Source organism: Giraffa tippelskirchi, chromosome 6 (genome assembly GCF_054371585.1).
Source record: "Giraffa tippelskirchi isolate mGirTip1 chromosome 6, T2T-mGirTip1v1.2.pri, whole genome shotgun sequence".
Taxonomy (NCBI): Eukaryota; Metazoa; Chordata; class Mammalia; order Artiodactyla; family Giraffidae; genus Giraffa; species Giraffa tippelskirchi.
This window is the reverse complement of record NC_137280.1, coordinates 120,741,933-120,886,111: the sequence shown is the minus strand read 5'-3', so window position 1 is coordinate 120,886,111 and position 144,179 is coordinate 120,741,933. Positions and strand designations below refer to the sequence as shown.

At 43.4% G+C, this 144,179-nt stretch overlaps 4 protein-coding genes across 6 annotated transcripts in view; 2 read left to right on the top strand and 2 right to left on the bottom strand.

Annotated features, from left to right (window-relative positions):
- Positions 1 to 31,553, bottom strand: part of LOC145510158 (uncharacterized) — a 735,177-nt gene extending 703,624 nt beyond the window's left edge. The window contains exons 1-2 of the mRNA XM_081500643.1: positions 31,384 to 31,553; positions 13,478 to 13,577 (exon numbers count right to left, since the gene is read on the bottom strand). Coding sequence (XP_081356769.1) covers positions 13,478 to 13,495 — 18 coding nt within the window. The 5' untranslated portion in view covers positions 13,496 to 13,577; positions 31,384 to 31,553. The remainder of the gene's footprint in view (positions 1 to 13,477; positions 13,578 to 31,383) is intronic.
- Positions 1 to 32,132, top strand: part of TRPC7 (transient receptor potential cation channel subfamily C member 7) — a 141,877-nt gene extending 109,745 nt beyond the window's left edge. Inside the window, exons 7-12 of the mRNA XM_081500633.1 lie at positions 1,382 to 1,646; positions 16,090 to 16,285; positions 22,175 to 22,396; positions 23,016 to 23,096; positions 29,983 to 30,058; positions 31,963 to 32,132. Of these exons, the coding sequence (XP_081356759.1) occupies positions 1,382 to 1,646; positions 16,090 to 16,285; positions 22,175 to 22,396; positions 23,016 to 23,096; positions 29,983 to 30,058; positions 31,963 to 32,132 (1,010 nt within the window). The remainder of the gene's footprint in view (positions 1 to 1,381; positions 1,647 to 16,089; positions 16,286 to 22,174; positions 22,397 to 23,015; positions 23,097 to 29,982; positions 30,059 to 31,962) is intronic.
- A 20,507-nt stretch (positions 32,133 to 52,639) lies between these two features.
- Positions 52,640 to 54,231, top strand: SMIM32 (small integral membrane protein 32). Its single transcript, XM_081500644.1, has 2 exons — positions 52,640 to 53,556; positions 53,637 to 54,231. Exon 1 carries the CDS (start codon positions 53,211 to 53,213, stop codon positions 53,520 to 53,522), a length of 312 nt encoding a protein of 103 aa, XP_081356770.1. The 5' UTR covers positions 52,640 to 53,210; the 3' UTR covers positions 53,523 to 53,556; positions 53,637 to 54,231.
- Positions 54,232 to 63,623: 9,392 nt separating this feature from the next.
- On the bottom strand, positions 63,624 to 122,933 carry SMAD5 (SMAD family member 5). Of its 3 annotated transcripts, none has more exons than XM_081500630.1 (7): positions 122,824 to 122,933; positions 95,581 to 96,152; positions 84,171 to 84,422; positions 80,315 to 80,434; positions 72,423 to 72,644; positions 70,135 to 70,391; positions 63,624 to 68,685 (listed from the first exon to the last, which is right to left on the bottom strand). In XM_081500630.1, exons 2-7 carry the CDS (start codon positions 95,981 to 95,983, stop codon positions 68,542 to 68,544), a joined length of 1,398 nt encoding a protein of 465 aa, XP_081356756.1. In that variant the 5' UTR covers positions 95,984 to 96,152; positions 122,824 to 122,933; the 3' UTR covers positions 63,624 to 68,541. The 3 variants fall into 3 exon arrangements, with proteins under 3 accessions (XP_081356756.1, XP_081356757.1, XP_081356758.1); XM_081500631.1 differs by lacking the exon at positions 122,824 to 122,933 and adding an exon at positions 98,505 to 98,667; XM_081500632.1 differs by lacking the exons at positions 80,315 to 80,434; positions 84,171 to 84,422; positions 122,824 to 122,933 and having other exon boundaries at positions 95,581 to 96,019.
- Between the last annotated feature and the right edge of the window lie 21,246 nt (positions 122,934 to 144,179).

Below are 144,179 nucleotides of genomic sequence, written 5' to 3'. Positions count from 1 at the left end.
GAAACTTGCTGTATAACACAGGGAGCTCAAGTCAGGTGCTCTGTGACAACTTAGGGGGGGGGATGGGGTGGGAGGTAGAGGGAGGTTTTCAAGAGTGAGGGGACATATGTATACTTATGACTGATTCATGCTGATATATGGCAGAAACCAACACAATATTGTAATGCAATTATCCTCCAATTAAAAGTAAATGTAAATTTAAAAAAAAAAAACTTAGAACTACTATATGATCCAGCAACCCTACTCCTGGTCACATACACAGAGAAAACCATAATTTGAAAAGACACATACACCCCAATGTTCATTGCAGCACGAGTCACAATAGCCATGACATGGAAGCCACCTAAATGTCCACTGACAGAGGAATGGATAAAGAAATTGTGGTACATACACACAATGGACTGTTACTGGGCCATAAAAAGTGAAATAATGCTATTTACTGCAGTACAGATGGATATAGAGATTATCATACTAAGTCAGAGAAAGACAAATGTCATATAACACTCATATATGGAATCTAATTTTTTTAAAGATACAAATCAACTTATTTACAAAATAGAAGCAGACTTACAGATATCAAATACAAACTTATGGTTACCAAAGAGGAGAGGGACAAATCAGGAGCTTGGAATGAAAACACGCATACCACTATATATAAGATAGATGATCTATAGGGACCTACTGTTCAACACAGGGAATTCTACCCAATATTCTGTGATAATCTATATGAGAAAACAATATAAAAAAAAAAAGGATGACTGAATCACTTTGCTGTATACTCGAGACTAACACAACATATAAATCAAATATGCTCCAATAAAATTAAAATATTAAAAAAATTTTTAAGTGACAATAAAAGATTTCAAAGGAAAAAAAAAAGTTAGCCACTATCTAGAAAGGCCACTTTCAACCTCAGGCCTTCCTGACACCCAGATCTATGCTCCTCACCACCACCTTCTTGTGATGGGACAACCCCTGCTTATAGAGCTCAAACCCTGGGAAGGAAGACAGGATAGCAAGCAGCATGGTCAGGGCCACAGCAGGAGAGTACACAGGCTACCATGGGAGCAGAGAGGGGGACAGGGAGGCTGCTCAGATGGCAGGGGGGTTGAGGGGGCCACAGAGGACTTCCCAAAAGAGATGACACTAGAGCAGAGTCTTGAAGGAAGACTGGGATTCCTCACTGAAGTGAGGGGAGGGTGCTCTAGACAGATGAGCCAGCATATTCCAAGAGGGAGGGTGGTACCTTCAGTGTGCTGGGATTAAAGACAAGGGCAGGCAGACAAGTGATGAGGTCAGAGGCCTCTACAGATGCCTAACTGGTTTCTCTTCCAGAGCAGATCCTGTGGCCCAGTGAGTAACCCAGCTTGTTTTCTTTTAGCCAGGGACAAATGGTGGCCTTCAGACCCTCAGATCATATCAGAAGGGCTGTATGCAATAGCTGTCGTGCTGAGCTTCTCTCGAATCGCATACATCCTACCAGCCAACGAGAGTTTTGGGCCTCTGCAGATCTCCCTGGGGAGAACCGTGAAAGATATCTTCAAGTTCATGGTCATTTTCATCATGGTATTTGTGGCCTTCATGATTGGGATGTTCAATCTGTACTCCTACTACCGAGGTGCAAAGTACAACCCAGCGTTTACAACGTGAGTATCCCCGAGCCCTCTCCTGAGGGCCACTCTGGCTCCCCAGGCATCCTTGGCAGCCTCTTGTGGGTGGTTCCTTGCAAGAGACTCGGGTTTCCTTGGCATTTCTAAAGGTTAAAGGCGACTTTAGTTAAGGGTGGTTTCAAGTTCAGGTTCTGGTGTTGGAAGAACAGAAGAGCTACGTTAAACCTTCACTTAAATCTTACATGCTATGTGGCCATGAGCATGTTCCTTAACTTCTTTGAGTCTTAGTTTCCTCATCTTTAAAATTAGGCAACTAATAATACCTGCTTAATAGGAATGGTGTGAGGATTCAATAAGGTGATTTAGCTGCCACATAGTAAAATAAATAGAACTACTACTATTACAATTAGCTTAATCTGTGTTACCTAGAAAGCAAAGCCCTGGGCAAGTCTTGCATGCCAACATTTCATTGGAGAGGAGGAGTTGCAATCCAAATGAAATAAGATAGAAGGAAAAAAGAAAATGGCATTTGCGAGGAGGGAAAGCATATACATGTTGCTGATCGGGCCACCGTCTACCAAGACCCACAACTTGGTCATGATGGACTTCTACAGTGAGACATCCAGTACTGCACTGCAGAATAGCCCATCAGGATAGAATCAGAGAATTTATCAGCCACATCTTTCCCATCTGCTTTCTCTCATTAGTCAAATTCACCCAACAGGACATTCACATACCTAACACTTCCAGGTTAGCCCCTGGGGAAGCCATATCCGCACAAGTCTGCCTGTGGGCACAGCTCAGCAGCTCTCTGTGCCCGGCTGGGCAGACCAGAGCTGTGTACAGGCAGTGAGCGAATTCTGCAGCATCACATGCCTCAGCAGCACAGAAGGCCCAGGCAGGGGAGGCAAGAGGAGGTGGAGTGACCTGAGACAAGGTGCTCGTCAGGCCAACTAACCTCGGGGTCCAGAAGGAGCTGCTGCAGGCAGAGTGAGCAATGCTTTGGCTTCCCCTGACCCCACCCCTGCCCTGGGGTGGGGACAGAGCTCACCAAGCCCACATCCACAAAGACCTGGAGCTCCTCCCCTTTGGGGGATGCTGGGTGGTCTCCTGGAGGGCCCTCGGTAGCACTGAGCAGTAGTCTAGTAGAAGAATCTGGCAAATCTGAGTTTGCATCCTGGCAAGGGCATTTAGTAGCTAATGACCTTAAGCCAGGTCACTTGGTTGGTCTGAGCCTCTGTGTCCTCACTGGCAAAATGGAAATAAGGCTCATAAAAACCTCATAATAAGGTTCATAAATATCTTCACGAATCAACAAAGCGGTTCTGTAAAGTGCCTGAAGCCCAGAAGCGTTTCCAGTCCAGGCCCTGCTCCAGGCTCACCTCATCCCAGAATTGCTCCCAGCCTTCATGGCTTCCATCCAGAGTCTGGACCAAAGGAGAGTCAGGTCTCCAGCCACAAGCACTGCAGCTGGGACCAACAGGGCTAAACTCTTGCTGACACGGGTCCCCAAGAAGCCCCAAGGGGGCTGGAATTTTTTTTCCAACCAGTGACAAGGGTGGAGCCACACCATGCAGACTCCCTGAGCAGTTCCCACCTTGCGGTAGGACCTCCACTTGACCCTTCTCCCAGAGAAATCACCCTTCAAGGGAAGGTCTGTGACTTGAAGAACCCGGACCGAGTGTGATGGACCCCATGCCCCTCAGCTCTGAATCACGGACTGCACTGCTCAGCCCAAGTGGAACTGCCTAGAAGGGTGGGCCCCTGGAACTGCTGAAGCACAGAAGCTGTTACTCTCTGAGGCAAAGAATCAATGTGTATTCACAGAGAGCCGGTGCCTGGCCCAGTGCTGAGAAAGATACCTGAGGGTGGCTGGCTGTGTGTCTCAGCCCCCCCACCCCCACCCCACCCCTGGCTCAGACAGACTAGGTTTCAGTCTGACAGTCTGAGCTCTTCTCTATTGGTGGTATGGCCCTGGGCAAGTGCTTCATTCCCCACCCCACCCCAGCCCTAGGGCATTCATGTCCCCAGCTCTGAAATGACAACATCAAGATGGCCATCTTCACAGGATTGTTGTAAGGATTCAAAACAAAGGAATTGAATATAGTGCTTGGCGTATAATGAGCCTTCAGTCAGTGATAATAGTTGAGATGGTGGATAAGGAAGAGGAGCACGCAGATAGAGCTACAAGAAAGGACAGCTGGGTACTGCCTGTTCCTAGGACCCTTTCTGGACAGGGACCTAGCCTACCAGCTATTCACCAGATCAGGCCAAATGCATTAGTGAGTCAGGTGGACTACTTTATAGCACTCCAACACTGGGTGGTGAGCTGTTGAAAGGGTGAAATAAGCTTGAATCACCCAAAAGCAAATTTTGCTCTGGATCTGCTAGAGGCAAACCTAACTGTATGCACCCAGGGTGGGATGTGCTGTTTACTGACATCAAGTCAAGATGTCAGTCAGTAACACAAGGGCTCTGACCCTCTGTGGTCAGGCCCTGATGTTCTTCCGTTGTTTTCAGTCTAGGATGACGCCTTGTACACAGCATTGCTCACTAAATCCTTCATAAACAAGCATGAGGGAACCCACAGGAGAAAGCAAGACAAATTCAAAGCAGTAGAGTAAGCAATCAACTGGGAATGTGGGCATGAGTACCTCTGTCTCCTTTCTCCTGCCCCGGGTGTTCTGTGCAATCCCCCTTTGCTTCCCCTACAAGGAAGCTGTACTGTTGGCCCACGGTTCCTCCAAAAGTCAGTACCGTGACACCTGGGACATGAACAAGGTCATAACTTAAGAGCAGGGTTGTGAGTGAAAGTCGCTCAGTCATGTCCGACTCTTTGAGACCCCATGGACTCTACAGTCCATGGAATTCTCCAGGCCAGAATACTGGAGTGGGTAGCCTTTCCCTTCTCCAGAGGATCTTCCCAATCCAGGAATTGAACCGGGGTCTCCTGCATTGAAGGCGGATTCTTTACCAACTTAGCTGCCAGGGAAGGTCCAAGAGTAGGGCTGATGGGGCCACAATTCTCAGCTGGACACACACAGCCAATCGAGGGAGGGAGTCTTTGGCATCAGGAAAAGTCATGGGGAAAGGTGAAAGCAGGAGGAGGGTCCAAAGCACTTGGTTTGTCCCAGGTGCTGGGAACTGAATAGAGACTCTGTAGACATGAGAGATCGAAGCAAAAAGGATCCAGGCCCTCCAGGATGGGCAAAGGAGAGAAAAAGGCATGGCAGCGTTAAGCATAGTAAAGAAAGGACAGAATATTTATCGCCTTGGCAGCCCCTAAAAGGGGATGTGAAGCTGTGAATAGGATTTGATTGAACAGGGAAACAGTCAATAGAGCAGTGAAGTGGAGAGGAAAGAATGGATTTTTGTAAATGTCATCTCTTACCTTTTGACTGCTCTCTGGAGCCTATCACCGCCCCCCGCCCCCCCCCCCCACTCCCCTACCTGAGATCTTGATACGCAAAGAGCCACATGAGGATAAAGGATTTTTATAATTTAGGGGACTCAGAGCTACTCTGAGTGCCAGCAAGACTGACAATAAAGCTGAATGACTCCCTTGGTTAATGCTTCATAGCAGCCCGTACCCAGGCCACTCTGCCCAGCTCAGAATCCTCCCTTTGGCCCACCCCCAGGGGCCCTCTGTCTGTGGACTTTAGAGCTTTAGGGTAGGATGGATCCTCTCATCTGTTTTTATAGCCAGAAGACTCAACCCTACAGAAGGGAAACTTGGGCTGGAGCACACTACAGGTACCCTACCCCTATCTTTGCCCCTGTAACCCCAACCCAGCCATGTTCAAGGACAGCTTGGGTCCCTAAGGGCTGCTCAGGAGTCCACTTTGGAAGTCAGCCATTAGGGACCAACAGAGCACTGTTCCATAAGCTCCCTGTTCACCTCGGGATGTGGGCCCAGGCCAGCTCATAAGAGCCAGTCCCACTCGAATCCCACTGAGTTACACGTACACACTTCTGTGCTCAGTCATGTCCAACTCTTGGCAACCCCATAGTCCACCAGGCTCCTCTGTCCACGGGATTCTCCAGGCAAGAATACTGGAGTGGGTAGCCATTCCCTTCTCCATGGGATCTTCCCAACCCTGGAATCAAACCCAGATCTCCTGCATTTCAGGCAGATTCTTTATTGTCTGAGCCACCAGCAAAGCCCTTGTTGAACTAAGTGAGAGTCTTACTGAGAGAATTTCAAGACCTATGCAGTCAGAACACATAGCCAGATCCCAGCAGAGAGCATGGTCAGCAGTCAAATCCTAGGAGCAGTTCCCAACTTTCCTGCTTTCTTTCCCTTCAGAACCAAAGGTCTGCTTACGCTTCACAGTGGCTTCCGGGTCAGGAGCTGGCATTCAGGAAGGTGCAAGAACAGGGGCATGTGTGCACAGGCCATTGAGTAGTGAGCTGGGCTTGTCTGCCCATGACAGACAGGCACTTGCTGGTAGCTCACTGTCTCTAAGTCATTTCTGTTAGATACTGCAGACGGCCAGAGGGGAGGAGGAGAAGGTGTGCAGACCAGCTTTATGTTCTCGGAGTATGAAACCTAAGTGTCCTGAGACAAGGGTAAGGAAGTGGAAGTGAAATCACCTGAAAATGCATTTTCTTTCAAAAAGTCTCAAAGTTCTCAATTCCAACTGTTAGAAATCATGTTCTTATTGGGAATGTATCTTTGATGTTATCATGGAAATCAGTAGAGACATAGGATTTGCTTTCTGGAGTTTTGTTTTGCAGCCCCCTTTATTGGAATGCACATATTCCATAAGGCAAAGCTTTTCTGCTTAGAGATCATATGGAAACCTTGGGATTCAGTGCTCTAGTTACAGTGTTGGAAAAAGAGAGACAAAAATCCTTGGCTCACTAGTGACATACAGCTGGATGAGAATGCCAAGGGAAAGGGTGGGCTTCCCTATACTCCAGCTGGTGACTTTGGTAGGACAGGAACCCAAAGAAGAATAGGAGGAGCTGGAGGCAACGAGGGGACCCAGAGCAGGGAAGTGAAGGGCTCTCTAACATGACCCAGGATGGGCTCCTTTGGGTGAACTCCTTTGGATGGTCTTCCCTTTGGGTGAACTTGGCCTCCCCCACTCAGTTTTGATTGGAGATTAAATGTAGGCCCTGGCCTTCAAAAGAGATCCCAGCCAATCTTTTCTACAGGCTATTGTGGAGTCAACTTCATAGCATAGCTGGGTTGAGACATTTCTAATCAAAAAGTACCTCTCAAGGTTATTCCGTTTCTGAGGAATCATCTTAACAAAAGGAACTTCAGCAGTGCTGGGCAAAATTAGAAGCTTCTGTTTTCTATGATAGTCATGGCAAGTTTCCATACTCTACGTACAGAAACTCATATGCACATCAGGGGCAGAAGGCACTGAGTCAGCTCCAGCCACCTCAGCAGGGCTGCAGGAAAGCCAGTAAGCCAGTCTCCCTCCAGTAAGCCAGGAGGTGAGCCTCAGGGCTGAGGAAGAGGCTCCCTGAGACTCTGCCCACACATAGCGCACCCCAGGGCCACTGCACCACCCTGCTGCTGAACAGGTGTGACAAACACATGATCTGCCCTCTTTTTTAATCCACACAACAATGGAATAACACGGACACTACTGCCGAGAAACTGAGGCTCAGTGAGATACTAGACTTGCCCAGGACCACAGAACCAAGAAGAGGGTTTGGACCCAGATCTGAATGGCTTCAGGCCTGTCCTCCACCTTTTGACCTAAAATTCCCCCACTCCCACACCAGGGCCTGTGCTCCAAGGTAGAAGCTAAGTGTCTTTAAAAGTTGGGTCACTTTCCTATGACACTAAATACTAAAGGATGGCATATTAAATTCAGATTTTGATTGTCCTTAGGAGCTTGATGATTCTACGTATCTCTACTCTCAACAAGCAGCCTGTGATTGTCCCTGAGTAAAGCATGTTTCTATTCCAAACTGTGCTCATTCATTTGGCGAATGTTATGGAGCAGCTACTCCATGCCAAGTTCTGTGTTTGGCCCTGAGGTTATAAAGATTAATAATACAATCTTTCCATCCTTGAGGAACTCATAGACAAGCAGGGAATTTCAACAAAGGGTAGGGGCATCAGTTATTTACACCATGTGACCAAAGGGTACTCGGGCAGCCCAGTGAGGAGGCAGCACTGAAATCTGGCTGGCACGGTCAGGGAAGGCTTCATGGAGGGGGTGACCCTAAACAGAGGATCATGGAGGCCTGTTTAAGGTAAAGGAGCTGGGCACTTTTTTAAGTGGAGAAAGCAGCTGCCTCATTCCCCTGATTTGGGTTTGTTCAGATGTTTCAATACCTCATAATATATGAGAATTTTCTTAACAATAGCAAAAGCTGCTTCCAGTGGCAAGGTCTGGGGAAGGGACAACAAATAGCATGTCTAGCTACAAAAGGTGGCAAGAAGAAGCCCCTGAAGCAGCCCAAGAAACAGGCCAAGGGGATAGATGAGATAAGGCATTTATGCAGAGACAGAAAGAGAAGCAGAAGAAACTCTAGAAGCTAAAAACAAAGAGGGGAGAGCCCCATGGTCAAGGAGCAATTAAGAAATCTGCCCAAAGGTAAGCTCTTCTCTGTGCCTGAGGCAATGGTGATCTCTACTCCTTTCCTGTTTTTAAACATCTGGATTCCCTGCCATAACATCTGTTGCAGCCTATAGTTAGAATGCTAAGTGTTGACTTAAAGTACACTGAAGAGTAAACTTTTGTGAAAAGAAATAGGCAAGTAGGTGAGAGTTTGGGGAAATGGTGGAAAATTCAATCAGATAATCCATCAGGAGCTAGACTGTGATGGTCTTTAGAAGTAAGGTCTCTAAGGCCTTTTTAAAAAGAGGAAGCTGGTTTTATCTGCCTCCAGTAAGAGCACTGTGACAATAGTGTAAAGGGTGGGTTGGAAGGCAGAGGAGGGGACTCTCGGCCTGAGCTTGGTGCTGGGGGTTTTATAATGAGCAGAAATACTCATGGAACTTGCAGACTGGTTGGGAGTGTGTTAGTCGCTCATTCACGTCCAACACTTTGCGACCCCGTGGACTGTAGCCCACCAGGCTCCCCCATCCATGGGATTTTCCAGCCAAGATACTGGAGTGGGTTGCCACTTCCTTCTCCAAAGGGGGTTTTATAATGAGCAGAAATACTTGTGGAACTTGCAGACTAGTTGGGAAGACAGATATTAATCAAACAGTCACAGGAATGACGGCATATCTGCAACCGAGAAAATGTTCTGGAAGAAATGCTGCTCCGAAGGAAGCTGATGGACCCATGAAGAGGCTGTGGCAGGAACCACAATATGAGAAGATGCAAGCCTGCGCTAAGGGGTGGCAGCCAGGATGGAGAACAGGCAATGGAGAAGGAGGTTAGAGTGGATGAGTCATGGTGGCTGTCTGCATGTCAGGGTGTGTGCGCGGGGTGAAAAGAGGATGTCCTCGGGTTCTGATGTTGATCAGGCCCTAGAAGGATGTAGAAAGAGAATCAAGGAGGGTATCATGGGGAAGAGGGTAAGTTCCCAGTGACTGGGGAAAGGAATAGGGACTTTGTTTGGCCTTTCCCAGAACCCACACCCAGCAGAGCTGAAGTCAGACACTCCAAACTACCTTCCAGAAGCATGGGTGAAGTGGTCCATGTCCTAAAGGACTGGAGGAGCAATGGGGGCCTTGAGGAGGGCCCATCCTCAGTACCAAGGGACAAGCAGAGACCTGTGGAAGGGGTGAAAAGGGCTCTTAAGCCAAAAGTGTCATATTGTGCTTTGTAAACAGAAGAGCCTGAGACTTCCCTGACCCAAGGAAGGGAAGAAAGGGAGATGGTTGGGTGAGCCATATAGGCCCAGAAACATCCAGAAGGCAGTGATGAGCCAGAGGGACCTCCTGAGAGCAAAGGGCCACATCTGCAAGAAGGGCCTGCCTGCAGAGGGGGACCTGCTGGGACAGCGGAGGTTGAATGGCGTTGTCTGCCCTCATGCAACTCACTATAACCAGCAACCAGTCAGGAGAAATCAGAACAGCATCATGGAACCGTGGCCTCTGCCATGTTCCTTATACCGAGCATGCTAAGTGAGTTTGCAGGTGGGAACGTGGAGTGAGGTCAGCCCCCTGGGCTCTGTGGAGGAGAGATTTTCCCAGGGTGCTGGGTCCATGTTGCAATATGGGCATCTTCAATATGGAAGTGTTATCATCGCACTGTATCATATTTGAAAGTTATCATCTCACCTTTCATCTTATACATTCAAGTCAGGCTTAAGGGTTTGGGGGGAATGAGAGAGCTCATTGTACCCATTTTCATGTGGGGAAACTAGCCCAGAGAGATTGAAGCCTTGATGGAGGAGGAGATGGCAGTGGTCAATGCTGGGATGCAGGTCAGGCTCAGAAAGGCTGGGCATCTGGGAATAACCTTTATGTGTCAAAAATAATAATAATTTGGGCCTAATATAACTTATCTTCACATAATCCTCCAAGGAGTGATAAAAATATGTATCTTTCCCTACGCTACTTTAGAAGAATGATTATACCTATTACAGCAAACATTCTGCTATCGTATAATGTTTATTTATACCCTCTCCTCATGTTTATTCATGACATGAATTCTTAAAGGCTGGTACCTTTGAGCTTCTGGAACAGGCCAAGAGCCTGCAAAGTTGTGAGGAAAAAGACTTGACGGAACACAGGAAATGTGCTTTTTTGGATGACACCTTCAGAGCGTATTTGCGGGCACTCATCTTATTCTCAGACTGACTTGCAACATCTCAAACAAGGAAATTTCAACCTTTTATTCACCAAAATGCAACTCTACGATGGAAATAAGGTGTATCTGTCATTCTTCAAAGTGACAGAGTGACAGAAAACTGGACGGTCCAGGACTCGCTCTAGAATATTAACAGAAAAACAGCTAGCTATGAGGTGGGTCTGAGGCAAGCTGGCTAAGACAAATCACAGCATGCCTCGGTTTCCCAGCTTCAATCATTCATTGATGAAAGATGTCTCCTGAGACCCCACTGTGAGCCGTGCACTGTTCTGGGCATTGGTGGAAGAGCCATGAGCAAGTCATGACCCCCTGGAGGTCACAATGCTCTGTGAATGGGAAAAGAGGGAAAATGATGTTTATGGTGATAAAAAATAAACAAAAAGACAAATGAGAACATTTTTGGCCATGCCATGTGGTATGTGGGATCTTTGTCCCCCAAATTGGGATCAAATCCACACCTCTTGCATCGGAAGGGCAGAGACTTAACCACTGGAGCGCCAGAGAAGTCCCAGAACATTTTAAATTAAGTGCTAAGAGCTAGGAAGGCAATAGAAACATCACGAAAGTGAAAGTGTTAGTCCCTCATTCGTGTCTTGTGACCCCATGGACTATAGCCCGCCAGGCTCCTCTGTCCATGGGATTTTCCAGGCAAGAGTACTGGAGTGGGTTGCCATTGCCTTGTCTTCCAATTTGAGAAACAGCCTTTCAGGAGCTGAAACTCCTGCTTAATTTGAAGTTTCTTTTAATCCCATGGACAGAGGAGGCTAGTGGGCTACAGTCCATAGGGTCACACAGAGTTGAACACAGATGAAGCGACTTAGCACGCACGTATGTATGCACATGCAGATTTGGGTAGGTAGCCGAACTGAACTGTTTGGGGTGGGGGAAGAGTTCCATGACACTAGGGGGAAAGGCCTTGTGGTATTCTGAAGCAGCAGTGATTTCCATAAAAATCACTCCAAACCCTTGCCTTGTTTGTTCTCTGAGGCCCTGACACAACTGCCTCTTCAGGCAACCTATTATTAAATTCCTATTATCTAGGCGAGACAGCCTGGTAGAGAGCGGATTACCTCCTCCCTGCCTTCTGCCTGACAAGTCAGCCTCAACCTTCTCCCCCCCAACACACCCCGCCCAGTAAGAGGGTGAATCAGGGTCTATTCAATATCACCCCCAGGCACTCTTCCCCTTTGACTTCATTAGAAGCACTTCTTATGCTAGGGTGGCCTATTGATGAAACCTCAGCCCCTTCTACTGCAAGGCAGCAGTCAAACAATCAAAGACAGCACAGGCTGGAGAAATCAGAAAGAGCATTTGCATGAAATCAAGGGTTGGTGATGATCTTTGCAGACAGGAAGTAAAATGAACCTTGTTCAGAAAAGTCAATATGCTGCTGGATTAACTCCATTCAGCCCTGTGTGGAAGCCCCTGAGGGCTGACGGGCTGGTATGCGTTGTTCCTGGGTAGGGCAAGGAGGCCAGAGTATCCTTGCCCACAGCCTTGTAGCAATTGCTCACAGCAGGGGGCTTGCTTTAGCCTGGAACCTCCACAAAAACAAACCAGTTCAGTGCATCATGCATCCGCTCTGTAGGGTGACTGGCAAGTAAGCAGAGTTCAGTGAATGTTCAGCAAATAAACACATGAATAAAAATAATAGGTACCATTTACTGGATCCTTACTATACACTTTACGTGGGTTGTTCCATTTAATCTTACAGCAACTTAATAATAAAGCATCACTGTCCCTGTCATCGCAGAGCAAACTGAGGCTCAAGCAGGTTTTGTAACATGCTCACGTTCATACAGCCAGTGCCCCACAGGGCTGAGATTTGAAGCCAGGCATGCATCTTTGCTTTCTCACTCCTCCAGCCACCTCTGTAAAGAGTCCTGTGACTGACCCAACTGCAGGAAACTGTGGCAAGCTTGGTAAATAGCCAGAGTGGGTGGGAACAAATAAAGAACCAGCAGCTCTCATCCCTATCAGTAAATAACCTCAAATTTAGCCTAGAGACCAGCCATCTGAGAGTGGGGGCTTTTTGTGAAACGAGTGGCCTCATGGTGAATATCAACTAAATCAATCGCAAAATACTTTCTTCTTGAAAGACAGCCCCACACCTCTGCAGTGACTGGTCTTCTGCCCCAGGCCCTGCACCCCATAGCTCCTGAAAATTACGAGTGATGATTGGTACATGACTCAGAGTATCATAACTGCACATGACATTGGGGCTAGCTCCAGTGCCCAAGATCTTGGGGCCTTCTCTCTAAGAACATATTATTATGGGTTTCCAAGGTCAAGGTAACACAGCGCAGGGAGGACAAGTTTCATCTGTCGCCTACTGCATATTAAACCAGAAGATGCCATTAACCTGATCTTTCAAGTTACTTGTGGAGCTGTTGTCACCACAAAAAGCATCAAGTTTTCATGGAAGATTGTGTCCCCCATTTATTTTTCAGCAAGGATGTCTGTCATTTTATATCAATTTATGAGAGCTCTTTATGTCAGAAAGACATCAGACATTGTCATATGTGCTGCAAATCCTTTCCTCAGTCTTTTGCCTTATAATTTTACCTAATGTGTTTTTAGTATATACAAATCAAGCTTTATGTTTGCATGCCTTTCCATCTTTCCCTTTTTAGTTTCTGAAACTTCTCCCAGACCAAGATTATATAAATATTAATATCTTATTCTGGCTTTTTGACTATGCAATTTTTAAACACTAAATGGTTCAGTTCCGCTTAATATTTAGTTATATGTATGGACAACAACATAATGTATTGCTTGCCATTTACCACCTAGCCCAGCTAACTGGGCATAAACTCCGCCCATAAGGTCCTGTCTGAGAAACAACAACAGCAAAAACAGTCTATCCAGTTAGTCCACCAAATGTGCACATCACAGGGAGGGCCTGAGTACAAATGAAAGACTCAAGATACCCCAGTAATGAATCTAGCCATTATAGATGATTGAGACAATGGACCCAGCTTTTCCTTAATGGAAATCTTTGTTACTGCAATGCCTTCTGCCCCATGATGAGAGGAAGAAAGGGCTACAGACATTCCCTAAAGAACTTAGAAGAATTTATTAAAAATGCATAGTTTGGCTAAGATCCCTTCCTGCCCCAACGTCAAGGCTTACTGCTTTGGAGGGGCTCATTTCCACTCTGGCAGTCCCATTGAGTCTAGGCCACTTAGATTCTCCTGGAGGTCACGGCCAAGTTCAAGTCCAACTTCTAAACCTGTAGAATAGAAATCAAACTGGTGTGAAGACTGTCTGACAGCCAGACAACAAATTGAACAGATCAGCATTCTAAGCCTTGGGGGGAGGAGGGGGGAGGGTGTTAGAGAAGGGACCAAGGCATAGGTTTAGGGATCTGTAAATATTCTTCTCTTACTGGAACACATACTGCTTAGTGGGCAATCTCTTCCTCCTCCGGATTATTAACATAGAATGCCTAAGTGAAGGTACCAGGGATAATCACAGCTTAGTAACAAAATTCACAGCAAGAAGCAAATGAGCACAAAATGCATGCCGAATCTAGGCCATTTTCCCAATCAAAATGCAGAAGGTTTTCCATAGATGTGTTCCAGAATGACCTGCTTCATTTTGAAAGCCAAAGGTTAGTGGTGTTTTCAAGGTAAGAAAGGGAAAATTAATTTCTGTGAAGTGTCTCTCAGTTAAACGTATCATCCATTTCTTCAGTTGTTCCTGGTAAGTGCATTACCCTGGACCAGTACCTATCTGCCCAGCTCCCCTCCCTCAGAGAACGTGTCCTCTGGTTTCCACCAGACTCTGTTAGGCAGGGACCAAATGTCAGAGAAATCACATCCTACCATCTCCTTCCAGTTTTGATTTGTGGCTCATTCAGTGGTTTTAGATTCTCTCTGCCACTGTTCCCTTCCACAAGGGTGACCACTGAAAGATTGCTTCTTAATGGAAGGCAACGCCTGCGGTGAATCGTGCCCACACACTGAACGGCATCTTTTTCACAGAAAACAGATGCTGCATCTCATGTGAGGAAAATTAGCATCAGGCACTGGAGCTCTCACATGATCCCTCGATATCCGGTCATTATTGATGAACCCCTAAACTCCTTACTCGGAGAAGGCAATGGCACCCCACTCCAGTATTCTTGCCTGGAAAATCCCATGGACAGAGGAGCCTGGTGGGCTGTAGTCCATGGGGTCGCACGGAGTCGGACATGACTGAAGCGACTTAGCAGCAGTAGCAGCAAACTCCTTACTAAGTTAAATTAAATATTCCAAACTCACGGAATTCAAAGAATCAAGAAACAGATAATGGCAACAAAAACTCTGTTTAGTGTTCAGGCTTCAGAGTCTGGGAGTCACAGGGAATGAGCAAACAGCTGGCTAGACACACAAACACGTACACCCACACACCCAGCCACACACACACACTCTCTCTCTTTCTCTCTGTCTCTCTTTCACACACAAACATGCACTCACACAGGAAAGCTGAAAATTCATGCAAGTCATTGTTGGATTTTTAGCCCAAGTGACGAATACTAGTATTTTTGTACATCTTGTCAAATAAATACCAATCCTCTAAAAAATGCTGTTTTTTTCCCCCAAGACCTAGCTAATCCTGGCCATTTGTGGGTGAGTGCTAAAAGTCTGAAATGTTAAAGAGAAAAAAGAAAGTGCTTTCTCATAATAGTACCCAAAATCTGGATGCAAACTAAAATACCTGCACTTAACCCTTCAGATATCACACACATGTATTCTCTGAAACACCCAACCAAAACCTAGCTTTTAAATTGAATTATGTGTCACAAACCTGATATAGGGTCAGAGCCACAAAGTATAGACTATGAAATAGGTTTGAACCCTACTCTTAAAACCAAGGTATTTTGGTAACTTGATCATCTCAGAAGCATCAGAGAACAGTGTCCTAAGAGCCAGCTCTTCCCTGGGCTGCCCTCACAGCACAAGCAGCCTCTTGAGCTGCAGGGGTAGGTTTAGGCTGTTACCTGGTGAATTTGATCAATATGGACCCACCAGACTCATAACTCTCATTCCTGAAAACTTATCCCCAGATTAGAGCACCCAATATATGAGGCTGGCCTCACTACCCAGAGCCAGGGTGGAGGTAAAGCTTAGTGGTTTGAAGGACCTACTTTTGAAAATCTCAGGTGTGCTTGGATTCGTACCCACACTTGCCAGCTGAGTGCTCCTGGGAAAGGCAGGGAAAGCTCTTAGCATCACTCCTTCCATCTTCAAATGGAGGTAATAAGCCAGCCCATTGCAGAGGTGGTCATGGGGCTTAAGTGACCTGCCCTGTGACAGTAACCAGCAAGCCCCAGTCACCAGTGATGCTGGCTCCATTCACAAACACCATCCTCTTCCCTTTCCTGTGGGGCTGGATAATTTGAGAAGAGACACCCAGGCTATTGAAGGAAGAGTGCTTTCTGAGGCTAATAATCTACAAGGACAAACATTTGCCCTGGTAGTTAATTTTAAATGTTAAAGTAATTGCAACAAGGTAAGAACTGCTGCTGAAGCCAAGAGTCCCAATAAAAGGACTGAATGGGAAAGAAAGAGCCTGCCCTTTACTGTGTTCTTTCAAGTTTTCTTAGGGACCTGAATATCTCATGGTTTCAGAATCCAGGCACCAGTGAGCAGCCCCAGCCCCACTCCAGAGTAATCACTGATGTCTGGGTGGTGGCAGCTCTCCGGTGAGAGTTGCCAGTTGATGCAAACTGCCTAAGAGGACTGTCTGTTTCCTTCTAGGGTTGAAGAAAGCTTCAAAACCTTATTTTGGTCCATCTTTGGTTTGTCTGAAGTGATCTCGGTGGTGCTGAAATATGACCACAAATTCATCGAGAACATCGGCTACGTTCTCTACGGCGTTTATAACGTCACCATGGTGGTCGTGCTGCTCAATATGCTAATAGCCATGATCAACAACTCGTATCAGGAAATTGAGGTAAGACCAGTTAATTGAAAATGCTCTCTCTCCCTGGGTTTAATCCGCATCCCTGTTTGAGGGATGATGAGGGTAATGATGTTAGAAGCCCATGTGTTATTAAATGTGAAGCCAGAGCAAACAACAGGCATTCTTCCTGGATTAATCCAAGAAGCACTTCCAGCCAACCAGCCACAAGGCATGGGTGCACTACATCTGTAATGGCTCAACGGGGGCAGAAGGAGTCAGTGTCACAAATCTTTCCTCTTTGACACGTACCACCTCAGGAGAGCATGCAGGTGACCCATGGCAAATTGGAATGACTATTTATTTCTACCCACATTCATTTCTGCCTCTCCTATGTTATTTATTAAGTACCTACTGTATGGTGAGCCTGTGCTTGGCACTGGTGATACACAGATGACCAAGACACAATCTCTGCCCTTGAAGAGGTTTTCACTCAGGACAGTGAGGAAAAACAGATATATCAACCAATCCATGACAGTGCAGGGGGCCAGTGCACCCAGAGAAGTCCTAGCAGGTGTAGGAGGTGCAGGGCAGAGACAGTGAGTGACTGTGTGGGGCAGGAAGCTTGCAGAGGCCATTCAAAGACTGATTTTGGTAGACAGACAAAGGCATCAAGAGTATATTGGGAGGTAATTTATCAAAATCTAAAATGCATGAACCGTGAGCTATTGATTACAGCCTTGTTTGGAACAGGAAGAAACAAAAAACAAACTAACTGAGCGTTAATAGGAATCTAGTTAAATAGATTATGATGCATCTGAACCATGGGATACCGTGCAGCTTTTAAAAAGGATGAGGACGTTCTCTATATTCTGATGTAGAAAGACCTCCAATTATAATGGTAAGTAGAAAAAATCAAGCTTCAGAACAATGTATATATTGAACTCTCTTTACGTAGAGAGGAAGAAGAAGGAAAACATATTCCTTTTTGATTGTAAAATCATTTGAAAAAGAAAAATAAGCTGAAAGTGTATATAAGAAGGAGTGTACTGTTGAGAGATGGGGGTTGGAGGACAGGATAGCTGTAAACGCTTTTTCTTTAAATCCTTTCATGCTTAAAATCATATCACTGTTTACCTATTAAAAGTTAAATGAATAAACTCAACATTAAAACAAAATAAAATGCACTGATGCTTTTGATAGAACACTTTCATGCAGAAACATGATTTTACATAGATGTTCATTAAAAGAAAACCTTGGAAATAGCCCATCAACATATTTAAGTAAACTGAGATAGCACAGCCGTTAAAACACTGTTTATAAACAATAAGACTTTTTTTGTGCTGACAGAGCAAATCTCTATGATATTGTGAAATGAAAAAAACACAAGCTGTATGCAAATCTCATTTACATAATAATACAAATGTGCCTCTGCAGAAAGCAAAGGTAGGAAATGGTACCCTCTGAGGAAGGGAGGGAAACAAGAAAGGAGTTTTGAAAGGGGACTTTCCGGGACTTCCCTGGTGGCCCGGTGGCTAAGCCTCCAAGCTCCCAATGCAGAGGGCCGGGGTTCGATCCCTGGTCAGGAAACTAGAGCCCACATGCTGCAACTAAGACTCCATGCAGCCAAATAAATAAATAATCTTAAAAAAAAAAAAAAAGGGGGACTTTCACATTTGCTTGGTGTACCTCAGTACTTAAATCTCTTATAGAAAACAATTATTCGTGTATAGAAAATAATTGATTGTCACATATTAGTTTGCTAGGGCTTCCACAACAAAATATCACAGACTGGGTGGCTTAAATAACACAAAGTTATTCCCTCATAGCCCTGGAGGCTAGAAGGTCAAGGTCAAGGTCAAGCTACTGGCTTGGTTTTTTTCTGAGGCCTCTCTCTTCAGCTTTCAGATGACTGCCTCCCCGCTACGTCCTCTCAGGGCCTTTCCTCCACATGTCTCTTCTTCTACTTACGATGATGCCACTCATGATGGATTAGGGCACCACCCTTAAAGCCTCATTTAACCTTGTGGAAAGTGGAGTCACTCAGTCGTGTCCGACTCTTTGTGACCCCATGGACTGTAGCCTACCAGGCTCCTCCGTCCATGGGATTTTCCAGGCAATAGTACTAGAGTGGGCTGCCATTTCCTTCTCCAGGGGATCTTCCCGACCCAGGGATCGAGCCCAGGTCTCCCGCATTGTAGACAGACGCTTTACCGTCTGAGCCACCATTTAACATTAATTACTTCTTTAAAGATTCCCTTTCCAAATACAATCACATTCTAAGATATTGGTGCTTAAGGCTTCAACATATGGATTTTAGGGGGAAGCTTTGGTCCAAAAACTCCTCCAAAAAAAATATTCTATACAGTAGGAACAGCATGTACCAAGGCAGAGAGGGGTCAAACAATGTGGTATATACTTGGCACTAGGCTTCCCAGGTGACACAGTGGTAAAGAATCTGCCTGTCAATGTAGGGGACTCAAGAGATGCAGGTTTGATCCTGGGGTCTGGAAGATCCCCTGAAGTAGGAAACGGCAACCCACTCCACTATTCCTGCCTGGGAAATCCCATGGACAGAAGAGCCTGGCAGGCTACGGTCCTTGGGGTTGCACAGAGTCAGACAGGAGTGAGCATGCCTGCAATCCTTGACACTGCACTCAAAAGTGTAGATTGAACAAGGAAAAAAGACAAGAGGAGAGAGGAAGAGGTGAACCTACGTGAAGCCTTAGTCTTAGTTCCCAGCTCTAACACCCCGGCCACCTACAGGAAAAGCAGACAGACAACATATATATATACAAGTGTTTTACATACTTGGTCACCTATGTGGATAATGAGCTGTTGCTAACTAACCTTCTTGGGCCTCAGCTTCCCCACGTGTCAGAGACCCCAGGTGGTGCCTGGCACACGTGGGTCTCTAGAGCACTCTCCCCAGGCTTCTGCCCCATCCCACGGAGCACATTGTGTGTTGGTCCAAATGAATATGGCATGGGAAGTCACGTGATTGGCATGAGCGCTACCCGCTAGTTTGGGACAGGAGTGAGCAAGCCCATGGCTTGTGATGTCAAGTTATCCACCACAGGGTGGTGCCAGGAGACAGAGAGAGCGGACTGCAACCCACACCTTCCCCTGGGCACTGGGCTTCTCCTTGTGGGGTGGGAGCACACAGTCCACAGCGGCTCACTGCTGACTCCAGTGCAAGGACCCTGAGCACTGCTGCCAGGATGTGCCTGGTGTGTTCGTGGTCACACTGAACTTTGGTGAAGTAAATCCCTGTAAATCTGTAAATCCCTGCAGGAGAACACTTATTTATTCCATAGCTGTTGAGCATCTACATCTGAATCCACAGACGCACCTGCCTCTGAGCCTGCTTCCACCCCCGCCATGGCCCTCCCTTGGGCAGACGCGCCTTCTCCCCCTGAGCAGCCCCCCCCATGTCCCTGGGCCCCCTGCCCTCCCCTCCTCAGGAGCTGCCACCATTAGCCCTCCCCGCCTGCATCCTCACCCTCTCTTTCTCTATCTAATCCTTCCTGTCAGCATCTAAATGCATCTCTTGATCTTGAAAATAAAAAAAAGTAACTGCAAACAATCCTCCCTCCACCTCACTTTCCAGCTCTCAACCTCTTTCTCTCCTGCTCTTTACTGCCCACAAAGAGCTGTTTACACTTCTCACTGTCTCTCCGCTGATTAACTGCTGCTCCTCTCCACCCCAGCGCACCCACACTTGACCTGGTTGAGAACTCCTCACCCTTTGGATCTCAGCATAAACACTAGCCTTTGGGGCAGCCCTCCCTGACCCCCAGGGGCAGAATCCCACCCCCAGCACCTCCCTCAGCTATGAGCCCAGATCTAGATACAAAGAGCTGATGAGTTAACATATTCATGTCACTGGCCAGGCTCTGTGTCCCAGGAGGTCATGTTTGCCAAACCCAGTGCCTCCCTAGCACAGGCCAGGCATACAGTAGGTGAACTGTAGGTCGGCACATAGAAGGAGGTTGGCCGAGTGACTGAAGGTTGAACACCAGGCACTGGGTTTAGCTGCTGCTGCTAAGTCGTTTCAGTCGTGTTCGACTCTGTGCGACCCCATAGACAGCAGCCCACCAGGCTCCGCCGTCCCTGGGATTCTCCAGGCAAGAACACTGGAGTGGGTTGCCATTTCCTTCTCCAATGCATGAAAGTGAAACATGAAAGTGAAGTCACTCAGTCGTGTCCGACTCTTAGCGACCCCATGGACTGCAGCCTACCAGGCTCCTCCTATGGAGATACAAATAATATTTACTGAGAGTTTACTAAGTATTAATATCCAACATTGTTTTTCATGCATTAACTTCTTTGATTCCCACAACAGCCTATGAAGTAGATGTTACTGTCCTCATTTTATAGATGAGGAAAGTGAGGCCCAGAGCAGTTAAGTCACCTGCTATGGTTACACAGCTAGTGAGGAACAGAGGCAGGCTTTGAACCCAGGCAGGCTTGGAAGCCTGTGCTCCTACCACCACATCACCCTTCCTCTCAGATCGGGAGTCCCTCCCACACCTCTGTTGTATGGCAGAGATCAGAAACGACCTCTGCCCTCACAGAGCTTCCAGTCTAAAAGGCCTGTATAGCACGTCCCCATAGACCAGGCCAGGTGCTGATGGGGTCTCAGCAAAAGCAAACAAATTGGTCAAGCTCGCTGGTGGTGACCTTATGCTCTCCTGGCATCCCAGCAGCCTCAGGTGGGACCCAGCTGGGCTCATAGCCCCTTGAAGTGTAGCCAGTGCCTTGGGGAGAGAAACTCACTGCTCACGGAACACATAATCAATGCCAACCCCAGGGCCATGGAGGGCTGGCAGTGTGATCACCATGAGCAGAGGAGGAAGCCCAAGGCCACCACCTACATCACACAGCTGTAACAGTCCAATTGGTTCCAAACCCCTAGGCTCAGACTGCCCTCTTAGGACAGGGCCCCATGGAGCCTGGCCACCTGTAGAGAACACAACCCCATTACCTCTCACAGGGCCCACTCAGCATTCTGGCATTGGCACCAAGTCAGAAGTAACAGATCTTGGCTTTAAGTCTACCGCCACCACCAGGGAAGAGCAGGCTACCTCTTGCCAGCTACATTCAGGTTTGCTCCCTTGAATTACATATGCTAGCTGTTGTTGTTCAGTCGCTGAGTCACATCTGACTCTTCGAAACCCCATGGACTGCAGCACGCCAGGCCTCCCTGTCCCTCATTATCTCCTGGAGTCTGCCCAAGTTCAAATCCATTGAACCAGTGATGCCATCCAACCATCTCACCCTCTGTTGCCCTCTTCTCCTTTCACCTTCAATCTTTCCCAGCATCAAGGTCTTTTCCAATGAGTTGGCTGTTTGCATTCAAGTGGCCAAAGTATAGGAGGTTCAGCTTCAGCATCAGTTCTTCCAATGAGTATTCAGGGTTGATGTCCATTAGGATTGACTGGTTTGATCTCCTTGCTGTCCAAAGGACTCTCAAGAGTCTTCTCCAGCACCATAGCTCAAAAGCATCAATTCTTCGGCTCTCTAGACCTATGCTAGACCTCTTAATGTTGTTAGCAGCACTCTAATCCACTTTCTAATTGTCTAATATGGTAGCCACGAAACCACACGTACTGAACACTGAAAACGTGGCCAGTCCAAACTGAGATGTGCTGTGAGTATAGACCACGTGCCAATTTTGAAGACTTGGTATGCAAAGAAAATGTAAACTATCACATGAATCATTTCTATAATGATTACATGCTGAAATGAAAACATTTTGGGTCTACTGCATTAAGTAAAATACATCACTGAAATTAATTTCACTTGTTTCATTTTACTTTTTATAATATGACTCCTAGAACATTTAAATGCCCCCGCGGGGTCCACCTCTGTGGCTGATGAGATGGGTCTGCTGGAGGGTGCTGCCTCTGATGGTGTGCTGTTGTTTTCCTTGCCCTGCAGGAGGATGCAGACGTGGAGTGGAAGTTTGCCCGAGCGAAGCTCTGGCTGTCTTATTTTGATGAAGGAAGAACTCTACCTGCTCCTTTTAATCTAGTGCCAAGTCCTAAATCATTTTATTATCTCATAATGAGAATCAAGATGTGCCTCATAAAACTCTGCAAATCTAAGGCCAAAAGCTGTGAAAATGACCTTGAAATGGGCATGCTGAATTCTAAATTCAGGGTAGGTAGCGCAGGGCTTAAGGGGCTGGAGGGGCAGCAGATGAGGGAGAGGGGAGCTGTATGTCTTTGATTCACAGGATGCTCCTGAAACCAAGCAAGTCAGGAGCTCCGAGGAGGGACCCCGTGCTTTTCAGGATCAGCTGGCACTTCAGCACAGCTGCAACACCAGCCGGGACTGCTAACCGGACTTAGTGCCCCCCTTCCTGTTGGACTGAGCTGGGACCCCCACAGAGGGACTCCTCAGTGGACTCGAAAGCAGATAGCTCTCCCCAGAAAGTAGCTGGATTGTTCGTTGGGACGCCTGGGACGGGAGGCTCCCCATCCATTATCTCCCCCTCCTGGAGATCCTCAATTGTTAGCATATTAAAAATGTCTGGGCAGTCACTCTAACTGAATGCTCTCCAAACAAAGCTGACCAAACAGTAATTCTGTAACCCACTGACAATCTGCAGAGCCAGAGTCCCCAGGAAATATGTTCCAGGAAGCCAAGCCACAGTGGGTACAGGGACCTCCTGAGGGTCCTCATTTTAGAGGTAGCCCCCTACGCACCATGTAGGTATGTATTAAGTATTATGTAATATGTATCACATACTATGTATTTTGTATTTTTTTTTTCCCAGAAGACTCGATACCAGGCTGGCATGAGGAATTCTGAAAACCTGACAGCAAATAACACTTACAACAAGCCCACCAGATACCAGGTAACCACCCCTTTCCCAGGTATAGGCATAAGTGGACTCCGTTAAGACACCAGTATAGTCAAAGGGCTGTGTCATTCCCCCTAGAACACAGCTTCATTCCTTCCTGCAGTCAACATTTATTTATATGCCAGGCACCGCGCTGCTTCCTGGGGATACAGACAAGGTTCCTATCTTAGTGGCACTAAGACACTATGAGACACTACGGATCGGTAAACATGCAAATAAATATGTAACTTCAAATTGATAAAAGTGCCAAGATGAAAAAACTCAGGTGCAAAAATGGAGAAAACCAGGGAGCCCCTGCTTCTATATGGTTATCAGAAGTTGCATCTTTAAGGAGAGGACAGCTAGCTAAGACCTTGTAGATGAGAAGGAGGCAACCACCTTTCAGGCAGAGGAAAAGCATGAGCCAAGGCTAGAGGGCAGATGCCTGGCCCGTACAGAGCAGCTGGAGCTCAATGAGCAGTGGGGGAGGGGAAGGCGATGAGGTCAGAGTTCAAATCGGGACCAAAGCAAGGTCAGGGTGTGGATTTTACTCTGAGGTATCTAGGAAGGCAGTGGGAGGGAGAAGATGATACAATTTTATTTATGCTTTAAGAAGACTACCTATCTGCTATAATGAGAAGAGACCAGTGGGGGCAAGAGTGGAAGCAGGGAGACCAGGGAGGAAGATATGGTCCAGGCACAAGGGATCGGTGACTTGAAATGTAAGAAGGGTGTTGGAGGAAGGCTGACTGACTCAGTATACATTCTGGATGTATTGCCAAAGGGGAATGATGCAAACCAACAGGCATGGGGTAGGGAGAGGCAGGCACCCAGGGTGGCTCCCAGGTGGGTACTGATGTCTTCAGTAGGCACTTGACCTTAGACTGCCAGCCTGAACATGGTTGTTATAAAAATTACGAGGTCTTTTATGCTTGCAGATCTCGCTTTGCTTTAGAAATTAATGCAATCTCTGTATCAGTTTGAATCAGTCAGTGATAAATGGTCACTACAGGTTATTGATTATAAAAGTGCAGGCCATCCTCCTCCCGCTTCCCCGCCTCCGATGACCAGCGGTTTTATCCACACTGACCATTTCCTATCAGATGTAAATCTGACTCTGTCCTGAGTGTTCCTTGGGGCCAAGGTGATATGTCCCTGGTGCCAGCATCCCCAAGGGAGCCATTACAGACTCAGCAGCTTCCAGACCCAGGTCTCTAATTGAATCTCCATCCGTATTTCAGAAGCTAACTCTGCAGTTAGGAGGAGTTAAGTGTACAATTAAGAAATGGCTCATCCCTCATAGTACTTATAGTTTTATCGGATGACATGGGCTAAAAAATTGGCAAAGGGCAAATCTTGTCTTGATTTAATTGTGTGCTAAATTGGACCTGCCCAGTGTGATCAGCTCTGAGTTTATTTTATAGGACAAATCCTTCAGTCAGGGGAAGGATTTATATTTCTTTGCTTCTTAGAGAGAAGTAGAGATTATCTGTGCCACGGAAAAGATAGAAAACCGTAATGGATTAGGGCCAGATGTCTCCTAGATTTTGAGCACAATCAGCAGCTGCGATCAAGGAAGACAGCTGCTGTGGTCAACGTCCTACAGCCAGATGAATCCTTTGTAAAGGAGACCATGCTCCACAGTGGTCTCAAGCAATCCCTATTCTGTCTTCCATCATTACTGGTCAAGTCCCTGCAACCTTGTCTCCCCCAGAGCTTCCTGCTGTGATTATACGGAAGAGCCGGTTTGCAGCTTCAGGCTAACTGACAGCCTGGGAAAGCAGGCCTAACCTGTATCTTTCAAATCCACCAAGAAAAGTCTGGGGCAGCTTACTCAGATCATTGTCACCCAAAAGAAGACAGAAAAACGGCGAGACAGAAAAACTGGGCCCGTGGGCATCAGAGGGAGTGGGCCGAGAGGACAGCAGATGGAGCAGAGACCACATTGCATTTGTACATTTGCACTTTGCTCAGCCCTTCAAGGTCAGGTCTGGGCATCTTCCTGAGCCATCATCTGCTCAAATAGGAGTATACCTTGAGCCAGCACAGACGGCCAGCTGGGAGCAGACTAGACACGAGGGCATATACAATCTCACACATGCCTGTGAGACAGGCAGGACCTGTAACCCCAGTGAACTCACAAGGGAACTCAGTCACTCGGTGGGTTGAAGTGAGATCTGTCTGCACCACGCCACGCAGCCCGGGCAAGAGCCCCTTAGTCCTCTTTGTAGCGTCACACCCAGGCCTCCCTGGAACCTGCCCTGTCTGTGTCTGACAGTCCCGGGGAAGAGGTCTGTCTGAGCCTGGGGGAAGGAAGTGAGGAACAGAAGGCGCTTTTGCTAACACGGGGCAGCAGCCATCGCAGAAGGAAGGATTTGGGCAGGGATCTAAAAATGGCTCAACCTTTTTCTTGAGCCCACTGGTGGCCTTCCACGCTGCACTGCTTTCCTCCCAAAGCATCTTTCAAAAGTGCCAAGAAATTGTGAGAAGCCCAGCTCACTCCCTCTTTCTCACCATGCAGGCTGCACCCAGAGCCTCCTTCTGAGCACATATGCTGTCAGCCTCTCACTGTCGAGGTGCTGAGACATTCTGGAGCAATCCCAATAAGATAAAAGCCTTGTTGTTGATATGCATGTTAGTTGTTAAGCTCGTTTCCCTTGTGTCTCTAGTGGATCTGCTTGGTTGCTCAAACTTAGCATTTGTTGTTCAGTCACTCAGTCGTGTCTGACTCTTTGCGACCCCATGGACTGCAGCATGCCAGGCTTCCCTGTCCTTCACCATCTCCTGGAGCTTGCTCAAACTCATGTCCATTGAGTCAGTGATGCCACCCAACCATCTTGTCCTCTGTCGTCCCCTTCTCCTTCTGCCTTCAATCTTTCCCAGCATCAGGGTCTTTTCTAATGAATCGGCTCTTTGCATCAGGTGGCCAAAGTATTGGAGTTTCAGCTTCAGCATCAGTCCTTCTAATGAATATTCAGGATTGATTTCCTTTAGGATTGACTGGTTGGATCTCCTTGCAGTCCAAGATGTTGGGTGTTTATTTTAAGCTTCCCATCACTTCAGCTTTTCAGGGTTCTCTGTTATAAGGGAAGGACAGTTCCTCCATATTTCAGAGGTTCTCTGTGCTTTGCTTTTCTTAGGCTTCCAGGGGTCTGAATTGTTATTTTTCACAAAATCGGTTCCTTGTTTTTGTAATTTTTTTTCCCAATCAGGGTTCTGTGGACATGAGCCCAAACAATGGAACAAAACCATGTTGCCAGCAAAATGACCAAAGTGTATTTCCTATCATAGCTACATTTGACCTGATCAACATGTGTCCCCTTGTTGGGGTATGTACAGACTTCATATCCTCACTCTCTTAGGATATATCTCCTTCAGGGGCAAAGCAAATAAACCGTGTCCCAACCGAACCGTAAAATCGAGACACAGTCCATCACTGAAATAATTCTTTATGATGTAATCCCTTCCCCTGAAACCCAGTGGCCATCTTCCTTCTTGCTTTCTAGATGACCTTTTCTGCAGAGATCAAAGCCAACAGGTTAGACAGCTTGCCAATGCTGATTTCTTGTCTCCTGGGGTCTCCTAAACCCCAGTTTAACACATGACTTGTCCTGCGATCCATTTTGTCCACTCTCTTCCAAATGTTCCTCAATTCCTCTGCTCCTGGGAGGCAGCGTTACTTCTCTCTGGCTTGACACCAAGCCAGAGGGCTGCTGGGCTTGACACCTTCTGCGGGCATGTCCTTTTCCTTGTCTCTGTCCTCAGCTTCCCTGGCTGCACAGAGCGGTCCCTCCCACTCCCTGGACACCAGCAGTGGCCAGAGGTCACCTGGCTCTCAGACTCTGGGCCAAGAGAACTGTGTGCCTCCCTTCCTGGACGTGGGCCTTGATGTCACAACCATTCTTAGCCACTGGGTACCTCAGTATTAGTTATTTTACCTGAGTAAGATCACTAAATATAGTCATCTCCAGTCCTTGCTAAATGCGTCAGGGCAGAGCCAGTCAAGCTGGCACTGACAGGACATATTAATATGGGGAAGGTTTATTATCTCTGTGAAGTGAAAACTCCTCAGAAGGTAAGCAGGAGGGAGCAGAAACTCATGACAGAGGACCATGCTTTTCCCCCACATAGTAAAGGAGGGGAGGCTTCTGATGTCCATCTTTTCTGCAGACAGAGATCCTCTGTAGCAGCCATGTTAAAGAGAACTTTAGGCATTTTTCTAACCATTTCAGACTTCCTGGGGATGAGACTCCTGCAGATCCCAGGTTGTCTAACACGCATATGCCAGAGGGCAGGCTAGGTCCTCATCAGGGCATGAAGTCTCTAAGCACCTGAAAGGCGGTCACCCTGCTGTCCCTGAAGGTGCCTGTCACTCCTGCAGTGAACTGGGCAGCAGAGGAAGGTTAAAGGGTCCGGGCATGTCTGCCATGCTCATGTAATCCTGCTTCCATGTTAAACCTCTAATATCCTCGTCTGTAATGAGAGGCTTAGAAGCAAACCCTTGCTGTCTTCCCCTCAGAGCTGCAGGTCTGCAGAAACCACAGTTCAAATCAAGTCTGCTAGGGTTCATGCATGGGCCATAGGCATTCAGGACAATGCTTTACCAGTCACTCTCTTCTGCGGGATAGTGATCCAAAACTAGCTGAGGCCTCTTCTTGCTCAAAAGACTCTGTGCCTTGTTAAAGGATAGACTGGTATCCAGAGGTGGTCCAAACCCCCTGTGACCAATGGGAGCCTGTCTCCTGCATCTCATCTCTGAAACCATTATGCACTTAGTCTATTCCTGAAGCTTGAACAAAGCCCCAACTTTGGTTTCCATTTTGGTAAATCCCGGATCTGCCACTTTCCAGCTGTATGAGCTTGGAGAAGTCACCTCCCTCTCTGAGCCTAGTGACCTCCTCTGTACAAAGAGATGACAAGCCCCATCTCCTCTGGTTTCTGGGAGGGTTGCTTGAGGTCATTTTGTCAAAGAGGCCAACACAGTTTCTGGACTGTAGGAAGACTCAATACATTTGTATTTGTAATAAATACATACTATGAAATTTTTAAATGATCAGTTTAATCACGTTGCACTAAAACACAGTATGCACATGAAGCCAGGAGGGTGGTTAGCATCAGAGCTATGAACGTGTTTTACTCAGCTCCATCCCAGAAAAGGGAGCTCTTCACTTCCTTCTCTGGCTTATAATTTTACATTGTAAATATATAGTCTCTGTAACTGACAGATTCAGAAATGGAAGGATCTCGAGTTCTTAAGGTTTTTTTCGTTAAAATGACAACAAACTTTAACTGTGGATAGATCCCCTGGTCTTGTGTAAGCCTGAAAGTCTGCAGTAGAATATTTCCGAATTCCTTATTCAATAAGAGAATTAGACACTTGGGTATCTGGTTTGTTGGTTTTATCCCCCCATGAGAGCTTGGCTTAGGACAAAGTTTATTTTGTTTCTGTTGCTCCAATTCAAAGTGAAAAGAGCATCACTGACTCCCACAAAAGGCATAGATTCTTAAAACTCAGGTAACCTGCCTCATTGACTACAAGAGTGTCAGTGAGCAATCTAGCATTGCAGTTTCACCACCATCAGAACAAGACCCAGGCCTCTCAGAGAAGGAGCAGCATGAAGGCAACTCACTACTTAACTGTGCAGCCTGAAATTAGAGACTGACTCAAACCACAGCACCCAGCAGACCTCCAGTGTGGGGCTGGGAGGGGCCCCCATGAGCTCTCAGAGCTCAGTGTGAACAGCCTTTCCTGGGGCCGAGTGAACCATGGGGTCACAGCTAGAGACGCCCCCTTAGCAAGGCCACTACAATTAAAGGCCCTGTGGCACCACCAGTCGGTGATAATATTAATGCATTCAATCCTCCAGCTCTCTGCATCCTGGAAACTCACTTCTCTTTTACTTGCAAGAAGCTTTTTCCTGAGCCTATGTAGTCAGAGAGGACTTAACCACCTGCTTGACCTCACACAGCAAAGCTGAGGACAGAATTCAGGGCCCTTCAACCTAGCAAATCCCAGCTCTAGCCCCTCGGTCCTCAGGGTGAGCAGGTAAGCGGAAGGGATACTGAGGAGCTGGGAATCCCCCTCTGCGGTGCTGCTGGGCTCCCACAGATTCAGAGGGGTCGGCCACAAGACTACTTTTAAATCCCGCAATTTCGCAGTAACCCTGGAACGACTGGCTGGCAGAATCCAAAGTTCACTCCCTGCAGTGGCTCTATTCTTGGTGGCTTTTCAGTGTTTGTTCCTGCCTCCTTTGCTGAAAGGATCTGGTATCTGCATAATAAGTAGGACCTCCAGTGTGACTCCCACAGTGTTGGGCGGGCGGTGAGATTTCAGGGAAGCGGGATGTGGCAAAACCTCCCGAGGCTCGGCTGTATCTGTCTCTGCCTCTGGTAGGAATTTTCCAAAGTACAGTAGACTGGTCCTCCATGCCTGTTCCTGACTGTGGGCTCAGTAAACCTCTTCTCCTGCATAGCAACTCCATGGGACACAGTTCTACTTGGGCTGGCCTTCTAGGACTTTCTTACTCCCCCAGTTTGCATTGGTTCTTGAAATCAGGCCCAGAGAAGAGGGCATGATGGGCTAAGGTCACAAGGGGCAGGGAAAAGTCAGGCTGAGGACCCTCAAATAGTGCATGTGGATCTCAGGTGTTTCTGTCTCTCTTCGACTTCCTGCCACTGTGAGTATCCTGTTCTTACATCCTGGCTCAGGTGCTACTGAATCCAGGGAGACTGGAACCTCCCCATTAGGTAGGTCACTTCTCAAGAGCGAGGCATCAGGCAAGGGAGGGTCCCCAACTCTGCCCTGGGCACTCTGCAGGAGGGAGAATTCACACCTACAGGATGCAAGCTGCTTCTGTGCTTGGCTAGGCTGGTTTGATCCCTCCCTGTGTTCATGTTTCAGAAAATCATGAAACGGCTCATAAAAAGATATGTCCTGAAGGCCCAGGTGGACAGAGAAAATGATGAAGTCAATGAAGGTAAGTGACTGGATCTGCTTCCTGGAGGGTAGAAGCCAGATGCGGTCTCACGGGGCCTGCAAAGTCAAGGTATCAAGTGGCAGGACTCAGTCCCTGGCTGGAGACCCTGGAGAGCCTCACTGGAGGTGTGGCAGTATGCAAGGGGACACACTTGCAGGACTGGGGTCTCTGTCCCCTGGCTGGTCATCAGCTGGGGCTGCCCTTAGATCTGACCACAGAGCCCTCCACCTCAGCACCAGCACCAGGACACGGAGCCCTACTCACAGAATGGTTCTGCCTCCCCCAGTCACGGCTGACATGAGTTGCCTCCTGTCCCTTGAGCTCAGGACAGCCCTGAGCTCCTCATCCCCAGAGCGCACAGACAGACAGCCATAGACAGCCCCTGTTCTGGCTGGCTCCATCCTATCTCACATCCTGGCTCTCAGAAGCTACCAACCAGCAGTTTCTCAAAGAATTCCTTCCACCCACTCAGAAGTGCTTGCTATAAAAGTGGATCCAGAACCCCATGGCCTGAGGGTCTGCCTGTGATATGATACCAGGCATTCATTCTGATGCACACTAAAGTTTGCCAGCTACATTATTTTCACTGTTTAGGTTATTCTCCAGTCTATTTTAAGCAGCTACTCTTAAGTGAAAAGCGAATCACCATACACCAGGTAATTAATCTTCATGAGACACCTGGGACAAATATTTGCTACCTTCCAAGAGTAAAGGTACCAAGTCTTTCCCTCGCCAGGGTCCCAAGGGCCTCTGAAAGGAGCCTAGTCATTTAGTGACCCTCTGCTTCATCCTGGGACATCACTATGCAGCCTCAAGATCAGCAATGACCGAACGACCCCTGGGCTGACACTGTCTAAGAGTTGAGTAGCAGCACATCTGCCCACTTTACTGTTGGGTGTCAAATATAAAACAGCTGGTTACCATGCAGCCAGCCCTCTAAAGTGTGTAATGTGACTGACAGGAATGTAACTGATTATAGAAGGTGGGGCTATCCACGTTTCATGCCATGGGAATCACAGCATGAAACTAGGGCTTAGTGAAGCCTCCATGAAAACAAGAGATGTATGCCTTTGTCAAAACTGGCCAGACCATAGCTTTAAGACTTCTGCCTCTTCTGTGTGCCAGGCATACTTAGAAAATAGGTGTGGCTAATGTGTCCCCCAGCAGTGGACTCCCACTCGAGTCAAGAGGCAAGTCCAGCATCTCCCAAATCAGGCAAGAACCTTTTGACCCCACTTTGTGGTTAATAAGAAGATTCCCACAGGCCAGGGCCATTTGGATTTTTAACCATGTGGCTCACTGTGGAAATGAGTGGAAAACCCCACCTGGTGGTGCCCTGCCGTAGAAGGAGGAGGCAGCAGGCCTGCCATGGTACACCAGTGAGGCATGCTGCTTGCGTGGTCTGGGTAGACCCTGCTCCTGCGAGGCTGCCTGGCTCCACAGCCATGTCCACTGTGCTGAGCTGATCCCCTCGATGCCTAGGAGTTTTTCCTCCCTGCAAATAATGATGACAAAACAAAACATGGAGCATGATGAGAAAGAAATGTTAAAATTAGCAAGGGTGCTGCTCAGAGTCTTAAAATCTGCCTTTAATGGCTCGAAGACCAACGTTCTATCCTGATAAAATAGGTGCAAGCAGTTCAACCTGATCTTGATTCCTCTGTCTACCTCAAACCCTTCAGGGAGAACTTGACCAGAAATGGGAGGAGAAGGGTCTTCAGCAGACGAATGTGTCCTTTAGTGGGAGGAGCTGGGTGGGATTTAGGTCGAAACAGACCTCCCGTCCCCTCACCGCCACCCTGGGGGGGCTGGATCAGTAGCCTGACATTCTGCTGGAAGAAGGCATGCCTCTAGGGCGAGCCCATTCTGCAGGCTCATACTCACCGAAATCTCTGTCCTTGCAGGCGAACTGAAGGAAATAAAGCAAGATATCTCCAGCCTGCGCTATGAGCTCCTTGAAGAAAAATCTCAAGCTACCGGAGAGCTGGCCGACCTCATCCAACAGCTCAGTGAGAAGTTTGGGAAGAACTTAAACAAAGACCACCTGCGGGTGAACAAGGGCAAAGACATTTAGCAGCCTGCATCCATGGCACCTGTGACTTCTACCAGCATTCCAAGGCCAGGTGGGATGCCCTGACCACCAGCCCTGGTGGGGAGGGGTCCTGGCCCACTCCTCTAGGACTCTAAAGGGACCCACTGGCTCCATCCTGACCAGCCTTGCTGGCATCTGCAGCCCAGTGGTCTGCCCAGACCCAGAATGATTATGAATCTAGGCTGTTGGGTGAGAAACTCGACCACAGGAAGAAGGGAGGAAGTGGTCCCCTGACAGGGGGGGACACCGTCAGTCCAGTCATAGGGGCATACGTCCCAGTGGCCAGCGCAGGAAAAGGCCGTCTCAGATGCACACTCGTGCCCTCCCACCGCACACAGACCACCATGCTGTCTGCGTGCAGGAAGACAAACCACCTCACCCCACACACCCCTGCTCACTCCCTCCCCGCCACCCACACACACCCAGAAGAACCGGGCGGTGACCTGTGATCTATTCTTAAGTGCCAGATGAGAACACAGATAGCCTACTAGCAAATAGTTCTATTTGTTTATATTAAAAAAAAAAGGTTTAAAAATCCTAAATCAAAAATTGTACTGTAGGTAGCACTGTTCAGAGAACAACAAAATCCAAATGATGTATTTTTACCTTTATGAAAATTATCTTGTATTTACTATTTTTACCTGAAATGGAAAGAAATAAAATTACCTCATAATAGCCCGGGGAGACTCTGTGGATGCACTGCCCTCCCGTTGTCTGGCGTCCTCCTTGGAGGTGGTCTTGGACGTCCACAGAGCCGGGCTGCCCTGGGAGGAGAATGAGCAGGTGAGAGGGAGGCAACCCCAGGGTTCATGCAGCCAGGAACCCCCACCTCCAAGCATCTCTTCCTGTCCCCAGACCTAGTGACCCCCAAGCTCGCCAAGGTCAGGAAGGAGACAAAGGAAATGATGAGGAAAGAGGAACAATTTCCCCCACCCCACCTCTCACCCTTTCCCCTTGAGTGGCAGAGGAGGGGAGCTGGGTGAAAGGAGCCCACATCTTTCTAAAGGAGCCTGAAGTGTGATTAGAGACAGTAGCCACGAGAGGGCGCGCGGGTCCTGAGCTACACCGAGTCTGAGCTGGCTGGAGAAGATGCCGCTGGGCCGGAAGGATCACTTACTAATAACACCAGCTGCTTGTGTTGAGGGAGCACTTGCTGAGGACCAGGCACTGTGCTGAGGGCTCTGCAGCCATCCATCCACTGAACCCTCACAACAACCCTATGAAGAGGAAGAGGATCAAGGTCTCAAATTCAGATGGCTTGCAGATACCCAGGGTGTGTGTATATACGTGTGACTATGAATGTTTCCTATATGTATACGTATGAAGGGCTTGTGTTCTGTGATATGAAGTATATCTTCAGAGATAAATTGTTTACTTATTCCTGCTCTAAGAACAATGCAGACCAAATGGGGTGATAGAACTGAAACAGTTCCAGCATTGAGGTGTCAGGGCGAGGCCGTGACAACCCAGACAGCCACAGGATACCTCAAGTGGGTGTGGACACCCAGACCAGCTAATTGTTGCCATAAGGAATAATAGGCCCAGTTTTGCTAAATCTTCCCCATTTCTAAGGCTAGGGGGAGACAGGTTACATTTATTGGGCCTTGGCAGCCAACATGGGTGACTAGAGAAGCTGTCCTGAAATGTGACTCCAACCCAGGCCTTTCAGGCAAGAAAATCCTCAGCAAGAAGGATACACAGGCACCCAACGGGGACCAGGGTTATCTGTGTGTGCAGGGGACCTTACAGACATAAACTCTGCTCCAGGAATTTTTCCCCTGGGAGCCATGTGAGGTCCGTGAATGAATTTCAAAGAACGTCCCAGTCCTGAAGTTCCCATCAAATCAGGAGCTTGTCTTTGTGATGTGTGTTGTTATGGAGGGAATACCTGCAGTTTTTCTCAAATGCTCATCCCTGGCCCTCAAAGCCTACAGATGAAGACTGAATCCCTTCAGTAGAATTTCCCAAGTCCCCAGACAAGTACCAAGGATGGGGCGTGTGTGTGTCCAGTGGAGGATACATAAATTACTCTTCCCACAAAGCACATCAGCCTCCCAACCCCCGGGACAAATGACCAACACTTTCAGGGACGATTTCCTTTCAGATACTGCACATATTGACTTCAAAATGCTAATCAACATTTTAAGATGCATTATGCAATTTCCCTATCTGCCTTCTACCAGCAACAGCCGGCAACCCCATTTTCAAATCCTGGGATGCCCTTTTCCTATCAAACCTAAGTCTCCAATGTGCCCCTTCAGGAGATAAAAGGAAAACAAGTCCCACTGAGTAATTGAAAACTCGGAAGGAAAACCAGCAGCACCTGTTAGGCTTTGGCTGCCACGTCTGGGGGTGATGGTAGTCCAGGAACGGATTTGTGGCTGCCAGGGGAGAGGATTCAACGGGCCCAGTGGATTCGTGGGGTGGGGGGAGGGCCATCTCTTTCATGGAAGGCTGTTGGAGAGGCTTGGGAACTGAGGGCTGGCAGAGCTGTCAACCTGGAGCCGGCGGCAGGCGTGCAGTGGTTTTCCAGACACTGACAACTTCCCTCACTTTCCCCCAGTTCCTTGGCTCCTATGGAGTTAGCCAGGCAGGAGAAGCGGTCGTTGGAAAAACAAACCAGGAGGCAGAGGAATGGAGTCTGGGAAGGGCACAGGGACAGAGAGGAGGAGGAGAAAGAGCTCAAGAGCCCCTAGACTCACACTTCCGAAAGTGCCCGACCTGTCCCCTTGCAGCCCGCTCTACTTCTGTCATTTGTGACTTTAGATTTCTGTGACTTTAGTGTATGCTTGTAACCTGAGCACGTGGGGCTCGGGAGATGCAACCCTATTCAGGTTTCTGGGTAACCAGTGGTTAAGCAGCAAGTTCTCCAGCGACTTATCACCATCTGATGGTTCCTAGTAGGACTTGACAGATCCTAGTAACATTTCCTGGGCAAAAACCCCCAATTAGTGTCCAAAGCTATTCCTGAAGGACAAGAGCTCACACACTTGAGAAAGCATAGCCGGCCCCCTCTGCCCATTACAGAGCATCTCCCCTCATCCCGCTGAGGCCCTAGAGATGAAACACTGGCCGGTGCAGCTCAGGCCTGGGGGAGACTCCCGAACACGGGTGTGACTCTGCAGAAGTTGCTCCCAGCAGCCCCAGGCTTGGGGAGCCCCTGACAAGACTCCCTCAGGTCTGCTTGCCTGGGGGAGGCTGAGACACCTTGTCCCGCTCGGTGTCTGTCACTCCTCAAAGTGTTCATTAAGGCTTATGTAAAGGGTAGAGCTCAGGCTCCTGGAGGCTGACAGTTCTGATTCCACTGGGGCAGGGAGGCCACGCCCCATTCTATGTTTATCCCATCTTGTCCCCTCATCCCTTGAAGGGTGAATTAGTAGAGGGAAGGGACTCTAGGAGGAGCACCCAGCTGTCAATCAGCCCAGGCTGGTTATTCAAGGAGCAAAGCCCCGTCCACCCTCCTTGCAGACACAGCAAGCTCCCCACACCTCCTCCCTGCCTCAGAGCAGAGGCTGCCTCGCTGGCTCTTCCTGGAGAAATGCCCCTGCTTTCTCCCTCTGCTTCCCCACTGCAGTCAAGCCACAGGGATGGCCCACGACCTGCACTTTATGGAGAAAATGACAGGAAAAAAAAAAAAAGAACGGTGTCCAGGGCTTGGGTCCCAAAGGCTTTAAAGAAAGGAGTCTTTAAAGAAAGGAGAGGATTGAGGGAAGAATAAAAAAGTTTGAAAGAAGTGGTATTTGAGGCGTCAGGACTCTTCCCCATCCAGAAGGGGCATGAAAGGGATGGAGGGGAGGGTGTGAGAGCTGAGAGACTGAGGCAGCTTGGGCAAGCCTGTGGAGGAAAAGAGGGCCATAGAGACAGGACCACAGCTGGAAGGCCATATCCTCACCCAGCTGCCCAACCTGGGCATCCAGGGAGGCAGGAGGAGGAGGGGCAAGGACAGGGCTCCCCTAAGCAAGTAAGACAGGAAGGGGGGCACTCTCACTACAATATGATTAAAAAGTGAGATGCCTCAGAGCATCTGCATCAGTTATAGCTGGAACCGACAGCCCATCAGCTGTGCCCACTGACCGGCGAGGCCATGGGTCCCATGGCACTAATTCTACACACTCCCAGGCCAATGGCCTGCCTAACCCTGCAGTGCACTGGAGAAGCAGAAGGCCAAAGAAGCCCTCATATACCCAAAGAAAAGCATGCCAGGACCCATTCAGGTGTCCGAGTGCAGACTCAGCACTCACAGTAGACAGCGCTTCTAACTGAGCCACTTCCACATAACCACCTCCAGGGCCCTGTGTGCTAGTGGGTAAGGCTGAGGAAGTGGGGCAGGCAGACACGGGGTAGGGGAGGGCATGGCCGTGCAGTCTTCTTACTGGCCACGACCCCCTCTTCGGCTGGAAGCAGATCTCACCCTAACCTCAACCCAACCAACCAGAGGACCCCGTGCCCCTGAAACCAACACAGCCCCGAGCAGGGCAATCACACACCTGCCTCAACACTGATATTCAAGTGCACACTGGGAAGGAGAGCTCCTTTTTTCCAGTAAGGTTGCTGAACAGGAGAATGTGAATCTGGGACTCCAGTAGACACTTCTCCCCTCACACAGAGACGGCTGTTTGGCAGCAAGGTCGGAGATGAGAAATTAAGGAGATGGAAGAAGTAACGGTCGGAGGGAGCTGGGGGAGAAGAGAAAAAAAGAGGGAAGGGAAGAGAGGAAAGGGGAAGAGGGGAGCTGTGCCACATTCTCGCCCTGATGCCCTCTTCCCAGCTTTGTGCATGGGTGGTTAGTCAGTCACTCAGTCATGTCCAACTCTCTGCGACGTTATGGACTGTAACCCTCCAGGCTCCTCTGTCCATGAGATTCTCTGTGGAAGAATACTGGAGTGGGTTGCCATTTCCTATTCCAGGGGACCTTCCCAACCCAGGGATCCAACCTGAGTCTCTTGCATTGCAGGTGGATACTTTACCACCTGAGCCCTTTGGTGCCATATAAAGTCCCATTTTTGTTGAGGCCAGTTTGCATTGGGTATCTGGATGTCATTTACATCCTCAGAATCCTGATAAACACAGAAAGAACTCTAGGATGTAGTTGCCCCACCCTCCCTCTGGGGCTGTTTTGCAATTCTGCAGTTAGAGGAGCAAGGGCTGGAAACTACCAGGATTGTTCTTCTTGAGACTCTGTGAGGCTCTGGACAGTGGATGATGGCATCAGGCTGGCTAAATTCTTCAAGAGTGAAACCCCAAGATGCAGTATCTACTGGTGGCTCTGGTGGCCAGGAGATGGGTGCAACTCAGGACTGGGAAAGGACATTTTGTTCTGCTCTGCCCAGGCTCCACTCTGGAAGGATCCAGAATTGACACCCTGGGCACTTCTGCGGTGGACAGTGGCGCCATGGGGCGCCTCTCAACAGCTTTGCCAGCAGTGCATAGCGGGGAGGCCAAGTGGGAAGGGCAAAGCAGAAAGGGAGACAAGGAAGAAGACATGGTGACTATAGTTATCACCCTTGTCTGGGAGGCAGTTACCACTCAGACCCACAAATAACCAGCAAACAGTTTGAGGATGACCAATTTGTAGCTGATGAGGTTCCTGCTGTAAATAGGAAATGTAGCTTTGTTTGTAGGTACAGGCTGTTGAAATGGACACTCGAGTGACATAGACATCAATACAACTGGATATTGGACATGGGGGACTGGCCCTGCTTTCGGTGAGCTTAGATCATTGAGAGTAGCATGCAGCCCAGCATCCATACTAGCAAGAGCTTTTGGGCTGGTGGTGCTGGGGGGAGCAGTGTCAGCCCCAGACCCCAGCTGGGTCAGTCTCCTTGAGGGAGGAAGTAACTCCTGGTCATTTCAGTGAGAGAACAGAACAGAGCCGCAGGGTTTCATTCTCAGCTCGAATCAATCACAAGACAGACACTCCAGCAAAGTAGAGCCTCTGGTGGCTCCCCAGCCTGCCAAACTAAATTAGAAGCCCCCAAGGCCTGTGCAGCCTGGCTGAAGGTGAATGTTCTGGAAAAAAAAAAACACCCAGCTGCTTTTTCAGACGTATCTTCACATAAAGGCGCTCACAGCATCATCACTGTCTGTCACCAGCACCGTGAACAGAATATGTATTCGGGGCCTCGGCAAAGGCCCTGGGTCTGGGGGCCAGAGTGTCTTGTGATGACCCCCTCCACTTCCAAGACTCCAGGTCCCCAGGCACCAGCTCAGAGGTGAACGACTCCCACTGAGCTGAGGCTGCAAGGGGGAGGCTGGCACGGATTAGTATTCTAGTCGCTCTGGACACATCCTCAGTTTTTCTCCCAAAGGGTAGAAATACCATTTTGCTGATTCTTAAAGACCTTTCGGTCTGTCCTCTCCCTGCATACATATGACATGAAAGAGTCAGCCTGAGGTGAAACAGAAGGGACCTCTTCCAGAAAACAGAGCTGCTGGTTTAAGACAAAAGCACAGAAATATGAAGAAACCAAGGGAGCTCTCAGTCCCTACACCGCCCCGTACGCGTCTACCCACAGGGCTCTGGCCAGATGCCTACAACTCTGAAGCGACCCGAGGCATGCTAAGACCTCCACTGGTCATCCCTGTTGCCCACTACTCAGTCAGAGACATGAGAGGTATTTGGAGGGAAGAATGGTACTGGGCCCAAGCCCCTAGCACTCTGGCCAGGGGAGGCAGAGGCAGAGCCTCACACATACTGCCACATGGGTGCCCTGGCGGTGCAGACCTGAGGCAACCCAAGCAGATATGGAGAGTGACAATATCTGTGGCTCCATCTTCATGGCGCCTGGGAACCTGTGCTGGGCTCCCACAGGCCTCTCTGGAGGCTACACCCAGAAAGAGGCCGGAGCCAGCGTGCAAGAGGCTGTGTGTGTGAAGCTGCGCTACTGCAGAGGGGAAGGTTCAGAGACACTGCTTACCTGCCAGGCCTCTGAGGCTCCTCCCTGCAGGCTGTGGTCGCCCAGGGACAGAAGACACCGTTGACACAGAGCATAGGAGCAGGAGGCTGTAACCTCCCCCAAGTCACACCCCAGGCCTCCAAGCCCAGCAGCACTGATGCAGGTGGAAAAAGGGCAGGTGAACACAGGCCTGGCTGCTGCCCTGCTCTACCACATATTGGGGTAACTTCCCAAGAAAGAAAGTGAGGTTGTGGAGAATGAGCCATCAGGGCCCCCAGAACACTGCCTCTGGGGGCTTCTGCCTTTGCTTACCTCCCTCCCGTGTGGACGCCAGGCTTGGTCCTGTGACTCGGGGTAGCCAGTTCCACACCACCAGTGGCTCCATAAACACGTGCTCACAGGTTTGCCCTCGCAGAGAAGCTCGGCTGCACAGCTCAGGGTTAAAACGCGGAGTGGAGAGAAGCCCAGAGAACAAGAGGCCTCTGGGCCTCTCCACTGGGGTCAAGCTCCCAGGTGCAAGCAGCTTCACAGGAGGGGAGGGGGTCAGCCCCGAGGAGCAGAACCTCCCAGCTGAAGCCTGTCAACACCAGAATCACAGGAAACAATAAAGTGTTGCTTTACGACTCTGAGTTTTGAGGTGGCGTCTCACCCAAGCAACAGATAACTCAAACAGAGGGACTGAAGCCTGGTCCCCCCACCAGAGGAGAGGAACCTTACCCACCCATCTCAAGAGAATGACTTACTCCTGGAGCCTCCCTCAACCGCCCAAGAATGAAAGTCAGCAGGTGTTAATGAAGCCACAGTGAGGATTCCCAACTACCCAGATCAGTTTTGCCCCTCCTGGGAAGAAATCCTGTTTCTGTCCACCAATAGAAACCAAGAAAACAGCTCTAGCCATCTTGTGGAAGGAGGCAGGCTTTGCTGAACTAGCTGAATGCGGCCACTCAACGAAGCCAAGCCCTCAGCTGGGAGCAGTTAAGTAGATTTGTGAGATATTTAATAAGTGTGGTGGACGGTGCAGAGGAAATGTCACAAGGCAGTCAGTGAATCATTGCCTAGTGGGCATAGATAACTCTGCCTTTGATTCCCAATCTTATAGCTCAGAGCACTTTCACATCCCTTGTCTCACTTAATTAAAACAACAATCCAGCCAGGTGGGCAGGGCAGCATTTGTTATCCTATTTGCATAGAAAGAGCTTATGTAATGCAAGGGCCCCCTTGAGTGGAAGTTTAACCCCTGGGGGCCCCTGAGCCCAGTGAGTGGGACTGGGTCCAGAGTGAGTGCCCATGAACACAGGTGAACGGGAGGGGCGCCCTTCGGCTGGACGACACGTGTAGAAGCCCTGTCCTCGGAGGCAGCCTGGGGTGGGAGGGACACACCTTACGGGGCATTTCTCAGCGCAGTCCTAGGACCGCTGCCTCAGCATTCCCCAGGACACTCACTGATAATGTAGATGGACAGACAGGGACCGGAGGCTAGGAATCTCTATTTTAAGATGCTTCTGGGTGACTCTGACGGTCGAGTCTGAAGGACACTGTCACAGAAGTCCCTTTGCCAGACAACATGGTTATCAAGTTACCTGACTGACGAGCAGTAGGAATGGGGCTGGAACACATGATCCAGTGCTCTTGCTAGCTCTCTGATCTGCACCAAGGAGGCAGGACTGATCTGGCTTTGGAAGATGTGTACAATTTGGACGTGTAGAGAAGATGGGGGATAAAACATTGCAGGCACTAAGAAACAGAAAAGGGCTGAGGAGCCCAACCCCACTCTATCCTCTGCTGCGCAATCATTATTAAACAGCATTATTACAAAGTGAAAACTTAATCAAGGGACCAGAAACACTGACAAGGGATGGAGTAACAACCTTCTCCAGGGATGGCCTTGTTTGGATTTGGTCTCCAGTTTCCTGGAAGTGAGGCAATGTCATGCTTGCCACAGGGCCACAGGCAGGGTCCCCTCCCCCTCTGTCCTGGGACCTCAGGGTCCACCTGGTATAAGAGAGCAGAACTCTGAGCACACAACCTGCCCCAGTGAGGACAGCAAGCTCCCTGGATGTCCTGGCATTGGACCACCTGGGCAGGACCCCTCATCATGCCCTCTCTCCCATCCCTGTGTAGGCAGTTTCTGCCAACAGAGGACAGGGAGAAAGCTCCAAGCTCCCACCAGGCTGAGCAAGTTGGCTGTGGGGGTGGGCATTCCTCTTCCTACCACAATTAATGATGGGCAGGAAGGAAGAGAGGGGAAGGACACGGGGCTGAGATCCATCTTTTATTTTTATCACCCTTTCTGACTCTTCGTGATAGGATCTGAGCCACTTCCGTTGTGTATCAGGAGGCAATGTGATGTTTAAGTGTGCTCGTAATGAGACCCAGGTAATTCGCTCTTTAATAATCAGCATGTTTCGCCCTCCAGCTCACTAAGCCACCCCCTCTCCTGCCTCTGTTCTATTTTCATCCAGGCCCCCCTCCCAGGCGGGGATGTCTTAACCAGCCCCACTGGCTTGTCATCATCTCCCTTTCTCTCAAAGCGCCCTGATTGGCCCGCGTGGGCCTTTTCCGCCTGGAGATTCAGAGTGAGACTCTGAGCAAGGGCCCGGAGGGGCCTGAGGAGCAGATTTTGGGATGGAGTGCTACTTGGAAGCTTGGACAGTGCAGAGGCCCAGCCCACACTATCTGGCTCAGCAGAGCTCAGCCTGAACCCTTCTGCCTGGGGGAGGAGAGACAGTCTCTCCGAGACAAAAAAATGAGGAGAGCATCTCTGCCCCCACATCCCTGGCTGCTATCCTCTTAAGTGGCTGCAGAGAGGACGGAAAAGTATCCTTGGTGGTGATATCATCAGTGTCATCATGACTCTATAACTCCCGACTAGAGCCACTGCCTTCCTAGACTCCAGCCCCACCTTCAGCCAGTGTCTACCAGGCCCAGGCAAGGAGGGGAGGTCAGAGGGGCGGAAGGGAGCATGATGTATGAAGCACTTAAGGAATGAGAACCCCAGAGAAGGGAGAGAGAGGAAAAAGCAAGTTACTGTTTTCAAAAAAATTATTTTTCTCGTTTAAAAAGCAAACATGGTCACTGGAGAAATTTTCAAAAGCTGCAGCACTCAAAAAGAGGAAAATGAAAATTGCCCTTAGTCCTACTATGCAGAGATCATTATTAGAAGGTATTTACTTATGAATTTCTTTGCATAGAATATCATTCTTAATCCACAAACTCAAGTGGGTTAGAATGTCATGCTATTTTCCTGTTAGTTGATCTCTGCGAGGCTCTGTCCCCTGAAGTGACAGAAGTCTCGGCTCTGAGTCCCCACACCTATGGTCCTGGCGCTCAGTTCTGCAGCTGAAGGTGGGTGGTCCTCTCTGTCCACCGCCACTGTTCTCTCTGCTTCTGAAAGGTCAGTTCTGCAAGTCCCTGCTACACAGACCCTCATTCCCATCCAAAAGCCGGCCTCAGACACCTCCTGTCACTCTCGTGGCCTTCTCAGAGCATGGGCACACAAGCCCTCCTTCAATCTCCAAACCACCGTGGAGCCGGAGGAAGCTAGCTGTGCCCCACACCCCACCCCCGGCTCTTCCACAGGGTGCTAAGGTGAGCTCTCAGGAACCATTCTGCTGCCTCGCAGCCAGTGGGGCTGGGGAGCCGTCCACATCCTGGGGCCTCTGCCTCCTCCCTAAGGCTCTACCCAAGAAAGGTATCTATTCTCTCCCTCTGCTCTCCAAAACTATCTGGGTTTCTGTTCTCTGTTCCAAAGCAGAGTGGCCCTGTGCCCCCTCTCAGGGACCCACCAAAAGTCTAAGGTTTCCTCGTCTCCCCACCAGCTCTGCTCTCCTCACCTCCGACCAGACCCTGCCCCAAGATCAGGGAGATCGCTTTCAATTTCAGGGATGGGGAAATCTGCCTTTACACAGGAATACCCCATATGGCAGAGCAGTGTGTGGCTGTGTGTGTGTGTGTGGGGTCTGCTGTGGGTGAGGACTCACCCAGAGGCTAAAATCTGCCCTTGCCCTGCCGAGGAGAAGGACACCTCTTTACAGTTCAACCAAAGGCACCATGTGTGCTGGCCACAGCCTTCCCCTTCCTCATCATGTCTTATTCCAATCCTTATAACCAGGCCTCGACTTCTGAAACTCAAAAGCCGATCATTTGACTCCTTTGTTAAATCTGTCATCCACTCCCTGAGGCAGTTCATGTTGGACAGTCTGACTGCCATCTGCCTACGAGGATCACTGGCATCAGGACACGCAGGGGGGCGCCTTGGTCAGTGCTTGAGGACATCTCTCTGTCACACACACACACACACACACACGCGCGTGTACCCACACACGCACTCTCAGCTCCAAAGGCTAGAGTCAGATCTCTGGGGTTGAGGCCAGAACCTGCATTTTTAAAGCTCCCAGGTGATACAGAAGGGTTTGGGGAGAAGGGGTACCATGAGGAGAAACAGGGTGGGTCTCTTGAGAATACCGCCACACAGCTCAGCAACCCTTATGGGCGGTGCAGGACACTGTCAGTCTTGCCTGGGTGGGTGAACTCGAGACTCGGCCAGACTAGACAGGGACTGGCGTATCTCAAGTGCCCTTAACACTCACATGCATCTTCCTGTTTTCCCTCTTTGGTTCCAGTTGAGAAAACCCACTCAACACTGTATCTTGGGGAGGTGTCATTTTCAAAGGCTTTCTCAAAGAGGGGCCAGATGATGCCCAGTCATCCAGCCCACGTCTCCCATCTCGCAGAGAGCCTACAGGCAGCCTCCTTAGGGAGCAGTGGGAGAAACCCCTTCCCCAGCAGCACTGGGGTATAGGGACCACACATGACTCCCCAGGAGAAACCTTCCCAGATGGAGACCCCCTAACTTCTGACCTGGGAGCCTGAGCCCCAGAGAAGGAACAGGTCAAATTTCTTGCGCCTCAGCATCAAATGGCAATGCTAATATAGTTTCTAATTTAGTTTTTAAAATGCCACTCAAAGGACAACGTCAGTTCTCTCACTTAGAACTTTTTTTAAAATAATCACATTTCCTCATGAATCAAGCCATGGACATATTCATCCCTCCCTCACCATCAGGGACGTTCTCTCAGATTTCTTCATGACCAATGTGCTGTTTCCTCAGGCAGGGGCCCTTTCTCTGGCCTGACCCCACATCCTTGGTTCCTTCTGCCCATAGTCTCTAACCAGGATCTTGGAGAAGATGGCACTGCCCAGAGGCAGAAGGACAGGAAAGAAATGAAAGCCATCTCCCATACCCCCCGGATCCTGCCCGAGGGGCAGCTGTGGAACAGGAGCAACTGGTTGCAGGGAGGGACTTTTCCAAAATTAAGAAAACTGGGATCCCTAGGACTTTCATGAGAGAGAAACCTAGTTGGTTTTTTTTGTTTGTTTGTTTTGTTAAAACTTTGGAAGAAAAAAAGGAAAATATAATTATATTTTATGGAAATTAGGGATAATCTTTTAGAAATAATTTTCTAATTATTTCTGAAAGAGTACTCTTCAAAATTGTGTAAACCTGGATTTTCCTCCTCATTCTAGTCAGGGATGGAAATTGTTGTCAGAGGATGTCTCTCCTTTCCCACCTCCTGTCAGCTTAGGAAGTGGCTTCAGGATCTGCATCCATGAAGTCAGGGTCTGTGGGAAGGCTGGGCCAGCTGCCACAGTCCCGCACCATGGAAGAGTCTCCTCTAGAAGAGAAATGGATCTGCAGCCTGGCTCTTGAGATGGGAGGGTAGTAGGGAGGCATGCCTGTCCATGCAGAGCCAGGACTCAAGCCCTGAGAGGAGAGTCAACCCCTCAGTGCCCACCCAGGACCCAGTTCTGGAGCAGAATCTGGAGGCAGAGTGAGCTGAAGCTCCCCATCCCAGCCCAGCCTCCCCACAGGCTGCCCAGGAGGCTTACTTTGGGGCTGCCAAGAGCAGGATATACTGACGATAGGAGTTGGAGACATGCCTCCCTGCAGGCCCCAAACCCAGAGTTTCTTGCTGACTCAGACCAAGTCTTTCTAGCTGGTGCTGCCCTCGGCCATGGGTGGGGTTACAGATCACCTGAGCCATTCCTTATACCTTCCAGGTAAAGGTTCAGCCACACCTGAACCCTAAGGTTATGCCTAATGAGCCTTCCAAGTTCTTCCTTGATGGTAAATCCCCTGCCCCTACTGTTGCCCACACCCTATAACAGGTATCTCAGACAGAGTTGGAAGCAGGAACAGCCTTCAGCTCACAGGTCTGGGTCTGTGAACAAGTAGAGACCCCTTCCCACCCTCTCAAACGTGCTGGAGCCAAAATGGGCATCTCGCGCATCAAGACCCCCAGCTGCGCCACATCTTCTGGTCAGGCCCTCATCTGAGCCTTAAAGGGCTTTGGGTAGGAAAAGTAATGGAGTCTGGCAATCAAGAATGTTCTACAGCAACCAGCCAGACCGAAAGGAGGAACATAATGCAAGCCCATGACATGCTGATGTCTGGATGTTCCAACCTGTCGACATCAATGTCATGTCAAATCCCTGGGAGGGGCTGGGAGAAGAGTGAAATTCTAAATTGTTACTGTTTGCCGACTGGGTTTATTCCAGGATGACTTTTACTTTCTCTTTTACCCTTGTCTGTATTTTCTCCGTATTGCCCAAATACTACTTTTACAACCAGAATAAAAATCAAGGGGAATGAGTTTTATTTCAAAAAGTTCAGTAGGAGCCACTGTACATCACTGACTCAGGCAATGATCTAAAGATAACAGGTTGCCTCTGGCAGGGGACACATTCAGGATGGCTTCAGCTGGGTTTACCATGAGGCTGTGAAGCTTAAGCTTCAGCGCCATGCCCCCCACCCCACCCTGCACTCCCGCAGCTCATGCTGACCTGTTGTGTGTTTATAAAGTTTGCAAAAGCAACAGCTAAGACTATTGTTTTCCCCTCCAAATTCCCCAGTTACACTTTTCCTCAGGTTGTGTAGTGCTGAAGAAACCATGGAAAATTTGGGTGATCCAGCCAGGGAGGCTGAGTTAGAAATACATTTCCTTCAAGTGTTAGTGCATGTAACTAAGGGGTTTCCAGTTACTTTGGAAGCTAAGTACTGCTAGCCCTCTCCACCGGGGATCTCAGGAACACTCCCACCACCTCAGCTCACTGGAGTCCAGACACAAAGGTGCAGAGTCAGAGGGGGGACCCTGTATGGAGTTGTCACCCAACACCAGGTACCAAGGAATGTGATGATGGAAGGGTATGGCCCCAGAAGCCAGTCTGGATTGTTTTCCTGTATTTTTAGATCTTGATCAGCTTTTTAAAATTTATTTTGATTCAGTTTCTCATTCTAAATAAATATTTACTTCAAAATCTAATTTTGTGCTGTTGTTCTCAGAGAGGGCCCCTAAGATGTAAGAGCTGTAGGCACCACAAAACCTGTATCTGCCCCTAAGGAGGGACCACAGAGGATAGCATGGGGTAGTAGCAGCCCCTGTGGAAACAACAATGACAACAAGAGAGAGAAGCTCCTGCCACAATAGGCTGCCCAGGACATGCATAAACTGATAACTGATAACAAAAACCACACAAAACACTGGCTTCAAGGGGGTCTGGCTGAGACCCTGGGCTCTGACCTTGGCCCAGACTCAGAGGATGTAACTCTCACCCTTGGAAGACTCTGAATCTGAGGCACCCAGTCAAAGCCATCAGAAAACAGCTGGAGGCTGCCTGGTCTCATCCACCCAGAAGAAAGCCCAGAGGAAAAGGGTTAGCTGGGGCTAGGGGTTAGGCAGGGGGGCTTCCAAGGAGAGATGAGTCTGGTCTGCACTTCAACCCTGGCAGCTGCCCCTTCCTCCGGGCCTCAGGAGTCCTGTGTAAAGGGTCACCAGCCCCAGCCCCAGATAGATGACCCTTTTAACCATCCTCTGAGCCCAGCACTGCACAGCTGCACACATCTTGCCTGATGGAGCTCTTCTGACAATGCCACCCCCCCACTGCCCCACTGGCCTGGATGAGACATTTTTAGTTAGAGGTGTTTCTTACCAAGTCCTTCCTTCCCCCTCTCCTCTTAGAGGTGTCAGACCTGCACTGATACCTAAGGCTCTTCCAGCGACTCCAGCTCCCATGCCTTTTCTCCATCACAGGCATTTCTACCAGTAAATCTCTTGCACATGCTTCTCAGAGGATCTGAACTGACCCAGGGCCAAAACAGATTTTTCTTCTTGCCATCATCAGAATAATTAAAGGTGATTACAAGACAGTAATTTTCACATTGTGTGATTCAATGCTGTTTAATATCACACCCCTGTGCTATCTAACATAATCCTGCATCTCACTTGACGAGCACATCCTAAACCTTAAGACATGCAATTAAAAAATAGCCAGCCCTTCCTGACTGAGTTCCTATGCCCTGGCCTCATCACCAAGTCCCAGACCCTTCTATGAAGTAGTTCTCCAACATGCCACAGATGGGGTGGGTTGGGGTGCCTCTTCATTAACTGAACATACACCCTCCCAGCCTTACTGCCTGTCACAACTTCTGGGTCCCAGTGTCCCTCCAAGTGCAACCTCATAGGCCGAGTACCCCATGCCTTGATACCGGAACAGGGACCACAGGTCCCCACCAGGCCAGGTGTCCCTGAGTCTGGTTACTGATTTAAAACAACAGTCCTGTCCCTTTCAGCATATGCTGGCTCCAGCTTGGCTTTAGCCTGCTTCCCATCCTTGACCAGAGCAGTGGTCTTTCCTTAGCATGCAATGACCCAACTGGTGACTCCACCCAACACCCTGCCAGGCCAGGCAGCAGCAGGAGTTCAGTTTCACCTTCAGGCAAACCCCTGATCTTCCCAGAGGAGTCTAGGTGATGGGGCCCCAGGGGTGGCAACACGTCCCAGTAACCTGCAAGTCTTATGTCACTGGAACCCACTTGGTTGGAGGCTACACAAGGACCCAGAAAGGCAGATGAGGTCACATGTCACTGAGACCAAAGAGAAGGATGTTGAGGCACTAACCAGTGCTGCTGCTGCTAAGTTGCTTCATTCGTGTCTGACTCTGTGCGACCCCAGAGATGGCAGCCCATCAGGCTCCCCCGTTCCTGGGATTCTCCAGGCAAGAACACTGGAGTGGGTTGCCATTTCCTTCTCCAATGCATGAAAGTGAAAAGTGAAAGTGAAGTCACTTAGCCGTGTCCGACTCCTAGCAACCCCATGGACTGCAGCCTACCAGGCTCCTCCGTCCATGGGAGTTTCCAGGCAAGAGTACTGCAATCCTGTATCAGTAGCCTTCTCTGACTAACCAGCGAGACTGTTCAAAAAACATCCAGAGACATCCCACCACCAGAGTCAGAGACAGTACCCCCAGCCTGCACATCAGGTCCCAGGCAGCCCAGGAATTGCTTCACTGACTCTCCATCCCACCCTCTGATCCCAAGAGACCCACAGGCTCGTGGGACCAGAGGACAGAGGTGGAAATGCCCTTTTCTGTGATCCAATCCCTTCAGTGAGCTCCCTCCTTCCAGAATCATCTCTCCCTCATTCCCCATCCTTTCTCCAGTTTTCCTGCTCCACAAACCACACTGCAAGCCCTCGAAAGGCCCGGCCTGACCATTCTCCAAGCCCCCTGCTGCCTGTTTCCATTTGGAAAAATCATTTCATTTCAGAGCTTGGGCTTGGCCTACTTGTTATTTAGTTCCTAAAACGGACGTTCTAAAAAGCAACCTCAGTTACAGACCACAACAGTTGCCAAAGTCATCTCAAAAACAAAACCAAAACAACAAAACCAAACGTTGCCAGGGTGATAGTTAGAATTAAAGGTCTGTGAGCAACAGCATCACCAGCATTCACGGAGGATGCGGAGGCCACTCCACAGCAGTTGAATACACACAGTATTCACAGGGAAACCCACACCGGCAGCAATGAACGCCAACTTCAGACGGCAACATTTCAGCCTTGATCTTCACCCCAGCCTCTTGGTGATGCTGAGTGCTTTAATAATAATTCCCCTAGCAAGAGGAAGAAACAAAAACAGCTTCACCAGGCATGGAGGGCTGGAGAGGCACAGTTTATGAAATCCTGGGGCTGCAATGCTTGCAGTCTCCCAAGTTTCATTAAACAGCCAGCAAATGGCCCCAGCGCGGCAGGAAAGGCACCGCTGCCTCTTGGTCTCTTGGCAGACAGGCCAGCGGGGAGGGAGCCTGTGTCACTCAGTGACCACATAATGGGGAAGAGGTCCTGCCAGGGTCCTAGCCCTGTGACCTCTGCCTGTCAAAGCCTACTTCCGAGCCCCTTCATAATCTTTCCCAACTTAAATGTATGGGTACACAAAGCTCCCTAATGGAAGGTCGCTCTGGCTTGTGTAAAAAGCTGTGTAAACTTCATCTCTGCATTTACTCAGCACCAGTTTTGTTTCATTTCCTGCTGGGGAATATTTAGGGAACGTGACCGCCCTCCCAGGGCTCTGAACATCTTTCCAAAAAGAAACAGTGATCACTTTTGGACCAAAGGACCCCCTCTCCTTACCCAAAAGGGCAAAAGACCTCCTCCAACTCTACCAAAAGGAAAGGCAGTTTGACCATATTCTCTCTGCTAAGTTTCTCAGTAGAAAAAGCAGCTTAAGACTGAGTGGGGACTTCCCTGGTGGCTCGGTGGTAAAGAATCCGCCTGTCAATGCAGAAGACACAGGTTTGATCCCTGAGATGGGAAGATCCCACATGCCACAGAACAACAAAGCCCTCCACCACAACTACTACTGAGCCTGTGCTCTAGAGCCCGGGAACAGCAACTACTGAGACTGAGTGCTGCAACTACTGAAGCCCAGACGACCCAGAGCTCGTCCCCCACAACAAGAGAAGCCACCGCAGTGGGAAGCCTGTACACCACAACTAGAGGGTGGTTCCAGCTCTCTGCAACTAGAGAAAAACCTGTGCAATAATGAAGACCCAGCACAGCCAAAAATAAATAAATAAATAAAAGTATTAAAATGAGTACAGACTCTAAGTCCATTTAAAAAAAAAAAAAAGACTGAGTGGATGAGCACAAGCTGCCAAGTCTGAGGCTCCTTGGCGCCCAGATCCGGCCGTGTGACCTTGGAAGGTGACACCGCTTCTCGAGGTTGCAGCCTGCTCCTTGGGGAAATGGAGGTGCTAGCACGTCTGTCTCACAGGTTGCTGTGAGGAGCAAGTGCTTGGCCTGTGAAAAGAGGAGGTCTGTGAACCATGGCTGCTAGGACTGTTCTAAATCGGAGGTGGCCCACAGTTTCGGTTCAGTGTGTGGACACAGAAGCCCACTGTCCAGTTTCAAGTCCCAGCTCCTCCAATCACAGGCTGCAAGGCCTTGCATGTGTTACTTCTGCAAAATGCAATATGATGATGAAAAGCCACAGCTCTGAGGACAAATGAGCATTTCTAGAGATTTCTCTGCTCCTACCAGAAGCAATTGAGCCGTGGGGACACTCCATCCACACCAAACCCTCTTGCAGACACCCCCAGCTCTGTGCCCAGTTCCTGGGGGAACACGGCACTATTTCAGAGCCAGAAATCATCTACTATAAACCCTTATTTTATAGTCCAAAACCAGAGGCCTGTCCCTGATTCTGCTGAGGCCCTCCCAGCTGAGCCACCCAGCCTTCACGCCACTGCCTAGTGTCTTACCTGACCTCGGGGGCAGAGCAGAGAGGAAGCAGGGTTGGCAGGACCACCATGATTCCCCAAACACATGAAGGAAATTCCAGGCCAAACCACAAACTGAGGCTACAAACCAAAAACATTTCGATGTTTTCCTTCATTGTATATATTTCAGATGGCACAATCTTTAATGAAAAATAATTTATTAATATTCAACTAAAAATAATTGTTATACCTTAAAAAGCAAACAAAGAACCCAGGGAGTTACTGACAGCAGGGGCTTCACCTGGATAAACCCCTCTCCGTTAACCCACACGCTAACTCTCCCCGTGGCTGACAGTGGCCCTGAGGAGGCTTGTTCAGATTTCACATAAGGTCCCTAGGATCCTGCTTGCCAAATAGAATGCTGTCTCAAATAGCTCAAGCCTTCAGAGAGAGGGACTCTGCCCCTCTCCTGAGTAGCCCACATCCACGGCTGCTGCACACTCTTATGTGGAGGCTGCCCTGTGCTAACATGAATAAAGCCTTGCCCCTCTCGGAGCCAGCTTTCCCATCTGGAAAATGAGAAGTTGGGCTAAGCAGAAGGCAGGCACAGCGGCTTAAGGTCCTATGCCCTTGGGACACACTGGGCAGTGCCCCAGGACCATAACGGGCAGATGGGGTCATGCTGAGTCCTGCCAGGTCCCACTCCACCCCACACCACACACAATCTCGCTCTGTGCCCAGGGAAGCACCTCACAGGCCCATCTATGGACCTATAGGCAAACACTGAAGAGGGCCTCTGGAGTGCTCCTGCATCTCACACAGCAAGCAGTCAGACTTTCTGTAGGGTCAGGACTTAGGCTCACAAATTTTCATGTTAGACAAAGAGCTTGCAGAGGTGTTTCTCCTGGGCTGAGCTGGGCTTTAAGGGAATGACCGCTGGCCAAGGGCAGCTTTGCACACCTTACTAGTCCTTGCTAATTAAGCCTGTAGGCAAGTGTGAGGTGCAGTTGGGGAGAGGGGAATAATAAATTCATCTTCCCACCGGTTCCTGCAGCCAGTGCTCACCAAGCTCTCCCACATCCTGTACCCCTTGACAGGGGAAGAAGGTATGGGGGAGAGAAACAGAGCTGTGCCCTTGGCTCACCCCGTAGGGGTCTCAGAGCTGGGATTTAGGTGAGAAGTGAGGTGCCCGGGTGCAAAGGGAAGGAGGCACCATCACTCCTGACCAGTGAGTGCCTCCTTCAGAATCTTGAGGGCAAGTGCCTCCTTCCTTTCCGTGCCAGACCATGACAGCCCAGGGCAGTCAGTGCTTCTGAAGGACCCAGGGGCCATGGTGGCTGGCGCTGGTTCCCATTCTAATCTGGGAGGCTTGGAAAACTTCCAAAGGAGGTGAAGAGTGTGGACTTCTGGAAAGGGGACACCCCTTGGTCCTGCTGACCCCTCACCTCTGCCCTGGCCACCAAGCGTTTGCCAGGGCTGCTACAGGCTGGTGGGCCACATCTCCCTCTGGCCCTCTGTGTCCGAGCACCGCAGGCCAGGTGCGCTGAGAAGGTGAGCTCACAGGTGCCCTCCACTGGGGAGGAGCGGGTCCCCAGGAAGCAGCCTCAGCTCCTCTGGGAGCCCTCTGCCCTTGTGCTCAGCCTCTTGGCCCTCCCAGAACTACTCAGTCTTGGGGCTCGGAGCCAACCGGGCTGTGCCTGGGGGGAAAATGTCCATGACAAGGACGAAAGCAGGTATCCATGCCTGGCTGAGCCTGGTCTCCGAATCGGTTTGCTGTCCATATCGTCTCTGTTTAGCGTGTCTCTGTTCATAGGTCTGTAATCGGCTCTTCATCGATCTGTCTTTCCGTGACCCTGTGTTTTTCCTCCCTTCCTCCGTCTCTGTGTGTCCCTCCTTCCGTGAGCGATGTGAGGCCGGGCCGGGGGCAGGAGCAGCCCTGTCCTCTCTCGCTCTCATTGGTTCGCAGCCGCTCCCCGGGGACAGTCGCCACCAGTCCCGCCCCACCCCTCCCTGGACCGGAGCTCGCGGGCCGCCTCGGAGCTCAGTCTCCTGCTCTCGACTGGAGCGCAGCAGCTGGAGCCAGCGGGGACAGGCTCGCCGCACACCAGGTGTCTCAGCGGGGACTCAAGGCTGCAGAACTGCTCTGAGACGCGGCAGCGGGAGGACGCGGAGGACTCCCGGACTGAGCCCTCGGTGCGCTGGTGTCTGGAAGTGCAGAGCAGGAACCCCGAGCTGCGGCCGCACGCACCACTCACCTCTCTCCTCCGCTGCCGCAGACCAGGGGTGTCCTGGAGCCTGGAGCTCACCGGAGCTGGGGTTTGAACTGAAAGGACGGCCGTAAACCCAGGTGACTGATTCAGGACCGTGGGTGGCGACGGTGACAGACCTGAAAAGTCCGGGGATCGCGGGTGCCGAGCCGTCCAGCTCGGAGCGCTGGGGTCCACCACCCCGCAGAAAGGGCAGCTGAGTGCGGCGGCGAGGAAGCAGTCCGGGGCTTCGCAGTCCCGGCGGTCCCGCAGGCACCTGGCTTGCGGTCGGTCGCGCGTAGAGGAGGGGGCAGGGCGCACCATGGAAGCGAAGTGAGGCGGCCGGGGGTCGGCAGCCCCGCGGGCCATGTACGGCGACGTGTTCAACACTACGGGCGGCCCGGAGGCGGCGGTAGGCGGCGCGCTGGCGCTGGCAGCCACGGTCAAGGCGGAGGGCGCTTTGCCGCTGGAGCTGGCCACCGCGCGCGGGATGCGGGACGGCGCGGCCGCCAAGCCCGACCTGCCCACCTACCTGCTGCTCTTCTTCCTGCTGCTGCTCTCCGTGGCGCTCGTCATCCTCTTCATCGGCTGCCAGCTGCGCCACTCGGCCTTCGCCGCTCTGCCCCACGACCGTTCTCTGCGGGACGCGCGCGCGCCCTGGAAGATGCGGCCGGTGTAGCCGCACCGGGTCCCGCTCTCACCACCAGCAGTAGGTATGAGCTGGGCAGGGTGCACCTGATGCCCCCAGGAACATTGCACTTTGACCCCCCACACCCTTCCCGCCCTCGAGCAGCACCGTGTGCGTCAAGGGAGTCGGAGGCGTTAGGAGGCTGCAGAGGGTGCCCATCCTCTTGGTCGCGGGGGACTGTGCTGCTCCCCTGGTGGAGGCTTTCTTCCGTGGGCAGCGGGACCAGCCAGGGTGCCTTCCTGAAGACAGCGCATCCGCCCGGACCAGGGAGCCTTCCTTGACGCCAGCTGACTTCCCCACTTTGCCCAAGGGGCAGGCGAGAGGAGCGTACAGCTAGCCAAGCGCGCAGCTAGGTTCGAGCTGCCTGTACGGACTCCTTGGTCCTGTGGCTGTCTTCTTGCGGCTACTACCGCCTCTCCCACTCTTTGGCACTGGAGAGTCCCACTAGGATCCGAGTGTGAACTCAGCTGGACTTAGGAATGATGGCTCTCGGAGGCTTCGTCCCTGGGGTGGGAAGGGAGGGGACGCAGAGTTCAAATGGGTCCCGCCCGGGTCCGAGGACCCGGTGTTCTTTGCCTGCACAGGGAAAGGGGAAGCTGGTCTAGAGGGACGAGGTCCCACCTGCAGCACTCTGTGGTTAGGGTGTCCTGCGTCAACAGGGGCCGCATTTCTACAATAAAACCTCACCGAATTAGACCCAGTGCTGAGGATGCTCTGGTCATTGGTTGCGCCACTTGGGAAAGGGGCATAAAAGGGGATCCTGAGCAGGCTGACCTAAGCACAGCTCACCTCCCACCTCCAAGTGGCCCAGGTCAGTTTTAAGGGACACTTGCTCCTCTCCAGCTTCACCTTTCCCCAGGGTCAATCAGTCGCTTGCTCTGGCAAGTGTTTTCAGAGCCAACCTCAGAGAAGAATTGCTGCCTCATCTGCTGGGAAAAAAAAACAACAACCCTGTAACAGGGCTCCATGGAGACCTTCCCTGTGGGGCAGTTCTTCCCACCAGGCGTCCACTCTATTGTTCTCAGAGGCTCTCTGGGCCTAAGCCCTTCCAGGAGTCATTTCTGGACCAGAACCACCTTGTGAAGCAGGGGCCTGAGGGTCAGGTGATGGGGGCAGCTGTTCAGTACTTCTTCCCAAAGTAGACAGGAGGCCAGCTCTGGAGAACACGGCAGGAAAGCAATGGATGAATAAGCCCAGCTTGGAGGAGCTGATTCCAAAGAACCTGGGAGGGAATAGAAAGAATTGTAATAACGTTGACCATTTTCAAAGTTAACCTAATTCTAGGGAGTCTCTTTGTGGCAGCTTAAAATAGTTTCAGAAGTCACCTAGCTCATTAGGGCACTAGAGCTTAGAGAACGTTTGACTAAAAGGAGATTTGGTAGATTATTTAATCAAGTAGCTCTAAGCCATGTAGGGGTCACTCAGATTTTGAGACTCTGAAGAATGCTAAGGATGCTTGTCCGGCAAATGCATACAGGCACACAATTCTACAGACTTTTTGTGAGGGTTGTCGGACACTGAAACTTATGTAAGGATCTAAGCTGAGGCTAAGAAAAGACTTACTAGAGCTCCACGCTTAGGCCAGATCTCCCTACCACTTCTCCTTCATCACTCCCAAGGAAGGATCCTTGGAAGTGGCCCAGATTCTTGCTGTTCCTATCCCATGAAGCAGCGGAGATGAGCAGCTGACAGTTCATCTTGGGCTTGACTTCCATATCTTAGAGAGCCAACACCAGCCAAGCCCCAATGGAGCTAATTCTACAATAACCTCATACAACAGTTTGGTTTTTGGAAATGCAGCCAAACCTTTCTAACCTACAGTAATGGTAACTCGGCTAACCTGTGTGACCCTTAGCTATGGAGAAGACTAAATGGAATAAATGTTAAGGAGGGTATGAGAGCACTGACTGGCATAATGGAATCACACACTGCTGATATGGGGGACCCTTCATCTTTAATCTGGGGGCTGAGGGGGTAGGAGACTAATACAGAGGCAGCATAGTATATTCCTCCCCTACATCTCCCCATGGATAGATCTCAAGGCAGTATGCAGAGTGATCAGCTCTGGAGTCTGTCTGGCTTTAAATCCCAGTTCTACTGCTCACTGGCTGTGTTGACACTGCACATTACTTAATCTGTACTGGTCTGTTTCCTCAACTGTGAAATGGGATTATATCACCTAGCCCTACAGGGTTGAATGTCAAATGACATAAGCAGTGTTAACATGCTAGCACTCAAGTGTTAGCTGTATTGTAAATGAGTCTAAGGCTTGAGGCAGCACTGCCTAAGGGAGAAGCTGACCCACAAAAAATGCCAGGGTTAGGGGCACTATCAGCTGGCTTAGAGGTCACCTGAAGTTCCTGGACCAGAATCAGTTGAAGCCAAAGTGATCCAGGAAGCTATTGGGATGCCTTAATAAAATATTGTCCCAAGGCATCAAGAAGTTAAATCTGAAAAATGCTAAGATGGTGACAATTTAGAAGCCATCTTTCTGATGTATCTACAGGGTTGAATAGATACTTCTGGAAGAAATTCCTAAATAATTGGACCTACGTAGAGCTGTAATCTAGAAATCAAGCAGGATCAGTAAGAGGAACTGGACTTGAGTTCTGGTTTTTGCCAGCACTGGGACCCTAAATAATTTCATACCTATCTCTAAGCTAGTGTTTGACTGGTTGGGCAGTAATGGGTCCTTTGTCATGGGGAACCTAACCCTAGATTCTCCCCTGGAAAGGACGTGGCTGAGTTCATGTCTTCTGCTGATATGCAAGGTAAGTGGACTATAATGTGGTAGTTGAACATGCAGATGGTATCAGGAAGGCCGGTCTATACACACACATCCTCCTGCCCTTTGTTCTTCCACCAAGCCCATGATGCCTTGGAACTACCTTTGGAGAACTGGGCCTGGCAGGGTGAAAAGAGGAATGAGATTCATGACACAGGTGTTTGGGCAGCTCTGCCATAAGCAGTCACTGGGAGCGGGCAAGAGGGTTGAGAACACATCTCTGATGGGAGGTAAGAGGGTGGGTAGGGAACGTGGTTGCAGATGCCAGGAGCTAGGGTGAAGCAGCATAAATGTAAGAATCCTGGAGCCAGGTAACCTGACCTTGGCCATCCACTCTATGCCATCACCATGCTTCTGGATTTCTGAAAACCTGCTTCCTCATCTGTAAAATGGAGATGATAGTAGTATCTAGCTCATGGGATTTTCAACATTGTGGGAGACACTGTAGGTAAAGTGTTCAGCTCATGTTTAATATGTAGTAAGTGGTCTTAATGTGAGCTATTGTTATTATTAACCAGGATGACCATTTCAGAAGTGTTTGCAACAGCAAAAATAGAAAATGCTTTCCCTCATGACTAAAACTCTTTTACCTTTCCAGATAAATCACATCTTCCTCCATCTTCTCCATCTCAGTAAACTGCGCCATCATCTGGTTGCCTAAAGTAAAATGCACATTGGTGGTCATTCCTGACCCCAAACTCTTCATCTTCCCACATGCAATCCATCACCTCCTAGACACCGCTCTACTCCATATATACTCCCCAGCCGTCTCCACCAATATCACCTGAATTCAAAGTCCAGCCTTCACTTGCCTCTCTCCAATCAATGCTCACATCTGATCCCAGTATCTGCCTCCAGCCCCAGCTTCCACCCCAATAGTTTCTCCCTGTTCTCAGGATTTAAAAAAACTCTAACGTTGGCTTCCAAGATGCAGCCTCCTCTGGCTCCCATCAACCTCTCCAGCCTCAATTCTTCACACTTCTCTTGTGCTCCATGCTTGAGACACAGTGGCCTTTCGATCCTTGGGGCCTCTCTGCCTAAGGTGCTTGTCTCCCTTCCTATTCTTCAGGTCTCAATACCTCTTCCTCAAAATGGATTTGCCTGAGTTCTCAGAGAAGATCAGCTATCAGTTATATTCATTCACAGCCCCTGATCAGCTCCCTTATCAGAGCTATTAAATAACTGTTTAATTCATGGCCTAAATTCTCTCCCCCTACTAACATATAAGCTGTATGTCAGGGACATCTGCCTGCTCATGGCTGCTTTCCCAATGCCCAGCACAGTGTTAAGCACAAAACAGACACTGAATAAATATTTGTTGAATGGAATATAACGGAAAGACAGAGCTAGACATTAACGTAAATTTGCCTGTAAGTTCTTCATCCGAACACTTCACCTTTGATTTTCTGTGGTAAACTAAACTTGTATTAGATGAAATATTGAGTTGCACTCTCCTTATTGATCGGTCCTCCGAGCGGCCCATTTCCTGGAGGTGGTAATCCACAAAGTTGTTAGCAACTGACATTTCTTGTCTCCATCTGTGTAACACCTCAGTTATTATTGTAGCTCCTGCAGAGACTAAAGAACGTGCAATTTAAAAGTTTGTACCTTTAGCTATTTCTGCTTGAATTACTCCTTCTCCTGCAGGGAATCTGAGATCTTTACCATATCATTCATATGCTTTCTGAATTCCCTTGACTAAGACTAAATCACAACTAAGTCACTACCCTTGACTCCCTCACCTCTTCTTGGACTTTGATCAACGATTTCCTTCTTAATGAGATCTTCTCTGGTTTCTGGATCAAAATCATCAGCCACCTTCCTCCTCCCACCCCTGACATTTCTTATCTTCCTTTCCTACTTTTTCTCCTTAGAACTTACCACTATCCTATATTTATCTCATTATGTGTATTAACCACAATGAAGATGCTTGAGAGAATGTATTTTTGTTTAGTTTGTCCTCAGCCTGACATCTAACAGACCCTCAAATATTAGGTGAACAAACGAACAATCTGATACTTCTCAGGACCAGAGAAAATTCAGATCTTCAGAAAAACAAGAGCAGAGTCTAAAGTTCTTCTTGATTCTCCATTTCTGCCCCTCCTGCACCCTCTAAAGCTGATCAAATAACCCTAACTAGATAGAGACTGAAACCACTAAACAATGTTATAGTTTCGCTTTCCATGAGAACAGGAATGACTCCTTGTGACAGCTCTGCTGCTTAGCATAAAGCCTGACTAGCAGTGAGCACAGAATAAAGGTCTGGTGAGACTAACTGAAGGAGCAAGTAAGGAATAACTAGGTTACAGCCTGCACTGTTACGACAAAGAATACTCCCCATATCCATCCAATGTCTTTTTCACATAACCTTCCAAGAGTAGCACAGTTCTGTCACCCTTACCCCTTGGCTCCCGTGTCCACTTTGATACGGCTCCTCTAGTTCCTACCATCCTATCTACATTCTAGCCACAGGGAAGGGGGAAAGGGCAAGAGTGTTCCTTTGTGGAGCATTATGCCAATATGACATGTATGATTTCTGCTCATATCCTAATGGTCAGAACTTAGCTGCATAACCATCTACAGCTGAAAGGGAGCTGGGGAACATGGTAAGCAGCTGGACAGAGGTGTTCAATGATTAAGGAGAAAAGGGGTATGGTAAACTTCTAGCTGTTTATTAAACAGACAGGGAAAGGAAAGCACCTTTCTTTTCATGTGAAGATCCCCTTCGCAGGCTTGTGTTTGTACATAACGAGTTTGTGTTTGCATTCATTCCCTTCACCTTTACTGCCATCATTAATTTGGCCTAAACAAATTCTGTAAAATTCACAGAATGTTATGTAAAGAGAAGACAATCAAGGGACATTTACTATTAATCTTAACTAATGTTTGCATAGTGCTTCAAACCCTCCTCTGCTTCCCCCCTCCTCCCAGAATCACACATGCACTCTCCTCAGCAAAATTAATCTTTTATTCTGAAGTACAAATACAGATCACTATGCTCTGTCTCTCAGAGGTACTGCTTAGGGTGCCCCACCTGAAAGCAATTACAGGCCTGACCTTCAGGTACAACAGTTAGGGGTAATATTATAGACTGTAAACCAGGACACTAAAATCAAACTACAGGGTTCTCAACACTGCCACCCTATAAAATTATGAACTAAAAAGTATACTTTTCTTGTTTTCTCTTGTCAAATATATCAAGGAAACTGTGCCCTTTCAATCCTCTGGGAAAATATTAAATAACATGTTAAAGCCCCAAGTTGACTGTTAATTTTGTAGGTTCTCTAAGCAACAATCCAGGAACCTGATAATTTTGGGGCAAAGGCCCAAAAGCTCAAAGAGAAAGAACAGATATGAATGTTCTTAGCTGAGCTTCCCCCTTTCTTCTCCTATGAGGTGTGTAATAGAGATTTAATAAAGTGCTGAGCTCCAATCCATTCAATTAAGTGTTGTCTTATTATATAATTTAAAGGTAAATTCTAGTATAAAAAAATCACATCTGGTTTCAGTACTATCATTCATTCAATATTTGAGTGCTTATGATATATCAGAAACTGTCCTAGCAGTGGGAACGCATGTCTGGCCACAGCTTACATTCCCATGAGATGACACAGTCTATAAACAGGGTAAGAAAATAAAACATGTAGGATGTTAGATGGTGATAAATGCGAAGGAGAATGTAAAAAGATTTTTTTCTTTCTCCTTATCTTACAAAGTCTTATTTTCCTTCTTGAAAGCATTCCCAGATTAATCCCAATTGGCTTTTTCTGTCACTTCAGCAGTCTTATTTAAGTATCTGGAGAGTTAAGCTTGATGTAATATGTTTTGGAAAGCTCTGCCATTCAACAAAATAAGAGATAGCTCAGAGGACAATGCTCTCTTGGGGATACAGAATTCAAGAAAAACTTCAGAGCCAAATCAGTTTCTCTGAGAACTCTTTCCAAAAAGGAGCTAGAGTGTCACCCACAATCAACTAAACTTCTGTCAAAGAAAAGGAAAGGACTGATGTAGAATGACTACCTGAATAGGTTGCAAGGATACATGAACAGATGTTTAGTAGTTCATTACTGGTTTAGGATTTTTAGTTCATACTTTCCTGTACTGTTGAAATCCTCAGCATTTATCTCAGATAAAAGTATTATTTAAATGAAATAGCAGGTGATAGGAAAAGGGTTAGAGATTAAGAAAAAGTGTAAGAAGGCTTTCAAAATCCATTCCAAAATCAAAAAACTGCCTCAGGAAATACCTCTCATGGGAAGTATACACATATCCATTTGCAACAATATGGATAATAACCTTAACCACCAACCTAAATCCTCCATCCACTCCCATGCAATTAAGATGGAGATGGTTAAGCCAGTTGCTAAAGACTCTTCTTTATATTTTCCCTATAGTCCCATACCCTTTAAAATACAACCACAAAAAGTGATTTAGATAAAAAGAACACAATTTTTTTAAAGAAGTCGGTTTAATAAAAATAGGCTTACAAATTTAACAACAAAACACACAGTAATATTTAAATGTTAAACAGTGGGAAGTTACTTTCTTAAAGCCCACTGATCACCTTCTTATATTTATAAAATATGAATTGCATCAAAACTGCTGTAATATAGAATAGCATTAGTCCTTGAGTCTAGTGTCTAAAAGAAAATTGAAGTAGATGTCACAACTGATCCCTCTGTCACCTGAACTGTTTTAGCTATGGCAATTTGAAAACTAATTATCTTAAATCTGAGAGATGCCAGCACCTCTATTTTTTGCCAGAACACGTGTTTTCAAAATATGCTTCTAAAACAGCCACTGAAGTTGTTAATAAATACCTTACTAATGTCTTACACTTAAAATTTTAAAAAAGAAGAAATTGATTTGCAGATATGGATTCTTTTGATGAAGCCTTTTCTCTAAAGAGAATACTAAGAGCTTTTAATAAATTTATTCCTTTGGGTTAAAATATTTAGTTTGGGCTTTTCTAGTGGGGACCCATGGATTTTCACTGTCCCTTTCTAACTAGAATGAATTTCTATTTCTTGTATACACAACACAGAAGGTGGTTAAAAAGTAGGCACTTGGTGGGGATGACAAAACTAATCTGTGATCCTGAATTTCTTTTCAAAGGAGAAAATTAAGGAAAAAGAAAACGCTAATTCACAAAGTGGGAAATCAGGATGAATCTGTTAGGCTGGCCAAAACACTTCTTCACGTAAAAAGAAAAGACATATTTTTCATTTTCACCAAGAACTTTATTGAACAACATATTCAGTTTTGTTCCACTATATTCTTCCATTTTTCGGGCAATTCTTGTTAATTCCATCTTCCCCAGAGAACTGTTCCAGGTGCCTTTTATACTCTTCTAAGAAATGGAAATTTTTTCCATTGAGAAAATTTTGTAAAGACTAAAATAATGGAAATCTGAAGGTTCAATGTCTAGTGAATATGGCAGATGGATCAGAACTTGCTGACCACGCTGTACAGTTTTTGCCTGGTCATCCTAGAAACATGTGGTCTTGTGTTATCCTCATGGAAGATTATGTATTTTCTTTTTACTTAATCTGGATGCTTTTCATGAGTTCTGCTTTCAACTGGTCTAATTGGGAGCAGTATTTGTTGGAATGAATCATTTGGTTTTCTGGAAGAAGCTCATAGTAGAGGACTCCCTTCCAATCCCACATATACACAACATCACCTTCTATAGATGAAGACCATCCTTTGGTGTGGTTGGTGGTGGTTCATTTCACTTGCCCCACAATCTCTTCCATTTCACATTACTATAGAGTATCCACTTTTCATGGCCCATCACAAATTGTTTTAAAAATGAAACATTTTCCTTACATTTAAGTAGAGAATTGCCATGCAGAAATAAAGTCAAGATTTTTTTTGTTTTGTTTTGTTTATGTGGAACCCAAAGAGCAAAGTGATTAACATAATCAAGCTGGTACAAATGATTTTCAATGCTTGACTGGGATATTTTGAGTATGTTGGCTATTTCCCAGGTGGTATAACATTGACTGTTCTCAACTAATGTCTCAATTTGATCTCTATCAACTCCAACTGGTCTACTTAACTATGGAGCATCATCCAGCAAGAAATCTCTAGCACAAACTTCACAAACCACTTTTGAGAAGTGCAATCAGTCACAGTACCTTCTCCATACACTGCACAAGTCTTTTGTGTGTGTGTGTGTGTGTTTCAGTTGCATTTTCAAGTTACCTTTCTTGAAACAATAAAGCACAATACACCAAAAACACTGCTTTTCCCTCCTCCATTTTCAATATTAAAATAGCTACATAAAAACTTCGGCATCCCTGGTAACTCAGCTGGTAAAGAATCCGCCTGCAATGTGGGAGACCTAGGTTTGATCCCTGGGCTGGCAAGATCACTTAAAGAAAGCAAAGGCTACCCACTCCAGTATTCTGGCCTGAAGAATTCCATGGACTGTGCATAGTCCATGGGGTCGTGAAGAGTCAGACACGACTGAGTGACTTTCACTTCACGCAAAATCTTACCAATTTTGGTAAGTTTTTTAAAATGCACGCTGATATGACAGTTTTCACAATACAATCTAACAAAACTGTTTTGAATGACGTTAAAGAGAGGCACTACTAGAGCCATCTTACAGAATAAAACCAAATGAATTTTTTTGGCCTGTCTAATACTAAGGTCAAGTAGCATCAGAAATAATTCCTCTGATTCAAAGCAGCAGTAGCAATGTAAGAGATGATGATGATAACAATAAAAGTGTACTTATGTGGTAGGCACTGTTTTAAGTACTTTGCTTGTATTATTTTACTTAATCTTTCTCCAAATCCTACAAGTAGACGTTTACTTTACAGATCAGGAAACTGAGGCAGAGTGGTTAAGCAACTTGCCTAAGCGCACTGAGTTAAAAAAGCTCTGAGGTCCCAGGCTCAAATGTAGGCAGGCAGACCTTAAAGCTAAGAGCTATTCTCTCTCGCAATCATCTGGTCAAGACCTTTAATTTTAGATAGGACTACAGAAGGGAAATTAGTGGTTAAACTAAAAAACCCCAGACTCTAGATTCAAATTCCTTTTCAAAACAAAACAAAACTAAACTAACAAAGAAAAACACATCAACTCTCTTATAAACAGAATAAAACATACTGATTACTCTGAGCAAACCTCAAGCTGGCTGTAAAGATTTGTATATTCATTTTCTATCACTAGTGCACAAACACAGATAACACAGCTGGTCACAGAAACTGATAATCTCATTGTTTTTAAGACTCCACTCAACGAAACATGTTAAATAAAAAAAAAAGCCCCCCAAACAAACAAAAACACACATTAAGCAGATTTTGAGATTTATTAAAATAAAGTATTAGCAAACAATATGCAAAAACAAAGTTCTTAAAAGAGTTATGGCTTTGAAAAGCGCAATATAGTAAAACCTAATACATATTTATAAGTATCAAAACGATAACAGAATTGAAGTATGTTGCTAGAATTTCATTTTCTACAACATAAACAGAAGGAGCACAAGTACCAGTAAGAAGCAGACCTATAGTGCAGCCATTGGTTTGGTCTTTATCATCCTCATATGAAGTATCTTTTTCAGAGAACACTGGCAGGATTACACATATATACCCAGTTTTCATGATTACAATTCTACTAAATTTTAATATAAGCGATTTTCAAAATGCAACTTTAACCAACCACGTTGAAAAGAAAAGCACTTGCCCAATTATCTTCAAGAGTCCCTATAGTTAAAATATTTTATGTATAAATCAAAGCAACATCATCTCCAATGGTATTAGACTATTATAAAAGATTTCTGACTCTAATAAAAGATTTCTTCTTTATTTGGGGTTGTTTGGCCTCACTGGAGTTTTGTTATAGCTAACACCAGCTAGTATTAAGAAGGCACTATCTATCGATAGAGTAAAAAAAAAAAAAATCTACCTCTACACAAAAATTCAAACTTTTAAAAAACAGTATCCTCAAATAAATCCTTAACGGACCATGGGTTTACAACAATTTCAATTTTAAGAATTTTAAGAACTGAGTTATTTGGATGAGAACCAAACAAACCTTTTTCACTCTGTCATAAAAAGAAGAATCCCGCTCTGAGACTGGATCTTTTCAACAAAACAACTCATCACTTGTTTTACTGCAATTGCTACCAGCAAATATTACAGCATAAGCTATTAAAAAAAAAACAAACTGATATGTAAAATCCTTCTCATTGGTTTCTGTAAATCATCCAATTTTAAGGTAATACTTCAATTATAATAATTCATTTTAAAAGAGAAGTTTCTATTATGAAAAATCCAATATAACCAAGGCTTGACAAACACTCTTACCTCTTGTAATTAGGACATGCTAAATGTAATCCAGTGAATTGCAAAGAACTGTCCATCTTTCTGTTTAGCAGGTAGAACTGTTTACGCAGAAGAAATGCCTCAGATTCTCTCTCCACACATGCATCTTCTATGAGAAGAAAACCTCCTCAGAGTCCCACCTGTGTTAGTGAGGAAAACGCTCCTCTCTGAGGGAGACAGCATCAAACCCGAGATTACCACCCAAGAAATGCTGTGCTAGTATCTGAGGAGATGTCCATAAACCAATACTTAGGAAAACTCCCGCCAATAAAAATCACCAAAAACTTCTGAAACCACCAGGCTACCTGCTATCTTAAAAGATCCTTGTTTATCTAGCTGATGGGTATAATGAGGACACATTCATAATTCCTACCAGAGATTTAAGTAAAAATCTATTATAAGATAAGGAAAAGCTCTGAGCCTCTTCAAAGTTAGTAGGTCCAAAATTTTAATCATCATTAGAAGTTAAATTTAATAATTATAAAAAGATGTTTCATTCTTCAGAAAATATAAAAGATATTAATATATTTTAAGTGGGAGAGTTATAATGACCTAAAGTAACATTAAGCAAGCAACTAGAAAAAGTATAAAGAAACGGATCTAAACTGAGATATTAGATGCTTTCTGCCAACGGAAGTACAACACTTAAACAGGTACTATCAAACATGAATTTAGAGTTTCTCTGTTACTGGCATGATTTCTTTCTTTGCATAAACTTCCTCCTTTAAAAGAACACTATGACAGGGGAACTGTTTCTTCCAGGTACTCTAAGATAATACTGAAGGTTATATAATGTGAGCCCCAGTCCTTATCTTGACAATAGACTTCAGATCTAAATACTTACTGATCATTTTCCATCCTCTTTTAGGATGTCTTACTCTCAAATGTTATGAAAAGTATAAAATAGCTATACCCTCTTTTCATACTGGTAGGTATAACTTACTGAACTATCTAATAATCTTACTGTGGATTTCACCTCAGAAACCCAGCCAATTCTATTATCATTGTTTACTTATACAACAAGAGAATGGAAAAAATGATTTATACTCTGTTGTATATATTTGACATTTAGATCGATGTTTTCTTTTAATTTTCTCTAAAGGAAAAAAGTTCACTTCAGTAGATCAATAACATGCCTACTAGTTTATATTCCATAACTTAAGCCTTAATTATGTAAAGATATAGTAGTCAAATGCACCTCTTAAGTTCTGTTGTTGTTTTTTTCCAGTCAGTATATTTTTGTTGCTTAGATACATTACTGAGATTAATTTTGATTCTATTCCTATTTTTTGCATTTACCAAACTGGTTGTAGTTTTATTATTCCCAGACTCTGTCTTTTCAGTTGGCATATATTTATACGTTGTAATGCTATAAAGTAAGATTATTCTGGGTATGATGATGCTTTCATAAATTTGACTATAAACCATTCTAGAGATTAAATAAAAACTTAAAACTGTAATTTTATGAAATGGTTTCTTTCAGAGGTACTTTTCTCATTGGTAAAATTTTAGTTTTTTTAATCTCACTGGCTAATTTTTTTATTTCCCATCCATTCCTGTACTGAGCATCCTCAAGAATTACAAGATCAGCTGGATTGAATGAAGTTTTCATGTAAAACCCAGGGATGTGGACTTAGCAGCAGCAGCAGCAGGAAATACAACAGGCTTATACTTTTCCATGAAACTCTTACCAGTTAATAGCTTCAGTACTGTCATTCATGAGACACAACTCCTTAGAGAAAACACAGAAAAAGCCAATCACATAAAATCTTGCTAACTCTAAAGGTTGCTACATGAATAAAAACTATTGTTAATTAACTCAGTTGAAAGCATCAATAAAAACAATAGTTTCCATCAGTTCAGGCCCACTGATGTTGATTACATGCATATGCCAGTCACCCTAGGTGGTTTTTCTACAAATGTGTTTCAAAGATTGTGCCATGAACCTGGCTAAGTGTACAATGATGTAAATAGCTAAGTTCTATCACTAAGCAAATAATCCTCTTTTGTGTGGCTGACACAATTCTGGAAGACTGAGAATGCACGTCGTATAAAACTGATGTTTAAGGCTCAGGTTACTGTCAGAGTTTTTCACTTAGCAAAGGACTGAGAGCTGAAACATGAATGGCACTGCATCTGAGAAAACTAAAACCATCCATTGGCTGCACTTTATAAAAGCAGTAAATAATGTTATGGAAAACAAAAAACTGCATTCTCCTTTCCTCAAAAATGCATTTTTTTCCCTCATAAAAGCAGAAAGGGCAAAGAAGAAAGTCTAACGAAACTAACATTTTAAAAAGAAGATTGACATGGCTCCACGTATTTTCAAAAGACATTGGAAAATAAGCTTCTTCTAATACGTAAATTAGGTGATTCCCCCCAGCTCCAAAGTAACATCTTTGTTCTTCATGCCATAACTAAGTGTCCACTGTACTGTTTCTTAGGAAAAGAGGTTACAAGTCCTTCACTCAAAGCCCTTACCTATTAAAAGAATATTTTAGAGTTTTTGTGTCTTTCCTCCCTAAGGATTGTTGAGACTAGCATCCACATAGGTGCTTTAAAAAATGGAAGAGCATGCATAGTAACTGAGAGAACAGTCTGTATGCTTTGATATGTTAATGTTTTCAAACCAGCTAGCTCAACAACCACTGCTGACTGATTCGTACATCAGATAGGTGGCCTCATCGTTGGGGCCAGACTGAAGAGGCTCCTATGGCTATAAGACACATGTCTTTGCATGGGAGACTGATGTAAGTTAACAGCAATGGGATTAAGTAGATTTTCCAACATTAATATCATCCATAAAATTGCAGGGAATTAAAAAGAAACCTTAAATTGGAGCTACAGGATAACAGTCTAATAATCTAGGTTGAAAATACAACAAAAGCTAGAAACAGCATAACTTTCTATAACTGTAATCTATAAATTGCAGTGTTTAATACAAAGGGGTACCAAGGAAGCAAGGATGAGCACTTAAGTCCAAGTCACTAGAGTGTGTTTCACGAAGGTTACACTAAAAACTGTCACCCATCAAAGTGCAAAATAAAAGATTAATGCATGTCAAAATTAGAGTTTTTGCAATATTGGCAAAAGCAGCAAACACAGCTGAACAAGGCCATGCACGCACTGTCACTAGCTATTAAGTAGTACTCATGACAGATGTGAGTAAATGACGTATAATGGAGATCTGCTGTTCGCAGTAACTTTTTTTAAAAAAGGAAAAGTTTTACAAAAGATATACTGAGTGGAGTCACAACACACTGACGACATTTAGCTGTATTAAATGTAAATTTTATGATGTCATTTAGAAAATTATCACTTGGCTTTTATTGAACACTACTTGTTAGAGCAGTGCATAGTGTTCCTTCAAATAAAAGATTTTTTATAGTTTCTTTTTAGTCCCTACCATATGCTTTTATAAAACAATGATATATACTTTTTTAAAGTTGGTGGGACTAAGAAACTGGTAAAAGCACAGTTCTGCAGAATCAAGACTAGAACGGAAGACTTTCATTGAACACCCTCTTATACTGTTAAAATTCTTTATCATGTGATGTATTACTTTTCCAAAAAAAATTTCACAAATGAAAAAACTGTTGGGACAATAAGGCAAAAGTATGTTCCAGTTTAAGATCAATGCCAAACTTTTGAACTGGGGCACAATACTTACTCTGCATCTTTCACAACACTTTTGAGAGTTAACCACATGAACATGAATACAAACAAATGCTGATTCATCACAAAAACAAATGTATTGGTCACAATTATGTAGAAAAAAAATAAGCTGTAAAATTTGTTTTCCATGTAAGCTCACAGTATCTGTACTGGAAGTTTCCCTAAAATTAAAACAAGTCCACTAATAATATAACTGAGAAAGAATACTTCTGCACTATGAAACAGAAGAAATGGGGTTTAGCGGGGAGCCCATCTGAGTGAGGACTTTATCTAGCCACTGCAGAGGCCCATGAAGATGAATCTCAATCCAACATGGGGTGCTGGTAACATCTTGCCGGTGATACTCTGCTCCCCAGCCCTATGAAAATGAACAGATAAAACAACAAGCCATTTTTTAAATCATTAACCAGTCTAAAACAATTTCCACATGCTAACAAAAAATAAACTTTAACATTAGAGATATACAGAATGTAACCTAAAAGAAAAACTCTCAAAACCAATCTTAGCATTCACCATAGAATTAAAAGCAAAACAATAGCTGCATCATCATAACAACATATATCCCTTAATAGAAATCCTTGAGGAAAGATACGTTCCAGAATTCTTTTTTTTTTTTAAATTTTTAGAAAGTTAGTAATGGTGCAATAACTCATAATTAAAACATTAATAATTCTGCAATGAGCTATAGTCTCTCTTTAGTGGATAAATAAAACCCATATATAGCCTCATGTAAGTTCACATCAGATTTTGTTAACAAAAAATTTTTAATTTTTAGGTTTTTTTTTTTAAACATCAGCTAAGGCACTGTAAAACTGATCAACGCATGCAAATGTAGTTAAAGTAGCAATGATATATCATTATCCTTTAAGATGGGAAACTACTGGAATGAACTGAGCTGCACCACTTTAACCAAAAACTGCAAAGAATAAAACAATTTTTCACTTTCATTTGCTGGATGTATCAAGTTCTCTGCTTTAATGCTTACAGTATAGTCCTTGCCTAGGAAAATCAAGTGGGGTGTGATGAGGATGGAGTGGGGAACTAGATTAAACATGTAAAGCCATGTTTCTGTAACAGGGAAGGGAAATGCCTTCAGGGCTACTGATAAACTACTGCACAAAAGGGCCTATAACAAGCAGCAAGGAAACACTGGGCTGTGGGACTGTGAGCCAGAAAGAAAAAATTCTACACAGAGCATTTGACAATTACTCTTCTTTGGCCAAATCCTTAAGGAACAAGTGGATACAGCACAGGTTGCTAAAAGAGATCACTAAAATTCTTTCTAAATTTTGCTCATGAATCATCATTTGCAATGCCAATAAAATCAGGAGAAGAGCAAATGATAAATTCAAAAAGTTCTTTCAATTTTGCAAATCCTTAGTAACAGAGCTTAAAACAAGGAAAAATAATTTTATTATGGTGATGAATTCTTTAAGTCAACCTAAGGGATCTAGTAATAATTGAAATTGCTGAAACCGAAGGAACTTAAAAAGCAGTTTTAACATTAAATGCTTCTTAGAAATTTAGCTAAAATTTAACTGAAATTCTTTATAAACTCAGCCCCTATTCAATACCAATATCAAGCATTTTATTATAATGTCTGATTTATAAAATAAAATCACAGACCAATCATGTGGTTTGAGTTATAAAGTTAAGAATTTTCTTTAGAAACCTGTTGAATCAGGTCAGAAGTAATTACTACCTTTCATTTAACACAAACTTTTAAAAATTATAACCTACAGACATATAATACACATGTTATATGTTATAGTGACTCAAATTAAGCTACAGGTCTCAACCCACTCACCTTGACAAAACTCATTCGAATGGTACACATTTTGGTGAGCTCATATACTGCCTCAAATCCATGGTTGACAGACTGAGCCAGAAGCTGAGCAAACTCCTGATTGTTAAAAATTTTGAGGCTGCAGCTGCTGGGAATCTTACAGACAGTGGTAGGATGAAAGCCATGATGAAAGTTGCAGTTCCTACTCTGAACAAATATGCTGCTATCACTGAGACACTCTGCATATACCTCTCCACCAACATAGTACAGATGAACACCTTAAAAAGACAGGAATTACAAGAGTCGACTTAACAAAGCAGTATAATAAAACTGAAGAGGTTGCATGAGGTACAAACAAAATAACTACTATAGAGCAAGTCTTCAAACAGAAACTACCACTAGATGGCCTTATGTTGCTGAAGATAGTCGAGGCTAATGTCTGCCTGAATATTCATAGAAGGACTGATGTTGAAGCTGAAATCCCAATACTTTGGCCACCTGATGTGAAGATCTGACTCACTGGAAAAGATCCTGATGCTGGGAGAGACTGAAGGCAGGAGGAGAAGGAGATGACAGGGGATGAGATGGTTGGATGGCATCACCAACTCGATGGACGTGAGTTTGAGCAGGCTCTAGGAGCTGGTGACAGGAGAGCCTGGCTTGCTTGCTGCAGTCCATGGGGTCGCAAAGAGTCAAACGCGACTGAGCGACTGAACTAAACTGAATGTCTGCCTAAATCTAAAATGATCCTCAAATAACTAAGACTTAAGCTTTAAGTTGGCAGCATATTAGGTTATCAGTTCTCAGAGTTGCTTTTTTCCCCCTTTTCCAACAATCTTGTATTATCTCTAAGAGAGAAAAAATGGCCAAAAAAATCCCCCAAGAAGGCATCTTATGATGAGTCCTTTCAAAGAAATGTTTAGTGCTATCAACTATCATGAATAGTTGGTTGGCAAAAGAGTTTTGCACTCTTTTTGCTAATGGAAGGGTTTGGGTTTGCATCATTGAAAAAACAAGAAAGCAAGCTAAGTCATACAATGTAATTTCAGGTCATAGGAAGAGTCTTTAAATGGCACATTTATTTTACTTTCCTTTAAAAAATGTTTTTGGTATTTTTAAAAAATATATAAATAATATATGAATGTTCAATATTTAAAAATTCAAACTATATAGCTAAAGCTCAAGTTGTTCCCAACTTTTCACTACTGCATGTAGTACTAAAAAGACCATCGTAGTACATACATGTGATTCATAGACTGGTATCAGGCTATGACATTAAAAAGTATGTTCTGTTTCTGAGCAAATAAAAATGACCCCTGGAAGAAAGGATCCTAGAACTATATACTGGGGAAAAAAGGGTAAAATGAGTTGAGTATTTAAGAATTCACCAAGCAGATTTCTCTTAAATTATCCTACTGTAGAATGAAAAAAATCAATGCATAGAAGCAGGGCATTTTTACCTAAAAAGTCATAGCAAGTTAATAGTTCAGTCAAAAAAGAATGGAAAGTTTCTTTCCAATTTATTTTTGGACACAGTATTTTTCTGAGTCTCTTCTATAAGAAATCACATTACAGTTAAAGTTATTTACCTTTTGTTCCTAAGACCTTCTCAAGTCAAAGCAGCAAAAAGTGGAAAGTAGTAAAAACAAAACTTCAAAGACAGGCAAACAGCCCTACCTGGGATAGGTTTCCTCTCTGACCACTTAACACAATGTGAAAAGTTCCTTGTTTGTTGTGGCAACTGTCTTAGAGGATGAATTATAAATAGAACCCTGCTACCTGAATTTAAAAGGTGGGAGGAGTGGTAGCCACTGAAGACTTACATCATTTAAACTGGATTTCCTACCAGTAACCCTGCTCCTACATCATAATGGAAATTCTTACAAGTCATCTCAACCCAAACTATTCCACAAAGATCATAATTCAAAAATTTTAATGCTTCACTAGCATTCATATATTTTACAAATATTTCTTGTGTATGTACTATGAGCCAGGCATTGTTCTAATTACTAAAGATACTGTTATGAACCATGCAAATTTCTGTATAGCTTGTATTTCAGTTAAGAAGACTGAAAATGAAAAAACAGAATAGTATGATTTCAGATCCTAAGTACTATGAAGAAAAAATAGGCAGGATAAAGAAAAGAAGTCTGAGTACATCTCTACTTAATACATTCTTCTGTATCACATGCAACCTGAGGGCAGGACCATGCCTTAAGCTTCTTTGTATGCCCTTACATAATGCAGGGTACAGAGCAAGCACAACAAACAACTGAATTCAACTGAATGTAGGAAAATGACAAAATTACCTTTTCCAATATGTCGCCTAGTGTTTTCAATTGTTGAATTACGATTAACATTTGACAGCAATCCCAAGCAGAATCTACTTTTGTTATTCGAAGGGTCTGTGAATCCATCTACTAACACACTAGTAGAAGATGCATGAAAAGCTTCCCCAACACGATTGTTTAATTCATAATAGACAATTGAACACCAATGTTTGGGCTCTTCATAGGCGACAGGCTGAACATCTGTGAACAAACCAGACACAAAAACAATGTTTAATGATTATCAGAAACTCAAAACTATTTTGGTGTTTCTTTTAACCATACTCAAGCACTATATGAAAAATAAAATTTTCAGATATTTCACTGACGTCTCACTGCCTTTCTGGCTTTCGGTCTGTATCAAGAAACAAACATCAGAAGTGCTTTTTTTTTAAGATTTTTTTTATATGGACCATTTTAAAAGTCTTTATTGCATTTGTTATAATGAAATTTTTATTGAATCTGTTGCTTCCGTTGCTTTTATGCTTTGTTTTTTGGGCAGGAGGCATATGGAATCTTAGCTCCCTGACCAGGTATCGAACCCACACTCCCTGCATTGGAAGGTGAAATCTTAACCACTGGACTGCTACAGAATTTCCCAGAAATGCTTTGATCATAAGTTTTTTTAAATTATACATATACAAGGATGGGCAACATCACATTTTAAGTTGCTTTTCTAGCAGAATCAAATCCAGGTTTAAATTTGAGATGACAAAAGCTCTGTTTCAACAAACTGAAAGACAACTATACCAGCATCTGTAAAATTATTTTAAACAAAAATTTGGACTAAAAAATTAAGACTATTAGCAAACTAGGAATAGAGGGTAATTTCTTCAACTTGATATAAAGAACATTTACAAAAAACTTCTAGCTAATGTCATACTTAAAGGTGAAAAACTAGAAGTTTTTCTGCTAAGATCAGTAACAAGGCAAGGATGTGCTCACCACTCCCTTTCAACAGCATATTGGAAATCCCAGCTAATGCAGTAAGAGAAAAGAAAAGAAAAGTTATATGGATTGAGAAGGAAGACACAAAACTGTCTTTGTTCACAAATGACAAGGTTATCTATGCAAAAAATCTGAAATGATTGACAGAAAACCTCCTAGAACTGATAAGCAATTATAGCAAAGTTGTAGGATATAAGGTTAATATACAAAAGTCAATCACTTTCTTTTTTATTTTTTTTAATTAGTTTATTTTCTATTTTTTAACTTTACAATATTGTATTTGTTTTGCCATACATTGACATGAATCCACCATGGGTGTACATGTTTTCCCCTTCCAGAACCCCCCTCCCACCTGCCTCCCCACCCCATCCCTTCGGGTCATCCTGGTGCACCAGCCCCGAGCACCCTGTATCATGCATTGAACCTGGACTGGCGATTCATTTCACATATGATAGTATACATGCTTCCATGCCATTCTCCCATATCATCCCGCCCTCACCCTCTCCCATAGAGTCCATAATACTGTTCTGTTTATCTGTGTCTCTTTTGCTGTCTCGCATACAGGGTTATCTTTACCGATTGACTAAATACCATATATATGTGTTAGTATACTATATTGGTGTTTTTCTTTCTGGCTTACTTCACTCTGTATAATAGGCTCCAGTTTCATCCACCTCATTAGAACTGACTCGAATGTATTCTTTTTAATGGCTGAGTAATATTCCATTGTGTATATGTACCACAGCTTCCTTATCCATTCCTCTGCTGATGGGCATCTAGGCTGCTTCCGTGTCTTGGCTATTATAAAGAGTGCTGCGATGAACATTGGGGTACATGTGTCTCTTTCAAGTCTGGTTTCCTCAGTGTGTATGCCCAGCAGTGGGATTGCTCAATCACTTTCTTATACCAGCAACGAGCAAGTAGAATTTGAAATAAAATTCATTATCATTCATAGCAGCACTCAAACAATGAAATATTTAGGTAAAAAACAAACAAACAAAACAGGTAAGATACATATGTTGAAACTATGAAATTCTAAATAAAGAATTCAAAGAAGGAACTAAATAGAGATACAGTCTATGATCATGTGCAGGAAGCCTCAGTTCTTCTCACCATGACTTAAGAGTGAATGAAATCCCAATAAAAACTTCAGCAAAACATCTTGTAAGCTGATCGTGAAGTTTACATGGAAAGGTAAAAGATCCAGAATAGCCAACACAATACTGAAAACCAAACCAAGAAGACTAATACAATCCAACTTAAAAACTGGCTATAAAACTATAGTAGACATTCTATGAAAATCATCTCAAAAATAGATCACAGAGATATGATATAAAACTGTAAAACTCAAGAAAACAGAGGAGAAAATATAGATGACCTTGAATATGGTAATGACTTTTTAGATACAATACCAAGCATGATCATTGAAGAAATAATTGATAAGCTAGGTTTCATTAAAAATTAAAAACTTCTACTCTTCAAGACACTGTCAAGAGAATGAGAAGACAAGCCACAGAATGGGAGAATATATTTGCAAAAGATAATCTAGTAAAGGACTGTTACACAAATACAAAGAACTCTTAAAATTCAATAAGAAAATGAATAAGCCAATGAGAAAAACTGGATCAAAGATATGAAGACACCTCACTGAAGTAGATATACACAACAGCAAATAAGCATACAAAAAGATGCTCCACATTGTATGTCACCAGGGAAATGCAAATCAAAATAGCAAGGAGCTATTACTGCATTAGAATTACCAAAACCATTAGAATTGCCAAATCCAAAACACTGACAATCCCAAATGCTGGTGAAGATATGGAGCAATAGAAACACTCATTCACTGCTGGTGACAATGTAAAATGGTACAGGCACTTTGGAAGACAACTCTTACCATACAATCCAGCAAATGTGTTCCTCACTGTTTGCCTGAAGGAGTCAAAAACTTAGGTCCACACAAAAACTGCAGAGAGATGTTTACAGAAGCTTTATTCATAATGACTGCAACTTGGAAGCAACCAAGATATCCTTCAATATGTGAATATCCATTCACATAAATCATTCACAAATAAACGGTGGTACACCAGACAACCAAATATTATTCAGCATGAAAAAGAAATGCACTATCAAGCCATGAAAAGACATGGAGGGGAGGGACTTAGGTGCATATCACTAAGTGAAGAAGCTAATCTGAAAAGGCTACATACTATAAGATTCCAATTACAAGACATTCTGGTAAAGGCAAAACTATAGAGACAATAAAAAGATCAGTGGTTGCCAGGGGTTAGGAAAGAGGGAGAATGAACAGGCAGAGCACAGAGGATTTTTAAAGCAGTAAAATTATTCTATATGATACTATAAATGATGGCTACATGTCATTATTCATTTGTTACAACTCAAGGAATGTATAATACCAGGAATGAATCCTAATGTAAATTATACATTTGGGGTGATAATGATGTATCAATGTAGGTTCATAGACTGTAATAAATGTATCACTCTGGTGCAGGTAGTGGGGGAAGCTGTACATGTGTAGGGGGAGAGTGTAGTGGGAACTCTGTACTTTTCACTCAAATTTGCTGTGAATCTAAAAAATAGTTTGTTTTAAAAAAAAAGAAAGAAAGGAAAAAACACAACCAAATGAGTGTTCTTTGGGTAACAGGTGGTATACATTTGAAGTTTTAAGTGCCAGAATAGCCTATGGAAAAAGGTTTGTATAAAATATAAAACATTGGCCAAATTCTTATCAGTGTGAAAAATCAACAATTCCTAATGGACACAATGGATGGAAGAGACACATGGAAGTTCTTCATCCAGCACTAGTAGAGTGTCTGTCTTGGAGCTGAAATCAGAAAAAGAAGTCGTGAATTGTCAGTTTTCTTTCAAGAAAGGCAGAAAATTTTCAAAACGTCCAAGAAAAACGTTAAGAGTAAGTCACTCTGACTATGTAGACACCACAAAAGAATTGGTTGATTTTTAAAACTCAGTTTTAATTATTCAACTGCAAAGAATTCAGATGAGGAGGTACAGGAAAAAAAACAAAACAAAACCAATGGGGACCTATAAAGTAAAGTTCTAAGAGCTCAGATTTTAAAGAAGTTTATATAAAAGATGGAACAAGGAGGGACTCATAATCAAACACATATATAGATGAGTAGCAGGAAGTTATAACAGTGTCATGAAAAACTAGAGCCAAGATAAGCAAAACAAAAAAGACAATTTTAGTTAGAATGAAAAGAAGAAAATCAAAAGCTCTGAGACTCTGCTCAAGGCAGAGGACATCTTGTTAACTGGTGATTCACGGCATTGCAATTTAATTTCCCAAGTGAGAAGAAACTCTGGTGAAAAAAGACATCTAGGAGGGTGAGAAGACTTGAGTGCCAGGTTCTTCTAAAGGGCCTCAGTTGTTTGGCTAAGAAACTATAATCTAAGTATAATTCAAGAAATATTTAATATACATCACTACTAAACTGCACTCTCTGATCTCTGGAGAATCAAAAGAAAGAAGGAAAATGATAGATGGGGTAAACGTACTCCAAATTTTTAGAAAGAGGATGATAATACCATTTTTGGGGAATTACCTGATGCTGTATACTAAGATCATTATAAATACAGTCAAATTCAATCAACATACTAATAACTCCTATATATTTATTATCTCTTTATTTTACAAATGGAGAAATTTAGGCTTAGATATATTTTAAAAGCCACCCTAAGCTGCAAAGCAAATAAGTAGAGATGCAGGAATTCAAATCCAGAAATTCATGTTCTGAAACAGTTTGCTCTAAATGAAGGTAGATACTATGAATATTAAGCAAATTAGTATGACAAAATTCCTAGATAAATTCTAATCTTGAAAAAGCCAAGGTACTCTTTAAACTTTAACAAGATTATTAGGGGGCCTGAAATTTATTCTTAGGAATGCGGGGCTTATGGGACATACAGTCATCCTATATCATCACAAACACTATAAAATACACACAAGGACTCCATTCTTTTAAGAAACTAAAGTGGCAGTACTTTACTTCATGTAAACTTGTGACAAATTAAGAAGTTTAAGGTCTCAAAACAAAATGACTTTAAAAACCACAATTGAGATACCACTTCATACCCATTAGGATACTATTATCAAAAGAGAAAAGAAAATAACAAATGTTGGCAAAAATATGGAGACATTGGAAATCCACTGCATTGCTGGTGAAAATGTAATGGTACAGCCACTGTGGAAAACAGTTTGGCAGTTCCTCAAAAAAGCTAAACAGAATTACCATAAAATCTAGCAATTCTACTCCCAGGTAGAATAAAAAATGAATTAAAAAACAGAGACTCAAACAGAAACCTGTATACCAACATTTTTAGCAGTATTGTTCAGAATAGCCAAAAGGTGTAAACAAACCAAATGTCCATGAACTGATAAATGGAAAAACAAAATGTGGTATATGCTTACAACAGAATACATCTCAGGCTTAAAAAGGAATGAAATTCTAATACATGCCACAACCTGGATAAACCTTAAAAACATCATGTTAAGTGAAATAAGCTAGACACAAAGGGACAAACATTACATGATTCCACTTAGATGCAGTGTCTAGAATAAGCAAATTCAGAAGACAGGTGGCTCAGTGGTAAAGAATCTGCCGGTCAATGCAGGCAATTGTAGTTTTCAATTAAAAAAATTTTAATCTTTTTCATCAGTTTTATTGAGATACAAATGACATCAGCACTATATAAGTTTAAGGTACACAGCATAATGATTTGTCATATATACATCATGAAACGATTATCACAATAAGTTTAATGAACATCCATCAACTCATACATGTGTGCTCAGTCGGGTCTGACTCTCTGTGACTGCACAGACTGTAGTCCGCCAGGCTCCTCTGTGCATGGGATTTCCCAGGCAAAAATACCGGAGTGGGTTGCCATTTCCTTTTCCAGGGAATCTTCCTGACCCAGGGATCAAACCTGTGGTGTCCCGTGTCTCCTGCACTGGCAGGCAGATTCTTTACCACTGAGCCACCTGGGAGGTCCTCCATCAACTCATACAGACACAAAATTAAAGAAGCAGGAAAAAAACATTTTCCTTGTGATGAGACCTCTTAGGATTGACTCTCTTTACAACTTCATATATAACACACAGAAGTGTTAATTACATTTATCATGTTGTACATTATGTCCCTCATACTTATTTATCTTATAGCTAGAAGTTTGCGCCTTTTGACAGCCTTCATCCAGTCAATTTTATTTCTATCTATCAATGAAGAATCCAAACACAAAATTTAAAAAAATTTCACTCACTGAGGAATAAGTTTAAAAAGAAAATAAGTAAAAGACTTATACTGAAGTTGAAGGACTAAACAAATGGAGAGTACAGAGTACAATCCATGTCCGTGTACTAGAAGATGATGATGTATCTCCCCAAATTAATTTAAAGATTCAAAGCGACCTCTATCAAAATCCAAGGAGGAATTTTTTTGAGGGGGACAGAAATTGAAAAACTGATACTAAAATGATATGGAAATAGGCAAAGAGTGTAGAATTGCTAAACAATTTTCAAAAAGAACAAAATTGGAGGACTAACACTTCTTGTTTTCAAAACTTACTATAAAACTTTAGTAATCAAGACTGTAAAGAAAAGATCAATAAACAAAATTCAGCATCCTGAAATAAATCCTTACATTTATAGTCAACTGATTCTTAAAAGAGAAGCCAATATGATACTTTTATCAACAAATAGTGCTAGAACCAACTCAGTATCTACCTGAACAAAGATGACTTTAGACCATTACCATACAAAAAGCTTAACTCAAAATGAATCACAGACCTAAATGTAAGAGCTAAAGAACTGCTAGGAGAAAACACAGGAGAATAATTTTTATGACCTTGGGACAAAGGTTTTTTAGATGCAACACCAAAAGCATAATCCAGGAAGAAAAAAAAAGCTGATAATTTCATCAAAATGAAAAACTTTTGTTCTTCAGAGGACACCATTAATAAAATGAAAAGACAATCCACAGAGTGAGAGAAAATATTTGCAAATCATATGTCTGATAAAGGACTTCTGTCCAAAATATATACAGAACTCTTACAACTCAATAATAAGACAAATAACTCAATTTTTAAAAAAAGGCAAAAGATTTAAATAAACCAAAGAAGATGTATGAATGGCTAGGTACATTAAAAATGTTCAAAATCACTCCTCAGTAGGGAAATGCAAGTTAAAACAAAGGAGACACCACTTTATACCCAACAGAATAACTACAATCAAAAAGATACACAATAACAAGTGTCAGAAGGGTATGGAGAAACTAGCACACTCATATGGTACTGGTAAAAATGGTACTACCATTCATAGTTGTTCGGCAGTTTCTCTTAAATACTTAAATTTACCATATGACTCACAAATAAAAACAAAGACTTAGTATTTGCAAACACTAATAACAGCATTGTTCATGCTAGCAAAAAACTACAAACAATTCAAATATTGATCAACTGATAAATGGGTAAACCAAATGTGGTGTATCCATACAATGAAATACTCTTCAGCAATGAAAAAGAATAAACTACTGATACACTGTAGAAAATTGATGAATCTGTGATTCTATTTATATGAAATGAGAGAAGGCAAATCTACAGGTACAGAAAACAGATTAGGTTTCTGGAGCTGGGGGTATGAGAGGATAGACTGCAAACAGGCATGCGGGATATTTTTAAAGCGTTATAAAACTGTTCTAAAACTACTTCATGGTAACGGTGTAAAACTTGATACATTTAAAAAAAATCATTGAATCATACACTTAAAAGGGATAAATTCATGGTATATAAATTAAACTATAACTCAATAAAGCTGGCTTCTAAAAGTGGCTGAGAAGTTTTTTTTTTAAAAAAAAGAGCAAAAACAACAAAATAAGCATTGTACTTCTTACCTCTGCTGGATATACTGGGCATAATGTGAGGAATCATATTATTGCTTGTATCCATGGGCTGGGAATTATCTTGACCCATCTGATCATCTGGTGGCATATAGGCAGGAGGAGGAGTATCAGCTAACAGGAAGAAAATAAGACAAGTTAGTTAGAGTCCCAAAAGAATAGTTAAAATCTTCATCTTGCTCAAAGTTAAATCTAAATGCATCAAAAAATTCTTAAAGATTACCAATAGGATTCATTACCGAACATCACAGACACACAAAAATGCAGGATACTACCTTAGGGCAAGGCAAAAGGAGAAAAGACAGCATACCCCTTAGCCACCACAAACCTACTACAAGTCCACATGAATTTGGTCCAATCCAGCACAGTAATATCACTGCTATAATTCACTACAATAGAATTTAAGGTCAAGAATTTTGCCTTCATTTGCTTAGAATCATATGCTCAGAGAAACTGCAACTACTGCAAGTCAATCTGAAGGCCATAGATTATCCTCGTTCAGATATCTATAGAGACATTCTTAAATTATCAAGATCATCACATACTGTATTGTTATTTAAAACTGGAAAATAAAATCATGCTCTTTTAAAATTTGCCAACAACACTAACAGCAGCTATCTAATTCTTTTGAGATGTCTTACAATGGCATTATGTCCTATTAAATGGCTCTAAGGAAACAAAGTGAACTACAAAATCTTTTGAGTTAATAAAACATTTCCGGCTGCAAACCTTTACAAAAGCTGCTGCTGCTGCTAAGTCGCTTCAGTCGTGTCCGACTCTGTGCGACCCCATAGACGGCAGCCCACCAGGCTCCGCCGTCCCTGGGATTCTCCAGGCAAGAATACTGGAGTGGGTATGGCTATACTTTGTCTCAGTAACTATAAATACTGAACATATATCTGAATATATAACTTGTCTTTCACCTCAAGGTTTGTACAAGATGTATTTTGAGACAGAGCTACCAATCAGCACTGACTGTAGTACAAAGGATGAAAATTAGTTTTTGAAAAGACACCCAAGAGCAAGTTAAACAGTTGGAACGTAAATCCTTTTCAAAAAACAAAACTTCATCAATTGGTATTTCATTGCAATAGAGAAACCACTAAGTATATATTTACATATGACTGCCTGCAATAGTAGGCATTCCAGTATTTCTAATGATTTAACCATACAAGACATGCCATTAATAAAATTTAGCCATTTTAAAAATCTGCTTATGATCCTTCTCCAGGCAAATCAGTGCATCATCTAATTAAAGATAACTGGAGTTCATTTTAACCTACCAAAGTATAAAATGATTTGACAAGCAATGTAGCAAAGTTAAAAAAGCACAGACTTTAGAGTCAGAGAAACCTGTGCCTGAACCCCCACTTATTAGCTATGTGACCTTAAGTAAGGTATTTAAACTCTTGGAGTTAATACCAGTTTCATTTTCCATCTGTAAAATAAGAATGATATCTATCTCACATGGCTGTTCTGAAGATTAAATTTAATGTGATATCTTTCATCACAGTTACATAAAAGGCACTTGATAAATGGTATCCGGTAGTAAAAACTTTATGAAAATATTTAACTTCAGTCAAATATAGCTACTTTCTTTGTTGCTTTGATAGAACTTAAGTGTAATGCCTAGTGGCACACATAGATTTAGTCATTTGGTGCAATATACAGCCAACTGATATCTAACGACACTTTGTTTCCGGATTATCTACTTTCCTTCACATTCATCAGACAGAGTCATTTTCTGTCTTTCTGTTTTTGGTAAGTTTTTACTACATTCTGCCTTTACTGTATACAGGACTCCTCTCTATGAAATCATTCAAGTGAACACCATTTGGCTTCAAACTCTCAATCTGCACTGGCAATCACTTAACATATAGGTATATCTATATAGCTAGCAGTAAATGTATTTATGTGTTGCTGTAATTTCATCTATTTATTTAACAAATATTTACTGGAGGATCTACTGCATATTAGACTCTGACATAGGTACTGGAGATGTAGCAATAAACAAAAGATGCTATGAAATCCCTTTTTTTCATGGAGTTTACAGATAAGACAGGAGGGGGAAGAGGCAGATTATAAAGACAAAATATACTACACTGGCTTGTAATACATGCCATAGAGAAAGATCAAGCAATGAGATAGGGAAAGCGGGCTGGAGGAGTGAGTGCAACTTTTAAATTTTATCTACCTTATTGTCACTGTTCTTAAAGAGTAATCACCAATCTCCCCCAAATTGTGTTTGCTTTTTTAAAAACTTCCATTTATGTAAACTAAAAAAAATAAACAACAGTTCACCCACTTCCCTCAACAGCTTTTTCACCACCTCTGGCAACCACCAGAGCCTAGTTGTTTTTTTTAAGTCCACATATGAGAGAGATCTAACAGTATTTGTCTTTCTCAGTCTTACTTCACTTAGCATAAAGCTGTCAAGATTCATCCATGTTGTCACAGATGGCAAGATCTCATTCTTTTTTATGGCTAGATAATATTTGTGTGTGTGTGTGTTTATCATATCTTTTTTATCCATAAATGAACACTTAAGTTGCTTCCAAATCATGGCGACTGTAAATAAAGTCACAATGAACATGAGAGGGAAGATACCTTCCTGAGTCAGTGCTTTCGTTTTCTTTGGATAAACATCCAAAAGTAGAAGTGCAGAAGCATATGGCAGTTCTATTTTTTATTTTTTGAGGAAACTCTATACTGTTTTCAAAACTGGCCACACTAATTTTCATTCCAATAGTGCACAAGAATTCCCTTTCCTCCAAATCCTCACCAACACTTGTTATTTCCACCTTTCTAATAAACAGTCATTGTAATAAGGGTATGGTAATATCTCACTGTGGTTTTGACCTGCATTTCCCTGACAATTAATGATGTAGAGCATCTTTTCATGTATCTATTGGCCAACAGTATGTCTTCTTTGGATAAGTATCTATTCAGATCTTCCACCCATTTTTTAATAGATTTTTTTTTTTTTTGCCACTATGTCGTATGAGTTCTTCCTATAAATTTTGGATATTAGCCCCTTATCAGATATATCATTTGCAAAAATTTTCTTTCATTCAGTAGGCTGCCCTTTTATTTTATTGATGGTTTCCCTTGCTGAGCAGAAACGCTTTACCCTGATGTAGTTTCACTTGTTTATTTTTGCTTTTGCTTTTAGTGTCAGATTAAAAAAAATCATCAGCAAGACCTAGGTTAAGGAGCTTACTGCATATATTTTCTTCTAGGAGTTTTATGATTTGAGGTCTTACATTAAACTCTATCTATTTTGAGTTAATTTTTGTGTGTGGTGTAAGAGAATGGTCCAATTCCATCCTTTTGCATGTGTCTGTCCAGTTTTACCAACATATTTATGGAAGAGACTGTCCTTCCCCCTTGTACATTCGTGTTTCCTCTGTTGTAAATTAATTGACAATTTTTGCATGAGTTTATTTTTCGACACTCTACTCTGTTCCATGATCTATGTGTTTGTTTGTATGCCAATATTATATTATTTTTATTATTACAGCTTTGTAATACAGTTTGAAATCAGGGAGTATGATGCCTTCAGCTTTGTCCTTCTTTCTGAAAACTGCTTCGGCTATCCTGGGTCTTTTGTGGTTCCATACACATTTTAGGACTATTGTATTTTGTGAAAAATATATCTACTTGCATTTTTAAACATATGGCACTTGGCAAAATAAAATTCAAAACTCTCCTGGAAATCAAGCAATTACCAAAGAATAGTCAAAAATAGTTAGTTCTTGGCATATTAACAGTTGACCCAGAGGATTAACAGTATTAGAACAAATGCTAATTCTTAGGAGTTATTCTTTTTATCAATAGAATAAATTCTTACCTGGGAGCTGAAATGGACTTCCTGGTCCAGAACTTGCTGGGGAGTTGGGATATGTGCTGCTAGCAGGGGAAGGAGGGTAGGGACTATTTGGAGATAAGGGAAAAGGAGTGTTGTTGGGCTGATGGAAAGAATCAGGAAACGTTGCATTTTGTGGCATGTGCGGTTCATTGTGGCTTAAGTTTCTAAACTGAACCAGAAGGCTGTGTTGTGGATTGAATTCATTATGACGAGGCACTAATACTGGAGGTAAGACTGAAAGACAAAAATCAAAAGTTATCTGTCAGCAATGACTAAAACAACTCATACACATGAAGGGACAGATAAGAAAGGATTGAGGGAAGACTGTAAAACCTATTAAAACAACTTACTTTTAGGAAGGGCTGCTTTGTAGAACCCTGAATCTGTATTTACACAATAATTAAACCAAAAATTCTCTGCATTCAGCCTATATAAAGTACTCTAGAAGACAGAATACCCGAGCAGAGAAGATATCACTCTTATTCTCTAAGAGATTAAGCATATTTAAGAGCAACCATAATTACAACAAAGAGAATAAAGCCAATGTTTTACAAAAACTATAATTGGTGTATAACCCTAACCCTTTAAAAACTATGAATCACCATGTTGTACACCTGAAAGTTAATATATTATTATATGTTAATGATACCAAAAAAAAGAAAAAAAAGGTAAATATGTCATCATCTCCTTAGATGTTACTGCTGTTGGTCTTGCTTTATTTATATGGAACAGGGAACACATCCTAAACCATGTGGGCCAAAGTGTCATTCCTTAGTTTGCAGTTCAGGTAGCTATTTCCAGGACAGTACTACTTCTCTGCATGTTTGCTCTTTATCATCCAAGACTGTAATTTTCATAAGGTGCTCATATGAATCTGAAATAAAATAGTGGGCTAATATAACTTAAACATTTTTAATTAAAAAATAGATGAAAACAACCATAATACAGAGAATTTAATGCACTGAGAGTTCAACAGAGGTAAGTATTCCCAGCCAGCAAGGAGTCAAACAAAATACTGTGGAAAAGACAACATCTGATTGGACCTTAAAGAAAGGGAAGCATTTCCAACAGAAGTGCTAGGGCTGGAGAGTGTCAAGAGTATAGAGGAAGAGCTGGAAAGATTTAAGAAAGGACAGTCAGAGGGCTAAGCACTAAACTGGGAGGTAAGACTAGAGAATAAAGTTGAAATCAGCTATGCATAGGTCCTGAAAGCCTCCATGTTTCCAATTTTGAACATTTCTTCTTTCTTTATTTGAGAGATCTTGTATTTTATGTTCTTCAGTAAAGTTTCCCCAACTGAAAACAGTAACAATTCCTAGATAGAAGTCTTCTACTCAAAAATGATTTTTTCTAAACACAACCATAACAAAAATATACACAAGCATAAACAGTTTTAAACTGGGCTTCCCTTGTGGCTCAGCTGGTAAAGAAACCACCTGCAATGTGGGAGACCTGGGTTCAATCCCTGGACTGGGAAGATCCCTTGAAGAAGGGAAAGGCTACCCGCTCCAGTGTTCTGGTCTGGAGAATTCTATGGACTGTATAGTCCATGGGTCGCAAAGAGTAGGATACAACTGAGCGACTTTCACTAAACAGTTTTAAAGACACATTTTTTTTTAACAGATCTGGAATCAAGATTGCTGGGAGAAATATCAATAACCTCAGATATGCAGATGACACAACCCTTATGGAAGAAAGCGAAGAAGAACTAAAGAGCCTCTTGATGAAAGTGAAGGAGGAGAGTGAAAAAGTTGGCTTAAAGCTCAACATTCAGAAAACTAAGACCATGGCATCCAGTCTCATCACTTCATGGCAAATAGATGGGGAAACAGTGGAAACAGTGGCTGACTTTATTTTTCTGGGCTCCAAAATCACTGCAGATGGTGATTTCAGCCATGAAATTAAAAGATGCCTACTCCCTGGAAGGAAAGTTATGACCAACCGAGACAGCATATTAAAAAGCAAAGACATTCCTTTGCCAACAAAGGTCCGTCTAGTCAAGGCTATGGTTTTTCCAGTGGTCATGTACGGATGTGAGAGTCGGACTATAAAGAAGGCTGAGCATCGAAGAATTGATGCTTTTGAACTGTGGTGTTGGAGAAGACTCTTGAGAGTCCCTTGGACTGCAAGGAGATCCAACCAGTCTATCCTAAAGGAGATCAGTCCTGGGTGTTCATTGGAAGGACGGATGTTGAAGCTGAAACTCCAATACTTTGGCCACCTGATGCGAAGAGAAACCTGACTCATTTGAAAAGACCCTGATGCTGGAAAAGATTAAGGGCAGGAGGAGAAGGGGACGACAGAGGATGAGATGGTTGGATGGCATCACCGACTGGATGGACATGGGTTTGGGTGGACTCCGGGAGTTGGTGATGGACAGGGAGGCCTGGCGTGCTGATGTTCATGGGGTTGCAAAGAGTTGGACATGACTGAGTGACTGAACTGAACTGAACTTTATTCAAACATTCAATTTCTCTAAAAACTCAAGTGATCAATAACATCTGATCACCTTTCCCAAGAGGCAATTGAAAAATCTGATTTCTCTAAACTCTTAAGGTACTAACTCCTCTCTTTCATAATTTTTTTGTATTTGTCAGTGTAATTTCACTTTCAAAAATTTCCCTTTGACTCTAACATCTAGTCATAGTGAAACAGTGAAACATTTAGTTTCACTAAAACTGTTTAGTGAAAGTTGCTTAGTCATGTCCGACTCTTTGAGACCCCATGGACTATACAGTCCATGGAATTCTCCAAGCCAGAATACTGGAGTGGGTAGCCTTTCCCTTCTCCAGGGGATCTTCCCAAGTCAGCAGTGACAAAATTAAACTGTTTTAAAATTAACTAGGTTGTATCTCTCCTCCATGAAGTAGGGATGAACCTAAAGAATCAGAAACTCTGTAATTTGTATTGTTTTTTATCTCTTTTCATTTTACTGAATTAGTATTGTGACTATGTAGTTAATATCTGATTACGACGGCTTTTTTCTATGTATTACTAACTGCTGTTTCCCTTACAAAATGATGGGCAGCTGCCACTGGACAGTAGGACATGAGACACTGAGAATGTCTATGTTCAGCTCTCCAGCAATCTGAAAGACTTAGTGAAATAACTATTTAGGAACTCAATCCAGTAAGGATTTTTTTGAGACAGAACTAAAATCACTAATTTCTCTTTAACTTGTATATTATGTATACACATAATTTTTTAAAGAAATTATTTTCATTCAAAATTAACAATAATACACTGATAGTTTAAAAAGATAGGTGCTACAAGAGATTATAAACAAAAAGAACAATTTCTAAGCCTCCTCCCAAACTGCTTCCAGAAACAACAAATTTAAACTCTTACCCATTTCCTCTAACATTCACTTTGTGCCCTACTAAATAATAATGCTTATACTGCTGTTACTGTTTTATCAAGACATTATCTGTAGACTTACTATGGCAAATGAAGTAGATTTCTTAAATCATTCTATTCCCCATTCTCTTCCTAATGAAGTCACATAAAAATCTGGTTAACTCAATATTCTGTTTATGACAGTTTATATATTATATAAATTACATAAATACAATTATTGCTGAGCCAAATTTGTATTATATTTTTTCCTGAACAATGTTTTTTTATTAATTATTGCCTTGGTCCTTCATTAGCTTAATCCCAAATTTGTACCACTAATTTCCTGAAGTGCAACAGATCTAATAAATTCCTACCAATACTATTTTCCAGATGCCACAAATAAACAATCTGTTGATTCAATTTTCTCCCCTGGATCCTCCATCGTTTGCTATTTAAGTCCCCTACAAATTTGAGGTCTTTAGACTTCTTTTCTCTCCAGTTGGATCCCATTTCCTGGACCTCATTCTCTACTAGTTTACTAAGGAAGGATGTAAGGAAGATAAATTGAGTCCTTGCTTATATGTAAGTAACCTGTCTTATGCTTATCTACAAATTCCAGAATAATCTTTTTCTCTCTGAATGTACAGGGCACTGCTTTATTTTTTTCTAGAATCCAAAACTGCATTGAAAAATCCAGTATTCTCATTTCCAGTCTTTTCTATGTGCCCTTTTTACTCTAGGAGCTCTCAAAATCTTTTTATCCACAATATGCTAAAATTTCATGTATGGGTCTTTTTTCTGTCTCTTTTTCTGGTTACTCAGTCATTGGGCTTGTTCAATTTTCAGTTCTGGGAATTGTTCTAATAGTATTTCTCTCATAATTTTCTCTTTCCCATTATCTCCAATGCTTCAAGAATGTATTATAGTAATATTTAATTTGAAATTTATTCTGAGTCAGTTAATGTTTTATCTAAGCACTTTTCATACATTAACTCATCTAATTCTTGTAACTAACCTGAGGTTAAGTATTATTATTCCCATTTTACAAATGAGGAACCAAAGTCACAGACAGGTTAATTAATTTGCCTATGGTGATAGTACTGGTGAAGTCAGTATCCAAATCCAGAGAATCTGGTTCAAGAAACTAATCTTAACCACTGGACAACACTATTAAATATTGAGTCGCCTAGGCTGGCTATTTTTCTTTTATCACTTTTCAACTATTTTCTACTCTTTTTTTCCAATTTTGCAAAACTTTCTGGCTCCACTACATATTAACTATGTGATTTTTTATAAGTTGTTGTTTTTTAGTCACTACATTGTGTCTGACTCTTTCTGTGACCCCATGGACTATATAGCCTGTCAAGTTCCTCTGTTCATGGAATTTCCTAGGCAAAAATACTGAAGTGGGTTGCCATTTCCCTCTCCAGGGTATCTTCCCAACCCAGGGATTGAACCTATGTTTCCTGAATTGGCAGGCAGATTCTTTACCACCGAGCCATCAGGGAAGCCCCTTTTATAAGTTACTTTTTGGTTTCCTTATCTGTAACTTACTGGTAAACGTAAGAGTATCATAAAATGTTCGTACCATTTGCAAATCCCATGAAGGAATAACCTCACAGCATTAGGAAAGTGTCTTGTCCTTGTCACTGTTCAGTCGCTAAGTCATCTCTGAAGTTTTGCGACACTATGGACCTCAGTACCCCAGGCTCCTCTGCACTCCACTATCTCCCGGAGTTTGCTCAAATTCAAGTCCATTGAGCTGGTGATGCTATCTAACCATCTCATCTTCTGCTACCCTCTTCTCCTTTTGCCTTCAATCTTTCCCAGCATCAGGGTCTTTTCAAATGAGTCAGCTCTTTGCAGCAAGGGGCCAAAGTATTGGAGCTTCAGCTTCAGTCCTTTCAATGAATATTCAGGGTTGATTTCCTTTAGGATTGACTGGTTTGATCTCCTTGCAGTCCAAGGGACTCTCAAGAGTCTTCTCCAACACCACAGTTCCAAAACATCAATTCTTTGGCACTCGGCCTTCTTTATGGTCCAACTCTCACATCCATACATGACTCCTGGAAAAACCATAGTTTTGACTATACAGACCTTTGTAGGCAAAGTGATGTCTCTGCTTTTTTAATATGCTGTCTAGGTTGGTCATAGCTTTCCTCCCAAGGAGCAAGCATGTTTTAATTTCACAGCTGCAGTCACCATTTATGGTGATTATGGAACCCAAGAAAATAAAATTTGTCACTGTTTCCATGGTTTCCCCTTCTACTGGCCATGAAGTGATGGGACCAGATGCCATGATCTTAGTTTTTCTTTTTAATGTTGAGTTTTAAGCCAGCTTTTTACTCTCCTCTTTCACCCTCATCAACAGGCTCATTAGTTCCCCTTCGCTTTCTGCCATTAGAGTGATATTATCCACATATCTGAAGTGTTGATATTTCTCCAAGCAATCTTGATTGTAGCTTGTAATTCATCCAGCCGCCATTTCGCATGATGTACTCTGCAGAGAAGTTAAATAAGCAGGGTGATAATATACCCGCTTGTCACACTCCTTTCCCAATTTGGAACCAGTTCATTGTTGCATATCTGGTTCTAACTGTTCTTGATCTGCATATAGGTTTTTAAGGAGACAGGTAAGGTGAATTGGTACTCCCATCTCTTTAAAATTTTCCAGTTTGTTGTGATCCATACAGTCAAAGGCTTTAGCATGGTCAATGAAGCCAAAGTAGATGTTTTTCTGGAATTCCCTTGCTTTCTCCATGATTCAACAAATGTTGGCAATTTGATCTCTGGTTCCTCTGCCTCTTTGAACCCAGTTTGTACATCTGGAAGTTCTCCATTCACATACTACTGAAGCCTAACTTGATGGATTTTGAGCACAATCTTACTAGCACATGAAATGAGCAAAATAGCCTAGTAGTTGGAACATTCTTTGGCATTGTCTTTGGGATTGGAATGAAAACTGACCTTTTCCAGTCCTGTCCCACTGCTGAGTTTTTCAAATGTTCTGATACACTCAGTGCAGCACTTCACCAGCATCATCTTTCAGGATTTTAAATAGCCCAGCTGGAACTCCATCACCTCCAATAGTTTTGTTCATAGTTCATGGTTCTTAATGCCCACTCAGCTTCACACTCCAGGATGTCTGGCTCTAGGTGAGTGATCTCACCATTGTGGTTATCTGGGTCATTAAGACCTTTTTTGTATAGTTCTTCATGTATTTTTACCACCTCTTCTTAATCTCTTCTGCTTCTGTTAGGTCCTTACCATTTCTGTCCTTTATCATGCACATCCTTGCACAAAATCTTCCCTTGATAGCTCCAATTTTCTTGAAAAGATCTCTAGTCTTTCCCATTCTACTGTCTTCCTCATTGTTCATTTAAGAAGGCCTTCTATCTCTCTTTGCTATTCTCAGGAACTCTGCATTCAATTGGGTATATCTTTCCCTTTCTCCCTTGCCTTTCGCTTTTCTTCTTTACTCAGTTATTTGTAAAGCCTCCTCAGAAAACCACTTTGCCTTTTGCATTTTTTCTTTGGAATGGTTTTGGTCACTGCCTCCTGTACAATGTTACAAACTTCCATCCAAAGTTCTGCAGGCACTCTGCATATCAGATCTAATCCCTTACATCTATTCATCACTTTCACTGAATAATCATGAGGGATCTGATCTAGGTCATACCTGAATAGCCTAATGGTTTTCTTTATTTTCTTCAACTGAAGCCTAAATTTTTCAATAAGAAGTTCATGATCTGAGCCACAATCAGTTCCAGGCCTTATTTTAGCTGACTGTATAGAGTTTCTTCATCTTTGACTGCAGGGAATATAATCAATCTGATTTCAGTATTGACCATCTGGTGATGTCCATGTGTAGAGTCATCTCTTGGGTTGCTGGAAAAGGGCGTTTGCTATGACCAGCATGTTTTCTTGACAAAACTGTTAGCCTTTGCCCTGCTTCATTTTGTACTCTAAGGCCAAACTTGCCTGTTATTTCAGGTATCTCTTGACTTCCTACTTTTGCATTCCAATCCCCTGTGATAAAAAGGACATCTTTTTTGGTTAGTTCTAGAAGGTGCTGTAGGTCTTCATAGCACCAGTCAACTTCAGCTTCTTCAGCATCAGTGGTTGGGGCACAGACATGGATTACTGTGATGTTGAACAGTTTGCCTTGGAAACGAATCAAGGTCATTCTATCATTTTTGAGGTTGCACCCAAGTACTACATATCAGACTCTTTTGAGGACTGTGAGGGCTACTCCATTTCTTCTAAGGGATTCTTGCCCACAGTAGTAGATATGTGGTCATCTGAATTAAATTTTCCCATTCCCGTCCATTTTAGTTCACTGATTCCTAAGATGTCAATGTTCACTCTTGCCATCTCCTGCTTGACCACGTCCAATTTACCTGGATTTATGGACCTAACGTTCTAGGTTCCTATGGAATACTGTTCTTTGCAGCATCAGACTTTACTTTCACCACCAGATACATCCACAACTGAGCATGGTTTTCACTTTGGCTCAGCTGCTTCCTTGTTTCTGGAGCTATTAGTAATTGCCCTCTGCAACTCTGGTGGCTCAGTGGTAAAGAATCTGCCTGCCACGCAGGAGACATGCGTTTGACCCGTGGGTTGGGAAGATCCCCTGGAGAAGGAAATGGCAACCTATTCCAGTATTCTTGCCTGGGAAATCCCATGGACAGAGGAGCCTGGCAGGCTAAAGTCCACGGGATTCCAAGAGTTGGACACAATTTAGTGACTAAATCACTACCACTACCTCCCCAGCAGCATTTTTGCTTCCCTGGTGGCTTAGATGGTAAACAATCTGCCTGCAATGCAGGAGACCCGGGTTTGATTCTTGGGTTGGGAAGATCCCCTGGAGAAGGGAATGGCTACCCACTCCAGTACCTCTGCCTGGAGAATTCCATGGACGGAGGAGTCTGATGGGCTACAATCCATGGGGTCGCAAGGAGTTGGACACAACTGAGCAACTAACACTAACACTTTCCTAATAGCATACTAGACACCTTCTGACAAAGGGGGCTCATCTTTCTATGTCATATCTTTTTGCATTTTCATACTGTTCATGGAGTTCTCACAGCAAGAATATTGGAGTGGGTTGCCATTTCCTCTGCCAGTGGACCACGTTTTGTCAGAACTCTTCACTATAATCTGTTGTGGGTGGCCCTGCACAGCATGGTTCATAGCTTTATTGCTTTCATGTAAGCCCCTTAGCCATGACACGGCAGTGATTCATGAAGGGTATCTAGTCCTTAAGTGCTCAGTGATGTTAATTACTATGACTTTATTAATACTGGTGATCCATAAAGTGATCCGTCCCATATCACAGCTGTTTAACTTGCTTAAGCATACCAGCCCTAAGCCCCAATCTTTTCTATAGAATGAATCACATCTGAGTAAAACAGATAACAAAAATAAGACATTTCTATTGACTATCAGACACACCCTGGTTATGAGGGAATATACTAAATTCCCTTTCTTGCCAACAACTTCTAGCAAATATCAAGCCTGGGATTTTCAGACTATACTTCTCTTTTAAATCCCCATATTTTCCTTTCCTCATCAATTCCTCTGGCTACAGCTCTCCTCGGATTCAATAAGAAATTGAGAATCACCTCAAATACCAACTGGCAGCTCTAAAGCCCTTAAAATAAACTTTCCCTGACAGCACCATTACTCCTTTTTTTTTTTTTTTGCGAGTCTCCACATCTAATGTTATTGCTACAGTTTTTGGTTTTTTTTTAACCATATCGGCATATACTATCTTCATGTGAAATCTAGTGTGACCAGCAGACTAAGGTGGCTATCATGATTCCTGCCTCTGGGTATTTACCCTGTGTAATCCCTTCCGTCTGAGTATATTATCTGTGACTTGCTCCTAAGCAACAGAATATGGCAAAAGTAACAGACTGTATATATTAACATTCCACCAGAACACAATGCCTATTCTAGCAAGAAAACCCTTTCTTACTGGCTTTGAAGAAATAAGCAGCCATGAATGTGAGCTACCTACAGAGATGGTCACATGGTAAGCAAATGAAGGAGTCAACAACCAGCCAGAATCCAACAGCCTGCAAGGAATTGAATCCTGATAATAATCACATGAGCTGGGAAGCAGAACCTCTCTCAGTTGAGACTCCAATGTAGACCCAAGCCTGACCAATACCTAGTTTACAGCCTTGCAAAGGATCCAAGTAAAGCCATGCCTGGACTCCTGACTGACAGAAACTATGAGATAATTAATGTGTGTTAGCCCCTTAGCTTGTGGTACTTTGTTATGTAGCAATAGGTAAGTAATGTACCCAACTAGTATCTCAGCTTATATAATTCATTCAATACAAAAAAATATTTACTGAGCACTCACTCCTAAGTTCCAGGTAATAAAGCTATTCTAGGCACTGGGAATGCAGTACAGAATAAGACAGAGGAAGGTCCTTCTCACATCAGTCAACAAACAAAATGAATACCTAACAGTCAAGTAGTGATGAGGCATTTAAGCAAGGACAGAATGAAATGAGAAAACGTGACACGAAAAGATGCTGGGGAGAGTACTCTAAGTAGTAGAAAGACCATGAAAAAAAAGCCTGGATGCAGGAGTACAGCAAGTCCAGGGAACAGAGGAAGCTTGAGGACAGGTCATGTAGACCCTTATAGGAAACTGTTCTAAGTGTGACAGAAAGCCTTTAAGTGTTCTGGGCAGGGACTGACATGATTTGATATATATACTTCCTAACACTCACTCTGGCTGCTATAACAGAAAACAGAATGGGCTGGGGGAAAGAGAAGAGGCAGACAGACCAATTAGGAGACTACTTAAGGTAAAAGATGATGATGGTCTGTACTAGAGTAGTGGTGTTAGAGATGGTGAGAGATGATATGATCAAAGTACATTTTGAAGGTATAGCAAACAGCATTTCCTCATAGCTTAAGCACAGAACTTCAGAGAGAAATAAAAGATGACTTCTAGGGAGCAACTATGTGAATGCTACTGCCACTAACTTCAACAGGGAAAACTGGAGGAAAAAATGACTTGGTGGGAAAAACAAATCCAAAGTCCTATTTTGACATTAAATCTGGTATGTTTATTAGACATTCAGGTGGAGATGTTATGTAGGCAACTGGACAGAATCAGGAGATGCTGGCTCTGGAGTTCAAAATGTGAGCATGAATTTATAGATGGTTTTAAGACATGTGATAACATGAGAGTACCTACAGGAAAAATATAGATTGAGAAAAAGTCAAGGGACTGAGTCCTGTGAAAACAGGAAAATAGCCAACAGAGACTGAGCAAAAACAGGTAGTGAGGTAGGAGAACTGTAAGAGTGCTGTGCTTCAGAAGCCAATATGAAAAAGTTTTGAGCGGGAGGAAAGGAGAGCAACTGCATCAAACAATGCTGACAGGGCAAATAAGATGAGGACTGAGAAAGACTGATCCCTCTGTCTGTTAAGAAGGCAGTCATTAGTGAATTCGACAAGTCAAAAGGTAGGAAAGAAAGACTAACAAGAGTGGGTGTCAACAAAAAACAGGAAGAACGGTAATGTAGAGATAATACAGATGGAGACTCCTATACAAGGTAGGCTGGAGGTGGGGTCACATGGCTGAGGTCAGGACAGAAATTCTTTCTTAACTTTTATTTGAGGTTGGGCAGTATAATAATAGCATGCTTGATGCTTTCAGAAAAAGTCTAGCAGAGAAGGAAAATAAAATGCTGGGAAGCAGGAAATATGGAAACAAAGTTCTTGAATAAACAAAAAGGAGTGGGATGCAGTACACATATGGAACTTCGACTTTAAATAAAATAGAGGAATGGCAGAGTGTACATACGACTGGCTGCTTACAGAGAACAGTGAATTAGAACAAGCCACTTGGGAGCTATATCACCTGTATATTAAGCTAAATACAAAGTCCAGTATTCCTCCCAAGATTAAAATCTTTAAGAAGGAAGCATAAAGCTAAAATAACCTATTAATTACTAAATTCAGTCAAATGCAAATCAAGAAGGCAGAAGTTTTTATAATTCTTCCCAGGGGAATTAAAACCTACCTGGACTCTCCACTCTCTTATAGTGGTATGGGTTGATACAAACTTCTTTTTGCTTAGATCCAAAAGGAAATTCACAAATATCCAATGGCTTTAGCTCATGATGACTCTGCAGATCAGGCCAGCGCCAAACACGACAGTATATAACGTGGGGTAAACCTTTTCTGTGAGAAACCTGCAGGCGTCCATCTAAAGATCTGGGGATAGTGACACATTTGCTTGGCTGTCCTGGACTGCTCAAGGCTTTCTCCAGTTCCTCCATGGCACCTTTTTTCTTTTTTAGTTTTTTCACCAAAGCATCGACTGCCTTTTCTGCCCATTTCTCCTCTTCATCACCTTGCTTCCAGCCCAACAATCGTTTTACTGCTGGACTAGTAAAAGAAAACAAGCTGGCCATTGACGTCATTTGATTTAAATCTTCAGAAACCTTTCTGCAACTCAAAGTCAGTGTCTACTGAACATACAGATCACAGGTGGAAAGTCATATACAGGCCCTAAGCAAAAGTTGAAATTTAAAAGGAAGGAGTGACATTTATCTTCATAAGTGCCATAAGCTTCTTTCATTGGTTCAAGCCCTGAAAGAGAAAAGGTGAAAAGGATAAGATCCCTGGTTTAAATAAATACAATTTACATACATTTAAATCAATATAATTTGAAAAGTATGTTACTTTCAAATAAGAGCAGAAAAGCCTTACCAAGTAAAACAAAAAACCTAAGTCTAGATAGAAAAATTTTCTCTTAAGTCCTGTGACCACTCACTTCCTTCTTCATAATATGAATCTCATTGGCAATGTCAAATGATAACCAGAGGCAAAGTACGGTGCTTTACTTTCTACACACTATCACTCCACAAAAAACAGCCCCTAGACCTTTATTTCCTTCTGTCAGAAGCCCCCAAGATTCTGAAGTAGTTTTCTTCACTGAAATCCATGTTATATGCTGTATCAATTTTGAACATGATAGTATCCTGATTTGAACAAAGGTCTTCAGAAAAACCAAGCGCTTCCCTAGGATCATCACTTTCTTTAAAATGTTTCACAGACTTGTAAGGTTTGCACAAAAGTCACAGTACTACTCAAGTCACATTATTAGATGCAAATTTTATTAGAAGTTGTCACAAGACATACCAAGCCCTCAAATCATATAACACTCAAATGGCAGAAAAATGGGAAGTATCTACTTTTAAAATGAAGAAAGTTAGATTTAAAAAGAATAAACCCAAAGTTTAATCCCCCCAAAAATAGTTTATCATTTCATAATTCCTATTGCCTTCTCCGATATTCTAAGTACGTTAAGTTAACGAACCTGCTCCAGGCAAAACACCACTGTATACCCCGAAGAAGTGGTATGTAGTGGCACTCCACTGATAAGAGTGTGTACAATCTCCTGTGGTTACTACAGTCAACCACACAATTAGTTACTAGTGAAATACCAGGAGTAATGCTTGGAAAAAGGATGTTAGTAACAAAAGATGCTTCCTTTCTTAGACCTAAAATTGATAAATAATGCTGCAACTCTCTCTTGGACAAATAATAGAATATTCTAGCATCAAGCTTATTCTGGATTGGGGTGATCTTCCCAGAAAAGAATATACGTGCTCAGTTAAAACTTTAGTAGGGCTTCCCTGGTGGCTAACGGGTGAAGAATCCGCCTGCCAATGCAAGAGACACAGGTTTGTTCCCTGATCCGGGAAGATCCCACATGCCACAGAGCAACTAAGCCTGTGTGTCACAACTATTGAACCTGTGCTCTAGAGCCCGGGAGTTCCAGCTACTGAGCCTGCATGCCCTAGAGCCTGTGCTCCACAACAAGAGAAGCCACGGCGGTGAGAAGCCCATGCACCACAACTAGAGAAAAGCCCAGGCAGCAACAAAGACCCAGCACAGCCAAAAAATAAAATAATAAGTCCAATAAAGCGAAAGTGTTAGTTGCTCAGTCATGTCCGACTCTTCGCGACCCCATGAACTATAGCCCACCAGGCTCCTCTGTCCATGGGATTTCCCAGGCAAGAATACTGGAGTGGGTGGCCATTTCCTTCTCCAGGGGATCTTCCCAAGCTGGGGATCAAACCTGGGTCTCCCACATCGCAGGCAGATACTTACAGTCTGAGTAACCAAAATAAAATAGAGTTAAATTCAACAAATAAGAACTGATTGCTTATTACATGCCATGTACTATGAACAGTCATAACGGTACTTAAAAAAAAATAGTATCAAATAGTTTCATCCTAAGAGCCAACTGATTTATTCTTTCAACATGTGCCTACTAATTAAGAGCCTATTAAGTGCCAGGCACTGTTCTAGATGCTGATCCAGAAAAGAAAAAAAAAAAGGAGCACTGACTCCTCTTTAGGAGAAAAGGGTTGCAGAGCTATGGAAAACTACAGTTCTTCCTCTAGAAATAAAAATATTAATTAAAAAATGCTTCACTGATCAAAAAAGGGCCAAGAGCTGCAAGCATTTATTCACTGTACACCACTCCCAAGAAACGTGTATCATAACCTCTTAGCACCTGTCCCTAGGAACTGCACAATCTTCAATTAGGTTGACTCCTCCCTACTTGCAAGGTCAGACCACACAGATGCAGAAAAAAACTTACACCTCATTTCACTAAATTCAAATTCCACCAAGTAATTTGCTGTCACTGGGAAGTGAGAGACATGCTCAGCAGTGGCTATACAGACCGCGTGCTGGAACCATATGATGAAGGGTGCAAGGAAGTGAAAGTATACTCCTTACGTATGAATGGATATGCCCAAGCCTAGGCAGTATGTCTTTCCCAACACTTCTTAGGGTAATTTTCACCAGGAAAACAAAACTGCCTACATTGAACCAGGGAAATATAACAAGAAAACAAAAGCACGTTTCAGGAACAGGTCACAGAGTGTAAAGTGTTATGAGTTAAACAAACTGTATAAAAAGGCTTACTTCAGTTGTAGCAGCACTAAGGATATAGGATAAAAGCCATCTGGGTCAGAAAGTACAGGCATGATTTGGTTGTCTGAGATGAGAAGGAAAATTTCAAAGGAAAGCGGGACATAAAAAAAATACATGGGCAGGTATGAATAGGGCATTTCCCAGGATAAAGAGCAGACAGGCTCAGCTGACTAAGACCTTAATTCCATAAAACTAGAATGTAACAAAGGCTAGACAGAGTGTTGTTGTTCAGTTACTCAGTCATATATGACTCTTTGTGACCTCATGGATTGCAGCATGCAAGGCTTGCCTGTCCTTCACCGTCTCCTGGAGTTTGCTCAAACTCATGTCCATTGAGTCGGTGATGCCACCCAACCATCTCATCCTCTGTCGTCCCCTTCTCCTCTTGCCCTCAACCTTTCCCTGCACCAGGGTCTTTTCAAATGAGTCGGCTCTTCGCATCAGGTGGCCAGTCTTGGAGCTTCAGCTTCAGCATCAGTCCTTGCAATGAATATTCAAGGTTGATTTCCTTTGGATTGACTGGTTTGATCTTCCTGCAGTCCAAGGGACTCTCAAGAGTCTTCTCCAACAGCAAGCATCAATTCTTCAGGGCTCAGCCTTCTTTATGGTCCAACTTTCACATCCATACATGACTACTGGAAAAACCATAGCTTTGACTATACGGACCTTTGTAGGCAAAGAAATGTCTCTGCTTTTTAATACTCTGTCTAGGTTTGTCATTGCTTTTCTTCCAAGGAGCAGGCATCTTTTAATTTCATGGCTGCAGTCACCATCCACAGTGATCTGGAAGCCCAGGAAAATCAAGTCTGTCACTGTTTCCATTGCTTCCCCATCTATTTGCCATGACGTGATGAGATCAGAAAGGGATGACAGAAGGGGACGACAGGGGACGAGATGGTTGGATGGCATCACCAACTCGATGGATATGAGTTTGAGCAAGCTCTGGGAGTTGGTGATGAACAGGGAAGCCTGGCGTGCTGCAGTCCATGGGGTCGCAAAGAGTCGAACACAACTGAGTAACTCAATTGAGCTGAACTGATGGGACCAGATACCATGATCTTAGTTTTTTGAATATTGAGTTTTAAGCCAGGTTTTTCACTCTCCTCTTTCACCTTCATCAAGAGGCTCTTTAGTCCCTCTTCACCTTCTGCCATAAGGATGGTGTCATCTGCATATCTGAGGTTACTGATATTTCTCCTGGCAATCTAGAGTAGAGCATGTATATGAGAGACAGCATGTACGAAGCAATGAAGAAGAGGGGGACAGAAGCAGAGGAGTTTGAAGACCTGATACTAGATTAGTACTTAACTACTACAACATCCCTAATAAATGTTAACTACTAATCTAGCATCTCTACTACTATTAAATACTAACCATATTATTTAATAACAAGAAAAAAGGGGGAAAAGTTATTTGTGTATATAAACCCAGAACAAGGACTAAAAGGCTACACACTAAATTACCAACTGCAGTTACCTCTTAGTGAGAGGCATGGAATGGGAGATAAGCAATAGAAAGGGGATCCTGCATGATTTGTTCCATATGCTTCTGTATTGTTTTAACCTTTTAACAACTTATAGACCAGAGACCTATTAATACTTCTGTTACCTAAACATTACTGACCAGAGTGTTTCAACATTCACTTACGTAACAAATCACTGGCTACAGGTATTAGTTTCTACAAAAACCCCTGGGGTCAATAATGTGTTAACAGAGGCATAATGCTAAAATACAAATAGTTGATAACCTATCATCTACTATAGAACAGAATGGAGTTAAGAGTGCCAGTACAAAACAAAAAACAAACCGGTGAAACTAATGCATGCTATGAGGACTCAGGATGGTGGTTACCCTTTAAAAGGAAGGCTGTGGGCACTGACTAGAAGGAAACTTGAGGGTTTCTGCCATCCTGGCAAAGCTCTTCATTTCCCTCTGAGTGATTTTATGCGAGAGAAACTTTGTAAAAATTTGGCTGACTGAATACTGAAGATGTGAACGATTTCTGTTACAATTTTAAGTTATTTTCTTGTCATGTTAAGTATCGAGTAGTCAGCTTCCTTCCTATTTTTCTCCCATCTTCAGTTCCCCTTCTCACAGGGAATCCCTCTTTTATTTCTTTTATGTCTTTCCAGAGAAATTTTACACAAATACAGATATATAAATAATCATAACCTTTTTTACTGGTATATTGAAAAAAGGCACAGAAGAATGTATAAACAATGTTATCATCAAGATCTTTCCCTATCTCTACAGAGCTTTCATATGTTTTCTAATACACCGAATTCCAGTAATCTGGAATCTTAAACAGTAATCTTAAAAGTGTATCAAACCATACTTCCCTGGCAATCTAGTGGTTAAGATTCTGGGCTTCCAATGTAGTGTGTATGAATTCAATCCCTGGTCAAGGAACTAAGATCCCACATGCTGCAAAGGCAAAGCCAAAAATAAAAAGCTAAAAACAGTGTATCAAACCATGTCATCTTTCAGCTCAAAAATCATCCAGCTGTTTCCCATTACACTCAATATCCAATTTCTTTAACATTGCTTTATAGGACCTACACAATTGAGCCTTTGGCTTCTCCTCCAATCTCATTTCTTAGCATTCTCTTAGCTAACTTTGTACTTACCCACACCTGAAGGCTTTTCATTTCTCAAATGCTCCAAAGTCATTTCTACCTCAAAGCCTTTGCACTTGATGTTCCCTCCTATGGCATTCTCCTCTCCCAGATTTTTAACATGGCTTTCTCTCTCAATTAATTTAGCTGCTCGGTTATCACCTCCTGAAAAGGAGGTCCCTGGTTATTTTATCTAAAATAGCATACATCCAACTCCCACATCATTCTCTATCCCTTGATCCTGCTCAATTTTCTCTCATGGCATTCATAATAATGATATTGATTTTACTTATTAACTACATGTCTTCCTCACAAAAATGTTAGTTGGCAGGTAGCCTTGTCTTTCTTATCCATCATCATATAACCCTGAACCTAAGGACAGTGCTTGTTCATTAAATGAATGAGAGTTTAAAAAAAGCAATTCATAAAAATATAAAATACCTTTATAAGAGCAACAGCATAAAATTTAAAACAAAAAAAATTGTTCTTTACAGACATGCACAGATGAGAATAAAAGTATGCATGAAAATGACATATACCAATCTCAGGATACTGAATATCGATTACTTTCAGGGAAAGAAGGAAAGAAGGCTGAAGAAAGAATGGAAAAGCTTTAGCTGTGTTTCTTTTAAAACTACATTAAAAGAAAATCCGACAAATCATCAGTATATTTTCTCTATTTTTCTATGTGTATAAATATTTTATAACTCAAAAATGCACTACTTTAATTTTTTAAGTATCATAATGAAAATAGAAGAGAATCAGATTCTATCCTTTACTAGGTATATGACCATGATGAGGTATCACTCTTTGTAACTCCATTGATTTTTCTATAAAATAGGGATGATGGTTCCTAAGTCATTAAAATGTTGAAGTAATAAAATAATGTGTGCCTCAAGTACTAAAAACACACTTAAACATACACGTAATACATGTTTTATAAACTGAAACATGCTATTCACACATGAATTTCTACCACTGGGAAAGGGGAAGGGACAAACTTTGCCCTCACCTCTTTAAATGTAGAATGATTAAAAACTTCAAACGTTTAACAGAATTCTTTTTAAAAATGTTTTGTAACTTTCCAAACTGTATAGCTGGTGTGTGCCACAAGTAATCCAAGTACTTGTTTTATAAGTTTCAACTTACAAAGTTAAAAAAGGAGCAAAATTGATCATAAAAATTCACTAGTGAATAAGTAAAAGGCCTGATCAGGAACTTTCACAAAAGTTATCAAAACTGCCATTAGATGATAAAATGGGTTCAACAGCATTACTTACCAAAGAAATTTTTTAAAAATTAAAAAAAAAAACAAAACAGTGAAGTATCACTCTACATCCACCAGAATAGCTAGAATTAAAAAAAAAAAAAAAAAAAAAGCAGATGTTCATGACAATCAAAACAACTCTCACCTATTCTGTTAGCCCAACAGAAATATAAATTAGCCCAACCACTTTGGGAGACTGTTTGACAACATCTACTAATGCTAAACATGGATCCCTATGACCCAGCAATTCCATTCCTAGGTATGCATCCAACTCAAACAAGTGCTATGTCAACCAAAAGGCAAGTACATGTCCATAACAACTTTATTAGTACTCCAGAGGTTTGCACTGATGATGAACAGTGAGCCTGGGAAGTCCACCACTTTTATAGTGATCAGTAAGCAAGTCTATTCTCTGTACAGAAACAATAACTTCACTATCAACAGATTAACAGAAGTCCCTGGGGAAATCGATTCATATTTTTACGAGTATTTTCACAACAATAAAAATGCTCTTAATATTAGTATCACAAATGTCAAACATTAAGGATGTGATATTATGCGACTAAATTATTTTATGAGAAAAATTAGGCCTATCCATCTACATTCAATTCAGTCTTTATTATAAGACTTAATGCATGTTTACAATTATAACCTAATGATTTTCCAAATTTTTAGTTTTTTTAAGATTAAGTCCCAATAAGATCTTTTATTCACGATCCACTAAGAAATACTGGTCTGCATTTAAGGTGGTTTCATTTTGAATGAGTGCTTTCCTGAACCAATTATCATTGGCTCATGAACACCTAAATATAGCATAAGTTTTTCTTAATGACTTAGTTATTATTATGAACCTCTGTTACTGTGTCATGCTAAAAACCCTCTATAGGAAGTGTAGACTGTGGGCTGTGCTGCTACTGATGGAAAGACAGAAGTGCATGAATGATCTTAAAAAGTTACCCACAGAGGTAGACTTTTAGACATTTAACTTTCTTGAAAGAATACAGCATTTTAAGAATGTGAATAAAACAAAAACAAAAACAAAAAAAAAGAATGTGAATAGTTTCCTTTCTACAAAAGCAATTGCTAAAGCAGATAATAATACTCCTCTGATAAGAATAATAATACCACTAACATTTATTGAAACTTCACTATGCCAAGCACTATCAAACATCTATAAACTGAAAATCATTGAAATCTCAACACAATCATATAAGGTAAATTACATAATTCTCATTTAACAGATAAGAGAATATGTGAAAGGAAATTAGATGTAACTTATATAAATTAGATGTTTATTTTCAAAGATAGGAAGAAACAAAGTCAGGAACTGAACCCTAGCAGCCCAGCTCCAGAACCTATGTTCCTAAGAACTGCACACACTGCCCACTAAGCCTCCTGCAAAGAAATGGTCTCCCCTTCAAGATCTACTATTAATACCTTCCATATCTCCTAGACTTCTCCAAAACATTCAAATCATTACATGTTATCAAAAAATAAGACCACACAGTTTCAGAAACCAAGGATAATCCAATGTGTTCATTTTCAAACTGACTTTTTTATACCACTTAACATAGCTCATCAACTTTTTTTTTTTGCATTCACCTAACTGTGCATTTTAATACACATGTGCAAATACATTAGTGTAGGGCCTGGTGATTTTCTTTCAACTTTTCTTTTTTGCCACTTTATTTTTTAATTGAAGGATAATTGCTTTACAGAATTTTGTAGTTTTCTGTCAAACATCAACAAGAATCAGCCATAGGTACACCCATGTCCCCTCTCTCCGGAATCTCCCTCCCATCTCCCTCCCCATCCCACCCTTCTGGATTGTCACAGAGCATCTGTTTGAGTTCCCTGAGTCACATAGCAAATTCCCATGCTTCTTAAGCTTCTTAATCTACTTTAACTCATTCTTCTCTCTGTTGAGCTCAGTCACTCTTGAGGTATGAAAAGACTATCTAAGTGTTTGCTACTATTGTATAAAATTTACATTTATTATAGCAGATTTAATCCAAAGCCTTTTAAATTATCATTAGGACATTTTTGCCACACTTATCACAAGAACATAATTATCTTAGAAATGATGGAATAATGTGCTACTTTTAAAACACTTTTTTTCCAAATACAAATGTTCTAATTATAAAATATACTTACCCACAATCACTACATTAACATCTGGTATACTTACTTCCTTAAATTTTTTTTCTCTGCATACATATAGTCTCCCCAACTTCTGGCCATTTCTGAGGTTTAACACAGCACTGCTTGATATTCTGCACTCTCCATTTAACACTCTAAGAATATGCCCAACTGTATTTCACATATTCACTTTCTTAATACTTAGCATTTATATTTCTAAGTGAAAACTGTTAAACTGTGGGTGAAACTGTTTATGATATTCATGTAACAGAGCAATTTTCTCTTGTTATCTTTTCTGTAAAATATGTATTTAAAAGTAACATATTGGCTCATAAACTGAAATAAAAGTATCAGAGTGCTTGTGATACAGCAATAGATTTATTCTCTATCCTCACAAAAGTCCCCCATTATGAAATAATTTTTTTCATTATGTATATAAAAATAAACTAAAATAACAATTTTTGATTTGCATATGCTAGCATATGCAATATGAGCCCCAAGTGAACTTGCAATACCTTTGAAAATTAGAGTATGATTAGGTTTTCTAGTATCCAAAAGGTTTAATTTTCAATCTCTCATTGAAAAGTTAGTTCAATTTTCCACACTCCCTTCACCTTTCACTAAATAAAATGAATTTAGAAACACTGAGAACACCCATCCTCAATTCAATCAGCTGATTGTGTTCACAGTCATCCACAATACTCTTTAATACTATTGCTAAACTTATCAAAGTAATAGAGAAAAATTCAAAAAGGCTATATTCAGTAACTTAAGTCTTTAGAGGTTACAGATTGCTGAGCAGTTAAATCTGGTCCTCTGTGCTCCCTTTCTACAATGCTTTCCGGGTCAACTAAGGCACAAATAACGTGCTACACTTAACCTCAGATTTATACTCTTACTTATCCAACACATGTTTACTAAGCATAACTAAAAAGGGCAAGCCACTAAACTAGATGCTAAATGGCTAAAAGATAAATCAGGCCCAGACCTTAACTGTAAAGAATTACAAGTTAATAATCAACTAAAAGTGCCCATCCCTCTCTGCAATACACCATGGAGAACGGCAGATACCCTTAGGGTGAACAGGATGTTAAAGAAATTCAGGGGATGGCCTTTGGGGGAAGGGAATGGAGGAAGACAAAAGGCATGAAGTAGCTGTATCTTAGGCATAAATGCTATTCCCATAAAGACATAAAATCAGAGACTTTATCTATCAGAACGGGGAAATATTACAGCTCAGTTTGCTGGAACATAGGTAGCAGAACAAGAAAACTGGCTAGAAATATACAATAAGGCTAACCTACATAGGAATATTAATATTAATATATGTATTCTAACACACAAAAACACTAGATCTGAGGTCTAATGAACTAGGGTTCAAATTCTGGATCTAACACACCTAAACCTCCATTTATTTCTATTTTGTATAATGAATATCAGTCCTGAGAATTAAATGAGATGAACACTTAACTCAGTGCCTGGCATAGTACATATTCAGCAAAGGGAAACTGTAGTCATTACTGTTGTAATAATCATGAAATTTTTTTACATCAGGATCAGGATTTTTAAATACACAGCTGGGCTACTTAATTTCATCAAATATACAAAGTCAATCTACCATTATTTTATGAATATTGAAGGAAGAGAAAGCTGTAAATTAAACTGTCACACCATGTTTTCTCATCACTTAGTTTTTGCTTCATAATATCACCTTTCTGCCATCAATACTGCAGGTTTGAAGAATGTTCCAATATTACTCCTGGATTATAGTTCAAACCACTGACACCCATCCTGCAAGTTTTGATACTGGTCCTTGCTTGATCTTCCCAGAGGGTGTAAATGAGAGAAACGACAGCAATAAAACAGCAAAGGCAGATTTCATGCACGTGCAATGACAACAACATCAAAACCGCCACCTAGTGAACAGCAATATTCAGACTCCAACGGCTATCAGACAGATCCCAATTTCAGAGACATTATGAGGTGAAATAACGCACATCTTATAAGAAATAAGGCAGCCTTTTCTTTCCCCCTTTCTCAAAGCACTTTGTGATGTTTCCCCATCACTTCCCACCAATATCTACTATTCTCTTTCTCTCTTGTGCTCATTCTCCTTTCCTGCCTCCCCTTTTGCCAATCCTCACAGCTTCTCTCACATTCCTCAGTTGATTCTAGAGAAGCCTGGCTACTGCCTAATGATGCATAAACTATCTAAGGAAAATAAACGTTTCTTCTAACTCCCAAAGGACCTACTCAGCATAGAGTCCATATTTTGTATCTTTGGTATATTCATGTGCACCAGGGCTTGCTCACCTCCAAGTTTTCCTCTAAGGAGAAGAGAAGATGTATTTGATAGCCCAGATACGTAAGACAATGCCTCAGATGAAAACTGGCTTCTGAGCAAATCCTGTGTGCCTCTGTTATGCTGGGCCACCTAACACATTAAAGCTACCCTAAGGAACACCACTGGGAATAACATATCTATTGTTACTCCTTAAATGTGATTTAATTAGTTCCTATGAAAACCAAAATCATGGAACTTAAATCATGGAATTATTTTCTTTTGCAAAAAATCCTCCACGAGAAGCTCTTTCAAAACAGTTATTATTGCTAAAGTCACATTTCAATAGCATATGCGGGGATAGAAGGCAAATTCTGTTTTCTCTTTTATGCTCTTCTGAAGTCACACTAACCCAGCCTTTTTGAATGTTAAATATCAAACTGAGCCTTCTCCTGAAAAGCCAAGTCTTCTTACAATAATAGATGGTAGACTAACAAAGAAGTTAATAAAACAAAATAAACTGCCCCAACAAAAAATTGAATAATGCCTAAGACACCTTTCAGAGAATTTCTAGTTCTACCTTAAAACCCACAGAATCCCCCTAAATCTAACACTCCATTAGGAAATACATAGGATAATCTGTGTAACATAAATCTTGCGTGTGTGCTAAGTCACTTCACTCATGTCCAGCTCTTTGCGACCTTATGGACCATAGCCTGCCAGGCTCCTCTGTCCATGGGATTCTCCAGGCACAAATACTGGAGTGGATTGCCATGCCCTCCTCCACGGGCTCTTCTCAATCCAGGGATCAAATCTCATCAATATTGCAATCTGAGTGAATATAATGAAATCTAGTGATCAAACACTTTGAAACTTCTATTTAGGGGAACCTTAAAAGGAACAGAAAGGAAGCGGAATTATGCCAATATAAGTGGAAATTGGGGAGGAAAAGGTGAAAAGATTACACAGTTATGAATAAGATTGCTTAAGAAGGAATTAGTGATGTGAAAGTCACTCAGTCGTGTCTGACTCTTTGTGACCCCATGGACTATATGGTCCATGGAATTCTCAACCCAGGAATCCAACCCAGGAATCAACCGGAGTCTCCTGCATTGCAGGCGAATTGTTTACCAAATGAGCTATGAGAGTAACCTATCTCTGACAGGCTTCCTGTTTCCCCCACCTAAACACACACACACACACACACAGCACCTAACCTAAACACACACACACACACACACACACACAGCACCTAAGTGAAAAAAGAAAGTTTTAAAGATGAGGTGTGGATAACAGTTCACGATACTAGCACAAATTTTGGGGACGTCTATCACAAGATCCAAAAAGAAATATGACAATCTATAAGTCATAGCCCAGTTGGTAATCAAGGACAGGAATAAGGGAAACCCATGTATCATTAAACCAAATGAGGCAGAAGAGACTGGGAGGAGACAATCAGCTAGACTGTGAAGCTAAAGGGAAAGACACCACCACAGAATGAAAGCCGAACAAGGAAAGACTGAATACAAAAGCAAAGGGGTCGGGCTGCTAGAAGTAATCCTGTAAGCAGAAAGATACATTCAAAGAGGCATTTCAGGAAGACAAAAATGGCAACAGCACATAGACGAGTAAAGGCTTACCCAGGAGGGGCAGAGAGCATAAGCTGAAAACACGTCAGTAACCCAACCATGAGACGGAGACACACAGGACGGAGGCGCACAGACAAGGGCTAACGGCGGGAGAAATGTGAGGGACAGACAAACACACAGCCCACAGGGCTCACCGACCACTGAGGAGAGAAATGGGGCAATCTAAGAAAGACAAAGGTCTAAAAGCTGAAAGAATCAGACACCACTCACCCCAAAAGGGGATTCTAGTTATAGCCAAGCGAAGTAAAAAGGTGATGAGGGATGGGTATAAGGAAGCAAGCACTGGTCCAAGCAGATGTGTAATTAGAGCTCAAGAGAGAAGGAATAAATATACAAATTTGGAGGAGGATACAAAGAGGAGTAAGATTTGAATTTGATTCAGACAAATTCATTGCCAGGAATACTCTATACTAGGAACTAAATCTTAAAAGACACTATCTGTAATCTCAAAGAGCATAAAGAGTAACCAGAAAAAAGAGAAGATTCTATGAAGAGCTTCATGTGCTGTTTAGCACATCACTTAGTGGTTTGTTTGTTTTTGTAATGTATTTATTTGGTTTTGGCTATGTTGGGTCTCTTGTCACTGCGCAAGGTTTCTCTAGTTGCAGTGAATGCGGACTACTCTCTGTCTGCAGTGTGCAGGCTCCTCCTCGTTGCAGTGGCTTCTCTTGTTGCAGAGCACAGGCTCTAGGACACGCAGGCTTCAGCACTTGTGGTCCATGGGCTCAGTAGTCATGGCTCGCAGACTCCAGAGCTTGGGCACAGTAGCTGTGGCGCACAGGCTCAGCTGCCCTGCAGCATATGGGATCCTCCTAGAAAAGGGATCAAATCTGTGTCCCTTGCATTGCAAGGCAGACTCAACCACTGGACCATCAAGGAAGCCCCATATCACTTAGTTTTACTCTGGATTTTCATATGCTAAGTCAACAGAGAGGCAGTATTAAAACAGGGTAAACAATATATATAGCAGGCACAGAAGGCCAGTAACTGAGTAGATAAGAATATGTACTACTTCTTACAACTTGGAGGGACTTAATAACTGTGAAAGCATTATCTGCTATTACTTTGGCTTTCTATAGTTTACTTCTGGTTTACAGAGACCTGAATATTCAGTTGGTGCAAAAGTAATTGTGGTTTTGCATTGCTGAACTTTGTCATTTGATATTGGAAAACATTCTTAAATAAATGTGGTTATGTTATACATCATTTTAATGGTTTTTTACTAATGACTTATTACTTGCTTGTATCTTACATTTATTTTAGACTATGGAAAGGAGTACGTCAAGGCTGTATATTGTCACCCTGCTTATTTAACTTATATGCAGAGTACATCATGAAAAACGCTGGGCTGGAGGAAGTACAAGTTGGAATCAAGATTGCAGGGAGAAATATCAATAACCTCAGATACGCAGATGAAGCCACCCTTATGGCAGACAGAAAGTGAAGAAGAACTAAAGAGCCTCTTGATGAAAGTGAAAAAGGAGTGAAAAAGTTGGTTTAAAACTCAACATTCAAAAAACTAAGATTGTGGCATCCGGCCCCATCACTTCATGGCAAATAGATGGGGAAACCATGGAAACAGTGACAGACTTTATTTTCTTGGGCTCCAAAATCACTGCAGATGGTGACTGCAGCCATGAAATTAAAAGACACTTGCTCCTTAGAAGAAAAGCTATGACCAACCTAGACAGCGTATTATAAAGCAGAGGCATTACTTTGCCAACCGAGGTCCATCTAGTCAAAGCTATGGTTTTTCCAGTAGTCATGTATGGATGTGAGAGTTGGACCATAAAGAAAGCTGAGCACCAAAGAATTGATGCTTTTGAACTGTGGTGTTGGAGAAGACTCTTGAGAGTCCTTTGGGCTGCAAGGAGATCCAACCAGTCAATCCTAAAGGAGATCAGTCCTGAGTATTCACTGGAAGGACTGATGCTGAAGCTGAAACTCCAATACTTTCACCACCTGATACGAAGAACTGACTTATTGGAAAAGACCCTGATGCTGGGAAAGATTGAAGGCAGGAGGAGAAGGTGACGACAGAGGATGAGATGGTTGGATGGCATCACCGACTGGATGGACATGAGTTTGAGTAGGCTCCGGGAGTTGGTGATGGACGGGGAGGCCTGGCGTGCTGCAGTCCATGGGGTCGCAAAGAGTCGGACTCAACTGAGTGACTGAACTGAACTGATGGAAATGATGGTAGACAAAAAGCAAATTTGAGTGATCTTCAGTTCAGTTCAGTCACTCAGTCGTGTCCGACTCTTTGAGACCCCATGAACTGCAGCACGCCAGGCCTCCCTGTCCATCACCACCTCCCGGAGTCCACCCAAACCCATGTCCATCCAGTCGGTGATACTATCCAGCCATCTCATCCTCTGTCGTCACCTTCTCCTCCTGCCCTCAATCTTTCCCAGCATCAGGGTCTTTTCAAATGAGTCAGCTCAGGTGGCCAAAGTATTGGAGTTTCAGCTTCAACATCAGTCCTTCCAATGAACACCCAGGACTGATCTCCTTTAGGATGGACTGGTTGGATCTCCTTGCAGTCCAAGGGACCCTCAAGAGTCTTCTCCAACACCACAGTTCAAAAGCATCAATTCTTCGGCACTCAGCTTTCTTTATAGTCCAACTCCCACATCCATACATGACCACTGGAAAAACCATAGCCTTGACTAGACAGACCTTTGTTGACAAAGTAATATCTCTGCTTTTCAATATGCTGTCTAGGTTGGTCATAACTTTCCTTCCAAGGAGCAAGTGTCTTTTAATTTCATGGCTGCAATCACCATCAGCAGTGATTTTGGAGCCCAGAAAAATAAAGTTAGCCACTGTTTCCACTGTTTGCCCATCTATTTGCCATGAAGTGATGGGACCAGATGCCATGATCTTAGTTTTTGGAATGTTGAGCTTTAAGTCAACTTTTTCATTCTCCTCTTTCACTTTCACCAAGAGGCTCTTTAGTTCTTCTTCACTTTCTGCCATAAGGGTGGTGTCATCTGCATATCTGAGGTTACTGATATTTCTCCTGGCAATCTTGACTCCAGCTTGTGCTTTCTCCAGCCCAGCATTTCTTATGATGTACTCTGCATATAACTTAAATAAGCAGGGTGACAATATACAGCCTTGATGTACTCCTTTTCCTATGTGGAACCAGTCTGTTGTTCCATATCCAGTTCTAACTGTTGCTTCCTGACTTGCATACAGGTTTCTCAAGAGGCAGGTCAGGTGGTCTGGTATTCCCATCTCTTTCAGAATTTTCCACAGTTTATTGTGATCAACACAGTCAAAGGCTTTGGCATAGTCAATAAAGCAGAAATAGTTGTTTTTCTGGAACTCTCTTGCTTTTTCGATGATCCATCGGATGTTGGCAATTTGATCTCTGGTTCCTCTGCCTTTTCTCAAACCAGCTTGAACATCTGGAATTTCACGGTTCACGTATTGCTGAAGCCTGTGATCTTCTTATTTGAGTTCAAAATGAGTCATAAAGCAGTGTCGACAATGCACAACATCAACATTGCATTTGGCCCAGGAACTGCTAATGAATGTACAGTGCAGTGGTGGTTGAAGAAGTTTGGCAAAGGAGACAAGAGCCTTGACGATGAGGAGCATAGTGGCCAATCACCGGAAGTTGGTAATGACCAACTGAGAGCATCACTGAAGCTGCTGTGTGTGTTCTCAGTCTCTTCAGTCATGCCCGACTCTTTGCAACTCTATGGACTCTAGTCTGCCAGGCTCCTCTGTCCATGGGATTCTCCCGGCGAGAACACTGGAGCGGGTTGCCATGCCCACCTCCAGGGGGTCTTCCCAACCCAGGGAATGAACCACATCTCTTATGTCTCTTACATTGGCAGGCAGGTTCTTTACCACTAGTGCCACCTGAAAAGCCTGATCCTCTTACAGCTACACAAGAAGTTGCTAAAGAACTCAATGTCAATCATTCTATGGTAGTTCAGCATTTGAAGTAAACTGGAAAGGTGAAAAGGTTTGATAAGTAGGTGTCTCGTGAACTGAATAAAAGTCAAAAAAATTTTAAAAAATCACTGCTTTGAAGTGTCATCTCTTATTTTATGCAACAACAATGAACCATTTCTCTATTGGATTGTGACATGTGATGAAAAGCAGATTTTATACAACTGGCGATGGCCAGCTCAGTGGTTGGACTGAGAAGGAGCTCCAAAGCAATTCCCAAAGCCAAACCTGCACCAAAAAAAAGGTCATGATCACTGTTCGGTGGTTTGCTGCCCATCTGATCCACTACAGCTTTCTGAATCTCAGTGAAACCATTACATCTGAGAAGTAAGTAGATGAGATGCACCAAAAACTGCAATACCTGCAGCCAGCACTGGTCAACAGAAAGGGCTCAATTTGTCTCCACACAACACCCAACTGATGTCAAACAACCATTGCCTTCAAGAGTTGAAAGAAACGGGCAACGAAATTTTGCCTCATCTGCCGTATTCACCTGACCTCTTGCCAACCAACTACCACTTCTTCAAGCGTCTCAACAACTTTCTGCAGAGAAAAAGCTTCCACAACCAGCAAGACGCAGAAAATGCTTTCCAAGAGTTTGTCCAATCTTGAGGCATGAATTTTTATGCTACAGGAATAAACTTATTTCTCTCTGGCAAAAATGCACTGATTATAATGGTTCCTATTTTGACTAATAAAGATGTATTTGAGCCTAGTTATAATGATTTAAAATTCATGGTCTGAAACCGCAATTACGTTTGCACCAATCTAATAGCTGATTCTTTCGTTGATGAGTATTGTCATTTCAGACAGCTAGAAAGAAAACTGGTATTTAATTATGAGCTTTAGAAATCCTTGTGTGTGTCAGGTTCCCTGAAATTCTCCTGAAAAACTGCAACCATCAACCAGACAAAAACAATACAGAGCAGTACCTTGGAAATCCAAAGAATACAGTAGCACCTCAGCAATAAAATTAAGAGATATCAGGCATTACAAAAGAATCTATCACATTACAAAACACACACACACACACACACACACACACACACACATCATACTTCTATTTCAGCTCAAGCATCCCTTCTTCAGGGAAGCCTTCCCAGACTGCCTTGCCTAGGTGAAACTCACCTATTATACACACTTTTTGTGTCACATATCTCTATTTTGCAGCACTTAACGTATATATGTTTTTACATTTACCAGTCCAACTTGGCAAGAATGTAAATGAGAGGAACCATATCTGTTTTTGCTCATCACTGTAAGCAAAGCGATACATGTGCTCAATAAGTATTTGTCTAATGAATGAAAGAGAATGTGAATACAAAGCTTTTGAAAGGAATTAGCCATGGGGTAGGAAGGGATTCAGGGTACTTTTTACTTTCTGCTTCATGCAATTCTGCACATCTTAAAATAAACATGAATTTCTTATATAGTTACCAGGAAAACCAACTTTAAAATGGAAGTGCAGATGTACCTCAACTATATTAAAATTCTTACTAAAGAGGATTTATAAGAGTCATTTTTACTTCAAAAGAATTCTCTTCAGTAATTTTAGAGTTATACAAATTTGGAGGCTGAAATTTAAGAAAAATAAATTAAAGATAGGGTCAAATACTTTCTGCTTCCAATAAATAATAATAAGAATTAATTTTTCAAAAGCATTTATCTTTCTGTACTGCAATATTTTCTACACCTCACTGATTTTACAAATGCTATTCTTTGTCTGGATCATTTTCTTCAAGCTCCAACCACTAATGTCCAGCTCTCCAGGTTTCAGCTTTAGCTATCATCCCCGACACCTTCCCTAATCAACCCACTAACTCTATATAAACTAGGTTTTCCCTAATCTCTTATCTAAAACTATATTCATTTCCTTCACTACTACCAAATTGTAAGTATTTGTTGGTTTTCTTGATTTTCAACTCTCCCACTAGAATGTAATCTTTAAAAAACAGTATTAAGCATATGCACAGGACTTGTTAAATTCATTCAAGTTATTCATTCAAAACTATTTATTGAGGTGTATTACAGGAACATTTCATGCAAAGATGGGCACAATAAAGGACAGAAATGGTGTGGACCTAACAGAAGCAGAAGACATTAAGAGGTAGCAAGAATACACAGAAGAACTATACAAAAAAGATCTTCATGACCCAGATAACCACAATGTTGTGACCACTCACCCAGAGCCAGACATTCTCAAGTGCGAAGTCAAGTGGGCCTTAGGAAGCATCACTATGAACAAAGCCAGTGGAGGTGATGGAATTCCAGCTGAGCTATTTAAAATCCTAAAAGATGATGTTGTGAGAGTGCTGCACTCAACATGCCAGCAAATTTGGAAAACTCAGCAGTGGCCACAGGACTGGAAAAGGTCCGTTTTCATTCCAATCCCAAAGAAAGGCAATGCCAAAGAACGCTCAAACTACCGCACAATTGCACTCATCTCACATGCTAGCAAAGTAATGCTCAAAATACTCCAAGCCAGGCTTCAACAGTACATGAACCATGAACTTCCAGATGTTCAAGCTGGATTTAAAAAAGGCAGAGGAACCAGAGATCAAATTGCCAACATCTGCTGGATCATCGAAAAAGCAAGAGAGTTCCAGAAAAACATCTACTTCTGCTCTATTGACTACGCCAAAGCCTTTTACTGTGTGGATCACAACAAATTGTGGAAAATTCTTCAACAGATGGGAATACCAGACCACCTGATCTGCCTCCTGAGAAATCTGTATGCAGGTCAAGAGCAACAGTTAGAACTAGACATGGAAAAACAGACTGGTTTCAAATCAGGAAATGAGTATGTCAAGGCTGTATACTGTCACCCTGCTTATTTAACTTATATGTAGAGTACATCATGTGACATGCCAGGCTGGATGAAGCACAAGCTGAAATCAAGATTGCTGGGAGAAATATCAATAACCTCAGATATGCAGATGACACCACCTTTAATGGCAGAAAGTGAAGAAGAACTAAAGAGCCTCTTGATGAAAGTGAAAGAGGAGAGTGAAAAAGTTGGCTTAAAACCCAACATTCCGAAAACTAAGATCATGGCATCCAGTCCCATGACTTCATGCAAATAGATGGGGACACCAAGGAAACAGTGACAGACTTTATTTTTCTTGAGGTCCAAAATCACTGCAGATGGTGAGTGCAGCCATGAAATTAGAAGACATTTGCTCCCTGGAAGAAAAGCTATGACCAACCTAGACAGCATATTAAAAAGCAGAGGCATTACTTTGCCAACAAAGGTCTGTCTAGTCAAAGCTATGGTTTTTCCAGTAGTCATGTATGGATGTGAGAGTTGGACTATAAAGAAAGCTGAGTGCCGAAGAATTGATGTTTTTGAACTGTGGTGTTGGAGAAGACTCTTGAGAGTCCCTTGGACTGCAAGGAGATCCAACCAGTCAATCCTAAAGGAAATCAGTCTTGAACATTCACTGGAAGGACTGATGCTGAAGCTCCAATACTTTGGCCACCTGATGTGAAAAACTGACTCACCAGAAAAGACCCTGATCTTGGGAAAGATTGATGGCGGCAGATTTAAGGGGACAACAGAGGATGAAATGGTTGGATGGCATAACTGACTCAATGGACATGAGTTTCAGTAAGCTCCAGGAGTTGGTAATGGACAGGGAAGCCTGGTGTGCTGCAGTTCATGGGGTCACAAAGAGTCAGACATGACTGAGTGACTGAACTGAGCAGTATAGGAGCTGAGAATATAGACATGAATAAAAGGGGACCAAAATCCTTGTCCTCATAAAGCTTGCCTTCCAGTGAGGGGAGACAGACAAAGTACAATAAACGAGTGACACAGGATAGTTGTTAGGTGAAAAATGCAATGGAGAAAAATAAAACAGAGGAAGGTGGATCAGGAGTGCTATGAAAGAGGTGTAATTTTAAACAGCGTGGCTGGGCTGAGCCTCACTGAGAAGGCACCCAAGACTGAGCCAGGCAGATATCTAAGGGAAAACTAGCACAAGCAAAGGCAACAGGCAATGTGAAAATCCCAAGGTGGAAGCATGTCTGGCACATTCAAGTAACCACAAGACCATGAAGCCTGACAATAAGTGAACAAGAAGGGGAAAACAACGAATGGAGTCAAACAGGTAAGAAAGCCATGAAGTAATATAAGGGCTTTTGGGCTTTACTATAAGTGAAATGTATATCCATTTGAGAGCTCTGAGTGAAGATATGACATTTTCAGACTTATATTATTAAAAAAATCACTCTAGCCCACATGTTCAGAATGGGGACGGGTGGAGATGGAGGCAGCAAGGGTAGAAAGCAGGGAGACCAAGATCAGTTCAGGGTTGCAGCAATATAAGTAAGAGATGATGATGGCTCAGACCAGGATGATAGCAGCGGGGTGGTAAGAAGTAGACAATTTCACATGTTTTGGGAGACAAAAGGTTTCCTGATGGAAGAGATAAGGGGAATGTGAGAACGGAGGAGTCAAAAATGACTCCAAGGTGTCAACCTGGGCTACCAGAATGGGGTTGATTTAGGGGAGGCTGATAGAGAAGCTAAAGGATGATTTTACATAAACTGAATGTATGAAGAAAATGTTGTTAAACTTAACCAGGTTTCCATACAAATGAATTGCTATTAATGTCAAGAAACCAAGTCTTGTTCTTACTTCAAGTTACCTGACTAGAACCTCCTGACCTGCCATAAACACATACACACAAACCTCCCTCAACAGTCTTTCCCAGCCAGACAGACATATAGACACACACTGCTCAGGCCCAGATTCAAAGCAAAATCCAAAGAAACAGCTCCTTTATCTTCTGCTCCAACATCTCTCTACTTGCTGCAATCCAAAATAAAAGGCAAGCAAACCAATCCAAAAATTTCACCCAACACTGTTAGCCAAAAGGAAATCTCCTGACCACATCAACACTTGCAAATAAACGTGCATATGGGTCACAAGCCACCATCACTTCAACCAAACCTATACAGAAGAATTATAGATGGGGGTTTTAAAGAAACAAATCCTTCATAACCATTTCACAAAATTCAGATTCATTGACAGCAGGGCCCTACCTCCCAGGTTCTGCAGTAGGTTTGAGAACCAAGGGCCTTAGGACCATCCGCAATGGGGGAAAGTCTTTGCCTATACACATTCAGAGGTAACTTTTTTGTGGTTGGTGGGGGTATAGCTTTACAAATGTCTTACCCCTGTAGTTCTAACATCTTTAGTCACCAAGTATTAGCAAAAGTAGACACCCGTCATCACTATCAAACCAATCCTAGACCTAGGTATATAATCACTATAAAATGCGTAAGCCACATCCATGACTGCAAACAGATAAGAGAAAAAAACCAAGAACAAGCTGGCCCCACAGCTCTCTTAGATTCAGAAAACCTATTCTTTACTAGATCATCTAAAAAGAAGAGGAAATACAATCACATGGGCACCAAAATCCTTTTCCTAGAGAAACACTTAAATCATCACTTTTCCCAATTATGGTTCCCAAATTTCCAAAGACATCCAAAGTTCTCATAGTGATTTCAAAGCCATTCAGGAGCTGAACACATGACAGCTGACACTTCTCACACCATAACACTCTTACCTAGGCTCTCTTTGTGCCCATACAAGTCTTTTTTTATCTCCCACATCCAGACTTTTGTTTCCCAGTTTTTAATCACTCTTTAAACCTCACCTGCTTCTCTAAGTCCTCTAATTAAGCAGGGCCTGATCTAGATGTATCACTCACCCCCACAGAGCCTGCAAGATTTCTGACATTGCTACCAAATGTGTCTGAGAATACCTGCATAGGCTTGTAGGCACAGGAATAGACATAGAGCTGGTCAATCTTTATAGCGCTTTCCTTTAAATTATAAAATCACCAAGAGAAGATACCAAATCAGTATGTTACAAAATGTCTCTCTGGAGTACAAAGTGCTAACTTGTGTACACAACATATATTTCAAATCTTTATGAAGACATTTTCCAGATAAGCTCATTTACTCACTTGAGTGGGCAGAAAGATGTGAAGAAGGTAAAAAAAAAATGAAAGACTAGCTTTGAAAAAGTTCTGCAGTGCCCCTCTTTTCCTAGAAACACACAAACCAGAATAACTAGATCTCAAGTTATAGTCTACCAGATACGATGCTAGGCAGATCCTAACACATCATGAAAACAGAAGTGATCAAAACAAAGCTTGCCTTGAAAAAGTACCAGCCATATTCTGAGATCATAGTTAAATTTAAAAAGTGTAAGACTGTTTACAGGACTCCAGCTGCTATGTTCAAAGAAAGGTGGGAAGGTGACACCAGTCTTTTTTTTACTATTAATATTATTTTCAATAGTAACAAAACAACATATATGGACATCAAAAAGGAAAAATCCAGTTAAACCCCACAACAGATAAGGCCATTTTCAAACTTCCAGAGTATACCATTCTGTAATTTATATATATACACATTATAAGCAAAGACTGGTGTACCAAAGAATTCAAAAGCAAATCCTATTTACAAAAGGCACTTTAACAACTGACTTCCAAAAATGAATTACAATTACAGTATTGCACACATGGAACCATCTAATAAAGAATACTTTCTTCTAAAATACTGTCACAACCAAGTTAGGAATACAATAAAAGCAGAAAGAAAAGTCACTGATACCACTTCTCTAATAAAAAGGGGCCAAATATCTTCCCACCTAGGCGCCCAAGGCAAAAAAGTATCAAAACTGCAGAGTGAAGAACTAACTAGCTGATTATTTATGAAAAAATAGTAACTGTGTAATTACCCCATCTTTTCAAAGTTGTGAAACATTGAAAGATATTGGAATATGAGACTGAAAAACTAGTTGGTCCTAACAACAATCTAGCTTTTAACAATTTTTCAAAAAGAATTTTATATCTTAACCTTCCAAGTAGTAAATGTACCTCTCAGATTCAGAGTTCTAGGTAATGGCAATGAATTGGATAAGCCAGCACTGAGAGTTTCAATTACTATTGTTCTATTAACTATGGAAGCAGAAAATCAAAGTGTAAAAGGATATGGACAGGCTTTTTGAGGACATTCATCACCATCTTTGGTGGGGAAAACATTCTACCTCTGTACAGTCTTCTTGGGTCCTACCCCCAAATAATCTTTTCTCCAAAATATCCAGACTGGTAGAAATAAGAATCATCCTTCAGGCTTTTATAAGACTGTCCCTTATAAAAGGAAATCTTCTCCATTGTCTTTGACCTTATTAGTATAACGGCAAACCATTAGACCTAAGGTAGCTGTAACATTTGAAGAAATAAACTATTTCAGTTTCTTCTTTGTGCTAGTATGAAGCACACGAAGAGACTAGGAATGTAGTCACTCTAGAAATAAAGAGAACAGGGAAAACTGATAATCAGGGGAATAAAGGCAGCTATATCCTAAAAAGTTCTCAAGTCAACTAAATCAACATATACATCTGGTAATAATAAACACTGATAAGTCATAAACAACAAGGGCTTTCTTATTCAAAGGCTATACATACTACTGGTAACATTAAAATTTACATAAAAACACTCAAACAATATGTATTAAATACATTTTTTAAAAAATAGTATTTCAAGTTACTAAGAGATTTTTAGAAGTTTCATATTTTACAGCCTCGTCTTCAAAACACAAGAAGCTACCACCTTTGATTTGACCAAGTTACAAATCTCTTTTCAGAAGAGAAAACATACTGCCTCATTTAACACAAGGCACAAAAAAGATCATCACTGCAAATCATAATGTTTGGGTTCATGATGAAAACAGGAAACAGACAGGCTACCCAGGAATAATTATGGTTACAGTCTAATGTGCTTCAGGTTCAGCCAAGAATTAAAACCCACTGAAGAGGGTAAGCAGAATTTACTTGCCTCTACCTTGATACAGAAGGCAACTTTTAATAATACTCCCAGCAACATGTTACATAACCAGTAAACAATCTGATTCAAACCTCATTAGTAACAACATTCTGCCACTGTCTCCCACTGAAATTAAAACTGACTTTGCCAGAGGGGAAAGAAATGCAGCACACACCAATCTACCCATTTTTGTGGCGCCTAACCCTGTGAACCAGACAAGTAGATAATTCCACCAAATCTGCACAGAACCGACAAAAATATTTTATTCTTTTCTTTTCCAGTTCACTGTTCTCTTAACTAAACTATATCATTGGATGCATTTAAAATCTAAGAAGACAGTCAGTTGGAAAGGTTCATCTAACTTTTATAGTCTATTTCATCTGTGATCTGAAAAAATGGAGGCATAAATGACAGATGGATTTTATTAACAAAAATAAATAGGTACAGTTTATGTGATAAAAGCAGCTATGTGAAAGGAAAGGCACACTGAGGGAGCAGCAAGGTAGAGAAGGAAGAAAGGAGGATGCTATGGAGACAATCATGCAAAAGTTAAATTTAAAAAATCTAAACGTAGTAAACACAACTCTCATGAAAGTTACACTTTTTAAACTTGTTTCTTAACTGTTATGTATTTCTGTAATCTTGGATTCATCTTAGAGCGGGGTAAAAGTTACCAGAGTACCAATAAGAGGAAGAATATAAAATAATTTATTTAGATCCATATGTGTATGTGTGTTAGTCGCACATAGTCATGTCCAACTCTTTGCAACCCCATGGACCCCACCAGGCTCCTCTGTCCATAGAATTCTCCAGGCAAGAATATTGGAGTGCGTAGCCATTCCCTTCTCCAGGAGATCTTCCTGACCCAGGGATGGAACCCGGGTCTCCCACATTGCAGGCAGCTTCTTTACCATCTGAGCCACAAGGGAAGCCCTTAGAACTATAAAAAAAATTCCTTATTTGGAACACACTCATAAAAATATTCAGATCAATAATGTTCACATTGTGTCTAGGTTTTGTCTTCCACAACACTGGCACCTAGGAACAATTTTAAACTGCTTGGAAAGTTACCAATTTACTGGGACTAAGGTTTTCAACCATTTAGCTTTCAAATTAAAGTTTAAAAACTAACTGACTGCCGGCAGTTTGGGTACTCTAATTTAAGGAAATTTAACTACTCAAGTTTAGAAACAGAATTTTCGAAAGAATTTGAAAACAGCAACTTCAGTATCCCTTCCTCTCAACTTCTGTGAGTCCAAGCCACAACCTCCCACCTATCCAGGCTTTTTACTAAATAAGAACACTTTGGGGGGTACTAGGCAACGGGCATGATGTGACAAAACCGACCAAACTTCAAAACTTTTTCCACAGAAAGATAAGGTAAACAAGATACACTTAGTACCACACCCACATAAATGCAGGGCAGCCAGGAATGCTTTTCCCCCTGTCTCTCTCTAGACCTCCAGCTGGTCAGGAAACAATGTCTCTACAATCAAGATAGAGATCTGGCCCAGGGTGTTCAGGCATTCCTCACCTCTGGGCTGGCCTACAGCTCCACTCTCCAATGCCATCCAAACCAGAATTGGAACATTTTGTTAGGAAGTGGGCGAAGGTCCAAATACCCGACTATCCTCGCCCCAGTTCTTTTTTGCAACCAAAATCTGTTTTGGCTACTGAGCATGCTCCGACTTAAGACAGGCGCCACATGGGAGTTTTCAAAGCTTAGGCTCCAAACTCCACGTAATAACAGCAGCTGAAAGGGGAAGAGAAGAGGGAGGGCGTGGGGAGGGGGCAGACCGAATATGAATCTGAGCCCTGACACTAGAGTGAAAGACCCCGGCAAGGGTTGAATATGATGAAGGCAAACAGATACTGCTTGTCGTTTTCCTTGCAGCAAAAGTTTACACAAAGTAGAAGAAATCTTTGCAATGATGGAAACTGGCATGGCAAGTGGCAGAAACCGGGTCTAACTACCAGCTGAGTGCAGCAGCAGGTCACAACTGCCCGGGGTGTAATTCCCACCGATAAGAGTGGATCCTTATCTCTGAAACACAAAGCGACGGCGGCGGCACGGATTCATCAAGCCACTGGACGGTTTTGCAATGTAGCCGACCAAGCTGCTCAGCCAAGCTCGGCAGTCCCACCAGGGGTGTGTGTTGAGGGTGGCGCTCGCTTAAGGCAGGGCAAACCGCTCCACCGGACAGAAGTGGGGCCAGGGATCCCCGCGAGGGCGTCCTGAACGCCTACCGCCACAGGCCGGGTGGTAACGGCGGAGCCCGGACCAGGGCCAGCCTTGGCCCCGCCTCGGGACGCCCCCGGGGCAGGCAAGGCCTCCGCAGCCGGACGGGCCGCACCATCGCCGCCCGCCTGGACCCCGGCAGGCCGGGTCTCGGCCTACCTCCCGCCCCGCAGGCCCGGGTGGTTTCCGCTCCGCCCGCCCCCGCCTCGGCCCGAGTCCGGCCGCTAGGGCAGAACCGCGTCCGGGCAAAGCCTGCAGCCCACGGTCCCACTCGCCAGCCCGCCCGTCCCGGGGCCCCACATTCACTCACGGGCCAGCGGCGCGCGCTCTCCCGGCGCCGTCGCTGCGCTTCTCCTCAGCGCAACTTTATTAGCAGCGCGGCAGCGGGACACGCGCACGGCGCCCGCTCGCCCAGGACCCGGATGAAGGAGGGAAGGAACCGGGGAGGACGCCGCGGGGTCGGCGCATGCGCGCAAGCGGCCGAGTGACCGCTGCGGGACCGACCGAGGGAAGGGCCGCCTGGCTCCCGCGGCTGGAGGAAGCCTCCGCGCTTGGCTCGGCGCCAGCAAACTCCAGCTTGCGATCTACCAGAGGCATCTCGCGTCCATGGCCGGGCCCAGGACTGGCAATCGGCTAGTTCCCACCGCCACGATAGCCACTGGTAGTCTCCACTAACCAAATCAACCCACATTATAATAAAATAATTGTTTTCGACATGGACAGTTGGCGATTTTCCTAGTCCTGTATAAAGTGTAAATAAAAACATCGTCAGATACAACTTTGCTACTCTTGCTGCTGCTGCTGCTAAGTCGCGTCAGTCGTGTCCGACTCTGTGCGACCCCATAGACGGCAGCCCACCAGGCTCCCCCGTCCCTGGGATTCTCCAGGCAAGAACACTAGAGTGGGTTGCCATTTCCTTCTCCAATGCATGGAAGTGAAGAGTGAAAGTGAAGTCGCTCAGTCGTGTCCGACTCTTAGCGACCCCATGGACTGCAGCCCACCAGGCTCCTCCGTCCATGGGATTCTCAAGGCAAGAGTACTGGAGTGGGTCGCCAGTGCTTTGCTACTCTTAATGATTTGTAATATAAATCTGAGAGAAAAGAGTCCTCTTTCTGTGAAAAACTATCCTCGAAGCAAGCTTCTGAATATCGTCTTACTGGATGCAGCCCTAAAACCCCTCCCATGAGGAGCTCCTGGAGACTATGTCTGGCAGTGACAGAACTTGTAGCTCCTGAAGTAGCGCTGCTCATGTACTGACACCCCTGTAGTTTAAGATACACCATCCTGGACACATGGGGACACGGAGGTGCACAGAGGCAGTCCATAGACTGAGGTCCCTATGCTCCATCTCGGGGGCAGGAGCCTAGATCTCTTCTTAGTTACTGGGGCTCTTCTCAATGTTCTACCCCTTCCCAATTCCCCAGAGTGTCGGCATTTCCCAGAAAATGATAGTAGTACCATCTAGGGCATGCAATTTGAAGAGTACTAGTGAAGAAGAACTTTTAAATAATTTTGTTTTTATTTTAAAAGTTCAATGCTGACTTTCCAATATTCTGCTATAGGTTTACTTTTAAAAATAAATTAACCTAAATGGAAATCAAAATTGGAGTCATTTTCAAATCCTCTCTCTCCTTTAAACCAAACCATCACGAAATCTTATTAATGCTACCTTCAAAATTCACCCCAAATCTGACCACTGCTCACTGCCTCTATGGCCAGCAGCGGTGCCCTGAGCCAGGGTCATCTCTCCTGAATCAAATGGGAAGCAGCTGTTTTGCCCCAGGCTTCAGTCATCTTTTCCACAGGGAAGAGGCATGGTGACTGTTGTCCAAGCGTCTGCATTAAGGATAGTCATCTCAAATGTGGACAGAGGCCTGGTGAGGGAATGGCCTGGGTGCAGAACCAGAGAGAGCCTCCTCTGTTCAAAGCGGGCAGCTGCTATTTCACTGTAGCCAACTGTCACCGTGAGGAAATGTGGAAGTAAGGACCCAGTTTTGGGAGATCTTCTGATTTTTCAAAAACAGTTGGAAATCTGGACTTTAATACAAAATCTCAGTTTTATGTATGTAGCAACTTTTTTTTCATTCTTTCCTTTTTCCTTTCTTAGAGATTCAGGAGGCCAACCCTGTACAAACCGAGTAAAACAAATCTGTGGTCCTGATTTAGCCTGCTGGCCATCAGTTTGCAATCTCAGGTCTATGTCTTAAAACTTTTTACTACATCATAAAGTTTGTGAAGTAAAGTCTGTGTACTTTAACTCTTTGTCACACTCACTGATTATTTGCTGTTAATTCAGAAGTTTCCAACCCTTGGAAGGCACATATTTCTGGAGCCTGCATGGCTTTACAACTCCCAAAAGTGCCCATAACCCTGCCTTGGAGGATCCCTTTTTTTTTTTTTTATTTCCCCAGAACTGATGTTTGCAGAGAGGTTTGTTGAACATTATAAGACATAAAAATGTGGTTTAAATATTTTGTACACTTCAGCCACTCCTCCCTTCAAACAGGCAGTAAAATCCTTCCCAAAACAAATTGTTTGCTGTCTTGTAGTCACTGCACATATGTAAAGAACAATTTGTGATTACAGGATTCCTTTCACAATCTCAGGTTAATCTCAAAGCCAACAGTTTTGCTTCCTGATCTGTGTGTCCAAATACTGATCAAATCAACCAGAGACTCAAACTTCTCCAAATTGCTGTGTAGGCTCAGCTTAGGTCTTAAATCGAAAGAGATGATAACATAGAATACAGAAAGAGAAACTCCTCCCAAAGGACAAGACAGCACCCAGCATTCAGAGGGTATAAAAACATCAGATCATTAAAGATCTATATAGTCAAAAAGACTATCAGATGGCAAATGAACAGGCCTGTCAGAGCCATAGGAAAGGAATAAGGAAGTCCCTGTTTTGGGGACACGGACTAAAAGCAAATGTAGAACAGGACGATCTGAACAGATAGAATAGTTGGTGGGGCATCAAAAGAGACAAACTGCCTTTTCAGTTTAGCATTTACCTGACCAGAAAGGTCAAACTGAAACAGCTTCAATATTCAATTTTGTATTACTTATAGAGAAGCTTAATACTGGAAAACTCACACCAGTGCTTCTCAAGCAGGGGTGCCTAAGACCCCAAGGGAACATTTGACAATATTTGAAAATAATCTTGGTTGTCAAGTCTAGGAAGGTAGTGCTGGTGACATCTACTCTGTAGTGGCCAGGGATCTAAACGTTTTATGATACACAGGACAGTTTTCTTCTACTAAGACTTATCCAGCCCAGGACTTCTCTGATGGTCCAGTGGTTAAAATCCACCTGCCAATGCAGGGGACACGGGTTCAATCCCTGGTCCAAAAACTAAGATCCCACATGCCACAGAGCAACTAAGCCCGTGGGACACAACTACAGAGCCAGCGTGCTGGAGCCCACGGGCCCCAACTGTTGACCCACGTATCACAACTACTGAAGCTTGTGCTCCACAACGAGAGAAGCCACCGCACTGAGAAGCCCCGGCACTGCAGCAAAGAGTAGCCTGAGCCCACCACAATTAGAGAAAAAAACACGCATAGTAACAAAGACTCAGAGCAGCCAGAAGGAAAGAAAGGAAGAAAGAAAGAATTATCTAGTCCAAAATATCAATCATGCTGAAATTCACAACCCTGATTTAAGCCCCAGTTTCCTTCTAGCTCTGTTGATGCTTAGGGAGAAAATGAGCCCTTTCTTTGAACTTTTCCAATAACTGTGTAAATTATTCATTTGATATAAAGAACCAGGTTAAATATTTGGTTAGTGACATACTCACACCCTGAATTTTATAAGGAGGTTAACTTGAAGGAAATGTGAGAGCATATATGGAACAAGAAGAACTGGAATACTTAACTCAGTCTTCCCATATTTTTAAACTTTTATTTTTAAATATACGGTAATTGAAGCAAATTGGGTTTGGTTTCAATATATTTAATATCTATCTCAATTTGACCCTTTGCTATAGCTCAGAAGATTCTCCCTAAATGACCAGTGGATCTCCAGTAGAATTGGAAGAATGTGGTGATGTTCCAAGGAGTTGCCCAGTGTAGAGGGATCAATGAAGGACATCACAGAAATGCATAAAGGGATGTGGTAGCCACCTCAGAGACATCTCATTTCCTCACACAGCCATGGCAAGTGGACATCAAAGGAAGAAAAGTCTAAGTTTGTGTGACCCCTCTGGACAGTGTCTGGGAAACAGTAAAGCTGTCTTTCCAAGTTCTGAAAATTGTATGCTCTTCAATGGACAAATCAGCCCTACCCTCCATCCTTAATATTGGAAACAATGCAGAAGGCAGGGCTAAACTGAGAAAAGTGCTGAGAAGAGTGAAGTTCTAAAGAAATGTTGTGCAAAGACATACCCCAAGATCCCACAGAGAAAAAAACATCAGGTTCCAATTTTCAAAAGAAACTTCACATTAGTGTTTAGCAGCGCAAGCCAAGGTTCTGTGCCAACCAGAGAATACACTAAAGTGACTTTCCCCAATATTTGAAAGGATTTTTTTTTTCCAGTAAAATTTGAGTGTTCTTTTGTGAGATGAGCCCTTAATATTCCACAGACTCTTTATGATCACAACACAAAATTGAGAATCAATACAAAATGTTTTGAAAAAAGGGAAAGCAAACTAAAAGAGTAATAGCTGCCTCTGCGGGAAGCACAGGAATCTTGCTGCCAGAGACTTTTAAGCTTCAGGAATGGATATCAGAGACTTCATGAGCCCCGTGGAATGAATACGCACATTTCTGTGTAGATAACTATATACAAGTCTTCTGCAGCAAAGGTCTGTAGCTTTCATCAGATTCTCAAAAGGTTTCCTGATCTCCAAATGTTTGCAGATGCCTAAAGCAGTGGTTACTTTATGTATGGTGTAAATTTAATGTGTCCATTTTAAGTTATCTTTTCTTCTTCTTTTTTTTCAGAGCAACATAATTGGGAGATTCCTCTCTAGGGAAGGCTGCTTCATGCAGAGAGTAGAAACCAGGCTTGCCTGTTTCCAGCCATCTGCTACATTAAAGAAGGCCTCCTATGGCTGGAATCCAAAACACAAAATTAAAAGGGTTGCCTGCACCCAGAGTCATAAAACAAAGAGGCTTTCTAAAGTGAGGCTTGGAGTGAACGCTCATTTCTTCCTGACTTAAACAGCATCTGTTCCTCTTGACGGCAAACGCCCTCTGAGTTAACTCAACTGACCTCCCTGGTTCTACGGTCTCAGTTTTCATCCTCAGACACATAGTCTCAGATGAGCCAAACCACATGTGCACTCGGCCACAAATCCAGAGCAGCAGGTGAAAATCTGGAAGTGTTATGAAACTGGGGAGAGGGGAAGGAGACAGAAACTTCTCCTCCTCCCAAATGCTCTTTAACTGGACAAAATCATAGTGGTGACAACTCTGAAGCTAACCCTATGTTCCTGGTTTGAACATAGACTGTCTTGCTTGCTATGAGTGTGACCTTGCACAGGTCTCTTAGCCAGTCTGTACCTCAGTCTCAGCGTCTGTAAAATACAGATAACAGTAATATCAACTTATAGAGTTATTATTATTTGGATTAGATGAATAGATACTTGTTGGGCTCTTAGGACAGTGCCTGGCACATGTTGTTGTTATTGTTTAGTCAGTGAGTCCTGTCCGACTCTTTTGCAACCTCATGGACTGCAGCCCACCAGGTTCCTCTGTCCATGGGATTTCCCAGGCAAGAATACTGAAGTGGGTTGCCATTTCCCTCTCCAGGGGATCTTCCGACCCAGGGATAAAACTTGTGTCTTCCTGCATTGGCAGGTGGATTCTTTACCACTGAGCTACCAAGGAAGGCCCCTGTTGAGATGGAGTAGTCGGGGTTAAATCAAGTCATCCTTCTACAATCTAGCATCAAGACTCATCAGCTGTACCTTCAAACCATACTTTAAATATACCCACTTCTCTCCACATCTTCCAGCCACTGATAGATTTAATCCTAGTCCAGGTCACTATCATTTCTCACCTGGACTATTGGCTGCTTCTACTCAGCCTTGCTCCAATCCCTTGATCACCCAACAGATGCTACATGTTGAAAATGTAAATGTTGAGGTTATGGTAACTCTCGAAGTAAAGCTCTTCAAGGCCATCCCATTGCTTTTAGGATAACTCCAGATCCTCTACCATGGCCCCACCCCAAGTGATAAGGTCCCTGCCATTACCAACACTCTCACACGAACCTTGCCCACACAGAACCTTCTTTCTGTTCTTCACATGTCACAGGCTACTCTCCAACTTAGAGCTTAATGGCTGTGCCATCCTCTACTTGTGCTCACCATCCACCTTGGTAACTTCTGAAATGCCCTGCCTACCACTCCTCATCTGTCTCATTCCTTCTCACCAACCTGAGTGGCAGCTTAAACGTCCCTTCCTTACAAAAACTTTCTCTGCCACTCTACTCCACCTGCCCCTCCATCCCAGTGTACATACACTTCCAGAGCATCCACCTCTTTCCCTCGTGGGACTCTGTTCTCACATGTCATGACTTGATCAAAGTTTATGTTCTCCACTGGAATTAAGCTCCTCTTCACAACTGAATCCTCAACACTTACATCAGGGCCTGGAGTGCCCTAAACCCTCAATAAACAGTCACTGGATTTTCTGCTTCAAGTTCAGCTTTATGTTTGATCCTAATAAAATCACTTTGTTTGCACTTAATTTCTTGAAATTTCCTAATCAAATTTTAATATGTAACAGGTGTCACTCCCCCACTTCCCAAGCAAAAACTCAGCCCTTAGATTTAGGATTCATTCATTCACTTATTCATTCAGCTTAAATATTGCTGTAGTTCCTACTGTGCCTCCGGCACTGGGCCAAGAACTCAGAATACAAAGGTGGAGTGGTATTTTCTCTGTCCTGGTGAAGCTCAGTCTCCAGGGGGAATGTTTGTTGGTCTTCTGTCTTCGATTTCCTTGAACATTTGATAGAAAATTGGAAGCCAGAAAATAAAATCTGTCATTTCAAAGCTAGAAGCCCAAGCATTTACAATGGAGGAGATTTTTCATACCTTTGAGGATCTCTTGCTTCACTAAAAAAGAAAGCTCCTGCATGTTATAGACCATCCATGTGTGAAAATGAAAAACAAAGTCCCTTTTCTGAAATGGAGTTTTTAGCGCTAAGGGTTAAACTATGCAGTTTGATCATTTGAAAAGTTTTTACAGGCAGAGTTGCATCCTTCTAGACTACATCTCCTGAAATATTTCATATGGACTTTTTTGAAAAAGAGCTTTATATTTTTTTTTTAAATATTGCATGTTTACTAGAAAATTTCAAATTATAGAGAAAAGGAATAAAAGTAAACATTAGTTGAAATCACACATGTAGACATAACCATGGTTAATAAGTTAATGGAACATCTTTCCAGATATCATTTCATGCAATAATAATAATAACATTGTTGTTGTTTAGTAACTAAGTCATATCTGACTCTGCAACTCCATGGACTGTAGCCTGCCAGGCTCCTCTGTCCGTAGGATTTTCCAGGCAAGAATCCTGGAGTGGGTTGCCATTTCCTTCTCCAGGGGATCTTCCTGACCCAAGGATTGAACCTGCGTCTCCTGTATTGGCAGGCTAATTCTTTACCACTGCGCCACAAGGGAAGCCCAATAATAATAGCTAATATTGATCAAATACAGACTTTATGCTAAGTACAGGGCAATGCGCTTTCTATATTTTACTAAATGTCATAGAAAACTGACAGTGTAATTCCTATTACTAATAGCATCAACTTCTTTTTTCTAAATGAAGAAACTAAGGCACAAGCCATTAAGGAATTAGCCATTGTGAATAGACATACTTCTACAGCCCGCTTGGTGTTGCAACTCCCAGATATGTTTCTGACTCCACCTTGGAGGGTGTATTTTAAGCACTGATGTTTGCAAAATGCTTTGTGGATCACTGAAAAGTATAATAGAATTTGGTTGAAATATTTTGTACCTAGGCCCCATTTCTTACTCCTCGAGTTTTGTAATCTCTTGAATATCTTGCGTTCTCTGCTTTTCACAACCCTGGCCCTTCTAACTCCTCCCTCCATGCCCCTGTACCACCACCTTTCCCATCACTAAGCTGGTGTCAGCTGTCCCCACTACTCCCAATTTGCCATAACGTTCCCTTCAACTTAACTCTGCTTTTGCAGTAACCTCTGCAGGGAATGGTCCTTCCCACAGCCTGTCCTGTCTTTCCTCCCCAGGCCAAATTAAATGCCTCCTTCGGGAGATTTGCTTGGCCCTCACAAATCTTTATGTGATTCTTGGCCCAGTGAGAGTTGCATAGGAAGGAAGAGATAGGCAATGTAGAGAAGGTGGGAGGTGAGGGATTTCACAGCTACTTTACAATAAAGAAACGGAGACTCAGAGAAGTGAAGTCAATGTCTGAGTTCATACAGATTGTTCGTAATGAAACTAGAATTCAAATCCAGGTGCGTCCAACACCCAAACTCCTGCTCTAACCGTTATGCACACTGCCTGCTCTCCTGACTCATCCCGACAAAATGGTTGTTGTGAATCTTATGATAATAGTCAAGAAATCACAATACTTTCTGAACTGAGCTGGAAAACAATCTCAGTGACTAAATAAAAGAATGAATGCATGATGAATGAATTAACAAACACATAAATGAATAAATAAATGTGTGGACAGACACAGTTGTAGTTTCTAAACTGGATGTGTGTCACTGGTGACGGTGAAGTCACACAGAGCCAGTAGGGCCATAAAACCCGGTGTTTATTCTAACAGTCAGGTAAGGGCCCTGAACAAGCTCAAAAGGTCCGAAGTGAATGGCGTTACTGTTTCAACATGTTTATCTTGAAGTGTAGTGAAACCTATTAATTCTATTTGTATAATGACTAATGCCTCTGTGGATGTATCATTTACAATATGGTGGCATTACTAATGTGCCACATTAAAGGTGATTTGAACTGATGAATCAAATCAGTTAAGCTCCTCTAAGTCAACTCTGGCCACCCGAATCATGGCGTGTAATGTTTCCATTGCAGAGAGGAGCTGTGCTAAGCAGTCCAAGGGGGTTGATCTCATCTGTGTTGCTTCCACAAACCTGTTTTGGTAAGAATGCTATTGCACTGTGTACTAAAATCAGAGTTCAAACGATTTAAAAAATGAGGTAAGAAGTCAACCAATTCGCCTGCATTGAAAGTATCATGAATGGGGTAGTGGGAGCCCCCTGCCAGGTCACTCTGCCAAAAATGAGATGTCTGAGCTCCCATGTGGTCCTGACTCTGATGTCTCTGGGGTCTGAGCACAAGCCATCTGGGAATGCTTCTAGTTTCCAGGACCACAGGAGAGAAGTCTATTTATCATATGGGTTAAAATATTTATCTTGTTTTCTTATGATTACTGGATGAGTTTCTATTAATATTATATGCCAGGCACTATAATGGTAAGGGAATGGTCCCAAATGTTCCTCTATTTTTTTCATGAAAAATAAGGATATTCATATTATCATATGTGAAACAGAACACCATTCCGTGTTCGATGCATGAGACAAATGCTCAGGGCTGGGGCAATGGGATGACCCAGAGGGATGGGATGGGGAGGGAGGTGGGAGGAGGGTCCAGGATGGGGAACACATGTGAACCCATGGCTGATTCATGTCAATGTATGGCAAAAACTACTACAATATTGTAAAGTAAAAAAAAAGAAAAAATAAAAAAAAAAGAAAAATAAGGATATTCAGAGATAAAGATATCAGTGGAAAAGAATGTTTGCCTCTCTCCTTGACCTTCCCCTTCATATTTCTTCCTTCAGTCAGTTGTCTATTTTGATCTCTGACTTCATGACTGAAACCTTCTTTCTCATTCATTTATTCACTCAACAAACATTTGTGAAGAGCTTGTTATGTGCCAGGCGTTGGGCCAGACGTTGGGAATGACTTAGAGTGCAAAACCAGACAGGGCCCCTGCTCACATGGACTGCAATCAAGCCGGGTAGACAGGCTTACATGGCTCCCTCTCCAATCCACCTACATAAGGTGGACCCAAAACATCCTTTTATTCTGATCAGCATTGCCTGAACTAAACTTTTAAACTGCAATTTTTTTTTCTTTCTCTCCCTCTACATATCACATCATCACACAGCTGGAATTCATTTTTGAGGTCTATGAGCAATCTCATGGACATGGATACACTCTCACTTTGCTTGCTTTTTTTGTTTTTGCAACACTGACATAACCACAAACAAATTGGAGTAAGGAGGCAGCCAGACCCCCAGGCACCCGTATCTGCATTGACTCCTGAGAGGTTCAGCACCGTGATTACCATTGACTCACGAACAGGCCATGTCTTCACTGATCTATGCTCTGTCACCTTAACGATCCCAGCAGTTCTGGAGCTACTAGGATGCCATGAACAATTCAAGCAGCAGGCTAATGTGCCACAGCTTTCTGAGCATATCATGAGAAAAAGACACTAGACACAGGTTTTTGTGCTGAGTGGTTCCTAGCTTCTGCCTCTAGAGACTCCTAACAAGCTTAACAAGGAACCAGAGATTTTCTTTTTCTCTACTCACTGCACCATGAGGACAAACACACACAGAGAAAACTATTCCTTGTCCTCATTGTCACTAGATCTGTTCCTGCTCCTTAAAACTGAAAGGAAGGGATGGACGTGAGTCACCAGTGATAAAAAGAGGCATACTACAAGGCTATGTGGCAATGTGGTGTAGCAAGGATGTGGTTTCCTCAGCCATAAAGTCACTCTGGTCTCTGAGCTACTGAGGCTGGGTTGTCCAGCAGCCTCCTAGAACAATAGCTCAGGGTGTGCCTGCAGACCGAGCCAGCCCTAGAGTGACAGACCCTCCTTTTCTTTTCTCCTTTTTCCAGAATTCCTGGTAGTTAGACTTCCTAAGAGAAACTACCACATCTGCCATCACTCAAAATGAATTCTCCTGGGTAGAATTTCATGCCAGTCCTCCTCAGAAAAGTATTGGCTTCTCCACATCCAGCTTATTTGCAGTTTGGCAGGGGCATCAGACCGCATCTGGGCAACCATGGCCAGAGCTATAAGGTTGCTTCCATTCAAACCACAGGGCACAAGACACAGCAACCTCTCTAGAAATGGATTAGCTCGGGCCGCTTTCCTGACAATTTTGCAGAGGGCATGGCAGACACCCTCGGCTCCCTAGACTCCACCACTGCCAGCCCGGCACACAAAGTGAATGCCAGGGGATCTGCTTGGTATGGACAGCTTCCTCCATACAAGGCATTCATTGATCCATTTATCCATCCACGTATTCATCAGGCGTTTACTGATTACGTTATATGCAATCACAGGCTTTGTGATAGATGTCAGTCACAGTGAGCAAAAACAGGCCAGTCCCTGCCCACACAGATTGTATGACCTAGTAGGGAAGATAGGTATTGATCAAATAACCACGCTATATAAAAGGAACAAGGACCAGTGAGCAGACAGAACCAGGGGACAGGGAAGGCTGCTCTGACAAAGAGATGCTTGAGCTGAGATCTGAAGGATGAACAAGAGGCAATTAAGTGAGGATGAAGGGCGGTGGGGAGGGGGATTCGGGGGAAAACCCTCAGGCAGAGGAGGGAACAGTGTGTGTGAGGACCCCAGGGACAAGAGGTAACAATGAGAAACTGAGGGAAGACCAACATTGGACAGAGAAAGCCAGTGGGGCTGTGCCTGGAGAGATGAGCAAGACAACCCAGGGCTTCGTAGGCCACGGCTGGCATTTGGTGTTACCCTCACAGGCACCACTCATCAGAACTGGGCCCCAGGAGATTGCCTTCCTGGGGAAGAGGAAGGCTGCAGGCCTCAGAGAAGAGACAGGGCTACTGAGGGGAAGGGGGAAGATGGGGCTACTCAAAGGACAAGCTCTCCACCAACGTTTCAGGACTGTGACTTCTCTCTCACTTGTGGCTTCTATGCAGGGCCAGCCCAAGCCCACCTCAGCTGGCACTCCTGGGGCTTTGTACCACTTTCCTGTGGTGGCCCTGTAACTGTATGGACCGTGTCTCACCCGCCTGCATACCTGCTGATGGGAAGGGCGGGAATGAGATGGAACACTGAAGAGCTGGGAAAGTATGTCTGGGGCAAACAGGCCCCGTGGAATACCCAGCCCCACGTGCTGTTTTCACCCTTCCAGGAGATATTTAATGTCATGTCCTCCTGAAGTGCGGGGACTCCTGCATGACTCCTAGATGACAAGACATCCAGGGGAGACTGTGGGAAGACTTACTGCACCCGGACTTATTTCTGCAGTATAGGGAAGAGGTAAGGGTGCACCTGTCCAGTTCTTTGTTGTGGTGTTTTATGTACAGTGGTGCATTGAAGTCCCAGAGTAAATGTTTGTTGATTGAATCCTAATGCAAAATTAACAAAAGGCAATTTTTCTCTTATTACCTTCAGAGAAAAATCTAGTAGGAACACCCCAAATTGACGGGGAAAACCATTTCATTTCTTGTCCTCTGGGTTGGGGCAAGGTGATTTCATTATAAATTTATTTATTTATTTATTTATTTTTTAGAAACAATTTAAACTCTTTATTTAGTACTAAATTATGATTGGGTAAATATGTATGTTTCTTTTTTTTTTTTTTGGTTTTTTTTTTTTTTTTTTTTATAAATTCATTACAAATTTAAATGTATGGAACAACATGGATGGACCTAAGAGATTATCAAAGCAAGAGAAGTAAATCAGAAAGAGAAAGACAAATACCATATGATATCAATTATATATGGAATGAAAATACAACACAAATCAATATATCTATGAAACAGAAGCAGAATCACAGATATAAAGAACAGATTCACATTGCCAAGGAGGAAAGGGGTGAGGGAGTGAAGAACTGGGAGCTTGGGATTAGCAGATGCAAACTTACATATAGGATGTATAAACTACACAACACAGGGAACTATATTCAATACCATGTGATAAACCATAATGGAAAAGAATATGAAAAAGAATATATATATATATATAACTGAGTCACTTTGCTGAACAGAAGTTAACACAACATTGTAAATCAATACATTTAAAAAAAAAAGTTAAGGGATAGAGAAGTTTTAGACTAAGCCAGGGTTCCTGCAGACTTTGCTCTCATTCCTTCATGAGATATTGATTTTTGTTTGTTTTCTTATTTGTTTGAATTGTAGAAACCTCATTTATTTTGCCCCGGTCAATATCCCAGCAAAGTTTGGAACCCAGATAAATTTCTGCCATAGAGACTGGTCTCTTGACCTGTGTGTGTGTGTGTGCGTGTGTGTGTGTGTTTAGGAGGGTCTCTCCTCTCTAGAGACTTAGGAAGGCCCTAGGTTCAGCTAGCTGGTCAGGATTCAACAGATTGGTTCAAGGGTGTAGGGCAAATTCTGTAGACTTTTCCCTAATGAAAGCGTTGGAAATAGCACTTTGCTCACCTCTGGACCTGGAGGACAATTTCTGCAGCAGCTAAAATGACAGGAGAGAGGAAGGGCCTCGTGTGATGGTGCTATCCCTAAAGAGAAAAGAAAGGTGCTTGTTCATTTATTCTCTCTCTGCAGCCAGGACCTGGGGACTGGACCCAGGAGAAGCTCGGTTGCCCTCACCCTCTCTGGCCTGGGGGCGGGGACTCAGGTGGCCAGCCTCACTCTCCCTGGCTCTCTGCAGGATGGAGCCCATGCTGTGTGCAGAGTTTGGGGCACTTTTGCACATGGACATCTTTCTGGGTCCTTTACCCCCATTCTAAGTGTTTGTGATCACCAAGAGGCTAGGAACCTCTTATCTTTATGAACGAGATTCTTTATATTTTAGTTCATTTTCCAGAAACCCACTTCATCGTGGCCTCATTCCAGTCTGACAGTCTCAGACCATCTCTCCATAAGGAGAACAGGCCCACAGTGTCCCACCGAATCTGTGAATGAAGGCAACTAGCCCCACATGAAGTCCTGTGGGACTAGAAGGTGTTCTCTCTGGGGGATACCTGTTCCTGTGAGGCAGAACTCAGAGAGGTGCTCTCCACCCACTGGCCAGGCCTCCCACATATGCCACTCCTCAGACCAGACAGCTCTAAGGTTCCAGTTCTAAGAAGGGGTCTTCAGATACCCCCTGTGCCCTTGCATGCCAAGGTGGCACTCTGTATTTAATGGGAGGCTGGCTATTGAGGAAGAGGTGGAGAGAAAGGGACAGGGTGTAGGTGGCTGTGGAGGTCCAGGGGTCTAGAGAGAGTCCTTCCTATTCCCCTCTCATTACTCTTGTTCCCCTCCCATTACTGGTAGCCTGGAGGGATCTGGTCAGAGGGGCCTGTGAGTTCAGCCTGGACAAAGGAACTAAAATGGTAGAGTAAAGTGTAGGCCAGGAAGGAGCAGCATGTGAGGGGAGGGGAGGTTTGGGGCTCAGGAGGTGCATGTGAGGACTCTGGGTGGCTTGAAGGTGGCTGGAGGTCGGGTGCCGTGGTATCAGGAAGGGGCTGTGCAGAGTCACCCAGAGAAAGGAGCCTGGGTCTGCAAGGGTGAGAGGAAGGTTGGCAGAGTGAAATTCCCGAGGCTTGCAGTGGGGAGCTCTTTGGGTATAAGAGGGAAAAGTTCTGGGCGTCTGAGTCCACGGGCAATGGCCTGCGTTTCCTGAGGAAGGAAGAAGGCCCAGGAGTCCGGACAAGGAGTGCATGGCCTTGAACCAGACCGTCTGGCATTTTGGATTCCTGTCCAGTACAAAGGACAAAGATAAAACCTAGACTGTCAAGTGTGTATTTTTACCATACTCAGTTCAGATCCTCTTATCTTAATTTCTCATTGTTTCTTAATTAGCAGGCACCTGAGTCAATTAAACTCTTAGTTTCTCTCTCAGAAAAGGATTAAATAATTAGTAAAAAGAAGGATCCAACCCTGTGAGAAATCCTTTGGGGTTGACCAGTTTGCCCTCCGTCTATTTCCAAATAAGATGTTCAGAGGCTGTGGGGGGAGGAGGGGCTAGTGATGCTGGTAGTCATGTGTATCTCCATACAAACCATTTCTTTTCTCTCTCACTGCCCCCCTTCCCCCCTTGGTTCTCCTCTCTCCACCCCGCTGTCCCCCTAGCTCACAACGCCATCTGCTCTGCCTGCAGTGTCTACCAGTGTTCCCTCCCAAGCCTCCCACCCTTGTCCATTCCTACTCACCTCTGAGATCTCAGCCCCACTTCCTTAAGAGAGCCTTCTCAACCCCCGGACTAGAGGGATTCCTTCATTCTAAGTTCCCATAGAGCCAGTTTCATCTTTAAGAGCATTGTACACTCAGGATGGGGATTACTGTACACTCAGGATGGGGATTACTGTACACTCAGGATGCTGACTGAAGGTCATTTCCCAGAACTGATGCTCCCCAGTGTAACGTCAGAGTTTTCTAGTCCAGCCCACCCGGAACCATATTTTTAAGAGTTAGAGAGTCATAAAGGGGATCAAAAAAGTTTTTCTGGAGCCTCTGGGAGGAAAGGAAGAGAGAAAGAGGGGATGTGCTGAGTCCCCAGCCTGTGAGATGGGTTGGTCCTAAGGAAACCCTTCCTTCCCGGCTGGCTCAGGCCCAGAACTGCTCCTGAGGGGGAGCCGGCTCTGACCGAAGCCTCCCTGCATGCCAGCTCCATGGGAGGAGAAAGATAGGGGCTGTCCCTGCATCCTCACCAGGCCAACTGCTCCTCTGTTCTGAAACTGATTGGCGTTTGGTGCCCTCAATGGGAAGGGGCTTCCCTGGTGTCTCAGACAGTAAAGAATCTGCCTGCAATAATGGGAGACTCAGATTCAATCCCTGGGTTGGGAAGATCCCCTGGAGAAGGCAATGGCAACACTCTCCTTGAGCTGCCTGTGCTCCATCCAAGTCCAGCAAAACATAATCACTTCCTACCAAAGATCCCACAGAAGTGCTTGAATCGAACCACCTCTCTGGGTCCTTGACACTGCAACTCCAACGTTTCTGAATACCCCAAGGCTGGACAGGCAGCCTCAGCCTCTTAGATTAATTCACCCTCAGGTTTGTTGATGTGCATTTTCTTAATCATATTGACTGGGTTTTTTAACATTCAAAATTAATATTTCTTCATCTTGAAGAGGTCAAGCACTATAGAAATAAATAAGAAAGTGTAGATCACCTGTATTCTCCACCCACTTCTCCCATCAAGGTAAGAGTCATTAATGGTTCCACATCTATTCATCAAGACCCTGTCTCCATGCATATGCTAATGAAGGGGACTTCACTACATTTAATATTTTGCAGTCTACATTTTCTACTCAGTATGTAATTGGAAGCTTTCTGTGCCACTCTGGTCCGTATACTAAATCGCCTCAATATCTTAAACAGCTTCTATAAATGGATTTTTCATGATCTCCATTTTCTGCGATTCCAAACATGTCACAGTGAGCGTGCTCCCATCTTTGTGCACTGGAATGGGCACTTGGGCTGTTTCTGATTCCTTTCTTTTACTGATCTGCAGCAGTCAACAGGTTTATGCCTCTTCCTCTATGCGTGTGTGTACTTGTTTCTCAAGAAGACAGATTTCTTGAAGTAAAAGCTGGGTTAAATGGTAGGTGCATCTTTAGTTTTGAAAGACTGCCAAATTGTGTTCTCAGAAGGCTATGCCAGTTTTCACTCCTACTGGCAGTGTATGAATTACTCGGTTGTGCTTTACTGAGGGATGTGCTCAGACGCAGCCACATGGACCCTGTTCCTGGACTTACCATGGGATTTATACTCAGCACAGTGTGGGAGACATCACTCAGCACCTGCCAGAAAGTCCCACTTGAGACTGCACATGAGTAATGAGAAGGTCCAAGGAAACCCTGAGAGAGACACAGGCAGGATGGAGGTGGACAGAGAGACAGCTGGGGAGACCCCTGTGTCCTCTCTTTTATCCAAAGAGCTTACCATTTTTTCTTGTTGGATGTTCTGTATTCCCTGTGCAGGAAACACACACACACACACTTCCCAATTTCCTGTGTCTTGGACTCCATCAGTTATCTAGATAAACAGTCCAAGGCTCACTGAAGATGCTGTTACATCCCTGCTTGGCCCTGCAGATGGACAATTGTGTACTAAGTCTGCAGTGCAGTGTGATTGCCAGGTTCTGGAAAGAAATGGCACCTTGATTGGTTAGATCTCTCATGCACTGTGAACTGCTGTGTCTTTAGAATCCTCCACTGCTTTGTCTACTCAGCCTACCATCCCTCTTTGTATGATGCAGGACTGCTGTGGGAAGAATGGGTATTTGATCCACATGACCAGAAATGATTAGAAAAAGAAGCAAAGTACAAGCCCAAACTGGATCTCTGGCCATGAGCTCGGATCAGTCACTACAAGACAAAGTAGTTCTGAAAACAATAACCCATCATATACAATAGGTATGTAATTCAGTACCATTCCAAATACATTTAATATGTTTTATATTGTATTTATATTATATATATATGTATACACACACACACACACACACCTCATTTCTCTCATCAGTCTTAGGTGTTATGAATTAGTTTTTGAACCTAACCTGAGTAAAATAGGCAGTCTGATACTTCAGCTCACCCTGCCAAACTCTTCTGTTCACATGTCACATCTCTTACTTTATACAGTGTTTCAAGTTCCAAATATATCATCTCATTCGATGTCCAAACAAAGCATTGCTGGGAGTCTGGGAGGACAGGTATTAATGTGCTTATTTGATAGCTGGAAGGCTAAAGCCTGAAGATGCACCCCAAAAAATCCATGAAGCAAGTCCCTTGACTTTGGGGCTTCTCATATGACACTCTAGTTGACTGTCTTTAGGTCTCACATATTTCCTCAACGCACAGGGTAGTCTCAGAACTTGAATCCCTGGGCACTCAGCCATCACAGGTGGCTCCCAGCCAAGTGACAGGATCTATAGAAAAGCCTTGTCCCTGCTGGCAGCCTGGTATTCCTCAGGCAATCATTTTCAGAAGCCATTGACATCTTGGCTGGCTGGAAAGGCTGGCTGTCACCCTCTGCCCAGGAACTGAACTGCCCATTGCTGCATGGATTTATGAGTGTCAGCTGCTTTTTCTCATTACCACTTCCAATTAACTAATTGTTCTGGGCCCAAAGCTAACAGGCACCCCTTGGGATTTATTTACATTAATGTTGGGGCCCTGGTATCTTTTTTAGAAGAAAATTTCAGATTTTATGAAGTGAACAATTAGAAACATCAGGATAGAGTCCCTGGTTATGGGCCCAAGAGAGAAGGGATACGGGTTTCTCACAGTGATGCTGCCAGGATGAGGATTAGTCACCTAGACAAAGTAAACACATCCTTCAAGGCCCAGATCAGTCTGTGTTGAAGGCGGCCGGGGCTGCAGGACAAAGATGCAGGTGAGTGAGGAGACAGAATGCCATGGTGCTTGCTGAGGAAGCATCTGGCTGTCCTAGGGGGACCACGGCCTCAGGGCCATGTTTACAGTCCTCCCTTATGGAAGGAAGAGGCCTGGAAGAGAACTAAAGTGTATTAAATATCTACTGCATGCTAAGTGTGATCACCCTCATTTCACATAATCTCTGTGCAACTAAATCGAATAAGAACTATCATTCTGATGTGGATGGACCTGGAGAATGTTGTACAGAGTGAAATAAGTCAGAAAGAGAAAAACAAATATTGAATATTAATACATACATGTGGAGTCTATAAAAATGATGTAGATGATCTTATTTGCAAAGCAGAAGTAGAGACCCAGATGTAGAGAACAAATGTGTGGATACCAAGGGGGAGGTGAGATGAATTGGGAGATTGGGATTGATGTATATATACCACCGTGTATAAAACAGAAAATTAATGAGAACCTATTGTATACTACAGGGAACTCTACTCAATGCTTTGTGGTGACCTATATGGGAAGAAAATCTAAACAAGAGGGTATATATGTATATGTTAAGCTGATTCACTTTGCTGAACAGCAGAAACTAACACAATGTTTTAAAACAACTATATTCCAATGAAAAAATTTTTTTTAATTGCTATCATTCCATTTTTCTAGGAGAGGAAACTAAGGCACACAGAGACCAGACCTGACCAGAGTCCCACACTTGGGGCTGCAGGAATGAGGATGTACACCAGGAAACATAGATGTCCATGAGAAAGGAGTCAGGGCACAACACTCTGTACAACTGAGTGAAATTCCTCAAAATCCCATTTGAAAGGCTTCCTGTGATAACCCACTTGCTTTCCATTGGTGTCTTTGGGAAACACTTGATTCTTGTGGCCTGTAGATAGTCCAAGTGTGCTGACTTGAAAACCAGAGTATTTTCTGGGTTTATTTTCTCTTATATTTAAGAAAATAAAGGCTTGTGCTTCTCCTCCCCCTTAAGGTGTTTATTGGGTGACTGGTGGCTCCCTCACAGGTGTTGCTGCTACGTGGCAGAGGTTGTAGCTCAAGGTGACCCCTGAGAAGAAGACCCAAGGGCAGGAGGACAGGAGGCAGCAGGCAACAGGCAGGAAAAGCACAGCCCTTTGACTGCCACTCTGCTTTACCAGAAACATCTCATTCCCCACCCAAGGATCAAACCTGGGTCTCCTGCATTGCAGGCAGATTCTTTACCATCTGAGCCACCAGGGAAACCCAGAAACACCTCAAGGGAAGGTACAAGTAGACCCTAGAGCTGCCATCAACCCAGGCACCTGGGGCAAGTCCTTTCTAATCAGGCAGATTCTCCACCTGCAAATGAAAGGAACAGGCTGGGCTGCTCCCTAAGGTCTTTCCTAGTTCCAAACTCCTCTGTGTGTGTGTGTTAGTTGCTTAGTTGTGTTCAACTTTTTGCAACCCCATAGACTGTAGCCCACCAGGCCCCTCTGTCCATGGGATTCTCCAGGCAAGAACAATGGAGTGGGTTGCCATTTCCTTCTCCAAAAGGATCTACAGAAAGAAAGAAAGTGAAGTTGCTCAGTCATGTCCAACTCTTTGCGACCCCGTGGACTGTAGCCTACCAGTCTCCTCCATCCATGGAATTTTCCAGGTGGGAGCACCAGAGTGGGTTGCCATTTCCTTCTCCACCAAAGTCCTCTGGTTTGTGTCAAAGAAGTTCCAGGGCTCTTGTTATTCTGGAAGCTGAGAAAGCTGCCTTATCTATTATTTTTTCACACCCAAACACTTTGATGGTAACAGAATTTGCATTGATCTTCACTTGTGTGTTATTTTAAGTTGCAAATTCACTGAATTACCTCCATCTTTGATCAAGTCCACCTATTCCTCACTGGATCTGAATTTAACGATGGACCAAATGAACCCAAGAACTGACCAGCTACCCTTCCTACCCCCACCTCCTCTGACATACAGCAAGACTCACTTCCTGAATTAGGTATATAAATACTCAGCACATTTGCACGACTTTGCAGGCTACCTTTTGTTTCTCCTCCAGAGGGTGTTCGTGTGTATGAGCCAAAGGAGATGGGGCGTGAAGAAGCTGAAAGATCTAACGGGGATGGGGGAAAAGGCCAGAAGTTTACAGGGAAGATGGCCAGTCCCTGCCAATGGGGTGAAAAAGTCAGACATCTGGTTGCTAGTTATGTTTCCTGCTGAAATTCAGGGCAAAAGGTCCCCTACAAGCTTGAGTATGGGAGAGAGGACAAGAGAGAGAGTAGGAGGGGAGATGTGAGACAGAAAGCCTACAGCCAGGGGAGGGGAAAGGGTGGACAAAAACAACTGTTCCTGTATTCTTTGAGCTCAAATCTTCTTCCAAGAGTGGGATAGAGACTTGGCAAAACATTCAAAGGACTCTGGCTTTCGGGGAGTGAGCGGTATCTAAGAGGCCCTCACAAGTCTGCCCTTGGCTCAATTTTATGTTTGCAGGAGGAGCTGCACAGCTCCGATCCAAAGTCCTGCCCGATAACAGATGCTGGGAGTCAACCCAAAATTCTTCATTAACGGTGCAAATTAGCAAGAAGGAAAATAAACAGATACCCGGATGCTTTATATATTCCCCCAGCTGTAATAATCCCTTAATCACAACAGCACTTTGCTTACAAAGGACAATGTCCTACATCTAATTCCCATCATCCCATCTTGGTGACGGAAGTTGAAGGGGTCAGGCCTGGGATATGAATCCCCAGTTCACAGAAGAAGAAACAGACTCAGAAAAGTAATTCAGCCTTAATTAGGCTTCCAGGCCCAGACCTGTCCTTGCTCCCCCAACGCCTGACCTTGTAAGATACCAGGTGAGTAAGAGGCCTGAGCCCCATGTGTGGGCACATGGAGCTTTCTGTCCAAGGTGCTGTTTCTGGGCCACAAGGTGTAGAACCAATTCTTAGAAAATGAAAACCCCCAAAGCATTTTGTAGTGATGCTGGTCTGGTGCCTATTTGTGTCACAACCAACTCACCCAACTTGAAATTCCATTTTCCCTGAAAGAACTGCAGTTGATAGCTGTTCATTTATATTAACAATGGATGAATCACTGCTACACAATTTTTTCAACTTTCTATGCATTTGAGTGTTTTCATAATATGATATCAGGGGAAATCTCATTTTTATTTTATGTTTGAATTTTCAAATAAAAGTGATGAGGTGGCCTGACTTTCTTCCCTTCTTCCACTCATCATTCAACATATATTTATTGAGCAATGTACCTGGTGCTGGAAATACAGTAGTGAATCCAATGGGCATGAATTCTGACATCATGATGAAGACTGAAAGTGCACAAATTAACACATTTGAAAATGTAATGATAT

Bases quoted from the DNA above. Each gene is read 5' to 3' on its own strand.
- SMIM32 (XM_081500644.1), top strand. From the start codon at position 53,211: ATGTACGGCGACGTGTTCAACACTACGGGCGGCCCGGAGGCGGCGGTA.
- SMAD5 (XM_081500630.1), bottom strand. From the start codon at position 95,983: ATGACGTCAATGGCCAGCTTGTTTTCTTTTACTAGTCCAGCAGTAAAA. The intron at 80,435-84,170 runs GTAAGAATTTAT...TCTTCCTGTTAG, and splicing joins AAGTCCATTTCAGCTCCCAG to CTGATACTCCTCCTCCTGCC. The intron at 72,645-80,314 runs GTAAGAAGTACA...GTTTGTTCACAG, and splicing joins GCCCAGTATATCCAGCAGAG to ATGTTCAGCCTGTCGCCTAT.